Source organism: Aethalodelphis obliquidens, unplaced genomic scaffold (genome assembly GCF_003676395.1).
Source record: "Aethalodelphis obliquidens isolate GAN/ISIS:26980383/991018 unplaced genomic scaffold, ASM367639v1 scaffold39, whole genome shotgun sequence".
Lineage (NCBI taxonomy): Eukaryota > Metazoa > Chordata > Mammalia > Artiodactyla > Delphinidae > Aethalodelphis > Aethalodelphis obliquidens.
Window position 1 is genome coordinate 4,066,180 of NW_020837983.1, and position 144,179 is coordinate 4,210,358.

A 144,179-nucleotide genomic window follows, 5' to 3' on the forward strand; every position below is an offset into this window, starting at 1 on the left:
GAGAAAAACCTACAACCAAGATTACTCTACCCAGCAAGGATCTCATTCAGATTCGACGGAGAAATCAAAAGCTTTGCAAACAAGAAAAAGCTAACAGAATTCAGCACCACCAAACCAGATTTACAGCGAATACTAAAGATACTTCTGTAGGTGGGAAACACAAAAGAAGAAAAAGACCCACAAAAACAAAAACAAAACAATTAAGAAAATGGTAATAGGAACATACATATTGATAATAACCTCAAATGTAAATGGATTAAATGCTCCAACCAAAAGACATAGACTGGCTGAATGGGTACAGAAACAAAACATATATGCTGTCTACAAGAGACTCACTTCAGACCTAGGGACACATACAGACTGAAAGTGAAGGTATGGAAAAATACATTCCATGCAAATGGAAATCAAAAGAAAGCTGGAGCAGCAATACTCATATCAGATAAAATAGACTTTAAAATAAAGACTGTTACAAGAGATAAGGAGGGACACTGTATAATGATCAAGGGATCAATCCAAGAAGAAGATATAACAATTGTAAATGTTTATGCACACAACACAGGAGCACCTCAGTACATAAGGTAGAGGAGCTTCAAGATGGCAGAAGAGTAAGACATGGAGATCACCTTCCTCCCCACAAATACATCAGAAATACATCTACATGTGGAACAGTTCCTACAGAACACCTACTGAACGCTGGCAGAAGACCTCAGACCTCCCAAAAGGCAAGAAACTCCCCACGTACCTGGGTAGGGCAAAAGAAAAAACAGAGACAAAAGAATAGGGATGGGACATGCACCAGTGAGAGGGAGCTGTGAATGAGGAAAGTTTCCACACACTAGAAGTCCCTTCACGGGAGGAGACTGTGCGTGGTGGAGTGGGGGAAGCTTCGGAGCGATGGAGAAGAGTGCAGCAACAGGGGTGCGGAGGGCAAAGCGGAGAGATTCCTGCACAGAGGATTGGTGCTGACCTGCACTCACCAGCCCGAGAGGCTTGTCTGCTCACCTGCCGGGGAGAGCAGGGGCTGGGAGCTGAGGCTCGGGCTTCAGAGGTCAGATCCCAGGGAGAGGACTGGGGTTGACTGCATGAACACAGCCTGAATGGGGCTAGTGCACCACAGCTAGCCAGGAGGGAGTCCGGGAAAATGTCTGGAGTTGCCGAAGAGACAAGAGACTTTTTCTTCCCTCTTTGTTTCCTGGTGTGCAAGGAGAGGGGATTAAGAGCACTGCTTAAAGGAGCTCCAGAGACAGGTGTGAGCCACGGCTATCAGCGTGGACCCCAGAGACGGGCATGAGATGCTAAGAGTGCTGCAGCCGCCACCAAGAAGCCTGTGTGCGAGCACAGGTTCACTATCCACACCGCCCCTCCCAGGAGCCTGTGTAGCCCTCCACTGCCAGGGTCCCGTGATCCAGGGACACATTCCCCGGGAGAACACACGGCGTGCCTCAGGCTGGTGCAACATCACGCTGGCCTCTTCCACCACAGGCTCGCCCCACATTCCGTACCCCTCCCTCCCCCCTGCCTGAGTGAGCCAGAGCCACTGAATCAGCTGCTCCTTTAACCCCGTCCTGTCTACGCGAAGAAGAGATGCCCTCAGGCTAACTACACACAGAGGCAGGTCCAAATCCAAAGCTGCACCCCAGGAGCTGTGTGAAAAAAGGAGAGAAAGGGAAATTTCTCCTAGCAGCCTCAGGAACAGCGGATTATATCTCCACAATCAACTTGATGTACCCTGCATCTGTGGAATACCTGAATAGACAACGAATCATCCCAGATTGAGGAGGTGGCCACTGGGAACAACGATATATATATTCTTTCCCTTTTTCTCTTTTGGTGACTGTGTATGTGTATGCTTCTATTTGTGATTTTGTCTGTATAGCTCTGCTTTTACCATTTGTCCTAGGGTTCTGTCTGTCCGTTGTATTTATTTATTTATTTTTTTAGTATAGTTTTTAGCACTTGTTATCATTGGTGGATTTGCTTTTTGGTTCAGTTGCTCTCTTCTTTCTTTTTTTTTATTACTTAAAAAAATTTTTAACAATTATTTTTTATTTTAATAACTTTATTTTATTTTACTTTATTTTATTTTATTTTATCTTCTTCTTTTGTTCTTTCCCTTTTTTTCCCCTTTTATTCTGAGCTGTGTAGATGACAAGCACTTGGTGCTCCAGCCAGGCATCACGGCTGTGCCTCTGAGGTGGGAGAGCAAAGTTAAGGACACTGGTCTACAAGAGACCTCCCAGCTCCATGTAATATCAAATGGTGAAAATCTCCCAGAGTTCTCCATCTCAACGCCAAGACCCAATTCCACTCAACGAACAGCAAGCTACAGTGCAGGACACCCTATGCCAAACAATGAGCAACACAGGAACACAAGCCCATCCATTAGCAGAGAGACTGCCTAAAATCATAATAAGGCCACAGACACCCCAAAACACTCCACCAGACATGGACATGCCCACCAGAAAGACAATATCCAGCCTCATCCACCAGAACACAGGCACTAGTCCCCTCCACCACGAAGCCTACACAACCCACTGAAACAACCTTAGCCACTGGGGACAGACACCAAAAACAATGGGAACTATGTACCTGAAGCCTGTGAAAAGGAGACCTCAAACACAGTAAGTTAAGCAAAATGAGAAGACAGAGAAACACATAGCAGATGAAGGAGCAAGGCAAAAACACACCAGAGCTAACAAATGAAGAGGAAATAGGCAGTCTACCTGAAGAAGAATTCAGAATAATGATAGTAAAGATGATCCAAAATCTTGGAAATGGAATGCAGAAAATACAAGAAATGTTTAAAAAGGACCCAGAAGAACTAAAGAACAAAGAAACAGTGATAAACAACAAAATAAATGAAATTAAATATTCTCTAGAAGGGATCAATAGCAGGAGAACTGAGGCAGAAGAATGGATAAGTGAGCTGGAAGAAGGATAGTGTAAATAACTACTGCAGAGCAGAATAAAGAAAAAAGAATGAAAAGAATTGAGGATAGTCTCAGAGACCTCTGGGACAATATTAAATGCACCAACATTCAAATTATAGGGGTCCCAGAAGAAGAAGAGGAAAAGAAAGGGACTGAGAACATATTTGAAGAGATTATAGTTGAAAACATCCTTAATATGGGAAAGGAAATAGTCACCCAAGTCCAGGAAGTACAGATGGTCCCGTACAGGATAAACCCTAGGAAGAGCACACCAAGACACATATTAATCAAACTAACAAAAATTAAATACAAAGAAAAAAATATTAAAAGCAGCAAGGGAAAAACAACAAATAACGTACAAGGGAATCACCATAAGGTTAACAGTTGATCTTTCAGCAGAAACTCTGCAAGCCAGAAGGGAGTGGCAGGACATATTTAAAGTGAAGAAGGAGAAAAACCTACAACCAAGATTACTCTACACAGCAAGTATATCATTCAGATTTGACGGAGAAATTAAAAACTTTACAGACAAGTAAAAGCTAAGAGAATTCAGCACCACCAAACCGGCTTTACAACAAATGCTAAAGGAACTTCTCTAGGCAGGAAACACAAGAGAAGGAAAACACCTACAATAACAAACCCAAAACAATTAAGAAAATGGTAATAGGAACACACATATCGATAATTACCTTAAATGGAATAAATGCTCCCACCAAAAGACACAGACTGGCCGAATGGATACAAAAATAAGACCCATATATATGCTGTCTACAAGAGACCCACTTCAGACATAGAGACACATACAGACTGAAAGTAAGGGAATGAAAAAAGTTATTCCATGCAAATGGAAATCAGAAGAAAGCTGGAGTAGCAATTCTCATATCAGACAAAATACACTTCAAAATAAAGACTATTACAAGAGACAAAGAAGGACACTATATAATGATCAAGGGATTAATCAAAGAAGAAGATATAACAATTGTAAATATTTATGCACCCAACATAGGAGCACCTCAATACATAAGGCAAATACTAACAGCCATAAAAGGGGAAATCGACAGTAACACAATCATAGTTGGGGACTTTAACACCCCACTTTCACCCATGGACAGATCATCCAAAATGAAAATAAATTAGGAAACACAAGCTTCAAATGATACATTAAACAAGATGGACTTAATTGATATTTATAGGACATTCCATTCAAAAACAACAGAATACACATTTTGCTCAAGTGCTCATGGGGCATTATCCAAGATAGATCATATCTTGGGTCACAAATCTAGTCTTAGTAAATTTAAGAAAATTGAAATTATATCAAGTATCTTTTCCGACCACAAAATATAAGACTAGATATCAATTACAGGAAAAGATCTGTAAAAAATACAAACACATAGAGGCTAAACAATACACTACTTAATAACGAAGTGATCACTGAAGAAATCAAAGAGGAAATCAAAAAATACCTAGAAACAAATGACAATGGAGACACAACGAACCAAAACCTATAGGATGCAGCAAAAGCAGTTCTAAGAGGGAAGATTATAGCAATACAATCCTACCTTAAGAAACAGGAAACATCTCAAATAAACAACCTAATCTTGCACCTAAAGCAATTAGAGAAAGAGGAACAAAAAAACCCCAAAGTTAACAGAAGGAAAGAAATCATAAAGATCAGATCAGAAATACATGAAAAAGAAGGAAGGAAACGATACCAAAGATCAAAAACTAAAAGCTGGTTCTTTGAGAAAATAAACAAAATTAATAAACCATTAGAGAGACTCATCAAGAATAAAGGGGAGAAGACTCAAATCAATAGAGTTAGAAATGAAAAAGTAGATGTAAAAACTGACACTGCAGAAATACGAAGGATCACGAGAGATTACTACAAGCAACTCTATGCCAATAAAATAGACAACCTCGAAGAAATGGAGGAATTCTTAGAAATACACAACCTGCCAAGACTGAACCAGGAAGAAATAGAAAATATGAACAGACCAATCACAAGCACTGAAATCGAAACTGTGATGAAAAATCTTCCAAGAAACAAAAGCCCAGGACCAGATGCTTTCACAGGTGAATTCTATCAAACATTTAGAGAAGAGCTAACAACTATCCTTCTCAAACTCTTCCAAAATATAGCAGAGGGAGGAACACTCCAAAACTCATTCTACAAGGCCAACGTCACCCTGATACTAAAACCAGACAAAGATGTCACAAAGAAAGAAAACTACAGGCCAATATCTCTGATGAACATAGATGCAAAAAATCCTCAACAAAATACTAGCAAACAGAATCCAACAGCACATTAAAAGGATCATACACCATGATCAAGTGGGGTTTATTCCAGGAATGCAAGAATTCTTCAATATACACAAATCAATCAATGTGATACACCATATTAACAAATTGAAGGAGAAAAACCATATGATCATCTCAATAGATGCAGGGAAAGCTTTCAACAAAGTTCAACACCAATTTATGATAAAAACCCTGCAGAAAGTAGGCACAGAGGGAACTTTCCTCAACATAATAAAGGCCATATATGACAAACCCACAGCCAACATTGTCCTCAATAGTGAAAAACTGAAAGCATTTCCACTAACATCAGGAACAAGACAAGGTTGCCCACTCTCACCACTATTATTCAACATAGTTTTTGAAGTTTTAGCCACAGCAATCAGAGAAGAAAAGGAAATAAAATGAATCCAAATCAGAAAAGAAGAAGTAAAGCTGCCACTGTTTGCAGATGACACGATACTATACATAGAGAATCGTAAAGATGCTACCAGAAAACTACTAGAGCTAATCAATGAATTTGGTAAACTAGCAGGATACAAAATTAATGCACAGAAATCTCTGGCATTCCTATATACTAATGATGAAAAATCTGAAAGTGAAATCAAGAAAACACTCCCATTTACCATTGCAACAAAAAGAATAAAATATCTAGGAATAAACTGACCTAAGGAGACAAAAGACCTGTATGCAGAAAATTAGAAGACACTGATGAAAGAAATTAAAGATGATACAAATAGTTGCAGAGGTATACCATGTTCTTGGATTGGAGGAATCAACATTGTGAAAATGACTCTACTACCCAAAGCAATCTACAGATTCAGTGCAATCCCTATCAAAGTACCACTGGCATTTTTCACAGAATTAGAACAAAAAATTTTCACAATTTGTAGGGAAACACAAAAATCCCTGAATAGCCAAAGCAATCTTGAGAAAGAAAAATGGAGGTGGAGGAATCAGGCTCCCTGACTTCAGACTATACTACAAAGCTACAGTAATCAAAACAGCCTGGTTCTGGCACAGAAACAGAAATATAGATCAATGGAACAGGATAGAAAGCCCAGAGATAAACCCATGCACATATGGTCACCTTATCTTTGATAAAGGAGGCAAGAATATACAGTGGAGAAAAGAAAGCATCTTCAATAATTGGTGATGGGAAAACTGGACAGCTACATGTAAAAGTATGAATTTAGAACACTCCCTAACAGCATACACAAAAATAAACTCAAAATGGATTAAGGACCTAAATGTAAGGCCAGACACTATCAAACTCTTAGAGGAAAACATAGGCAGAGCAGTCTATGACATAAATCACAGCAAGATCCTTTTGATCCACCTCCTACAGAAATGGAAATAAAAGCAAAAATAAACAAATGGGACCTAATGAAACTTCAAAGCTTGTGCACAGCAAAGGAAACCATAAACAAGACCAAAAGACAACCCTCAGAATGGGAGAAAATATTTGCAAATGAAGCAACTGACAAAGGATTAATCTCCAAAATTTACAAGCAGCTCATTCAGCTCAATAACAAAAAGCAAACAACCCAATCCAAAAATGGGCAGAAGACCTAAATAGACATTTATCCAAAGAAGATATACAGATTGCCAACAAACACATGAAAGAATGCTCAACATCATTAATCATTAGAGAAATGCAAATCAAAACTACAATGAGATATCAATTCACACCAGTCAGAATGGCCATCATCAAAAAATCTAGAAACAATAAATGTTGGAGAGGGTGTGGAGAAAAGGGAACACTCTTGCACTCTTGGTGGGAATGTAAATTGTTACAGCCACTATGGAGAACAGTATGGAGGTTCCTTAAAAAAGTACAAATAGAAGTACCATAAGACCCAGCAATCCCCCTACTGGGCATATACCCTGAGAAAACCATTATTCAAAAAAGTCATGTACCAAAATGTTCATTGCAGCTCTATTTACAATAACCAGGACATGGAAGCAACCTAAGTGTTCATCAACAGATGAATGGATAAAGAAGATGTAGCACATATATACAATGGAATATTACTCAGCCATAAAAAAAATGAAATTGAGTTATTTGTAGTGAGGTGGAAGGACCTAGAGTCTGTCATACAGAGTGAAGTAATCAGAAAGAGAAAAAAAAATTCTATGTATGCTAACACATATATATGGAATCTAAGAAATATATGTATGCTAACACATATATATGGAATCTAAGAAAAAAAAATAAAAAGGTCATGAAAAACCTAGGAGTAAGACAGGAATAAAGACACAGGCCTAATAGAGCATGGACTTGAGGATATGGGGAGGGGGAAGGGTAAGCTGTGGCAAAGAGAGAGAGTGGCATGGATATATATACACTACCAAATGTAAAATTAATAGTTAGTGTGAAGCAGCTGCATAGCACAGGGAGATCAGCTAGGTGGATTGTGACCACCTAGAGGGTTGGGTTAGGGAGGGTGGGAGGGAGGGAGACGCAAGAGGGAAGAGATATGGGAACATATGTATATGTATAACTGATTCACTTTGTTATAAAGCAGAAACTAACACACCATTGTAAAGCAATTATACTCTAATAAAGTTGTAAAAATAAATAAATAAATAAATAAAATGGACAGCTAGTGGGAGGCAGCCGAAAAAAAAATACATAAGATAATAGCTAACAACCATGAAAGCAGAAATTGACATTAACACAATACTAGTAGGGGATTTTAACACCCCACTTACAACCAAACAGAAAATAAACAAGGAAACATGAGCTTTAAATGACACAATAGATCAGATAGATTTAATTTATATTTATAGAACATTCCACCTGAAAGTGGCAGAATACACTTTCTTCTCAAGTGCACACAGAACATTTTCCAGGATAGATCATATCTTGGGTCACAAATCAAGCCTTGGAAAATTTTAAAAATTGAAATCATATCAAGAATCTTTTCTGAACACATCGCTATAAGATTGGAAATCAATTACAGGGAAAAAAAACTATAAAAAACACAAATACATGCAGGCTAAACACTGTGCTACTAAATAACCAAGAGATCACTGAAGAAATCAAAGAAGAAATTAAAAAAATACACAGACACAAATGACAATGAAAACATGATGACACAAAAACTATGGGATGCAGCAAAAGCAGTTCTAAAAGGGAAGTTTAAAGCAATTCTATCTCACCTGAAGAAACAAGAAAAATCTCAAATAAGCAATCTAAGGTTACACCTAAAGCAATTAGAGAAAGAAGAACAAAAAACCCCCAAAATTAGCAGAAGGAAAGAAATCATAAAGTTCAGATCAGAAATAAATGAAAAAGAGATGAAGGAAACAATAGCAAACATCAATAAACATCGATAAAACTAAAAGCTGGCTCTTTGAGTAGATTAAAAAAATTGATAAACCACTAGCCAAACTCATCAAAAAAAAGAGAGGATGCAAATCAATAAAATTAGAAATGGCAAAGAAGCAACCACAACTGACACCTCAGAAATACAAAGGATTGTAAGAGACTACTAAAAAAAACTATATGCCAATAAAACGGACAGCCACGTTGGAAAGGTCCAATTTTCCAAGACTGAACTAGGAAGAATTAGAAAATATAAACAAACCTATCACAAGTAATGAAATTGAAACTGTAATTAAAAATCTTCCAACAAACAAAAGTCCAGGACCAGAGAGCTTCACAGGCAAATTCTATCAAACAGTTAGAGATGAGCTAACACCGATCCTTCTCAAACTCTTCCAAAATACTGCAGAGGGAGAAACACTCCCAAATTCATTCTACAAAGCCACCATCACCCTAATACCAAAACCAGAAAAAGATATCACAAAAAAAGAAAATTATAGACCAATATCACTGATGAACACAAATGCAAAAATCCTGAACAAAATACTAGCCAAAAGAATCCAACAACACATTAAAAGGATCATGATCAAGTGGGATTTATCCCAGGGATGCAAGGATTCTTCAGTATATGCAAATCAATCAATGTGATACACCATATTAACAAATTAAGGAATAAAAACTATATGATCATCTCAGTAGATGCAGAAAAAGCTTCTGACAAAATTCAACACCGATTTATGATAAAAACTCTCCAGAAAATGGGCATAGAGGGAACCTACCTCAACATAATAAAGGTCATATATGACAAACCCACAGCAAACATACTCAATGGTGAGAAACTGAAAGCATTTCCACTGAGATCAGGAAAAAGACAAGGATGTACACTCTCACCACTTATTCAACTTGGTTATGGAAGTCCTAGCCACCGCAATCAGAGAAGAAAAAGAAATAAAAGGAATCCAAATTGGAAAAGAAGAAGTAAAACTGTCACAGTTTGCAGATGACATGATACTATACATAGAGAATCCTAAAGATGCCACCAGAAAACTACAGAACTAATCAATGAATTTGGTAAGGTTGCAGGATACAAAATTAATGCACAGAAATCTCTGGCATTCCTATACACCAACACTGAAAAGTCAGAAAGAGAATTTAAGGAAACGATACCATTTACCATCACAACTAAAAGAATAAAATACCTAGGAATAAACCTACCTAAAGAGGTAAAAGTCCTGTACTCAGAAATCTATAAGACATTCATAAAAGAAATCAAAGACAACACAAAGAGACGGAGAGGTATACCATGATCTTAGATGGGAAGAATCAACATTGTGAAAATGACTATACTACCCAAAGCAATCTACAGATTCAATGCAATCCCTATCAAACTACCAATGGTACTCTTCACAGAATTAGAAAAAAAAATATTTTACAATTTGTATGGAAACACAAAAGACCCCAAATAGCCACAGCAATCTTGAGAAAGAAAAATGGAGCTGGAGGAATCAGGCTCCCCAAATTCCAACTATACCACAAGCTACAGTAATCAAGACAGTATGGTACTGGCACAAAAACAGAAATATAGATCAATGGTATACGATAGAATGCCCAGAGATAAACCCATGCACATATGGTCACCTTATCTTTGATAAAGGAGGCAAGAATATACAGTGGAGAAAAGACAGTCTCTTCAATAAGTGGTGATGGGAAAACTGGACAGCTACATGTAAAAGAATGAAATTAGAACACTACCTAACACCATACACAAAATAAACTCAAAATGGATTAAAGACCTAAATGTAAGGCTAGACACTATCAAACTCTTAGAGGAAAACATAGGAAGAACACTCTAGGACATAAACCACAGCAAGATCATTTTTGACCCACCTCCTAGAGTAATTGAAACAAAAATAAACAAATGGGACTTAATTAAACTTAAAAGCTTTTGCACAGCAAAGGAAACCATAAACAAGATGAAAAGACAATCTCAGAATGGGAGAAAATATTTACAATTGAAATGATGGACAATAGATTAATCTCCAAATATACAAAAAGCTCATAATGCTCAATATCAAAAAAAACCAAACAATCCAAATAAAAAATGGGCAGAAGACCGAAAGAGACATTTCAGCAAGGAAGACATACAGCTGGCCAAGAGGCATATGAAAAGATGCTCAACATCACTAATTATTAGAGAAATGCAAATCAAAACTATCACCTCACAACGGTCAGAATGGCCATTATCAAAAAAGCTAGAAACAATAAATGCTGGCAAGGGAGTGGTGAAAAAGAACCTTCCTGCACTGTTGATGGGAATGTAAATAGATACAACCACCACGGAAAACAGTATTGAGGGTCCTTAAAAAACTAAAAGTAGAACTACCATATGACCAAGCAATCCCACTACTGGGCATATACCCTGAGAAAACAATTCAAAAAGAGACATGAACCACAGTGTTCACTGCAGCACTATTTACAAAGCCAGGACATGGAACCAACCTAAATGCCCATCAACAGATGAATGGATAAAGAAGATATGGCAAATATATACAATTGAATATTACTCAGCCATAAAAAGAAATGAAATTGAGTTATTTGTAGTGAGGTGGATTGACCTAGAGTCTGTCATACAGAGTGAAGGAAGTCAGACAGAGAAAAAAAAATACCATATTGCTAATGTATATATATGGAATCTTAAAAAAAAAAAAGGTTCTGATGAACCTAGGAGCAGGACAGGAATAAAGACACAGACATAGAGAATGAATTTGAGGACACGTGGAGCAGGAAGGGTAAGCTGGGACAAAGGGAGAGAGTAGCATTGACATATATACAATACCAAATGTAAGATACCTGGTGGGAAGAAGCTGCATCTCATGGGGAGATCAGCTTGGTGCTTTGTGACCACCTAGAGGGGTGGGATAGGGAGGGTGGGAGGGAAACACAAAAGGGAGGGGATATGGGTATATATGTAAACATATAACTGATTCACATTGTTACACAGCAGAAACTAACACAACATTGTAAATCAATTATATTCCAAGAAAGACGTTAAAAAAAAAAAAAAACTTATGATTACCAGGAGGTAAAGGGGGGAAGGATAAATTGGGAGGTTGGGATTGACATATACACACTACTATATATAAAATAGGTTAACTAATAAGGACCTGCAGTAGAGCACAGGGAACTCTACTCAATACTCTGTAATGGCCTATATGTGAAAAGAATCTAAAAAAAAGTGGATATATTTATATGTTAAACTGATTCACTTTGCTGTACACCTGAAACTAACACAACATTGTAAATCAACTATACTGCAATAAAAAATTTTTAAAATCATTAAAAAAAAAACAAATACCATACACTAACGCATATATATGGAATCTAAAAAAAAAAAAAGTGGTACCGATGAACCTAGTTGCAGGGCAGGAATAAAGACGTAGACATAGAGAATGGACTTGAGGACACAGGGTGGGAGGGTGAAGCTAGGGCGATGTAAGAGTAGCATCAACATATGTATACTACTGAATGTAAAATAGCTAGCTAGTGGGAAGTAGCAGCATAGCACAAGGAGATCAGCTCGGTGCTTTGCGATGACCTAGAGGGGTAGGATAGGGAGGATGGGAGGGAGGCTCAAGAGGGAGGGGATATGGGGATATATGTATGCATATGACTGATTCACTTTGGTGTACAACAGAAACTAACACAGTATTGTAAAGCAATTATACTCAAAAAAAAGATCTATTAAAAATAAAAAGTATAGTTGATTTACAATGTTGTGCCAATCTCTGCTGTACAGAAAAGTGAATTAGTTTTACACATATATGCATTCTTTTTTTAATATTCTTTTCCATTATGGTTTATCCCAGGAGACTGGTTATAGTTCCCTATGTTATACAGTAGGACCTTGGTGTTTATTCATTCTAAATCTAATAGTTTGCATCTACTAACCCCAAATTCCCAGTCCATCCCTCTCTGTCCCCACCTCTCCCTTGGTAACCACAAGTCTGTTCTTTATGTCTGTGAGTCTGTTTCTGTTTTGTAGATAGGTTCATTTGTGCCATATTTTAGATTCCACATATAAGTGATAGCACATGATATTTTTCTTTCTCTTTCTGACTTACTTCACTTAGTACGATAATCTCTAGTTGCATCCATGTTGCTGCAAATGGCATTATTTTGTTCTTTTACATGGCTGAGTAGTATTCCATTGTATATATGTACCACATCTTTACCCATTCATCTGTCGATGGACATTTAGGTTGTTTCCATGTTTTGGCTATGGTGAACAGTGCTGCTATGAACATAGGGGTGCATGTATCTTTTTGAATTATTATGTCCAGATATATGCCCAGGAGTGGGATTGCTGGATCATATGGTAATTCTATTTTTAGTTGTTTTTTTTTTAACATCTTTATTGGAGTATAATTGCTTTACAATGATGTGTTAGTTTCTGCTGTATAACAAAATGAATCAGCTATACATATACATATATCCCCATATCTCCTCCTTCTTGCGTCTCCCTCCCACCCTCCCTATCCCACCACTCTAGGTGCTCATAAAGCACCAAGCTGATCTCCCTGTGCTATGTGGCTGCTTCCCACTAGCTATCTATTTTACATTTGGTAATGTATATATGTCCATGCCACTCTCTCACTTTGTCCCAGCTTACCCTTCCCCCTCCCCATGTCCTCAAGTCCATTATCTACATCTGTGTCTTTATTCCTGTCCTGCCCCTAGGTTCTTCAGAACCTTTTTTTTTTTTTTTAGATTCCATATATATGTGTTAACATACTGTATTTGTTTTTCTTTTTCTGACTTACTTCACTCTGTATGACAGACTCTAGGTCCATCCACTATTTTTAGTTTTTTAAGGAACCTCCATACTGTTTTCCATAGTGGCTGTACCAATTTACATTCCCACCACCTGTGTAGGAGGGTTCCCTTTTTTCCACACCCTCTCCAGACTTTATCGTTTGTAGATATTTTGATGATGGCCATTCTGACTGGTGTGAGGTGGTACCTCGCTGTAGTTTTGATTTGCATTTCTCTAATAATTAGTGATGTTGAGCATCTTTTCATGTGCATACTGGCTATCTGTATGTCTTCTGTGGAGAAATGTCTATTAAGGCCTTCTGCCCATTTTTTGATTGGGTCATTTGTTTTGTTGTTGTCGAGTTGTATAAGCTGTTTATATATTTTGGAGATTAAGCTCTTGTCGGCCACATCAACTGCAAATATTTTCTCCCATTCTGTAGCTTGTCTTTTCATGTTTTTTTTCGTTAATGGTTTCCTTTGCTGTCAAAAAGCTTGTAAATTTGATTAGATTCCATTTGTTTATTTTTGTTTTTATTTCTATTGCCTTGGAAGACTGACCTAAGAAACCATTGGTATGGTTTATGCCAGAGAATATTTTGCCTTTGCTCTTTTCTAGGAGTTTCATGGTGTCATGTATTATGCTTAGTCTTTAACCATTTTGAGTTTATTTTTGTGTATGGTGTGAGGGTGTGTTCTAACTTCATTGATTTACATGCAGCTGTCCACCTTTCCCAGCAGCACTTGTTGAAGAGACTGTCTTTTTCCCATTTTATATTCTTCCCTCCTTTGTTGATTTATTTCTGAGCTCTCTATTCTCTTCCATTGATCCATATGTCTGTTTTTGTACCAATACAACATTGTTTTGATTACTGTAGCTTTGTAGTATTGTCTGAAGTCTGGGAGTGTTATACCTCCTGCTTTGTTTTTGATCCTCGGATTGCTTTGGCAATTCTGGTCCTATGGTTCCATATAAATTTTTGGATTATTTATTCTAGTTCTGTGAATAATGTCATTGGTAATTTGATAGGGATCACATTAAATCTGTAGATTGCTTTAGGTAGTACTGCCATTTTAACAATATTAATTCTTCCAATCCAAGAGCATGTGACATCTTTCCATTTCTTTGAATCCTCTTATTTCCTTTTATAATGTTTCTCAGCATATAAGTCTTTCACCTCCTTGGTCAGGTTTATTCCCAGGGTTTTTTTTTTTTCGGTGCATTTTTAAAAGGTATTTTTGTTGTTGTTGCTTTACATTCTCTTTCTGATATTTCATTGTTATTGTAAAGAAATGCAACCAATTTCTGAATGTTAATCATGTATCCTGCTACTTTGCTGAATTCATTTATTAGATTTGTAGTTTTTGTGTGGAGCCCTTAGTGATCTGCATGTAGTGGCAATTTTACCTCTCCCCTTCTAAGTTGGATATCTTTTATTTCTTTTTCTTGCCTGACTGCTGTGGCTAGGACTTCCAATACTATGTTGAATTGATGTGGTAAGAGCATCAGGTCTTAATGAAGCTAGTAGCTCAACCTCTTCCATTTACCCAAATCATAGGTATTTTCTTCCATTTGAAAGGCTATCTGATTGTCTATCTGTCCCTAGCAGCATCAGTCTGCTAACGGTCACAGCAAGTGAGTCATTAGTATCTCAAGCTAGAATTTCAGAAGTGATTTCATAGAGTGTCATAGGATATGGTTAATTTGAAACACAACAAAGTAAATTGGGAAACATTAACTCTCTTTAAGAATGAAGCACAAATAATAAAATTAAAATTGATCTATAGAAGAGATCAATTGACTGCTAGAAATAGTATTTTACAGTCAGTTCTCAACTATCCATATTCAGAAACAGTGGCACAGATAACTGAACACAGCAGTTAAGTTTTAAATAGTATTTGTCTTTAGAACCCTTTATTTATTTATTTGTACCAAAGTTACCTTTCTAATAATGTTTTGCTTATATTAACTTTTAAATGAGGATGTAGCTCCCTAATAAGCAGCAATTGATTACAGAGATGACTCATAGTCATACTAGCTAAGAGTAGGAAGTCAAATGAGAGATTAAAATTTTACTATGCATTACATTTTCCAAACTCAAATAATTGAGAATGAGCTCTAAGCTTCTTGAATATGACCTCTTCAGCAGCTGCTCTCTGACCTTCCAGTTATACATGCCTGTGTGGGCCTCTCAATCTTCTTTATTTCTTCAGAACACTTACCACTCCACATATAATTATATGCTCAAGCTCTGTTTTCCACACTGAAGCACGAACTCCAAAGAGGCAGAACAGAGTCTGCCTTGTTCTGTATTTTATCCCCAACATCTTGAAAGTTCACTGATACACAGTAGGTGTTCAACAAAAGTTGGTTCATTGAATGAATAAAATCTTCATCATTCTTCTAAATCATCTATGAAAAAATGAGAAATAATTATTTCACATTATACAGAATACATGATCATGTCCCCAAGAGAAAGCCTGATCCAGGATGGAGGCTCCATGGACCCCAGTGGTCTTGTTCACTGCTGTGCACCAGCTCGGGGCACAGTCCTTGATTGATCATAGGTTCTCAGAAAGTAGAATCAAGTTAGTAGGCCTACCACCCCCATCACCCAAATTATATGTGCTTTTCTCCTATTTAAGAGGCTATCTCACTTGTGTCCCCAGGCATTGCAGCATCAATCAGCTAACAGTCACAGAAACTGTTTGGGACAATGAACAAGAAGAACCAAGAAAAACTTGTAAGACAGACTGTGCATATCTTTCCCACCAAGTTGCAGAGAGACAAAAGGGAGGTGTGATAGTTTTAATTTTAGAGAGGGCTGGTAGGGCTGAGAGTTAGTAAAGCTTTGCCCAACTAGGAAGAGAACCTGGGGCTCCTGATGTTTATTTCAATGGTAAAGTCATTAGTTTTCTCTCCCTCTCTCCCATCCCCCCTCTGTCTACAGCTGGCCTAATCTCTACTTATCTGTACTTCCATCATCTTCCTTGGGCACATCAGTACTTTAGAGTATGTGCAACCAATCTCTCTAAGTATTCTTTTGTTACTTTTAATTGTTTGTTACTATCCCACCCTAATGTTTCCCTCACATACAGTGTTCAGAATGGTAACCTTGCCATTAGAATAAGGGTGGTCAGTGATATACTACATATTTCTGCCATGAGATTCAGAGATGGAAGAAAGAGTGAGGGACTTGAAAATAAGTCAATACAGGTCCCATAACACAGCCTTACACAGCAAAATGAATGCACATGAAACTTCCATCTGTCCCAACAACCATGGAGACCACCTAGTGCAGTGTCCTCATTTTACAAATCAGGGACACCGAGGCCCAGGCAAAATGACCATAAAATTTCAGAACTCACGTGAGATCCCAAGAGTCACCTGGATAACAAGGCAAACATTTTCTCTTTGTGGCAACACTCTAATTCAATGGATGGCTCCGTCCCTTCAGTATGTAAATAGACAAAGTCAACCCAATATTGAAAAAGTAAAATACAAAAGGATGAAAGCTTCTCCCTCAAGCAACCATCCTATGTATCCTAACTTTCATAACCAAACTCCTAGAAATAGAATTTGGCACTTACTGGTTTTATTTTCTCCCCTCAATTCCTCTTCAGAATCCCCACCCACTCTCTCAGCTCTTGTCCAGCTGCTAAGGGATCCACTCCAGATTCCAGCACTTAATTTATTCCTTCTCCTCCAGGATATCTGCTTTCACTTTTCCTCTTGGGAGGAGAGGGTGGGTTGCCAAAAGTCTATGAAACAATCCTAAAAACCTCTCAATTAAGTAAGATAATATTTATTACTTTTAATCTAAAGGACTCTTGTTTCAACAGAATACAATTTCACATCTGTGCAGATGGAGCCCAACTGATGGAAGACTCAGTAGATTGGTGGAGTTTTAATAAAATCATCTTCTTCCTGGTGTTTGAATGGTCCTATTCTCCTGCTATATGCAGCCAAGAAGAGTAAGTCAGAGCCTGGTGCTGTAGTGATGAGCTGGCATGTGGATCTTGCATTCTCGTCCCGCAAATAAACAAAAATTTCTTTATTCAATTTAATTTTCTAAATTTTGCAAAATAGGCAGGATATCAGTCAAAATGAATCCTGACCAATTATTCACATCATTCAAATCACATGACATCCTTACTTTATCAATTGCCATGAGGTTGGGAAGAAAAGGACAGGTCAGTTCTTGACTAGAAAAGTCTGGGCTTTGCTGTTGGTATTGCCACAATCACCAGCATCCTTAGTGACATGGGAGATAAATGTCTCAGCCTGGAAACAGAACCTGGACAAGGGTGCTTTATTTGAAAAGTGGAGTCCAGAGGCAGTGAGAGTTAATGAAAGGGGAATGTGACAGGGCAGGTTTGGGAAGCCACAGCGTGTCACTGCACTGACCACTGCTTTACCAAAGCGACAAATACACACAGCTGGTGGCTCAGCAGGTGCAACTACTCAGCCACCTGGGATGTCTCCAGATGGGCTGTGCAGAGAAGCTACTCAAGCTTCTGTGCAGAGAAGCTACTCCTCTTCAAGGAGGAAACAGAGGAAATCTTTCTGTTCAGCTCCTTCCCATCTTCAGTCTCCCAGCTTCACCACACAGGGAGTTCCTTCCCCAAATTCCAAGTCAGGTCATCCAACTCCCTCAATGGCTGCTGAAAAAGCCCATCCCAGTGATGCAGTGACCTGCAGCATCCAAGCCTGGATACGGCTGAGGAGCCAGAGACCCCAGGGGTACAGCTGGCCAGCCTCAGGTGGCAAAACTGGACAGGCCCACACAGAACCAATCAGTCTCATTAGCAGCTGAGGGCCTGGAAAGTAGGTGAGGTTTGGAGAATCTGATGAAGCATAAAAGATTATACTATACAACAGGAGTTAGGATTAAAATCATATCCAAAGCACAGAAATATATCCTCCTTCAACTTTTACCGAATATCTCTTTGTGCTTCGAGCCTGGACTATGTCCCTAATGACAAAAGTATAGTAAATATGCCAACCTAGGCATCCCAAAGGCTCAAACCAAATCACATGTTATGTACCTGGGTGTGTGAGAGTGTTTGTGTGCATTCTAATTCCTTGAAAAAGACCTTGTGGTCTACTGTGAAGGCCACCAATGAGCTCCTAAGCACTAAATGCAATGAGTACCTTTCAGTGTTTACTTAACTTGATCTCTTTACAATATTTCACACAGCTGAACCTTTTTTCAATGTGAAACTTTTTCATCCCTTGGATTCCAAACCTGGTTCTTTTCTGACTCTCCTCTTCCTTTTTAGTCTCTTTTGGTGGGTACTTTTCTTCTGCTGACCCTGTGAAAGCTGGTCTTCCTTGAGTCTCCTTTCTCAGCCTGATGCCCTTTAGTCTACATGTTCTTTCTGGGGAAACTTATCTGTATCATTTCCTAAAACAGCTCCTCTGCACTAAGGATTCCCAAAGCTCCAGACTTATAAGATGCAATCCTGGCCCTCTATAGGGAAAAAAACAAAAAACATCAATTACTAAGACAGAGTGTAGGACAGAGTGCTGTCCTAGAAGGTACTATGATAGCATTTGCACGTGGAGCACACTCAGTCTGAAAAATTTGTTTCAACTAAGTTGAAAGGATAAGAAGGAATTATTTTGAAGATGAGAAGAAGGAGAAAATTCAGGGAAAAAAAATCCCCCGAGAAACAGAGGTCTGAGAGAGCAATGGAATCAGAAAAGAAGCAATGAATCTGAAAGGAGAGTGTGAACAATCTACAGAGACATCACTGGAAAGGCAAGCAAGGGAGGGTCATAGAGGCCTTACATGCCAGGCCACAGCATCTGGACATCATCCCGACAGCAGGATCAAGGCAAGGTCACCTTTTTATTTTCTAAATATTCCTGTGTGAAGACTGTGGTTTGAAGGAGACACCATGCAGGATGGAAACCAGCTAGGAGACTGTTGCCTCAACCCAAGCAAGACACTCTAAACGACTGAGTTTTGCAACAATGATCTTTGGTTTTACCATCTACAGTAAATTGCACAAGGCAAATTCTGAGCTAATTCCAACATTTTTGTCTATATACTTATGGACAATGAATTGCTTTCTTAATTTTCAAACATTTACTTGATTTCTGGGTATTCCAGGCAATTGTTCCTTCAGGGCTCTCTAGCAACTCTGAGAGATTAAAATTATTTATAACTGTCCAAATCACATTTTTCTCTAGAAGCTCCTTATGAATTTTTAAATTCATTAAATAATATTTATTGAACAGATACAAGAGAAAAAGTCCCCTGTCAGTTACTGTGAGTTATACAAAGAAGAGTAAGACCCAAGTCCCCAGGAAGTCACAGTTTAGTAGGAGAGAGTCAGAAAGAGCATCAGTTGTGAATCAGAACAGATGAGAGAAGGTCCAGGATAGAGGTTCCAGCAGTGTGACATGCTTGACTGCTGAGGAGGAAGTATGTAGCTATGTTTGGGAGGTTTGGATTAGGCATGACCTTGAAATGACTAGGATCTCAATTAGGCAGGGATGAAGGGACAGGTGTCTCTGACAAAATCCCAGGAGCATGACATCACTGTTAATTGGCTAGGCTTAGTTAAAGTAGAATGTGTGCAGAGGGACCTAGTGAAGGAAAGAAAAATGGTGGACAGATCAGGAAGACCTGAAGATCCAGGTTCAGGCCATGGCAGTTGAGCAGTTTGAGCAGACGTCTTCTGGAGCAACTGTGGTCCCCATGAGAGCATTCCACAAAGCCATTTGCAATGTGCCGACTCAGCAAATTATTCCTACAACTGTTTGAATTGAAGCAAATTGAATCTATCTTCACTTTGAGAGCACTACCTTCTTCTTCTTAACCCAAAGAAGACAAGAGTTTCCTCACCAGTAGCAGCAGTCTGAGCAAATATCTAGATGCATCCTCAGATGTTCCCAGTCTCCAGCTTGAGTGAGCATGCAGGGTTGTCTAGATATATATTTCTTTTCACTGAGAGGAACCTCCATTACTTTAGACTTTAGAGGACAGGGCTGCTATTTTATGAAGCCTGTATGAAGTCAAAGTTTCCTAATAAAACATCAATATGTAACCTACTTAAATCCAAGAGGCCCAAAGCTAAAATACACTAGTGAAGGGACAAGTTAATTTGTTGAACTAACATCCTGAATTGAATTGACTGAGGAGATCTAGAAATAAGATCAAGAAGACTTATCCCCTTTAAGGGAAACTTGAGGAACCCCACCTCAAAGTATGGCAAAAGAGAGAGAGAGAGAACAGAAACTAGGGACCAAGAACAAAGTCTCTGACTTCAATAAGGGCCAAAACAATATACTCCAGGCTGTTCAAGACTAAAAAAAAAAAAAAAAACTGTTTAAAATTAACTGATGTTATGCACACTGTTGTGTTTGTTTTTTCAGCAGCTTTGGCAAGACATAGAAATATTTTGTCTCCTAATTTGATTGTATAATCTACCTACTTCATCAAATGTTAAGGTTGTGAAAAAAAAATCACATTACTTTCTCATTGTTAATTTATACCTATCCTAGATTTGTGTCTGTTTTCTTCGTTTGTGTGTTTGTATATTTATTTTTCAGTTTCTTCCCAAGGCCAAAATGGTGGACAGGAGGCAAGTAAAAAGGAACAAGGAGAGATATCGTGGTAAGCGTGCCGTAAGAAATGGTTCCTATCTTTCCTCACATGTTTGGAATTTAGAACTATTTGCTCCATCTTTTCTGTCACCTCTCAGTGTGTTTATGACCTCCTGTGAGTGCAGAATGAGACATGGAGGATGAGCAAGCTAGACCATGTTCTACACGGCACACTGTTCTTTTTATTTTGGTATATAGGAACCATAGGAGTTAAAGGTTCCTGTATTAGTTTCCTGTGGCCATTAAATATAACAAGTTATACCACAAACCTGGTGCTTAAAACAATAAAAATTATTTTCTCACAGTCCTGCCGGCTGAAAGTCCAAAATCAAGGTATCCACCAAGCCACACTCCCTCAGGAGGCTCTGGGGAGAATCCTTCCTTACCTCTTCCAGCTTCTGGTGGCCACTGGCATTTCCCGACTTCCTGTAGCTGTGGCCGTATCATTCCAATCTCTTCTGTGTCTTCACATTGCCTTATCCTGTGTCCTTTCTTCTGTCTCAAATCTCCCCCTGCTTTTCTCTCATAAGGACATCATAAGGATTTAGGGCACACCACATAATCCAAGATGATCTCTTTATCTCAAGGTCCTTGACTTACATTTGCAATGATGCTTTTTCCAAATAAGATAACATCCATAGATTTCAGGAATTAGGATGTGAGCATAACTTTTTGGAGGCCACCATTCAAAGCACTACAAGGCCCACAGAGATAGAGGTAACTTTCACGATGGCCTCCAGAGCCCTGCCTCAAAGAATCAACCATTCTCCCAACCAGTGCCCACAAATATCTTCCCAAATCTGAGTCAAAGCAGTAATTGGTTAATGTGTTTCTAAGAAAAGCAAATGGCAGTCTGCTCCTCTTTGACAATTTAGACAAAGGCTATGAAATACCTGATGAGCAATTCTTTCAGCAGAAGGTAGGACTTTTGAACACTAGGATTTAGGTACTTCATTTACATGCCACTTATAAACTCTTTTAATATGTATAGGCTATTGTTAGTATGAAGTCTTTTGGAAAGAAATATGCTCAAAATGGTAACATTTTACCTCAGAAATGACATAGAACACTTTGCCTTCATGTACATTACATTTCAAAAGAAGGTAGATATTATCCTGTCTTGTATCAAATGACCTTAAGATTATTTTTTTGAAACTGTAATATAAAACATCTTTTTGTCTTTTGCTCTGTGTCGGTATCCATTCCTTTTGAAATGACCCCTATATTTGACATTCTATGTAACATTTTCCTGTCTTCTCTGGGAATTGCAAAAGATCCTTCATGGACACACTAATTGCTTGTGACATCCACAGCCCTTTTGAACACTGGCGTTTTCTTGGTGAATCAGTAAATACTCTGTTATTTGGAGGACACATTGTTGCAAAACACCTTGCCTGAATCTTGCTTTCTACTTAAACAACATAATCCCACCAGACAGAGTTATAGTTTCACTGCTGCCCCGGCATATTGCATTCAGTAGAGATTGGGTGTTACAGTAGCTTCAGAAACAACTCAGTCAAAGTACAAGTAATGATTTCTTTTGTGGGTATATTAATCTCACATAAACTAAGCGTTGCATTTTAGACAATAAGGCTTGCAAAAGATCTCTCAAATCTATATTTTTTAAAATGCTTTATATTATGTTCTTCCAAAACATACCTTACTTCATTGACCTTCAAGCACATTAACATCTGCAGGGAGATTTCTTTTTTTTTTTTTTTTTGTGGTATGCGGGCCTCTCACTGTTGTGGCCTCTCCCATTGCGGAGCACAGGCTCCGGACCCGCAGGCTCAGTGGCCGTGGCTCACGGATCCAGCCGCTCCGCGGCATGTGGGATCTTCCTGGACCGGGACACGAACCCGTGTCCCCTGCATCATCAGGCGGACTCTCAATAACTGTGCCACCAGGGAAACCCGACAGGGAGATTTCTTGAAATCCATATTTTGTGCATAAAGTCTCTAATTCAGCCTTTAGTGAGGAAATAGACTCGTACTAAAACGTCAGCAAATCATCCACTTCTGACAGTAGATGTGCTGAATGACAAAGAAGAGCATTAAGCTTGTCTTAAAAGAAAATGCAGTGTGGCTAAAGACACTGGTACAGGGACTTCCCTGGTGGCACAGTGGTTAAGAATCCACCTACCAGTGTAGGGGACACGGATTTGAGCCCTGGTTCAGGAAGATCCCACATGCTGTGGAGCAACAAAGCCCATGTCCCACAACTACTGAGCCTGTGCTCTAGAGCCCACGAGCCACAACTACTGAGCCCGTGTGTCACAACTACTGAAGCCCCTGCTCCTAGAGCCCATGCTCCACAAGAAGAGAAACCACAACAGTGAGAAGGCCGTGCACCACAACGAAGAGTAACCCCCTCTCACCGCAACTAGAGAAAGCCTGCACGCAGCAACGAAGACCTAACACAGCCAAAAATTAATTAATTAATCAATTAAGTTTTTTTTTTTTTTTTTTTTTTTTTGCGGTACGCGGGCCTCTCACCTTCGCGGCCCCTCCCGTTGCGGAGCTCAGGCTCAGCGGCCATGGCCCATGGGCCCAGCCACTCCGCGGCACGCGGGATCCTCCCAGACCGGGGCACGAACCTGCGTCCCGTGCATCAGCAGGCGGACTCCCAACCACTGCGCCACCAGGGAAGCCCTAATCAATTAATTTTTAAAAAATTAAAAAAAAAAAAAACACTGGTACATCCAAGGCAAATGTTCAAAAAATAGGCACTCTTTAACACACCAATATCTGATTTACAAAGATTCCCAAATATAAATCGTAGGTTGCAATCTGTCACTAGCACCATGATGATACTCAGCACTATTTTCCACCACCCTGGCTACAGTCTCTAACTTTTCCTTTGTGGCCATGAGATAAATACTCTCATTTCCCCAACCTCTTCTCCCCACTCTCCTGTTTCTTGCTTTTCATCCCTCACAGCTGAGTGAATTTGAAACAGGTCTTCTTTTTTCTTAGTGGGAATATATTTAACATATAAACATTGTGTGAGTTTAAAGTGTACAACATGTTGATTTGATACATTTCTGTATCGCAATATGATTGCCCTTATAGCATTAGCTAACACCTCCACTCATGAAATAATTATCATTTCTATTTTGCGGTGGGAATAATTCACATCTAGTACCTTCTTAAGTTTGATGTTTATAATGTGGTGTTGTGGTCTGCAGTCGCTGTGCTGTGCGTTACATCTCCAAGACTTAGTTGTCTACTGGTTGTACGTCAGGCCTTCTTTCGGAAGTGTCCACACACCCTCATCTCTCTCTATCCCTTCCTTCAACTCTTTCTCTATTACTTCAGAAATTTTTCATACTCTTTTTTCTTCTTACTTTGTTGCATTTATATGTCAAATAAAAAGTCTCTAGTCATGACTGTGAAGCATAAGTGTAGCATCCATGACATTGCTAAATCAAGGGAAAGGAAAGCCATATATTTAGACACAAAACATGGCATAATAAGGGACCAGTACCTCAACCGCCAAGCTCCTTGAAACACCCACAAAGGCTTCTCTCTCTAACTTAATGTCATATGTTCCTCTGGTTTGACCGATTTGCTTCTAGTGCTGACGTTCAAATAAATTCAAAACTACTTCTTACCTATTTTCAAGTTTTCTGTTTTGTGCTTTAGCACTGTACATGATGGCTTTCGCTCTGTCTGCTTAGGCTTAGGGGTAACATTGTAGCTTGGAGCCATGGGCACTAAGAAACCAGTAGGATGTTTTACAGGTTCAGAAATCCTGAAGTCATCTTTGCAAAAGTTATGACAGCTCGATTTCTGACCCTGCCCAGCTCCCTACTGATGCAATAAGAAAAAAAATATCATAGAAATTGTGTAGGATGGAATTTCCTGGTAGTCCAGTGTTCAGGACACCAGAGTTTCACGGCTGAGGGCCTGGGTTCAATTCCTGGTCAGGAAACTAAGATCCCACAAGCCCCACAGCGCAGTCAAAAAAATGAAAAATTTAATAAATAAAGTCTATGAGGGAAATTAAAAAAAAAAAAAGAAATCATGTAGGAGGTAGTTAACCTGCGAACAAGTAGATATCTTTTGAACTTGGCCATGGAATAAGGTATGAATATAGCCCCAAAATTAAAATACGGTTTTAGACAATCATAGTCTAAACAAAATAATTTCCCTTGCTTTATTATCTTATGCTTCTACTTTATACTAATTTAAAGAGAAACTTTCAACTTTGCATTGTAAAACAATTATGAGGACAATGGGTGCTTTCTTTGACTCTTCCCTGGAGGCAAAGACATAAAGGCATAGCTTTAAAAAGCCTATTTAATTTGTTTGTTAGTTGGGGGAATGGGTGCTAATTAATCTAGTTTTGGGAATGCTAGATAATATCTATGTTCCATTGCTTGTACATGATGCTGTCCAAGTAATTCCTCCCAAGGACTTTTATACAAGACTCTTCAGCCCAAAACTTCTGGCTTGAAACTTTTCAAGGTCTTTGGGGTGACCATTAGAGAAGAACACGCTTAAGAAACTATCATCTTCTTTTATTCTTTCATCCTGGTAGGAAGCTGTGCTCTTCTCAAAGGTTAATGAGGTTGCAGAACCTCAGGGAGTGTGACCAGGATACCCATTTCAATTGCTCTCACATGCTTCTCTTGTTTAATTTTTGGAAGCACAGTCTGGAGCCTGTGTTCTGAGCTGCCTGCCGCTCAGCCCACGAGGGCTTCCTTCAGAAGCTGGTTGGACCCAGAAACAGTCAGACGCCTGTGGAATCTTTAAACACTTTTCTGACAGAAGGTTTGGCCATTTCTTCTCCCGGTGCTCATTTTAAAGTTAAGCACATGAACACACATTTTTTGAATCCCAAAGAAGACTTTTAATTGATTCGCTGAATATTTTAAGGTCTATTAATTCCATTGATGTTGCAAACACTGCAATTCATTCCAGCTGCTGTTCTAATCACATTCATTAACAGGCCTATTTTTACCTGCCACCTAATATTTTACATTGCATCAATAAATCTTCAGGTTTCTAGCCAAATTGTGTACAAAACATAATGAATTGCACAACCTCCTGATTGTACCACAGGGGTTGGGTTAGCCAGCAGCCCTGCTTCTGAGGAGGGCTAATCAGGCATGAAGATAAAGGTGATAGACTAAAGAATGCATATACTACTCATTTGTGACATTACAAATGTAACATGGGATTATTTCAAGTACAGGTTTTTCTTGCATAGTCTACTCATTTAATTTGTATTTTATATTATAAAAAGTGTAAAAGGAACATAACCAGTCACTCAGATATAGGTGAAAGATCTTATAGTAGGTTAAAATAACTCATATACCAATGTCCTCTATGAGACACAATTTTTTTTTTTCAGTAATGATGTTTAGTTTGGATGTATCCATTTACAGTAACTTTCTCCATCCTTGTGGACTGGCATTAGGCATTTCTGAAAAAATGGCTCAGAATTAGGTGTATAGCATGTGTCAATAAAATGTAGAACAAGTAAATAATTCACACGGTAAAGCAACTGAGTATCTTGGGGTCATTTGCTGACACTATGTGCACTGAAATAAGAGGAAGCAGAAAAGCTCATCGATAGAGTTCAGAGTTAGATCTCTCCAGATGATCGGTAAATATTCTGTCATTAAATGACAATTCAGAGAAATGTAGAATTACAATTAAGAGACCTCATGGACGTGACTCCTAGCTTTGTTGCATACAAGCTGTGAGCCTGGGTAAGTTAATTAACCTGTGTGAAATCTACATTTTTCTTATACAGTATGAAATAAAATCCTGCACATAAGGAGCTTAAAACAGTGCCTGGTGTATAATAAGCCCTCTAAAAATGTAAGCTAAGAAAAGTTGTATTTTGCATTCAACTACCATTGTTTCTCTTAAGTTGGGTTTTATATCATAATAAAAGCCAAAAATCCTTCTACCAAAGCCCTAGTTAAATCACTTGACTCCCACCTTGTTACCTCTTCATAAAAACCCTTCTGATATCATCACTTCTACTCTCACACTCATTTAACTCCAGCCATCCCAGCCTCCTAGCTGATATTGGAAGATGTCAGGTACAATTCTACCTCAGAGCCTTTCCATTTGCAAATAGAAAATACCATGTCTACAAATGCTCTTCTATAGATATCTTCCTAGATTTCTTAACTCCTGTAGATCTTTGCTCAAACCTCAAGGTCCTCCCTGATCACCCTCATTTACAATTTCAACCATGCTTCCCAACATTTCATATCATCCTTCCCTGCTTTATTTTTCTCTGAAATATTTATCATCATCTGATATACTCTATGTTTTGTTATTTATTTTTACTTTGACTGTCCCCCCAGTAGCAATATAAGTTCTGTAAAGATAGGATTTTTTCTGTTTTTGAAAGTAAAGTAAGAAGAAAATAGTAAACATGAAACACAGAAAGTCAAAGAAGCAGTGCTTAGAATTAAGATACAAGACAAAAAATAGCACAAAAGTTGAGAGGGTAGTAAATGGAGTTAAAGTATTTCAAGATCATTATAATGTCAAGAAATGGATAAAAGAATCAAGCAGTATTAGTTTTGGATAATTTAAAGATGCACCTTGTATTATTCAAGATAACCACTGAAAGAATAGTAATTGTATAGCTACCAAGCTGATGTTGATTGGGGGGAGGAGGGCAAAGATAGGATATTAAGAAAAATCTAGCAAAATAACAAGGCAAGAAAGAAGGAAAACAGCATAAAGAAAGTTAGGTTAATTGAAGATGAATATAAAATAGGAGATTTAAACCCAAAATGTCAGTAATTATATGCTCCTATTAAAAGACAAAAGTTGTCATATTGAACTTGTAAAATTTACTATTTGTTGATTATAAATAATACATCTCAAAATAAGGAACAAACAGTTGAAAATTAAAGGATGGAAAAGATACCACTTACAATCTTTTTTATTTTAATTGTTTATCTTTATTACTGTTGCACCATTTACACAATTACATATAATTTCAATGCATCTGTTGTACACATTTTTTTTTGTTTTTTTATTTTTTTTTTCCATTTTCTAATGAGTGATGTGTTGGAGTTTGTGACAGGATGGAAGAGAAAACTGGAACTGTGATGAATGCAGACTTTTTTTTTTCATTTCCACCGACCAGTAAACAGAACTACAGGTGCACCCAACCATGGACATACATTAACTGGTCATGAGAAATCTAGGGAGGCTAAGTAGGATGAAAGAATGTTTGTTACTCCCAAAAAGACCTGGGGAGGAAGAATGGAGTATTGGCATCAAGATACATGTGAACAGGCTAAGCAGGCTGTCTGAAAGTTGGCATTCATCCACAACATTAAAAAAATTTCAAAATAAGAAAGCTGTAAATGAAAAAGAAAACAGAAAATGCTGCCTTCATGAACATCCGATTGCCTCGGCACAGGCCCTGTGGGCAGAATCAAACGCATCACTCCCAATCCCCTTGCAGAAGACAAGACATTCAGATCTTAGTGGCGGAGTGCATGTAACAGCAGTTCAGGTACAAAAGATGTACTGTACTTTCAGACATTGATCTTTAAAATCCAGGACTGATTGGTAGAGTTGACTGAAAGTATATTAGGTATTTACCCACAAAAATACTATTTGGATTCTCCCAACACCCTCCCTCCCTTGAAAGGACCACATGCTTGTTCTTGGGCAATACATACCATTATTTCCAATTTGAAACAAGTTAGTATAGGAGAGAGACAGAGAGACAAAAAGACAGAGAAGGAGTCAGAGAGACAGGTTGTTGTTAAGCGGTATTCTTCGTTCCATTGGTTGTCCTTCTTACTCTTTCACTGCTAAGGTTTGATCAGAATTAGCTGCTGGGGTCTCGGCAGATTTGACCTCGTCTGTGGGGGCTGCAGGGGCTTGGCCTTGGGCATGGAACTGAGTGCTTCTGTGGCTGCCAGGATCTCCATGGAGGATGGGGCAGCCTCAGTGTTGCCGGGTTTTGAGTCTTAAGATGGGGCCCCGTCACTTTTTGTCTCCTGCGCGGCAGGAGCTGCAGGAGCCTGAGGCAATGCGGGTTCCTCTCCCTTCTTGCTCTTGTCATCCTTGGTGGGGCCAAGGTCTCCGCAGCCTAGGTCTCCAAAGTTTTAGGGGCGTTGCCACCTGCAGCTGGCCGGAGGCAGCCGCCGGCTCCTGCTCAGCATCCTTTGGGGGTCCCGGCTTCCACTCAGCTCCCTCCGTCTGCTCCGTCTCTGCCTTCAGAGTGTCTTCCTTGGCTGCCTCTTTGTCTTTCTCACCTTCCTTGTCTTCAGGCTTGTTGGCAGCATCCTAGGCATCCTTCTCCAGCTTCTCCTCCTTGTCCTCCTTCACCTCTGGGGTCTCTGCAGCACCCTGGGTCTCATTGTCCTTCGGGGTTTCCCCCTCTTCTGTCCCAGCTCCTTTGGCCTTCTTGTCTTTGTCCTTAGCCCTCTCATCATTCACATTGTACCCCTTCTTCTTACTCAGCTTGTCTCCCAACTTGGAGTTCGGGTCTGGGTGCCTGTGCTGCCCTGGGTCGCTGGCGGAGGCTCTCTCCCCGGCTCTATGGTGGAGACTGCAGCTAGGAGTGAGTTGGAGTGCTGCCGCAGCCGTGGTCTCCACAGACACTACTGCCGCCCACACTTGCAATCCTAATGATTGTTTAATACAAAAAAGCTAATTAAACTATACCAGTATCAAAATAGATAAAACACATAACTAGAGACAAAGAGGGAAACATAAGAAAGGGTCAACCATTTTAATCCTTTCTTAATTTGTGTTTACCTAATATCACAACCTTAAAATATAGAAATAAAATATAGAACTACAAGGAGAAATAGAAAAGCCAATAATCATAGTGGAAAACACAATCACAATTTTCTCAGTAAATGATAGAAGTAGAGAAAAGATCAATAAACATTTGGAAGATCTGAACAGCATGATTAATAGACTTAATCGACTTAAACTAATTAATAGACTTAAACTAATTGACTTGTAGAAAACAGTACCCAACAACTGCGGAATACCCATTCTTTTCACACACACACTATGCATTGTTAAAAATTGACTATATGCTAAGTCATCAAGAAAACTCAACAAATTTCAAAGGATTTTAATGATCAAAATATGTTCTATAACTACAAATCTATTAAACTTAAAATCACTAACAAAAAAACGTAGAAAATCTCCATATATATATGAATTAATAAGTATACTTATTATTTGACTAACTTATGATAATCAAAATATTGTGGAATGCAGCTAGGCCCATTCTCAGAGGGAAATGCAGGGTATTCATTACAAAAGAAGAAAAGATGAAATCAAAAAGCTAAACATCTGTCTCATGAAGTTAGCAATAGAACAGTGAAATAAACCTAAATAAAAGAAAAGAAACTGAAAGGTAAGAATAGAAACTGATATAATAGAAAACACACATAAAATAGACAGTATTGACAAGAACAAAAGTTGTTTCATTATAAGAAGCAATGCATTTGAGAAACCTCTCCAAGACACAGATCAAGAAAAAAAGAGAAAAGCCACAAATAATCAATTTAAGTTAGAAATGGAGAACGTCAGAAGATATTTTAAAAAATGACAAGACAATATTGTGAAAAAGATCTTAAGAAGATATTGTTGAAACTATAACAAAATGCTCACCAGTCCTTTTCAAAGTGGTACTGGCAATCCTTGTTAATGTAACAAGACAAGAAAATTAAATGAAAGGTACATAGATTGGGAAGAAAGACATAAAACTGTCTTTGTTCACAAATGACATGATTGTCTATGTAGAAAATCTCAAAAAATCAAAAAAAAACCTTCTGCAACTTATAAGCAATTACAGCAAGGTTGCAGGATACAACATTAATATACAAAGTCAATTGCTTTCCTATAAACCAACAATGAACAAGTGGAATTTAAAATTAAAAACACAATATCCTTTACATCAGCACCCCCAAAAATGAAATACTTAGGTATAAATCTAACAAAATATGTTCAAGATTTATACAAGGAAAACTACAAAACTCTAATGAACAAAATCAAAGAACCAAAGTAAATGGAGAGATATTTCATGTTCATTGATAGGAGAACTCAATGGTATCAAAATGTCAGTTCTTCACAACTTAATCTACAGATTCAAGGCAAGCTCATTCAAAATCCCAGCAAGTTATTTTATGGTTATTGACAAACTGATTCTAAAGTTTATAGGAAGAGGCAAAATACCCAGAACAACCAACATGATATTGAAGAATAAAGTTGGAAGACTGATGCTACCCAACCTCAAGACATTATAAAGCTGTAGTAATGGAGACAGTGAGGTACTGACAAAAATAATGTACAAATGGATCAATGGAACAGAATAGAGAGCCTAGAAATACACCCCCATAAATATAGTCAACTGATCTTTGACTAAGGAGAAAAGATAATACAATGGAGCAAAGATAATCTGTTTAAGAAATAAATAGTGCTGGAACAACCAGAGATTCACATGCAAAAAAACAAACAAAGAAAAAAAGAATCTAGACACAGACCTCTCTTTCCAAAACTTAACTCTAAGTGTATCATAGGTCAAAATGTAAAATGCAAACTATGAAACTCCTAGAAAATAGCATAAGAGAAAACCTAGATGACCTTGACTATGGTGATGCCTTTTTTGATGTAACACCAAATGCATGATCCATGAAAGAAATAGTTGACATGCTGCGCTTTACCAAAATTAAAAACTTCTTCTCTGCAAAAGGCAATTCAAAAGAATTGGAAGACAAGCCAAAGATTGGGAGAAAATATTTGCAAAAAATAGAACTGACAAAGGATGGTTGACCAAATATTTTGTTAATGAAAATGTACAAAGAACTCTTAAAACTCAACAATAAGAAAACAACCAGGTTAAAAAATGGGCCAAAGACCTTAGCAAACACCTCACCAAAGAAGATATTTAGATAGCAAATAAATATATGAAAAGATGTTCCATATCATATGCCATCAGGGAAATGCAAATTAAGACAAAAATGAAATACTACTACAAATCTTTTGAATGGCCCAAATCTGAAACACTGACAACACCAAACACTGGCAAGGATTTGGAGCAAGAGGAACACACATTTGTTGCTTGTAGGAACACAAAATGGTACAGCCACTTTGGAAGACAGTTTAGCAGTTTCTTACAAAAGTAAACATACTCGTACCACACAATCCAGCAGGCATGCTCCTTGGTATTTATCCAATGGAGTGGAAAACTTATGTCCTCACAAAAAAACCTACACATGGATGTTTATAGCAGCTTTATTCATAATTGTCAAAACTTGGAAGCAACCAAGATGTCCTTTGGTAGGTGAATGGATAAACTGTGGTGCATCCAGACAGTGGAATATTATTCAGTGCTGAAAATAAATGAGCTGTTAAGCCATGAAAAGAAATGAGGAAAACTTAAATTCATATTACTAAATGAAAGAGGCAAATCTGAAAAGACTACATACCGTATGATTCCAACTATATGACATTCTGGAAAAGGTAAAACCATAGAGACTATAAAAAGATCAGTGGTTGCCAAGGGGTGAGGGTTGGGGGAGGAATGAATAGGAAGAGTACAGCATATTTTTAGGGCAGTGGAAATACTCTCTATGATACTATAACAATGAATATATATCATTATACATTTGTCCAAACCCATACAGAGTATACAAAAAGTGAACCCTAAAGTAAACTATAGACTTGGATGATTATGATGCGTCAATGTAGGTTCATCCTTGGTAATAGATATACCATTCTGGTGAGTGATAATGGAAAAGACTATGCATGTGTGGAGGCAGGGGGTATATCAAAAATATCTATACCTTCCTCTACATTTTGTTATGAAACTAAAAATGCTCTAAAAAATAAATTATTTAAATATATATAGTGAAATGCACAAATCCTAAAAAAATTCAAAGAAATAGGAAAGTAAAAATAGTCCTATAATTACTAAATTTGTTAAATCAGTAAATAAAAATCTTCCTACCAAGAAAATTCCAGATCCAAGTTTTATTGGTGAAGAAATAACTACAAATCTATACAAGCCCCTTAGAGAATATAAAAATAGCTCATTTTTATGAGACTAGCATGATCTTGATGCCAAAACCTGATAAAACCATTATAAGAAAGGAGAATTATGGACCAATCTCATTCATGAGCATAGGATTCCAGTAATACAAGACTCAGTATTACAAATATATTGGTTCTCCATTGGATTTTCTATAGAGTCAAAGAAATCATATTTAAAACCCCAACATTTTTTTCTGAGGAAACTGATGATCCATTTCTAAAATTATATGGAAATGCAAGTAGCTAAAAATATGCAAACTCTCTTCAAGATAGACAAGATGAGAGAAGTTGCTCCACTAGATAGCAAGATTTATTATAAAGCTACTATAATTAAGAAATATGATATTGGTGACAGTTTGACAAATAGACCAATGGAATAAAAAAGAAAGTCCAGAAATAGATCCATAAATATACAGTCACTTGATTTATGACAACATAACAATGCAATCAGAGGTAAAAGGATAGCCTTTTAAGTAAATGGTGCTGAGTCAGTTGGATATCCTTGTGGGAAAAAGGAAACTTGACTCGTACCTCCTGCCAAGCAAAATATCAATTCCCAGAAGATAAAGGCAAACAGTAACACTTTAGGATATAAGAGAATATCTTCATTACATTGAACTAAGGAAATATTTTTTAAGCAACACACATGCCACAAAGAAAGAAAAATCACCATAAAGGGAAAGTCTTTGAATTGGACTACACTAAAACTAGGAACATTTTTCACCAAAAGATAACATTAAGAAAGTGAAAAGGCAAACCATAGATTGGAAGAAAATGTTTGTTTTATATCCATAAAACCAACAACAGGCAAGAATATATAAAATACTCTGAGAGCTCTTACTGTCCAAAAGAGAAATGGGCAAGAAACCATAACAGGCACTTCACAAAGAGAATATCTATGTAAGGAAACATACTCAACTTCATTAGTAATCGAGAAAATGAGTTAAAACCCCAGTGATATGCCACTATGCAATTATCAGAATGTTTAAAAGAAAGAATGATGTTATGGAGTATTTGCAAGAATGTAGAGCAATGGGAATTCTTATACATGCTGTTATGAATATAAATTTGGAAAACAGTTTCTCATTATATGCTAAAGTTGAACTTAAATAGAGCCCATCATCCAACCACCCCATTCCCAGATCATATACCCAGTAGTAGTGTATGCAGAGCAGCACTATTCAAATTAGCCAAGTTTGCAAAGAACCCAAAGTTCACCAACAGAATGGATAAATAATTTGTGGTGCATCCATTCAACAGAATAATACACACCAATAAAATTGACCTATCTACAGCTACATGAAACAACATGGACAACCTCACAAATACAATGAGCAGAGAAGCAAGACACAAAAATTACACACTTTGTGTCTTAGCCTGTTTAGGCTACTATAACAGAATACTCTAGACTGAGTGGCTTAAACAAAAAACATTTATTTCTCACAGTTCTGGAGGCCAGGAAGTCCAAGATTAAGTTGCTAGTTGCTAGCGCATTCAGAGTTTGAGTCTCCTCTTCCTGGCCCACAGATGGCTGTCTTCTCACTGTGTCCTCAAATGGAAGAAGAGGTGAAGGAGATGTCTGCCTCTTTTAAAAGGGCACTAATCCCATTCACAGTGGCTCCACTCTCATGACCTAATCACCCCTCATTGGACCTGCCTCCTACACCATCACTTTGGGGATTAAGTTTCAACATATGAATTTGGGGGGGACACAAACATTATCTATAGTGCTATATAAATCAACTATATAGAGTTCAAAAGCAAGAAAAACTAAATTATAGTATTAAGATTAAAGAAGTGGAGGAGGGAAACAGGCAAGAAGTGGAATGGACTAGGAAGGGTCTATCTGAGGTGATGGCAAACTGTCTTTCTTGACCTCAACTGTGGTTACACAGGCTTTCCACTGGTGATGATTCACTGAGGAGCACATATGTTTCTGTGCCCTTTTCTTAAGTGTGATAACTTCACATAAAATGCAGTTGAAGTTTTGTAATAATATCTTTAAGTCTTTATTTATAGGAATTTTATTCTCAGATATCATGCATAAGAATATTAAAAATTAGGTTCAAACATTATGAAAGCAGAAAACTGAAAACAGCTTAAATACCCATCAGTAGGTGACAGGTTCAATAAATTATGACACATCCAGGAACACTGTGGACACTTTAAAAAGAATGGTACTGATATGGGACAATCTTCCACATAGATTTAAGCAAACAACAAGCAAGAGACATAGAACCATGTGCAGAGTATGCTATCATTATATTTGTGTGTAAAACTGAGGTGGAGGATACATGTATGTGTGTTTTATATGCATATAATGTTTCTGGAAGAACAGGTGAAAAATAAAACCCCATAACAGTGGTTGTCTCTGAAGTGGGGAATTGGAACACCAGAGGTCATGGATGAGAAGGAAACTTTCTTTTCACTGTACCTGTGGGCATCATGTGAACGTAATCACAAATATGTTACCTTTCAAAATAATATATAAAAAGGTGAGATATATTTTTTAATAAACTGAAATAATTTTGAGAGCTCAGTTCCCAATTATTGTTGCATTTGGATATTTGCATAGATTAAAATGCACTTTCTTTGGGAAACTGACACAGCGTGGAATAGAGGCTGGGAACAAGTGTCCATGAGGGGAAACAAGGGAGGCTGAAAGACAGGGGTCAAGCAGAGACCTGTCTGAGAAGCCAGGTCACATGGAGAAGGTCCCCTGTCTGAACAGGGCTTGCAGCAGGGATGAGCCAGGCAAGGCCAGAGAAATAGCCAAGATGCTCAGGTCAGGGAAACTAGACAATAGCAAACGCATGAGAGGCAAAGGGCCTACAGAAGGGAGACTTCCCAGGGCGGGAAAATGCCTGTGACCTTCGCTGCTTGTTCTCAGGAGCCTGACATTGCTGGCAGAGTGAAACGAGCCAAGAAAAAGAAGAAATCATGCTCTCACCTACTTATTTGTATTGATCCAAAATATGACCAGCCCCAGAATGAAGTCTTTGTCTCCTCCACAGTACCTGTTTATAGTGCTGTGCACACAATGGTCTTAAAAAGGAGCTGTTGATGCACCCCATTTCCTAAAGTACAAAAATGTAAACTTTCCTCCCAGTGGCTTAGCAGGTTTCTAGACCATCAGCCTGGCAGTGACCCTGAGCCACTGGCTGATGGGCAAAAGGGTACATAAAAGATACCAGCCTTTGATTACCTTTGCCTTATGCCCCTGAACTGATCATTCCACACTTTTTCTGTTAAACAGATTCATCCTGTTAACAACCATCGTTTCAACTTTTCACCCTTAAAATTTGTTGAAGGGATGTAGGTTTTGAAGAATACATTCCGGGGTATCAGATGCCATACTAAGTGCTCTGTTACATCGGTCTCCAGAACCCTACAGACTCTCACGAGGGCAGAAAAGCGTGTAAGGGAAGAAAACTGAACAGAGGTATAGTGCCAAGGCCACAGTATGAAGGAAATCCATTTTCCAAGTCATATTCTAGCCAACAGGGTCCTTTTGCCATTTAACACATCTATACCTTCTGTATTGTGATGCCAAGTTTATTCTCAGTGCAGATTTCTGTAAATCACATCCAAAATATGATTTGGAAAAAAATGCACCTTCTTATGAGCCCACTGTGTACTTGAAAGACCCAGTGCACAAATCATTTGCACCTGTACCATTTCCATCCAGTTCTAAGCTAATTTTAAAAAGGCTCTGAAAGCCTGCCAAGAGCACATGTGCACAGAAGATAAAATGTAATAGCAATTAATCCAATCATCTCTGATTTAACGTTAATTTAACCCAGTGGATTATGCCTTGTTTTGTGTGCAACTGTGTTGATCCTGCTACATTTCAGAGAGCCCCCAAATCAATCAAGTCACAATCCCTAATTGCAGTCAAAATGGGGAATTCCACTCAGCAGGGCCCTTCTCTAGAGTATCTATTCCTCCCAAGGAAGAAAGGGAAGTCAAAGAAAGAGGCGTCTCTAATAGCAGGCTGCTAACATCGCAGCTGATGGTGTCAGAACTAGCAAGGAAGAGTGGCCTCCTGTTTGCTGGCATATTCAGTTGCACTGGGGCTTCTTGCCAGAATGAACAGGAAAGGGCCAGCAGAGAAAAGCCAATGGAAGCACAGTTGCTGTTTAAACTAGAAACAAACAACAACACAACAAATTCTGGAGGTGCAATGCTTTCCTTTCCCTTTATTTGCAATATAGATTGAATAACTACAGCAGTTAAAGCCCTGAATTAGGAAGGCTGTAATTGAAAACTAATACCATGCTACCCACTGGGTCTGATTTAACTGCGTTAGAATGTAGGTCTGCATTCTTGGAACCAAGGCTGATTGTGAGAACATTTATATTATCATGTGCAAGGAATAGAGGAAGTTTCAAGTTGCTAATTCCTCCTGTTTGGATTTTATTGAGAACTGAAATAACAAAAAGTGTTACCTGGGCTCAGGGGCAGCCCAGAAGTTCAATTGTAGTTCAGCCTTAGTTAAGGATTACTTAATAGATACTTCACATAAAGTGCTACCATGTTCTTTTTCATAATTTTTCTCTCCCCTCCTCCTTTCCTTTGCAGCTGAGAATAATTAACTGTTCTTTTGTGAGTGTCATTTGTTCTCAAGGAATTAAATGCCACCTTATTTCCCAGAACAAGAATTCAACTGTCATAATTATAGCTTCATTTCAGAAGCAAAAAAAAAAAAATCATAATTTATTACAGATTGTTCAGCATGTGAGATAGGTTTAAATGTCATTGGAAGTAAATTGTGGCATGTCATGAAGGGATTTTAGCCACCACTGTAATTGATTTATAATTTCACATTTAAAATGAACAACATTCAGCCATTGTTCTCGTATCATATAACTCTGACAGCAATCCCTTGAGAATGAGGCATTCAACTTGGTCAATACACAATAATAATAATAACAATAATAACAATAACAATGATATGCCAGTTTTAAAGATAAGCAATGAAATTAGCATAAGCACTGAGAACATATGTGTTAAAAATGGGAGCTCAATCTCTATAATAAGAGGTAAAAATCTATTTCAGAAGAACTGCATTTGAATATCAGCATTGAACTCCATTATATTAAATGACTCTCAGGGGTTTTAATGAAACTCATAAAATTAAGAACCATCAGAATTAAGGTTTAAACTATTTTCTACCCAGAGTTATAAGGAAAGATACAATAATTGAAGTAGGTGGAGATGAATTTTTCCACATCTAATTTCAAGCAGATTAAGAATCAATTCCACTTTGAACAGTAATTTACCAGGTTTGCAGCGTGATCCTAGTCTCCTGGGATTACACGGTGACCATAGGTGGTATGGGGGAGGGACTAGACTATTAAGTGCCAGCAGATCTGTTTTGTGCCAGATGAAGTGAGTCCTGTGATGGTTCTCATAGCTCAACATCACATCAATGGATTTGTGCCCCTTGAATGTGAATGTGGAAACAAATCCAAACTCACACAATGACAGGAACAAACTGTGCTGTGGAGGCCAAACCAAGAGTCACACTTTAGAGACAAAATCAGAATATTCCCCAATCTATAGCCTTTTGAAACACCTTATTTTTCCCTTCTGGGAAAGCCAGTACTTTATTCTTTGTTTTCAAAAAGTCAACTTTATAGTCTGGATACAGAAAACCTTTTGAAAGGCAACGTGTGGTAGGCTGAATAATGGTACTTCAAAGATGTTGGTGTCCTAGTTCCCAGAACCTGGGAATGCTACCTTATATGGCAAAGGGAGGGACTTGGCAGATGTGATTAAATGTAAGGGTTTTGCAGTAGGGAGATATCCTGGATTATCAGGGTGGACCCTAAATGTAATCACAATGCCTTTATAAGAGGGAGGTTGAGGAAGTTTTGACCACAGTAGAAGAGAAGACGATGTGATCACAGGAGCAGAGATTAGAGAGATGTCACAAGCCAAGGAATGTTAACAGCCTCTCAAAGTGGAAGACTTGGAGCCTTGAGAAGGACCAAGCCTGCTGACACCTTGATTTTAGCCCTGTAAGACTCATTTCAGACTTCTGATCTCTAGAATGATAGGAGAATAAATTAGTGTTGTTTTAACACTAAGTTTATGGTAATTTGTTACACTGATAACAGAAAATTAAAACACAGGGAAAGAGTCTGATTTACTAAAAAGTGTGTCCAAAGATCAAGTTACCTCCATACTGAGAACTAACCCAGCAGCTGAGCTCCACTCTGGCTTTGAGTTGAGGCTTCCAGTTTAATCATGACCTAGACGCCTCCTCTGTTGCCACTTAAGCAGTTCCTGTAGTTGTCTTTCTGGGGGACAATGATCCAAAACTCTGACAACATTGTCAATTTAAGAAAGGAGTGATATTTAGCTTGATTTAAAAGAGTCCCTTTTGGGAGAGTTAAATGAATATAGTGCTCTAAAATGAGCTGTGACATTATTTATGCCTTATAAAAGAGAAATTGCATTTCTTTGAAAACACTAACGTATCACAAGATTTCCAAAATATATAGCTTGTGATTTTTCCAAACAGCATTCTGTTGACCTGGTAAATGATTGCTCTAGACTTGCCACTTACCATTCAATAAATGTTTGCAGTACATCAAGGATTTACAATGTAAATTCTTGACCCAGTTTTTGATATAACTATTTATTCAGTCTGCCATAACGAGAGGAAGAAAAAATAAGACACTTCTAATCAACTATTGGGATGACACATAAAACAGTTTTATCTGGGTTCACTGGACAGTAATTTCCTATTGCAAATACAATGGGAGAATATTCATTCCACTTTCTTTGATCCCCCACCAGGGGACACCTTCTAAGTGTTTTTGTAACAGTTTCCATCTCTCTCCCCACCCTACCACTGGATACGGGCCAGCTACCACTGGACCTAAGTTATTAAAAATCTAGGCAAACTCAGCCACAGGAAAAAGAATGAACACTCAGTCTAGCAACATTGATTTCACTGAAAGGTGAGCCTCATGGTCATTTTTCTAGCATCATTTCACATTCATTCATTTATTCATTCACTCAACAAATATCTACATTGTACCTACTCTGTGTGATGTCACCAAGGGAACTAAAGAGGTGAAGCAGAGAAATCCTATCCAGTGAATACATAACTATATTAGGTAATGACTTTCATTTATTGAGTACTTTCTATATGTCAGGGATGGTGATAGATCACTTCACATAACTTTTCCAATATGTTATGTTATTATTCCTATTCTCTATTTACAATGAAGTAGTTAAGACTCAGGGGATAAGAAATTCAGCCAAGTTTTGAGAAGAGGTTCAGTGGTAGACCCTCAAATTTTGTTCTAATTATACAAAGCCTGTGTCCTAACCTCCTTGACAAGATAAAGCAAATTAATTTCCAAAAGAAAAATATAAAGGGCATGATGTGTGGGTGTTGATTACATTCCCTAGGTGATCTGGGAAGACTTTGTGAGAGAAGTAGTACTTAATCTTCATTGTGAAGACTGAGAAGGAATTGAACATATGCTGATGGGACAAAGTCATTCCAGGCAGAGTGAACCATCAGAGCAAAGACACTAAGGTGGGAAATCACGGAACACACAAAGGGAAAGGGAGTAACTCATTGTAACTGGACGTGGGGGGCAGCACAAGTAGCCAGGAATAAAGCTAGAAATGTTGTTGGCTTGGTGCCAGATCACAGAGGGCCTTAAGTACAAGCCATGGAATTTGCTATGGAGGAAATAATGGAGAACTAGTGTCAAGCAATTGGTCAAGACTAGTTGGGGAAATGGAACATACCTCTGTCAATGATGTAGAATACTGTTGCAAGCAACAGATTAACATATTCAAATTAATGTTAATCATTAAATATTTAATGGAAAAAATAATAAGGGCTTTTAAGTAATTAGTATCACACAAAGTGAAACATAACTGCTGATAAAAGAGAGTGGTATTCCAAATAAATTTTCATTATTTCTGAAGCATACCACTTCTGCTCTTTATTTCAAAAAAACAAGTAATGTGCTTTGGCAACGTTTGAGGCTTGTAAGGCGGAGAACACAAAAACTCCTGCCCTCCAAGAGTCTACACTCCAGTGGGAGAGTGTGATAAACTGCATTACTATTCATAATTTTTGGTGGCCCTCCCTCCCATGGGAGTATAATACATCTCCACTTAGGATTTGCTTTAGCTAAGGAAATACAGGCAGAGGCAGTGTTTCCAGGCAGAAGAATTCAAGCCAGATGTGATCTCACTTACATGTGGAATCTAACAACAAACAAATTGATACAGTGAACAAATTGGTGGTTTTCAGAGGCAGGGGGTGGAGAGGGTGGTAAAAAGTACAAAATTCCAGTTAAAAAATAAATAAGCCCTGGTGACGTAATGTATAACATGATGACTGTAGATAATAAGACTGTATTGTATATTTGAAAGTTGCTAATAGAGAAAATCTTAAAAGTTCTCATCACAAGAAAAAAATTTGTATTTTTTATATGTGGTGATGGTTATTAATTAGACTAATTGTAGTGATCATTTCATAATATTATACATATATCAAATCATTATGTTGTTTGCCTAAAACTAATGTAATGTTATATGTCAATTATATTTCAATTGTTTAAAAAGCCAGATGTGTACTTTGCCATGATTTCCCTTTTTCCTCTGCCATGAGCCCAATAATATCCCAGACAGAAATAGGGCTTGTTCTCCATTAGCCTGGGTCCTGACAAGGAGCAGAGCCATGACAAATCATGATGGAAATGTAACACAAGCACATTGTCAACCTTTGTCGTTGTAAGCCAGAAAGATGTTGAGGTTGTTTGTTACACAGTATAACTTAATGTAAGCTGACTGCTACAACAAACTGAGAGTATACGTAACCACAATATAAGGTCAGGTCTATAAGAGAAATATGGGATTTCAAAGGAAGAAGAGATCATTTATTTCTAGGTCACATTATCATCAGTCCAGCCAAAAAATGTTCACCTTTTCTTCCAGTGGCTTTTTGTTTTATTTTGCTTGGCTTTGCTTTAGATTTAACACGAGTAAAACAAAGACCTGACAACTAACTAATCAGCTAACCTCAACAGACCAACAATCATTCCCTCATTCTCTCCCTTACACTTGACCCTCAGTCCCTACACACTTCAAAGTCTGTCATCAACAGCCAACCAAAGTGCCACCAGGCAGTGAATGAGCCCCTAATTCCCTCAACACACACTCATTAAGCATCTATTATGCATAGGTTCCATGAGCACCAGAGAATCAGAGATGGAAAAAAAGAGTACCTGAAGGTGCTCAACAGCTGGCGAAAGCTCAGACAAGAGTCACTCAATCACAATAGACTTATCTGGGTGCTCTGGGCTACCACAGAGTAATGGAGCATGAGAGAAAGATGTCTAGGGGGACCTGGCCTTGGGAGAGTAGAGGAGTGGTATCAGGACACACTTCCTGGAAGAAGTGAAACCTGAATCAGTGTTGAAGGAAGGAAAGGAGTTAATCAGACAAAGGGAAGTAAGGAACTATCATTTGCAAAAGCACAGAGCAGTGGGGCAGCTAGGCTTGGAAGAGCTGCCATGTTTGGACAGAAGGTATGAGATATGAGAGTGGAGGAACAGAGAAGCGTAAGATCAAGAAAGGCCTTATAAGCCACACTAAAAGTTTGGATTTTATCCTAAAGGCAATCTGATGCAATTGAAAGCTTTCAAGCTGCAGCATGGCATGATCAGATTTGCATTTTAGAAAGATTTCCTTGTCAGCTCCAGGAAGGAGGGGTTTGAGATGGGGCTGGAAGATTTTGGATCAGAGAAGCTAGTTAGAAAACTCTTGCCATAAACCCAGGTGGGAAATTGTGAGAATCTGAACTGACGTAGAGCCTGTTTCCTACTCTGAAATATGAAAGAAATAAAGCTTCTCAAACACATTTAAGAAGAAAATTAGCTCATAGTTAGTGAACTGCAAAGCCAGCAAGGAAGCACCAAAGCTTTTCTGATTCCACTCTGCCTCACTGAAGAGCTCTGAATTTTTTGCATTTATATTGTCTCTTTTGTAATTAAGTTCCATGTCCACAACTTGATTAGTTAAAAAATTACTCTCCCACACTTTTCCTCTTCCTAGACGCCCTCCTCCATTCACACAGGCATGTAAATATGTTCCTAACAAGTGTGCTCATTCATTCATTCATTCATTTATCCCACAACTGTTTATTGAGTACCCATTAGGTAGCAGGCACTTGCTAGATGAAGTGTACCTAAAAAAACACAAAACAAAGTCCTTGCCTCCTGGAAGTGTCAGCCTACTGGAGAAACACATGATAAATATAAAAACAAATAAATAATTATAAAATGCAAATCCCTATGAATAAACAGCAGCAGAACACTGAATGCTAGAATGGCAGGTATGCACGTGTACTCATAGCAATGTCCTAAAAGGCTTACCCAAGAAGTCAATCAGTTGAGATGGGAGCACTAATATGTTTACATTTAATTTACATCAATATCATTTTAGAAAAGAAGGATTGGTACATCTAAGCTGGTGCTATTACCCCAAAATACTAACATTTAAAATACAAGGTCACATTTTCCTAGCTAGCAAGGCCCACAATTGCAGGGGCAGGGAGTGAGGGGTTGGGAAATGTGGCTTCCATCTCTGGGCTCACTGAGTTTGTAATGCTCAGGGCATCTCTGGGAGGCACTCACTGGAGCATTTCAGTATTGATTCAATACCTCTAGTAGGTCTTGCATGAGGTCATGGCGAGGCTGGACCTGGTAAGTTCGGTGCACTTAGGGCTGAGTTCTGAAGTTGGACTGACTTGCACAATTGCAGCTCATTTTCATGAAACAGAACCAAAATCCTTTTTAATGCTTTCTTTTTAAAATAGCTCCAGTTCAAGAAAAATTGAGTTCCTCATTAGTTGTAAGTTCCCCTTATTGCTAGCTCAGAGATTGAAATCCACAAATCACTCACCAAACAGCATTAGCGGTGGGCCATTTTGAAGCAGCCTTTTCACAGATTAACTTTATATCTCCTCAAGATAAAGATCATCTGCTAGACAGGTAAGTCCAGTTCTGTTGGGGGCTGGGTGGGGCGGACTGAATTCAGGGCTTTTCTGTAGACTGTAGAGTCAGCTAACAACTAGGTTCTGGCCACCAGCTCGCAGCCAGCTGGACAACAAATCACTTTCAGCCACCGCCCAACAAGCTTGGATTTAAACCACTGACCAATAGGTCAAAGATCCTTTACTGCATCTTGGCTCTTCTACACCACACTTTCATCTGTCATTGTTTTGCCCCAGGCCCAATAATTGAATGAAAAGAAATTTGATTAAGCGTAAGATTTATGAGGTTCTACATTGAGACAAATTGTAATTCGATATAAGCCCATTCTCGAAAAAGGGCTAGAATATAAACAAAGTTCTTTACTCTTTTATCTATACCTTTACAAACACATGCATACACGCATGCCCATACAAATATCCATACATACTGTTTGTCAACTTGTCACTCAGAAAGACTAATGACAATTATTCACCTTGAGCATTTGGCAGATATAATGGGACAGTACTTTGGCAGTGATCAAAAATCATCTTCCTTTATTGTTCTTAATCAAAAATGTATTTCCCATTGACTAACCCCAAGAAAAGGTTATCAACTACTTCTGCCTGTACTTATTTCAGTACTAACAAGAGATTCTTTTCTCTCCCATCCTCAGCAGTGCAGAATTACCATCATTCCAAAGACCTCTTTGGGTTCCTTGATCAGAAGAGGCATTTAACGATGTCATCCATGATGTATTGCGTATTTAATTGTACTATGCAGCTATTCAAAAAGCATTCAGAAGTAATCATTTAGCATTAATATCCCAGGGCAATCCAAGGTCACAGTACATTAAAAACTAATTCACAGTGGTTCAAGAATGCCTTTTTCATGTATGGAGTAACATAATTCTTTTATGATAAAAGTGATAGTGGTGTTACAGAATGATGAGATATAAGATATTCTGAATATCCATCATTGGACCTACTGGACAAATGGCAAAGTCAGACCTTTGTTGTTCTCATAACTCAACACACCACTAATCTGTATTAAACACCACTGACCTTGTTAACCTTTTATATGACTGACCACATTTCAAGGAGAAACAGTACCTTATTTATTATCAGAGACAATACAAATATTCAATATTTATTGTGATCATTTCACTCTCATATTTTATTATCTCCTATTTTCTATGGTCATTCTAATATCTAAAATTTCAACACATCTATAGGTAAAGGCTGTCTAGCGAAAAATTATACACACACATTTATGAGTGTGTGTATGTATTTTATCAACTTTCTTACAGGAATGCTATGGAAGATAAAATTATTATAACTTCCATAAAATATCTACCATGCTAAAATAATACTTTCCTGAGGCAACCGGCCCTCTACACAATGAAGCTTGGGCAGGCTCCATCCTCCAGGACCTATCATCTCTCACACCCCACACCATTAGCAGTGCTATACTACAATTTGCTGCCATTCAGCAGGCAACATATGAGGAGTTATTTCAGCAATTCACAGGCAATATTGTCATTTGTTAATATACTAAACTCCGCATTCAAAAGTACCAGATTACCTTACCAGTCCACTGGTGTTATTTTTCCTATTTCTTTATATTTCACATCCTCAAATCCATCTTCCAAATCAGTCCATACAGATTGGATAGAAGTCAGAAGTTTTATCCTGTTCAGAGGGTCATTCAAAACTATTAATAAGCATTATCATAACCTGTGTTTAGGGCACTATTCTAGGTGCTAGGTATGAGTTGAGGTTGGGCATATCTATATGGAGACATGATACTGAATTTATAAAACACAAATAAAATACAAGCAGACCTCATTTTATTGTTCTTTACAGATATTGCTCTTTTTTTTCAAATTAAATGTTTGTGGAAACTCTGTGTTGAGCAAGTCTATTGGCACCGTTTTGCCAAAAGCTTTTGCTCACTTCTCCTCTCTGTGTCATATTTTGGTAATTCTCACAATATTTCAACCTTTTTCATTATTACTATATGTGTTATGATGATCTGTGATCAGTGAACTTTGATGTTACTGTTGCAATTGTTCTAGGGCACCACAAACCATGCCCATATAAGACGGTGAACTTAATTAAGAAATATTGTGTAAGTTCTGACTGATCCACCAACAGGCTATTCCCCCCATCTCTCTCCCTTTTCCTGGTCCTCCCTATTCCCTGAGATACAACAATACTGAAATTAGACCAATTAATAGCCTTACAGTGGCCTCTAAGTGTACAAGTGAAAAGAAGAGTCACATGTCTCTCACTTTAAATCAAAAGCTAGAAATGACTAAGCTTAGTGAGGAAGGCATGTCAAAAGCCAAGATACACTGAAAGCTAGGCCTCTTGCACCAAACAGTTAGCTAAGTTGTGAGTACAAAGGAAACATTCTTGAAGGAAGTTAAAAGTGCTACTCCAGTGAACACACAAATGATAAGAAAGCAAAACAGTCCTATTGCTGACAAGGAGAAAGTTTTAGTGATCTGGATAGAAGATCCAATAGCTACAACATTCCTTTAAACAAAAGTTTAATCCAGAGCAAGGCCCTAACTCTCTCCAATTCTATGAAGGCTGAGAGAGGGGAGGAAGCTGCAGAAGAAAAGTCTGAAGCTAGCAGAACTTGGTTCATGAGGTTTAAGGAAAGAAGCCATTCCCAAAATATAAATGTGCAAAGTGAAGCAGCAAATCCTGATGTAGAAGCTGCAGCAAGTTATCCAGAAGATCTAACTAAGGTAATTAATGAAGGTGGCTACACGAAACCAACAGATTTTTCAATGTAGACGAAACCATCTGACATTGGAAGGAGACTCCATCTATGAATCTCATAGATAGAGGGGAGAAGTCAATTCCTGGCTTCAAAATTTCAAGGATGGGCTGAATCTCTTGTTAGGGACAAACACAGCTGGTGACTTGAAGTTGAAGTCAAAGCTCATTTACCATTGGAAAAATCCTGGGGCTCTTAAGAATCATGCTAAATCTACTCCTCCTGTGCTCTATAAATGGAAAAACAAAGCCTGGATGACAGCACATCTGTTTATGATATGGTTTACTGAATATTTTAAGCCCACTGTTGAGACCTACTGCTCAGAAAAATATATATATTTCTTTCAGAATATTACTGCTCATGCACCTGGTCATCCAAGACCTCTGATGGAGAAGTAAAGTGAGATTAATGTTGTTTTCATGCCTGCTAACACAACATCCATTCTGCAGTCCATGGATCAAGGAATCATATTGACTTTCAAGTAATATTATTTAAGAAATAACATGTCATAACGCTATAGCTGCCATAGATTGTGATTCCTCTGGTGAATCTGGGCAAAGTAAATTGAAAACCTTCTAGAAAGGATTCACCATTCTACATGCCATTAGGAACATTTGTGATTCATGAGAAGAGATCAAAATATCAACCTTAACAAGAGTTTGGAAGAAGTTGATTCCAAACTTCATGGATGACCTTGAGGGGTTCAAGACTTGAATGGAGGAAGTAACTACAGATAAGGTAGAAATAGCAAGAGAATTAGAATTAGAAGTGGAGCCTGAAAATGGTACTGAATTGCTGCAATCTCATAATAAAACTTTAATGAATGAAGAGTTGCTTCTTATAGATGAGCAAAGAAAGTGACTTCTTGAGATGGAATGTACCCCTGGTGAAGATGCCGTGAATATTATTGAAATAGCAACAAAGAATTTAGAATATTTCATAAACGCAGTTGATAAAGCAGCAGCAGTGTTTGAAAGAATTGACTCAAAATTTGAAAGAAGATCTGTGGATAAAATGCTACCAAATAGCATTGCAAGCTACAGAGAAATCATTCATGAAAAGTCAATCGGTGCAGCAAACTTCACTGTTGTTCTAAGAAATTCCCACAGCCACCCCAGCCTTCAACAACCACCTCCCTAATTAGTCAGCAGCCACCAAAATCGAGGCAAGACTCTCTACGAGCAAAAAGATTATGACTTCACTTTATTGCGGTATTCAATTTATTGCAGTTGTCTGGAACCAAACTCACAACATCTTTGAGGTATGCCTGTACGAGATTTGGCAAGTGATAACAGAAAACTGGAACAGGCATTGTATGACTAATAGTCAATGAGGAATGCAGATGCTCAAGTGTGAATTTGGAAGCAATAATATCACTGGACTCCACCTGTCCTGTCCCTTGACCTCCAGGACAGCCATATTATAGCTCCAGGAACATATGTTCATGTTTCACCACACTAGTTGCCTTTCTCCAGACTCCTGAGAAGTTCTTTTCCCAGCACTGCAAGGGGAATGGAGAGTTCTAAGGATCTGATGAAATTTTAAAAATGTATAAGATCTGGGAAACTATCCCCAGGTTGAGCAATGGGATAGATCACTTAAACTATTATAAATCTCTATTTTCAAACAATTTTAACACAAAAAGCCATCTTTGGGTGAATTAAGGAAACCAGTCATTCTGATTGCCGGTACTTTACATAGAAAGCTCTCTGCATTCATTTAATTGACTATCACCTTTCCTAGTTCTAGACAGTAAATCCAGAAGCCAGTGGAACCTGGGGAATTCTTCAAACACTTATGCAAGTTGCTTTGGCCTCTCAGCCTCTTGATGATGAAAAGTAAACCATTTCTTCCTCCTTCCCATTCTTTCTTTTTTCCCTTTGTCTTCCTCTTATCCAATTTTTTATGAGTGTAAGACTTGGAGAACTAGAAAGATTATACCAAATTCAAAACGGAAGAGGCTATAAGAAATGGAATAAAATATGGTGGGTTACCTAAAAATCTCTCAAAGGAGTCACTGCTACATTAGATCAATCTCCCACATTGTTTCCACATAGCCAACTTCTCCATCACAGATCCTTGGGAAAGCCAGTGACATTGACTGATAGAGAATCATGTAAATCTAAGATTAGCATTGATTGGAGTCTGCATTTTAGCATTTCTTATTTGGAGAGTATCGTAAATATACACACCCTGGCTTTTCCCATCCTCCTGTCAATCAACAGTCTTGGACAAATCTTATAGTCTTAGACATATACTGGCCTCCCTCATGAACAGAGCAAGGGAAGCAGGATTTACTAATATAATAATTTCCTTCTAAAATGAAATAACTCTTCTATAATTTCCTCAGGCACATTTATTGTTATCTTCACCCCCCCCATCAACAACGTTACTGTCATCAACATCTCCATGTGTCTGCATCCCTAACAAACGATGCAGAGAGATGAGAGAAGAAAGCTAGCTAAGAGTTGCCAGTCCTGAGTTCCAATGTCTGTCACTCTCAAGTTTTCTGATCATATGCAAGTCATATAAACACTCCAGTCTTATTTTTATCACCTCTAAGATGAAAGTGTTAGATAACTCTCCTGTGTCCCTTCTAGATTTAATTTTCTATAATTCTAATTTAAAATGTTATCAATGAACAAAACCTTCCCGGTTGGACAGAAACTATCATGGAAAAATTGATCCAGACACTAATTCTTAAAAATAAGAGGATATTGTTAGTCTTACCTTGAAGATTTAGAAACTGGAGTTCCGAATGGTTAAAATACTTGCCCAAGGTCAGTAAGTTTATGAGTGGTGGGGTCAGTAGTCAAATTCTGATATGGTAGAGCAGAGCCTATGGAGTCAGATCTGGATTTTAATTTTGGTTCTACCACCTGCTATGTGACCTCAGGCAAGTTGCTTGAGTTCTCTGAGCATTGATTTTCTCATTAATAGTATAAAGGGAAATAGTATATCACCTACATCTCAGGATTGTTTTGATTTAACACATGTGAAAAATACCTAGTTAGTGCTTGACACATAGTAGGGTTGCAGAAAGTGTTAGTGTCTTCTCTTGGTGACACCATGTTGCCCATGTGCATCAAAGGGAAGGTAAGCGTTCGGTCTAACACTGAGAAGGTGCTGGCAGCCATTGTTTGTTGTAGTGGCTGGTTGACTAGAATTTAATCTCTGTGTCCTACTGCCCTCTTCTGGATATCAAACATCAGATCTGCTTGGGAATTCAGTTTACTGGTCCCATCTAATTGAGCAAACTCTGGACCTGGTTCAATAATGCCCACTCCAGAGATGCAATAGAATCCAGAATCAATTTCTGGATGCAACAAGTGTACATTGACAAGAGAGCCAAGAGCTAGAAATGATAAGCGATTACTGACTGCCATACCTGGTAAGTCTATGGTATGATGAAGTGGTTTAAGGTGCGGTTCCTTTCATGTGTGTGCCAAGTAGTCTAACTCTGTTTGACAGTTCCAAATCCATTACAAACACTAACCAACATTAAACATGTGTGGATAAACAGACATGAGTAAACAAAAATACACTTTGAGATGGACTTGGAAGGGAACGCTAACCTGTTTGAGGTTACTCACACCTCCAGCCTATCTGTTCAGCCATTGGTTTTGAACACTTATTCTTATCCAAGCTTTTAAACATTTAATTGTATTTATTCACAGAAATATAATTCATCTGTTTCTAAGTCATTTACACCTTTTGTAACAAAGCGCTGTTTTGTATTAAGCTGATGTCCAAAAAGCCAAAGACAACCTTCTAAGTATTCAGATATTTAGAAGTTTTTCTTAGGTGAACATGGTGAAATGTGTCAAATGAATTACAAAATATTTGCATTGAAAGTAGTTAGCATATCACAAGATAATGTACAGGGATTCAAAATATTGGAGAGTAAAAAAAGAAAAAAAAATTTTAAGTAAAAAATATTGGAGAGTAAAAGTCAAATTACATTTGAAATCTACAAAGAGAAATTATAAACATTCTGAAAATAAATCCTTCTATAAAGTGAAGAATGATTTTCTGTGTCTAATCACACTCTTATTTATGTTTTACAAATCTCTATTATCACACATTGAGTGTGTTAAAGTGGTATTTGCAAAGCAATATTACTTATTAGAAAACAATAAGAACTGTCCTTGTTTTGACATTCATAGATGAGAAGGAGGGATGGAGTAGCAGCCCATCTCAGGACTACAAGATACTAGACATCTGCTATGTTCCCTTCAAGAACACATGCACACTTTCAGACACACACACATGCACACACACACATGCACACAATTCACATGTCCATCTATTCATTCAGCAAATACTAGCGGCCTATAATTAAGACCCAATTCAAAAATCATCTGATCAAAAAATCCCCAACATGCCTCAACAAAATGAATCACCCTTTTCTCTATTACCCTGCCCACTTATTCATTCTTCTATTATTGCCTTTATTGCATTATGATTATTATTTATATGTCTACCCCTCATCTAGACCAAGAACTCAACAGAAGTATGATCTCTATGTCGTATTCAGATTTTTGTCCCCAGCACCTAACCTGATGCCTGGAACAAGTAGATGCTTCAATAAATGTGATTGTGAAAATCGATAACTTGTTTGAAATTCTCTGGTTGTTTTGTCTGTGTGTTGGGTATTACATATCTGAGTCAGCCAACTTCTAAAACACTTCTCTGCCCACAGACAGCAGCCACATCTCAGTGAATTCAGTAGAAGTGGTGGGTTTTCAGTCACAGACGGTATTCAGTCATAGACTGGGCAACACCTCAGTGAGAACTGAAATATGAAATGGATGTATGGGCCAGATAACATTTCAGGTCCTTCCAGACATGGCCTCCTCTGATTCTAAGGGAATGTGTCCTTTCTCATCTACCTGTTTACCCTCTTTCTACTTTCTGAGAACCCAAGAACCTTCAACGATACTGAATTCCTGAATACCCAAGATGTTTCACACATACTAGAGAAGCCAAAATGTACTAGGAAGGTGGACTCTGGCCCTGTAAGCCACTAGGGAACTTGGTTAGAGTTCCTCCTCTCTCTCGTCGTCTCCTAAATTCTAAGGTTGTTCATCATTTTTTACTAATTTGCACACTTTCTAGCTGGGGCTCATTCTCTCTCACGTATGTTGGGATTCCCCAGTCACATGGACCCTCCCACCAGCTGTAATCACAGCTGAAACAAGCGCCACTATGCACGAGGCGCTCTGCTCGACACGTTACATTCATGAGGTCATTTTGCCCCTAACAGTCAAGTACACTGTGATACCCATGTTAAAGGATTAAGAAACAAAAACTGAGAACTTTGCCTGATTTCTACCACTAAAGAGTAGTGGAGCTGCAATTCAAGTCCATAGCCTTCCTATTCTGGGATGCATTAACCCTAACCCCTAAGCCAGTGCTTTTCAGACTTTACTGTGCACACAAATGGTCTGGGGCTCATAATTACAAGCAGGTCCTGATTTAGTCAATCTGGGGAGGGGCCTGAGATCCCGCATTTCTCACAAGCTCCCAGAAGATGGATGTGCTCACCCTCTGATGACTCTTTCAGTAGCAAGACACTGTGCCATTCACACTTCCTAATTTCTGCCATGCCTTTAGGCTTTGAACAGCTAGTTCTTCTTGGTGTCTCCCCAGATTTGGAGCCAACCAAGAAGATAAGATGAGAGCACAATGGGTGGGTTAATCATTTCTGGCACATGCACTCAGTCCATGAGCTATTTACCCACCCGACTAACTAGCACCATGACTGACCAGACAGAGGTCAGGTGCCTTGATGTGCCCTGCAAGCATCCTCAGTCCACTGAAGAAGAAAAAAGACAGTCTTGTAACTCATGCCCCTCTGACCTAAACCCATCAGAATTTAAATTTAACTGTCAAAAGCTATATATATATATATATATATATATATATATATATATATATATATACATACATAAACAATGCATGAAGCTATTTCACAATATGTTATTTTAACTATCTACTCTTAAAGCAATTGGTAGTAAAAGGTAAGGGTTTTTTTAAGCTAAGCAAAAATACCAACATTGAAAGAAGATCAGGACAAGCAAATTTAATGACTTAATATGACACAATATAAAATCATTCCACTTGAACAACTTTTAATTCATTATAATGCATATATGCCAATTATGCCTGATTTATTAAGAGAAGTTCAGCAGCACTGGATCCTGATAACACCGGTTGCCATGGCATCCAGCATTTACAAGGACATCTTAAGGATCACAATGATGGTGTTAAGGTGATAAGTGTGACCTTCCATGGATTTAATGATAGATAATAATACTGTCCCATCAAAGAAAACACCTCAGACTCAAGGTAGAGCATATATGCATATATGCAGCTTCTGATTTTATTAGAGATAGTTTAAAAGCACCCAGAAGGAAATTGCATCACTTAGAAGCAAGTTTGTGTGTTTGTGTATATATACACACACATATACTTGCATATTCATATATCACATGCACATACATTTAATTGACTATTACATTAGTCACCATATTCAATTAAAGGACGAACCTTGGGGGAGGGAAGACTAAGTGAAGCACAGGGATTTTTCAGGCAGTGAAAGTATTCTGTATGATACTGTAATGGTGGATACATGACATTATACATTTGCCAAAACCCATGGAACTATACAAAACAAAGCGTGAAACAATGTAAATTATGGACTTTAGTCAATAATGGGTTGATATCAGTTCACTAATTCTAACATATGTACTTCACAAATAGAAGATAATAATGGGAGGATTCTGTGCGGGTGGGTGTGAATCTCTATACTACATACTCAAGTTTTTCTGAAAAATTTAAAACTGCTCTAAGACATAGTCTCCTTCATAGTAATAATTCCTCCTAGAGGAACCACTAAAGAAAAAGCTCATAAATTAAGATGGTACATTCAAGAAATAAGTGGTACTGCCAGGTGAGAAATTAAAAATATCTGTCTCACAAACTGGCCCTTTTCATTTCTCACTTTCCGTCCCCTTTCTGCATTCCCAACAGGCACATGCACACACACAGTGTCCTCATGCTGCCCGGTGCTTGACCAGAGCCTTCCACCATCCTCCTGACAGGAGTCCATCCATATTCCAGACCTTGACTTGCCCATAAAAACATACCCACACTATGCTCCATGGTGAGGACAGAGCTTCTGTCCTCACAGAAATGATGCCAAAGGGGAGAAGGAAGTATTCCAACCACATCATACAAGTGTCGTGTAGACACTTGCATTCACTCTCGCCAGATAACGCCATGGCTTGGCTTAATCAAAGTTGTATGTCTTCAGCAGGCACCCAAGAAACAATTTTAGTGGCAAGAAAAGCATCTTTCAGATTCCCAGGTCTGGAAAGGGGATATTTTGAAACATATGAGCCATTCGATGGCTTCAAACCCACCACAACCATCTCAAGAGCTGCTCTCTTTGCCTGTCAGTAGAAAAGGAAGGAAAGTCTACCTTCTGCACCAAGCCAAGTACATGTCAATGAAGCTCATCACATGAAGGGAAGAAAGTTCCTCTACATATGTGGTTATTTCATTATGACGGTCCTGCTTTCATCACTGTCACTCCTCTTCTTGTTTTGAAAAACATTCTCACATGTTCCTAAAGGCAATTCTGTTTTGATCTCTGCCCAGGGATAGTGACTGTGGCTGCTGGGATTGTGGAGACAGAAGCAGAAGAAAGTTTGGTGTCAAAGACAGAAGAAGAAAAAGTAAAGGAGAAAAGTGTAGCTATTCATGAGTTAATAAATTGCTCCACATACTTCTTGTAAGGTCCTCCTACCCTTTAAAAAAGATCCTTCTCCTGGGTATTTTCCTTCTGTCCGTATTTCCTCTCCCCTTGAGTACCCGACGACTGTCTCTGAACTTTATAGGAAACATCGACCCCAGTGTTGCCCAGCGTTATTCTATTCCACTTCAGCAAGGAGGCCTGGGAACCAAAATCCCTGAAAGAATGATCTTCTGTCTACGATTATTGTTATAAGTGTTCCTCTGGAACTCACTACTGGCCGTATGGTCTTTAGTTTTATTTGAGAACATTCTTGGCTTGTTTTCTATTAAAGGCAAAGCAGGAAGAGAGCATAGTAAATGAAAAGATATTTCCAGCCGGGTCCTAAGTGAGATTTACTTTTCAGTAAATAAAGTACCCCCGGGAATAAACTGCTCATCCTTTGAGATGTATTACTATAGTTCCTGTCATATCTGTCAATTCAGGAAAAAAGACAATTTGCTAAGTATCCTGTTTCCCTGGAAATTAATTCTTCTGTGAACTGCTTCAACCGCTTTATCCTTTTACCTCCTAGATCAAATATAGACTCTTGGCTTCCTCTTCAGAGCCACCCAACACTTCAGCTCCCTCTCAGAGGCTCTCTTGCCCTCTTGACAAGCTGCGCTGTGGCCAGCCCATCAGCCGCTTTCTGGCTTTCCTGCCTGTGCACATGACAGCCTCAGACTCATTGAAAATGCCAACTGCCTCATCCATTAACTGACTCCATCCCAGAAGAAGATCCAAACTGATTAAACCAAAATGTTTATTCTTTCCCAGAACACCCCACTAGCTCCTTCTTTTTGGCCTTAATAGCAAGCAGATTGTTATCCTTCTGTTCTTTAAAATAGTCTTCCATATTCAAAATGGATTAACAATGAGAACTACTTGAACTATCAGGTCCTACCTGTCCCAGTTCTGCCCACCAGCAAGTACTAAAGTCAGCAGATTTAGTCTTTCCTGGTACCCAGTGTTGGGGTTTGGGATTGGTAAGCAATCATCTTTCCCTTTCTGGGTTCTTAACCATTTGAGAGCAGACATGAGTAGCTAGAGAGGAATCAGAATCTCTGCTTTATTGTTTTGAAAGCTGGATTGGAGAATGTGGCAAGACTTCTGTCCTCCCTCCTGAAAATTGGGTCCTAACTGTCCCTGACTCAAGCAGCCTGTGGCCAGGGGAGAAGCTGAAGCTAGTCAGGCCTGGGAGGAATGTGTACTTCTTGGTCTGTTTACCACTGGAGAGTGGAGACACAGTCTTCCATGATGATGGGGCTCCAGCAGGTCGAGAAGATCAAAAGAAGAGAAGCAGGTGCTAAATACTTCATCCATTAGCTGATCCTGTCCTAGAAGTTATACTGTAGAAACAAAAAGTCTCAAAGTCTCAGGGGCTTACAGACATCAAGGATTATTTCTTGCTCGTGTATGTTATGCGGCCATGTGCACCTCAGCTCCACACCATCTTAATTCTAGGAACAAATTAATTCATCTGGGGCATTGCCAGCCAGTTGGCAGAGGGGAAAGACATATAGCAAATCTCATCCTGGTGTTTAAAGCTGCTGCTCAGAAGTGATCCACTACACTTCCATGTATTAACAGTAAAGCATCTGGCTTTGCCCAAAGAGCCATCTCAACTTTGCTCCCAGTTTCTGGGAGATAATCTATGTCCTGCCTCATAGGAATGTCTTCATTTAGGCCAAGGGCTGGTTATATGAACCTTAAGAGAGTCAGCAACACCTGATGGTCTTAAGGTGGGGGGTGGCCATGCCAGAAAAACCAACCATGGGACTTAGGAGAGGTGCTTTCAGTCAACCACCTCAGCGATTAATCAATAAATCATGCCGATGTAATGGAGCCCCAATAAAAACTCTGAAGTCAAAGCTCAGGTGAAACTTCCCTGATTGGCAATACACTATGCATATGGTTTCACCTTGATGCTGGGAGGGTGACACATCCTGAGCACAGTGGAACCCTTCCAGACTCTGCTCTATGTGTGGCTTCCTTTGGCTGACTTTTCATCTATATATGTTTCCTATAATAAATGTAACCATGAAAACAATAGCTTTCCTGGAGTTCTGTGAGTCTTTATAGCAAATATGAAAACTGAGAGTAGTGTGGGGAACCTCTGAACTTGCACTAGGTGTCAGAAGTGAAGGTGGTCTTATGTGACCTCTCCCTCTAACCTTGTAGTTGGTATCAGAATTTTTAAGCAGAATTGGCAGCCTGGAGGACTGTGCCCTCAAACTTTCAGTTTGGCTAACTCTGAGTAACTTCCATTCACATTTCTTCAGATAGAGCAACTCCTAGACCACGTTGTCTGAATTCATTGAGGCAGGGATGTATGGTCCTCCCACAAGAAGGAAGGATCTACCACAGTATTTCAGGTAAAGAATTATAAAGACTTGAACTGGAGTGGCACCAGAGTGATGACAAGAAAAGACTAGATATGATAAAACAAAACCAAAATCAAGAAGATTTGGTGGTTGATTGCATGTAAGAGTAATGAAGTTAAAAGAAGTGAGAATCATTTCCACAGTTGTAGATCGTTGGTGATATCATTCACTGAGAAGAACTGGATTGGAGATAAAAGGATTAATATTTAACATGTTAAATTTGAGGATCATTCAGGAAGAGGTGTTTGGTTAGATTGCATTGATCTAGAACTCAATAGAGGAGTGATAGCTAGAGATAAGGATTTAGAATACATCTCTGAATAGGGAGTAGTTGAGTGAATGAGATCACTAAGGGTATCTAGAATATAAAATGGGGAGGGTTGAGGATGGAATCCCAGGGCAATGCTTTCCAGCCTTTTTTCATGTCAGGACACATAGACATTTGTGCAGCTCACTGGGTTAAAAAGACAAGGCAGATCAAGTCTGCAGGCACCCAGCCTGTAGGCTCTAGCCACTGCAAGGACTGAGGGGGTCACTATCTATGATGATAGGGAAGCTCAGCCCTGCAGAATAAATACATTTAGGTAACTGGAAAAGGACAAAGGAAACTGAGGAAGGAAGGAAATTGGAACAATTGCCATCATGGAGGCCGGGAGAGGGAAGGTTTGTTAAAAGGAACTTCAGAGAGGTTGCATAAAATGAAAACTGAGAAGTATGAGCCAGTTTTGGCAAAGAGTAAGTCAACGATGAACTGAGAGAAAGGGGTTTTGTGGAGAGGTGGTGTAGAATCAAAACTAGAGGGGGGGCTTCCCTGGTGGCGCAGTGGTTGGGAGTCCACCTGCCGATGCAAGGGACACGGGTTTGTGCCCCGGTCCGGGAAGATCCCACATGCCGCAGAGCGGCTGGGCCCGTGAGCCATGGCCGCTGAGCCTGCGCATCCGGAGCCTGTGCTCCGCAACGGGAGACGCCACAACAGTGAGAGGCCCATGTACCACAAAAAAAAAAAAAAAAAAAAAAAAAAAACTAGAGGGAGATGAAAGATAAAAGTGATAGAAAAAGATAAAACATGAGTAAAGGTAACTCTAAGGCTGGGCTATGGATGAGACGAAAGACATTGATGATAGCTAGAGTTTGTCATCAGGTGTAGGGGGAGTTTTTTTAAGATGGGCAAGACTCGAGCATTTCTAGAAGATGAAGATGAAGTACCAGCGGAAGAGGAGAAGTTCACAGTGAGGAAAGAGAGAGGGCAGTGATTTGTAAACAAGGATATTCAGAGAATGGGACCCAGAGCCCATACTAAGAGGAGGAAGGACAAAGAATAAAGGAAGGAGGATTCATTAGAGCAGATATTGTTGAGCCATTGGTGCTGGGTGGCAGGCATGTTCAACTCTTTTCTGTCTGAAGTAGAAATTTCTGCCACCTGTACAGTACGAAAGGCATGAGGCAGAAGTTCAGAAAATACTATAAGCAAAGGTGCACGTGGTGCTTCAGGGTGGTGTTCCATTAAACTTGGAGTGTAGAAAACCTTGTACCTTCTGTGTGTCTATATCCAAGTGAAGTAAAAAGGACTTACTCTCAGAAAATTAATTAGCCTCCAAAAAAAAAAATCTGTCCTTTTTCACTCCATCACAGGACAATCCTCTGATTCATCACCTCCATTTTCTTCCTACCTCAATCCATTCCAAATAAATTGCCCCTCTTTTTGTTACTTTAATATAATAAGCATGCTCCTGACTCAGGGCCTTTACACAAGCTATTCTTTCTGTGTAGAAGCTTCTTTGTCCAGCTATCGGTATGACATCCTCTCTCAATTGTTTATATCTCTACTAGAACCTCATATTATTTTAGTAGATTTCCTGTTCAATTATTTAAATAATACCCTTCCCTCTCTTTATTCCTACCCTGTTTTATATTTATTTGTAAGTTTTATCCTCACTGACATGTTTTTCATTTAACTGTTTGCTTAATGTCTGTTCCTTCCTCCAACTCTGACCTTCGAGACAGGGGCTTGGTCTGTTTTGTAACCTGCTGTACACCAGTGGCTAGAAGGGTGCCTGGAAAATTCATGGCAATAAACATTTGCTGATAGAATTCCATCTCCTTTCTACTTAGTGTCTTCTTTAGTGAAGTTGCTTCCCCCTTTCCGGTGTCCATGTCTTTTCACTTCCCTGTCTTTCCATCAGATAAGGAAAGGATCTGCTGTTAGGTAATTGTACCATAATTGCTTGATTACTCTTCAGTGTGATGATTTTTGGTCAATGTGTTTCCTTAGATATCTATTTACAATCCAAAATTTTGTTTCTATTTGTGTAATAAAATGCTTTTTCCATGTTAAAATAAATTTCAGCATCATAAGCAAATATTCAGAAATATTTTTAAACACAGGCCTTTTAGGTTGGCTAGGGACGGGGGAGACAATGGGGAAAGTCTCTCTCTTAACTAATCCTGCCTTATTATGTGCCATTTCAGATCCCTTTGGTTTACAGTCCCCTGTTCCAGCCAGCACTGCACCAACCAGCCCCACACGGGCTCCAAACAACTTCATGCAGGTCCAACCTGACAGAGCCTTGCCTCATGCCACACTGTTGGCCTCTCATCTCATGTTCAAGGCTTCCCTCTAGATGCTGGCAGGCCCTACTTGGCATCCAGGAATGCACAATCAGGCATTGAAAACAGTTTATAGCCTGGGGGATAGAACTTTGGACAAAGAGAGATTGGAGTCAGTGGATAAATCCTTCCCCACCTTCTGTCTCTGCTGTGGAATTTTGCCTCAGGATGAATCACACCTGGAGTGTCACCTATATCTGATTTGGATGATATGTATATGAGATTTGGGACTTTAGACAGTTGATGCTGGAATGAATTAAGACTTTGGGGCTGTTGAGATAAAATAAATGTGTTTTGCACGCAAGAAGGGCATGATGGGGGTGGCACAGAGAATGCTATGGACTGAATTGTGTCCCCCTAAAACTCATGTTGACACTCTAACCCTCAATGTGACTGTATTTGGAGATAGGGCCTGTAAGGAGGTAACTAAGGTTAAATAAGGTCAGAAGGGTGGAGTCCTAATCCCATCGGACTAGTGTCATCATAAGAAGAGGAAGAGGCACCAGAGTTTTCCCTCTGCCATGTGAGGGCACAGAAAGACAGCAGCCAGAGAACTCTCACTAGAATCCAATCCATGTTGACACCCTGATCTTGGACTTCCAGCATCCAGAACTATGAATAAATAAATTTCTGTTGTCTATGCCACCCAGTCTATGGTATTTTGTTACGGCAGCCAAGCCGACTAATACAGCCCTCAAGCAAATTGTCCTAAAATGTACCTTATACAACTTCTTGTAAGACTGCCAGGAGATCAAGCAGTCAGTCTCATCTAGGCAACTAGTTTGATAATATACCTCATTGTATCTCTCACTCCTTCCCCACCTCCCTTCCCTTGGTCCTCATTTCTATTCTCTGTAATAACACCTCCTATTAGCATCAGGCTAATAGGAAGTGAGGGGAAAGAGTTCTAGGCACAAAGACCTCAAGTGCAAAGGTCCTGAGGCAAGACATTGCTTCACCTTCACAGAAGCACCGAGATACCAGTATGGCTGGAGGGAGTCAGCAGGATAGAAAGTATCAGGAAATGAGATCAGTGAGTTAGCAGAGAACAAGATCATGTAGGCTCTGTTGGAGAACCTTGCAGTCAATGTAAGGATTTTGGATTTTGCTCTGAGATGGCACCTTCGGAAGATTCTGAACAGTTGAGTGACAGGACCTGACTTGGGATTTTCCAAAAATATTTAAAAGGATCACTTTGAGATCTGTGATGAGAAGGGGAGACAAGGGTAAAAGCCGGGACACCAGTTAGGGTGAGGACTGGTGCTGTGATCTAGACAAGAGATGCTGGCTTGAGCCAAAATAACAGAGTGGAAATGTTTTTTTTTTTTTAAATAGTGTTCAGATTCTGAATTTATTTTCAAGAAGGAACCATGAGGATTTCAGGAAGATCACATCTTCCTTGCCCACCATGGAATTCCCAATGCCTAGAATAGGTAAGTGATCCATCCAAACCAGGCACTTCTCTGAGCAATCTAGAATCTTGTATGGGCTCAATATCAGCCTTACCAGGCCATGTCTTTCTGAAAATCCGGGCAACTTTTGTTCATATCTGGCATTCTGCCATCTCCCTCACATTTTCTTTAATTTGTCTTGGACTACTGGCAGCAAATCTGAGAAAATATCTAAACATCTATAAGTTTACATGTTTACAAGAAAACATTTGTCTACATAATTCCTCTGCATTAACAAGAATTGAATTCCTTTTAAACATAGGTAATTTCATTCTATTTTCTTTATTTATCTTGAACTTCTGTTTACTCAACAGTATCTTTTATTTTTCCTACTAGCACCAAGAATGGAAGCCACCTGCAACACTGCCTGTAATTAATATGACTTTACTATTCACCTGTCTGCATTAATATGGCTTTAATATTCCACGAAAATTCTGCCAGGAAGTTTTCCAAGAAAATGAAGTTGCATTGCTTTTTGTTTCAGGAACATTCTGAAAATCCATTTCTCCAAACAATGAACAACTCTACTACCCTCATCAGAGTTAATAGCTCCTCCTGCAGAAATAGGCCTCCCAACCAGACTCACAACATGATAGTTTACCCTTCAAAATCCACCTGGCCATCATTTCTAAACAATTACATCATGAATTTTGCCCCATCCCAATCAGGCCCCCCTATTGAAAGAACTGTTCTTAACTCAGACGCCTAAAAACCTCATAAATACCCATTTTTACCCTCTTTCCAGTAAAACAGTTGTCTTCCTTACTGCTTCATTTTATCAAATGTGTCTTTTAGTGTCTTTTCAGTAAATGTTAGCAGTTGATGGATTTTTATTCCTTTTTAGAGAATATGGAAGCCAAATAGGACCACGTAATTTCTATTTCCCTCTATCATTTTATTATTAAATCCTCCAGTAATGAGACTATTTGTTCTCCCTTTTTTGCTTTTTGGGGGGACTTTTTTTCAATCTTAGTGCATTTAGAACTTTTTAATCTTCCACACATTGTTTCTTCTTTCACTTCTAAACCTTCATCTCCTCACCTTCCAATGAGAGAAAATACTGCCTGCATCACAAGAAAATGAGGAGATTAAGCAAGATACTAATTGAGAATATATTTTGCTATGCAAATATCAGGGACAAAGTCCACCTTCATTTTCCCATAGCTCTTTGCATTTATCTCTATTTTAGTACGTACATGTGTCTCTCTCTCTTTCACTATAAACCTTGAAAAAGTAAGAGTTGTTATCCTTTTATCTGCCTTAAAACTTTGCACAGTCACAGTATTTGATCTAAAGTTGGTTCTTTGCAACACAGGGCAGAGAGGAAGGAGGTCAGACTGGGCAAAGGAGAGGGCTGCAGACAAAGGAACAGGCAGAAGAGTGTTTAACGAGTTTTGACTAAACTTGGAGACCTGAAGGCAAGTGGGCAGGTGCTGAACCAAGGTTAGGATCAAAAGTTCAAGTGCATACATGGAGGCAAGTGGCACCAATTACCTTTTGGTGAGGAACATCCTTGTCATAGAGAGGCCAAGCCCCCACAAAGGGCAGATGTGTTCCTGAATTGCCCTACTACGGTCAGAGTCCATATTTCATTTTTATAGTTTCTTTTTCCTCCCAAGTAAGCTTTCCTTCTATGGTCTCTGGCTATAAAAACCATTAAGTCAACTCAAAAATTCTCTTTCCAACCTTACTACAGCGTCCTGCTCTATCAAAATTTTCTTCCTCTACCATTAGGAACGCCAAGATAACCAAGTCACTTTCTCAGAATATCCCACAATAGGTGATTGGAAAAGAAATCAGACTTACCCAGGACGACTGGAGAGCAAAAGGACAGTGTCTAACAAGTATTTAACGGACAGTTTTCTACATAATATCTGAGCCTCTTCATTCTGCGAGAGGACATCCATTTACTCTGGCTCATGTTCAAACTGCTCTGGACAGGAAAATGTTCTGCGCTTTCCCTAAGGGGCATTACAGTACCTTCAGATCAGAAGAGCAAGCTCCTGTAACCCAAAGATGCACACATTTTCAAAGGAATGCCATCTTTCCATGAGCTGAGGCCCTCTGACTTTTATTTTTGAGCATTGTAAATAGTAAGAAGACTATGCTACCAAAAAAGGAGAGGAGGGAATTTTTTTTCACTCCCAAACACAAGAAATGTACTACAGAATTTGCCTTAAGTTCTTTTTAGTTGGGATGCTTTATTTAAATATATTATTTTCATATCAGGAACTAGCAGCAAAACTAATTATTTACTGATATGTGCATATACGCAAACAAAAACACACACCTGTAAAACACCTTTCTAATGGATTTCTCAACAGTATTTCTAGTCAAGTGTCACAAAATCAGATGCCTCTAGGGATAAGGTAAAATGTTCAGTAATAGGGAATAGTAAAGACCATGGCAAACTTGACAGTACATGCCCTGCCTAAAAATATTCAAATTTATTTTTTACCAGTATTATTTTTGCTAATTAAAGCTGTCCCTGGCCATATTCAACTATGGGGGTCCAAGTTTGCGATCTCTGCAAACAACTAACTTCTGTCAAGACTCCACATTCTATTTCTCTATCTCTGTTGCTCTAAATGGACCATAAAACTCTTCACTTTTGGTCTTACATGCAGCAAAACATTCTTGGAGACACCTCATCACAGTATGAATTCTAATCTCTGGAATGTTCTCCAGTTGTGCTTCTAATATCAATAGCATTCTATTAACTGGCCTCCAAAATATTATCTGGAGACATACTCAAGTTAATCAAGTGGCTAATAACAATAATAAAAATAGGTACCTTTTATTATGTGCATATTACATGTTAAACATGAAATTGTTGCTCCCCCCACATTTAATAAATAATACATAGTCAACAAAGGCAACATCTGATGTTTAAGCCACAATTCAACTGACTCATATTGTGAAAATACATACTGTATTGCATGGGCAACAATCACTATATCTATACAGTAGCCAGTTTAGACTTAGCTGTTGAGTGTTTGTGAGAGAGAGAGACAGAGAGAGAGAGTATGCTACAATCTCCAGGTAATTTTATCTTCCAATGTGTGAATATGTGTTTGAACAAACAGCTGGCTGGCATGTAGCTTTACCCACTACACGTTCAGCTCTCACTATCATGTAGGATCTCTCAAGCGGCTTTGCAAAGACATTCAAATCATATTATTTTTATGTTAACATAGTATTTAAAATTTGTTTCTCAATTTAATGAAATAACTAATGAAAGTTATTTTTCCCTTAAGGAATGATTCTAATTGTGTGATAACATGTAGCTCTGACAAGTCAGAAGTGAGGCAGAAGACTCTAAAGTGTTAGCACTGCCACGGAAAGTTAGTCCAAGCTGCAATGTTCTTATTAGTAAGGATTAATTATTTGAAATAAACATGCTGAGTAACAAGCAGATACAAGGTTGTGATGTCAGGAAGTTTTTACTAAGGGCCTAGAATTCCTTTTAAAATTCTAGGAAGAATGTGTGAATATGAGTATAAAAATTCACCTTTTAGAGCAAGGGTGGAAAAACTTTTGCTGTGGAGGACAGACAGTAAATATTTTAGGCATTTCAGGTCATACAGTCTCCATCTCGATTACTCGTCTCTGCCCTTGTGATAGGAAAGAAGCCACAGGACAACAGCCAGAGACAACGTGTAAATGCATGGGCATGGCTGTGTTCCAAAACAAATTTAAGGATGCTGAAATTTGAATTTCATAAATTTTCATGTGTCACAAAACATTATTTTTCTTTTGATATTTTACAATCATTTAAATATATAATAACATTCTTAGCTCATGGACTATCCACAAACATGCAGGAGGACAGATCTGCCCCACAGGCTGTAGTTTCCCGTGTTAACAATCCTAAAACCTAAACTTCGAAAGGGTGATTGAATGAGATCTTCTATGGATTAAGAAATTCAAGGAAGAGACAATTAAGTTAGTATGGTTTCCCCTCCCAGCATCATTTCATATTAACTTCCCCTCCTTTCTATTCAAGGCACTTCCGATTAACCATTGGACCTGGCAGAAGCCCTCTCCACCCTGATCTTATTCATATCTTCCTTCTCATATAAGAAGGCTAAAATGTGACCTAGGGTTTATCCAGTTTAATTGTAAAGTTAGACAAGTATTTTTGAGGAATAATTAGCACTATGGGAAAAAATGCTCACAGTATGTTAAGTAAAATGATCAGAAAACCACACTATATACACAATATGATCTCAATCCTTAAAGGAGAGTTACTTTTTGTTGATTAATTTTGAAGGTGGTTTGAATTTTGTGTAGATTGTTCTCAGACTTTTCAAAGGCTTAATTAATTATTTAAGAATAAAACATATGACATTCTTTGTTTCCCTTCTAAATATCATCCAAACCCTTGGAGCTGATCTCCCTCCTGTGTGAGGCTTCCACTAGCTCTGATTTGAATCTCCTGACCTTAAATCCCAATCCTTAAGTTTCATCTTCTGTCTGAAAATAGAAACTCTAACAAGAGCCACTGTAAATAACAGTTGTGGTTCTAAAGGCTGCTAGACTGTTCTAGGGAAGGGAGGCCTTATTAAAGAGAGACTTTTAAAATCACTTTGTCCCTGTCTGTGAATGGCTTTATTATTTAGCTGTTACCTGATAATTAACACAGATCGACCAATTAGGCTAACATTAGTGTCACCTGATGCTTGCTCTGAATCCTGGCTTTTCTGTTTACTGCAAATCAAGCCTACTGATTAAATAAATTTGAATGCCAATAGATAAAGCAGAGCAAGAATTGATTCAAAAAAATACTATATTCAGTGGATTTGTTAATGCTTCCTTCCCAAATTGACATCGACTCAAAAGGAAGGGGAGGGCATCAAATTTAGCTACCTCTATGATAAAAAGTTAGAGTAGGTTAGAATTTGCAGAACTGAAGTAGAACTAAGCAACACACTCTACTACTTAAAGGGCCTAGTCCTACAGTCACTTCTTAGGCAATGTAAATATAATATAAACTGGACAGAGTTCAGATGCATTAGCTAGTTGCTTTTGCTATGCATTCATCTCACATGCCCTGTGTTCTTGGGATCAGGTGTCAGATAGCAGGGAGGGTCAGAGCGTAAACTGTGACAGTAGCACGAGCTAGTTTTAAACATGTGACTAAAGTTCACTTGATGTGTCTTAGATTAAGGGTTTAGAGTTCTATGCTGATTTGTGTAGTCTGAGTTGAGTGCACAAAATGAAATTTTAACCCAAAACTCTACCATGCTCTCTCTTGCATTTATTCTTTCTAGTATTAGAAACACCACACTTTTTACTTTGCTATAACCTACTAGCTCATTATTCGGTCTCGCAATTTTGGCCTTTTCTCTCCTCTCACCCAACCTATGAATTACCAACACAGCTCTGATCAAAATCCTTCATGGGTTCCCCTCTGTCAACTGAATATATTTTTATAATAAATTCAAGACTTTTTACAGCTGGCCCCAGCTTTTCCATATTGTTTTCTAGTATTCGTGTATGCATAGCCCAATCTTCAGTCTTTCCTAGAATATGCCTTGAGCTTTCTTTCCATTCTCTTCCCTGTTGTGTTAGCCTATAATAACAATAAGTGATAATAATGGTAATAGACATCATCTATTGAGTCTTTACTAGATCCACATAATTTTCTAACCACTTTACATGCATTATCTCCTTTGATCCTCATAATGAGAAAGTCAAGTACCTTGCCCACAATCACCTACACAATTTTAAGGCATCTGAATCATATGCCCGTTTCCTTAACCACTTCATTATACTACCTCCTTTGCCTCTCTCTCTTCCAAATGCCCTTACCACCCACCTCCACAAAACCACACACACACACACACACACACACACACACACACGCACATGCTCATGGAAATTCTACCCATTTTTCAAGACCCACTCCAAATGCTAGCTACCTCCTGCATAAAGTCTCCCCTGATCCCACCCCTCCTGCCTTAAGTGTTCTGCCTCTTCCAAAGCTCCAGAATATGTCTTCTGCCTAAGAATCCCTCAGGTTTCAACAGCTGGAGATATCAAAGTAAGATCACTTATTCTACAATAGCAAAATTATAATGACTCCAAACCCTGTCCCATGAATCACAGGAATTCTATTTTTCTACCAGTTTCCCTCCATATATAACTTCTGGGAACTTCGTAGAATACTTACATGTTCCAAATCTATCTTGTGACCTCCCCCCATCACCCGTGTCCTGAATTACTATTATATCAGAACTCTCCTGGGGTCTCTTTTAGGTGTTTCCTCTTCCCGTAGTGATTTGTTTCAAGATTGGACACCCATCCGCTCTGTTGACTATCAACTCCCCACAAATAGACCACCAGGAAAACCTGCTGATTGAGCAAAGCTAAGTTTATCAGATTTACCACAGTGATGGAGAGCAACACTATGACGATATCTTAGTAATGTCTCCAAGAGAGAGGCCAGAGAGGACGTTCATAGGATTCAGGGATGTGCTTTAAGGGGGAGCCTTTTAAGGTGGAGTTTTTTTTTTTTTATATAGATAATACATTTTTATTATTATTATTTTTAACATCTTTATTGGGGTATAATTGTTTTACAATGGTGTGTTAGTTTCTGCTTTATAACAAAGTGAATCAGTTATACATGTACATATGTTCCCATATCTCTTCCCTCTTGCGTCTCCCTCCCTCCCACCCTCCCTATCCCACCCCTCCAGGCGGTCACAAAGCACCTAGCCGATATCCCTGTGCCATGCGTCTGCTTCCCACTAGCTATCTACCTTACGTTTGTTAGTGTATATATGTCCATGACTCTCTCTCGCCCTGTCACAGCTCACCCTTCCCCCCTCCCCATATCCTCAAGCCCGTTCTCCAGTAGGTCTGTGTCTTTATTCCTGTCTTATCCCTAGGTTCTTCATGACATTATTTTTTTCTTAAATTCCATATATATGTGTTAGCATACGGTATTTGTCTTTCTCTTTCTGACTTACTTCACTCTGTATGACAGACTCTAGGTCTATCCACCTCATTACAAATAGCTCAATTTCGTTTCCTTTTATGGTTGAGTAATATTCCATTGTATATATGTGCCACATCTTCTTTATCCATTCATCCAATGATGGGCACTTAGGTTGTTTCCATCTCTGGGCTATTGTAAATAGATGTGCAATGAACATTTTGGTACATGACTATTTTTGAATTTTGGTTTTCTCAGGGTGTATGCCCAGTAGCGGGATTCTTGGGTCATATGGTAGTTCTATTTGTAGTTTTTTAAGGAACCTCCATACTGTTCTCCATAGTGACTGAACCAATTCACATTCCCACCAGCAGTGCAAGAGTGTTCCCTTTTCTCCACACCCTCTCCAGCATTTATTGTTTCTAGATTTTTTGATGATGGCCATTCTGACTGGTGTGAATTGATATCTCATTGTAGTTTTGATTTGCATTTCTCTAATGATTAATGATGTTGAGCATTCTTTCATGTGTTTGTTGGCAATCTGTATATCTTCTTTGGAGAAATGTCTATTTAGGTCTTCTGCCCATTTTTGGATTGGGTTGTTTGTTTTTTTGTTATTGAGCTGCATGAGCTGCTTGTAAATTTTGGAGATTAATCCTTTGTCAGTTGCTTCATTTGCAAATATTTTCTCCCATTCTGAGGGTTGTCTTTTGGTCTTGTTTATGGTTTCCTTTGCTGTGCAAAAGCTTTGAAGTTTCATTAGGTCCCATTTGTTTATTTTTGTTTTTATTTCCATTTCTCTAGGAGGTGGGTCAGAAAGGATCTTGCTGTGATTTATGTCATAGAGTGTTCTGCCTATGTTTTCCTCTAAGAGTTTGATAGTTTCTGGCCTTACATTTAGGTCTTTAATCCATTTTGAGCTTATTTTTGTGTATGGTGTTAGGGAGTGATCTACTCTCATACTTTTACATGTATCTGTCCAGTTTTCCCAGCACCACTTATTGAAGAGGCTGTCCTTTCTCCTAAGGTGGAGAATTATTGAGGTTAGACAAATTTTATGATATACTAATTTTGGATTGATGTACAAGGCAACACGTCTTGAAGCAAGTAGTGATAAACTATTATCTGATAAGTGAACTGTTGCCTAAATGAGCAATCTATCATCCTGATAGAACTCTTTGCCCATGTGACCAAACTCTTTGCCCAGGTAAAAGTAATCTTTAAGAATTTTCCTGAAGCAAGAAGTTATTTACTGGTTTACAGTTTTATCTTACTGAGGAAGAATTTCGCAGAACAATTAGGTCACGCTGACATAGGTGGTCTCACTTCCAAACGTCTCTCCAATTCCTGATTCATTGCTAGACTCAGCTATGGTATATAACAAAACTTTTGGAGCTCTCTTACGACTATGGAGGTACAGTGCAGAGAGCCCCACTTTTGCTCCTAATAGCAGATACTCTTGGAGCTCACAGATCCTAAAGTCAACTAACTGCAGAGTCACTGTTTAACCCCCCAGAATAAAAGAATGAAAAGAATTCAAAGGTAGAAATTGAAGATTAATGGGCAAGGTAGCAGATCAGGGGGAAATTAAAGAGGAATCATTGATTTTTAGGGCATCAATCATGGGTTGCCATGATATTGTGTTGCTGAAAGCTTTGTTATTGTTTTTCCATTTGAAGCTCTCTGGTAGCATTTCCCAAGCGAAGTCTTCAGGTTCACGTTATGTGGGAAGCCCTAACAGGCTGAAACAGGAGACTGAGGTCAAGAGATCTACTCAGCATGTATTGATTTTAGAACTCTTAACTCCCATACTCCCTTCTACCCCCAGCCCCATGCATGTACCTCAATGTGGTGCTTTTTGAATTTATCCACTGAAATATCCCTAATAACAGAGAGCAAACTTTTACCTAACTGCTGGTAATATTACTACTTCAGGGAAAAGAGCCATGTTTAAACTGGGGTTTCTAAAACCACCCCCATGGCCACTAAGTTTGAGAGACACAGCCTTACATTTATCAACATATTTGTTATTACTCTGAAAGGTTAAGATGCTGTTATTATAGCTGCTGGCATAATAATTGTCCCCCGAAGTGAAGTCTGTAAGAACCTTCTTTATGAAAGAATGAATTTCCTCCCTGTATGGTTGAGGTTCAACATGAGCTTGTTTTCATTTTTCATTTTTATTTTACATTATCTCTCACTGTCATAAACACAGGCGTGCGTGCGCACGCACACACACACACACACACACACACACACACACACACACACACACACCCCTTTCAGATTCTGTAGCCTCAGGTGAGCCAGGCTGACTGAAAAATCCTCTAAATGAAAGCTTCCCGTGGAGCAGAACAAACAGGCATCACCTTTTACCCCAACACTTCCTCAGGGGCTCACAGAGGTAAGCGGGGGTGAGTACGAGGAAGGATTAGGTGGAGGGAAAAGGGAATCCCAGACCTACTCTCTGGAGGCCATCTACTCAGAGACCCTTGAAAGCCCTCCAAACTGTTCAATCAGACCAGGCCTCATGTTTCTGGGTGTAATGAAGGCTGCAGAAGTAATAGAAACATACTTGCCACTGTCAAAACTAATCTGCTAATAGGAAAGTTTGTGGCAAGCCTTGGGTAGCTCCTATCTGGGAGGAAACCGGTTTCCTATTTAGAGAAAATGGAGCTGTTATTCTTAAGCAGAGAGATGCCTATTGTGTGGGTAATTACAAGGAGGCCCGGCTGACCTGGCAATGAGGTAGTGTAGCTAAATACCTGAAGGCAAGGGGAGCCTGAAATGAAAGCAGAGGCCCCATCTGCCAGGCTGTAATGATTGTGCTATTTGGAGGCAGAAAGGTTTGTCTGAAGCAGCTGGTTTCTCTCCAAGTGACCTTTCAGCATTTCTGCTTTTGCCGTCTGACAGATGTGTCAACTCAATAATTTCAAAAGCCCCTGAGTAAATAACCAATTGTGAGCAAGGATGACCCAAAGCAATGACAAAATGGCTCCACACGGCGCATTATAGAGCATAATACCGAGGGACGGAGTCAGGAACATTATCAGAAGGAAAAAACATTTTAGTCTTTATTTTTGACTAAATGGCTTTCCTACCCACACATCAGTTGTTTTTTAGTGCGGGGGGTGGGGGTTGGGGGGCAGAGAATAGGGAAATGTGGATTGGTCGGAAGGGCTTTGTAGTGGCTTTGCCTCTTTCAGGCTCACATCAGCTGGGCACGGGCCTCAGGTGGCATCTGGGCACTGGGAATGGACCCCGCGCTCGCACCCTCATGCAGCTGGCAGGAAGGACCGCAGCTAATTTGCACTGTGGCTGATGGGGGCTGTGGAGACACAACTGCAATCAGACCAGGCATGATGGTGCTTAAAGTCTTGCAAAGAGTTTTCACAGGCGAGGCAGGTGCTGTTATCTGGAAACGAAGGGGGCAGGGGGTACAGAAAGTCAAAGCTGAAAGGATCCAGTGCAGCAGGAGCTGAGTGACATGGGAGCATGACTGCCCATGATTACTCCTTCAGGGGCGTACAAAGCACCCTTGCCTGGAAATCTGATTTATCCAACATATTCATATTTTTCTCCAGGCTTTCTAAACCCTCAACTGCTCTGCCAGAAACACCATCAAACTAAGGTGAGAAGAGCCCCGCCCAGACACTGAGCCTGCCGGGGCCCCTCAGTTGGTGGAAGATGCTTCTAGAATCGCATGTTGTAAGACATGGATGTTCAAATGTTCTTTCGATTTAACTACATTGAAAGTGTTAGGAATTTTCTGCACCCCTCCCCCAATTTTTAATGTGTTACATAAGTTTAGATTAAACTGAATATTATCCTTCAAAGGCAAATCTTCCAGAGACAAATCATTATTAGGAGAGAATTCATGTAGTAAGCACAAGCTGTGGTGTGCTGAAGCCAGCTCATATCAGCTCATGAAAGTCAATGTCAAATTTTTAGGAATTTTGCAAACTGACTTTTAAACCATTGGTAGCTTGGTATTGGTCACAGTGGTAGTATTTACATCACGGAAATTGGCAAATACTATATACATTAGGGCTTTTTTTTCCCTCAGAGAGCTGGTTGTTACACATTTACCAGAACAACACTGGCACAGGTGAATCTGAGCATTAGAGAATACTTCCATTTGGCCGTGAGGTCCAGCTTCCTCTCTCCTTTACCAAGTTTGTATTGCAGATTCTAAACTCAATTAATAACAAAGCTGAGGTTGATCAATGACATACAGTATTTGCTCATTCAAAACTTATGATTATGTTCTTTTTATTAAAAAAGTATTGCCTGTACTTTAAGGTAAAACTTCCTCAAAATAGCATACAAAGTTCTCCATATTTGTATAACCTTAGTCTGACTGCTCATCAAAATAAAGTTTCTGCTCAATTTTGGCTGATCTGGTCCATAAAATGCCCAGAATACTCCATGCTCATTACTGACATCAAGCCTTTGCTCATTTATGGACTCCTTGTCAGAACTGCGTGGCCCTGTCCTACTACTCAGCTAATCCTATGCTTTCTTCAAAGTCCAACTTCAACCCACCTGCCCCAGCTCTTCTCTCACAACTCTAGTCCTAAAAGATTTGTCTCCTTTTACCTATAACTTCCATGTTATTTTTTTGCTTTGACCTCTCACTTTGACTCTTAATCATATAATACACTAGCTTGCATTTGCACTTTGTTCTTTTCCATAAGAATGCCTTGTCAACTCATAAAGTATTACCTCCTGCAAGCCAATGATTTATATTACATAAGATAGTATATATCTTCCTCAGGTCCTGGTACAGCCCTATCTAACACATAGTAAGTTCTTAAGATGGTGATAATCAACTCACTGAACACGGACTCTCTAAGGGAGCCTTTAATAGATACTGCCCTTCAGGACTTTTCTGGTGGCGCAGTGGTTAAGACTCCATGCTCCCAATGCAGGGGGCCCAGGTTTGATCCCTGGTTAGGGAACTAGATCCCACATGCATGCCACAACTAAGAGTTTGCATGCCACAACTAAGGAGCTGGTGAGCCACAACTAAGGAGCCCATATGCAGCAACTAAGGAGCATGCCTGCCACAACTAAGACACAGGGCAACCAAATAAATAAATAAATAAAAATAAAATATATATTAAAAAAAAAATAGATAGCGCCCCCAGCCCTCAACTCACAGAGATCCTGATTGAGTCGGTTTGTTGTGTTATAACAGTTTCCTAATACTTACAAATCCACCTACTTTATTGCTACCCAGTCCAGAATCCCTGGGTGATTTTAACATACAACTATGGTTGAGAATCATGACTTAAAAGTTATATGGATGAATGGGTGGATTGTTGGACATAAAACGAAATCATACAAAATAATTATCAACATCTCTTTTTCTTTTTTTAACCAAGGTTGACGCACAGCTAACTGAAATGTAATGCTATGGTCTTCGACACTCTCTACTTGACCATGAGCTCCTTAAGAACAATGAATAAGTCCTATTTGTAGAAAGATCTCCATATATCACAGTGTCTGGCACCAAGTAGGTCTTGGATACATACAGAGATTGATGTTTCCATTTTATCCACTTATATTACTCCTGCCTCACCAACCTGGCTGGTGAAAACTTCCAGATCTCAACTTAGATGAGAGCAAAATAAAAATGTTGTTGTGTTTTAAAGCTATGATTTTTAATAAGACAAAGGAATGGATAAGTTAAATGCTTGATGAAGATGATGGAAGGAAAAAGGCAGAACAGTTGTCTTCCTTGTTTGCTTCCATTTTTCCTCCATGAAGGAGAATGATATTCAGGCTGCAATGGATGGAGCACAAATCTTAGTAGGAGAGATAGTAAGAGAGTGTCTAGCAGCTTTAAAATGTGTTCAAGCCCAGATGCATTACATCTAAGTCAATTAGAACAATTTGCAGCTGTTATCACAGCTGCTAGTGTCCTGGAAAAAAAAAAAAAAAAAAAAAGCAGAGGGAATGGGAAAATTGCCAGAAGATCAGAGCTAAGCATATGCCTCAGATTTCAAAAAGGGGAATTTCATAATCCAAAGCCAGATGAGTTTGACTTTTATACCCAGAACATTCTAAAGTGTATTCTTCACTAGATAATTTGTATACACTTACTAGGGAAAAGGGTGATCACCACAGGCCAGAATGAGATTGCCAAAAATAATTCAGTGCAAACTATTTTATATGGTTACTATATTAGAAGGAAAGTAGATGGAAAGAATATCACAGGCAAAATTCATTCAAACACCAGTCATGATTGAGTCAAAGAAAATATATTGAGCCCTTGGAGTTCATCCCCAAATGCCCAGCAAAACACAGTTATTGCCTTCAAGGGGATTTCAGTCTAGAGGGAGAAATAGAAAAGAAAACAAGGTCAGTCTTCATGGAGTAAAACATGGGTGTAAGGAAGAAAGATGAAAGGAAGGTCTTAGACGAGGGAAAGTAGTTGAAGAGACTGGCATCTCAACTAGGATCAGGACAATGAGAAATGAGACAGGCCAAAAGAGCTGAGGACTGGACACTGGGGACCAGGAATATGCCAGATGAAGGAAACGGGGTGAAATGCTTCAGGGTGATAGAGTGCATGATGGCTTAAGGAGCTGCAAGAAGTTCAGGAAGACTGGAACATAGAATTCAAAGTGTAGAGTAAGGCACGAAGAGAGAACGGTAGGAGAAGCAGGCAAAAGTCAGACCTGAAAACCGTGGTAAAGAGTTTGGACTTTACTGGAGAAACTTTAAAAGATATTAAGCCAGAAAATGCAAATTGATTTCACCAAGACATTTGACAATCTCTCATCACATTTTTGTGGATACAGTGGAGAACGATGGACTAGGCAGTTATGAAGTACGTACACTTGTAACCATTTGGAAACTGTCCTATAAAATGTTAATGCATAAAATTGTTAGCAAATAGAAAGAACTTTGTTATCATTTTTCTACACCCTTTCCTTGATTCTACTTTATTGAGCAAATGTGTCAAGAACTGGGACAAAATCTTTTTACAGGTGATGCAAAGCTAAGAAGAAGGCAAATGTATTGTTCAACATTATCACGATTTGGGAAGCTTTCAACAGGATAGGATTAAGGGTCTAACCCAGCAAGATAAAATTTTAAACTGCATTTATGTTTAAAAAATAATCTATTGTAGAAGAATAAAATGGGCAATCCCCACTTTATAGCACTTCATGTGAAAATATAAATTCTAAGGTCAAAAACACTGTTATATTAGAAAGCCCTGTGACCCTCTTGCTAGAATTAAAAAAAAAAAAAAAGACTCTCAGTGATACCATTGTGTTTGAACCAAGATGGGCAATGGCTCCACTAAATACACTAGCTCACATTTGGAGAACTATATCCAGTTCTAGATCCTGATACTCAGTGTCAAGGTATTTGACAACATGGAAGGTATATGATGTAAAAAATGTATAAAGATATATGTTAAAAATATAGAGGACTTTAAATTTTTAAAAGAATAATTTCAGAGGATTAAAATAGAGCTACTAAGTGAAATCTCTATATAAGGTAGATAGTTTTAAAAAAACAATTTTGGGGATTGAGGGAACTGTACAGCATTGGATGACTAGAAATTTAGAATTTGTAAATGGAATGGGCAGCCTTATGGCTTGTGATCTTCCTATCACTAGAGAGGTTTACACCATCTCTCAGAGTTTTTCGCTGAAGATTAAAATGTCTATTAATGAACTCAAGATATTGGAGATGTCCACCTAGTTTGTTGGGGATATTTGATGTTCTGTCAAATTGTATTGTCTTGATAAAATTCCAAAACTGGTCCCAGAAGAGATCACAATAGACCTTCCTTTCCATCATTACAACTTACTTAAACCCTTTTTTCTCCTTTAAATCTTAATATAAAACCCCTCCCCCCACACACGCAATACTATAACTTTATTAAAGAAAAACTAGTTTCTTTTAAAGGAAAGTACCATTTGCTCTATTTGTTCTTTCCCTATTTACACAACAATCTCTTGCAATCTGGGTTTCTGCCACAACTGTTCCACTCAACTGGCTCTCACAATGGTCAGTAACATCCTACTGTTTGCCTAATAGGATGGACAGATTCCCTTGCAATTATTTCTTTATCTCCCTCCAGCATTTGTCCTTGTTGACCATTTTCTTTTTAAAATTCTCTTCCACATTAACCTTCAAGATTTTCCTCATGACTGACTGGCTCTTCTTTTTAAGTTTCCTTGTCTCTCTCTAACAGCCACTTAAGAATTGATCTTTACCAAGATTTTACTCTCAGCACTTTACTTATCTCATTGCTCATGTTCTCCCTTGGGTAATCTCATCCATGCACAAACTTCAACTAATGCTTGCAGATGGTGACATCTGACCTCTAGGTTCACATCTCTGCTTGCATATGCAATAGGCTTATGACTTCAAACTGACCAGAACCAACCTCATCATTTTCCTTGCCCCAACACATCAAAAAAAAAAAAAAAAAATGAAGGGGAAAGTCCTTATATAAACCTAAATTGTCTGCCTTTCTTATTTGGCTTTACTTTTCTGCCATGACTTTGATTCTGACAATGAATGACCAAGATACAAAAAATAGAATATTAAGACATTTAGCAGATAGAGACTAGAAACTCTTTTTTCAAAAAGTATGCAAAAACCAGGTTAGTGTTTCTTCAGATTCCTACCACTATTAAAAGAAATGAAATTAGAAGAGTAGCTATAATCAGGTGCAATTGCCAGTCCATAATTGATTTTTTTCAACTTACAAAAGCTCAGACCCCAAACTGGAACAGACACACAAAACTCTGGGAATTCAGATGTTCGGTTTAGAAAGAGATTTCGTGAATAAGTCTTGCAGGTTGAAGCTCACTAAATTCCTCCTATCTTGGCAGTTTACATGACAAAACAATATAAGCTGCTATGTTTCAAGATAAAAAAATCTTTAAAATTCTCCTAATGCTTTTTTTGTAAACACAGGTGAATTTGTTGTCTGAGATACTCTTCTTCCTTTCACGAGTGAGGCTAAAATCTTCTCTGATAAGGTCAGCATCATTTTTGTGTGGTGAATCCTCAGGTGGAGGCTACCACCATGAAAATGAAGTCATAAAAAGGAAATCCCAGACCAAGACTGCATACGCCAAAGTATCATGCACCCCAGCATATGTACAGAGGGCAAACCTATTATTCCACACCTGGTGCTATGCCAGTGCAGATTCTAGAAGCAAAGAAATAAACAGTTATTTTTACAAAGCAGTATTAGTTGTTGGCATGCAGTAAATCTGCTTGAAATTCTAACAACTTCTCTGCATAGAATATCCACCCACCTAACATTCTTTCTTTAGATGAAATCTTATAATAGCAAATCTGCAATTACATTTCCTATTTTCATTTATTTCCAAGAACACTGTTGGCCTCTACTGTATAAGAACTATAGTGCACCTATCTCCATTAGTGTTGTAACATGGGTTTTATAAAATCATATTACAAAATGTGGGTCAGTGATCACTGAGTCATGTAATTTATCAAGACAATACCCAGATGCATAGTTTGACATTCGTTTTGCAGGGATGCAATCTACTGGTATAAACAACTCCGCAATGCCTACCGTTCTTCAGAAGCAAAAGTCATTTGCAACTAGGGGAAAAAAAAAATCAATATCCAGAGTTCCACTATCAAATATTTAATGTCCCAGTAAGATAATATATCAGTGAGAACTGACAGCACACCTCCATTGGATAATACATCATCTCTTCAGCTTGACCTGCTAATTATGTCTCCAGATTCAGAGTTTTAGAACCAAAAAGGACTTTGTCTCCTCACCCAATCTCCTGATTTTACCAAGGAGGACACTGAAGTACATAGCACAAGTACAATATATAAGGACAAGTAACTTGCCTAGTAGTTGGTGATAAAGTCTAGAACAAATGCATCCCTTATAAAAATTCAGTAAATACCAAGTCCAATTCTTTTCAGATTTCATATATTATACTGTTTCTCTATTTCCTTCATCACACTATTAGGATACAATTAATTTCTTAATCTCTATATTACATTTAACTAAATCAACATTTTGTTTTAGTACCTGTTTCATAGCTGGTACCAATTCTATATTAGAAATAATAGTAGTGCCTCTCCCCTATGTACCACCAAAGCAGGACTTTTAAGAGTGATTGGAGAGAAGATGCAATTGTTCCCCTCTTAGCTCTGTGACAGTTTCTTCTCAGTCTTACTTGCTGGCGTCTCTTCCCAGTTTCCCCTTAAAATTTACTTCTCTCCTTGCCCATTTTCTCTTATGACACTACCTAATCTCCTTCATGATCTCATCACTCACAAGATCTTGGCTGTAACCTCACCCCTGATTTTTCCTAAGTGTGTGTCTTCTGAGTCTTGGCTCCATATAAGCAGGTTACTGCATCTCCATTGGATGTCTTGCAGGTTCCTTAAGCTCAGAACGTCCATAAGTGAAGATATCACTACAGCCCTTCGCTGAGGTACTTATTAGAGGTAACAGTCACAGCTCCACTATGCAAGTGCTCTACTTCACCTGTCAATTGTGGTGTCTATCTCTCCTACTAAAGTTAAAGTCTCTCGAAGGCAGATCCTATGTCTTTTCATCTAGGTATCCTCAGCACTCACCACTTCTCTTGGGGCCTGATAGATATATAATGAATATTTATGGAATGAATAAATAAAACCATTGTCTGTGCATCACTCAAACCAAAATCCTGAGTATATCCAATTACTTTATAAGTCCTGTACATTTTATTCTCTTAAATATCTCCTCAAACCATATCTTCCTCTTTAAAAATATTGCCTTGGTTTAGGTTCACTTACTTTTTACTGAGGCCATTGTCACACCACCTAAATGTTCTCTCTGTTTCCAGAATAATCATTTCCCACTCAATCTCATACATAGAACATTCTAAAACTCAACTCAGATTATGTTTCTTCTTTGCTTAAAATCCTTTTGTGACTCCGCATCACCCAAGCGAAGAACTATGATATACAATACCTACTGTGATCTTTCTCCTTCCTACCTGAATAGGAAGGAAGAGCATCTCTTGCTCTTTTCCAGCCTTACAACTCACACTGCATCCACAGTAAACTTCTGCCATTTCTCTCTGCACATGGTGCTACCTTTGCCTAGAATGCCCCTGGCCCACCTACTACAATTTTTAACTAAAAGCTTGTCTCTTGAGTTCCTCCCAAGCAAACTTCAAAGCTCCTTCTTGACACTCCCCATTGTGCCTTATACACAATTATATTTCTTTTATAATACTTGTGGCATTTAAATCTCTGTGTGTATATTTTCCCCCAACTGGATGATGAGTTGCTTGAGTAAGAGGCTTAGCCTTTTCTACTGTGTAGGCTCAGAGTTTAAGAAAGCTTCTGGCACATAGAAGGCATTCATTAAATAATAATGATTATTGTATAATAATACACACAGCCTATACAGAACCTCAAAGTCTTTAAATTTTCCCACATGTGTTTTAAATCAAGACTTCGCTTAATACTGTTTTGTCTGCTTTAGTGTTACTAGAGACAATTTATCTCCCCAAGATATATAGGAGACTGGAACAAATAGTGGGCAGAGAAAATGGTCAAAAGACAGGGCCATGGTAAACAATCAGTTATAGCTTTCCATCTGGAGAAGGGTAAGAAGTAGAGAGAAGTAGAATGAAAGGAAAACAGGGAAGAAAGAGGAAGAGACAGAAAAATGAGACAGAGGGAGGTTATTTGAGTTAATGCCAACATAATCCACTACCCTTCATCTCTACCATGGTGACCCACATCATCACTTTCCTGGTCTTCTTTAATGGCTTTTATTTTTTTATCTATTAATTTATTTATAAAACAACATTGGGATCATAGAGTACATGCTATTTTTTTAGTTGAGTATAATTGATTTACAATGTTGCATCAGTTCTGCTGTACAACAAAGTGAATCAGCTATATGTATACATATATTCCCTCCTTCTTGGACCTCCCTCACACCCACCCCCATCCCACCCATCTAGGTCATCACAGAACACCGAGCTGAGCTTCCTGTGCTATACAGCAAGTTCCCACAAGCTCTCTATTTTATACATGGTAGTATATATGTGTCAGTCCTAATCTCCCAATTCATCCCACCCTCCCCTTCCCCACTGTGTCCACATGTCCATTCTCTATGTCTGTGTCTCTATTCCTTCCCTGCAAATAGGTTCATCTGTACCATTTTTCTAGATTCAACATATGTGTGTTAATAAACAATATTTGTTCTTCTCTTTCAGACTTATTTCACTCTGTATGACAGACTCTAGGTCCCTCCACATCTCTACAAATGACCCAATTTCATTCATTTTTATGGATGAGTAATATTCCATTGTATATATGCACCACATCTTCTTTATCCATTCAGCTGTCAATGGACATTTAGGTTGCTTCCATGTCCTGGCTATTGTAAATAGTGCTACAATGAACATTGGAGTACATGTGTCTCTTTGAATTATGGTTTTCTCAGGGTATATGCCTAGTAGTGGGATTGCTGAATCATATGGTCATTCTATTTTAAGATTTTTAAGGAACCTCCATACTGTTCTCCATAGTGGCTGTATCAGTTTATATTCTGACCAACAGTGCAAGAGTGTTCCCTTTTCTCCACGCCCTCTCCAGCATTTATTGTTTGTAGATGCTTTATGATGGCCATTCTACTGGTGTGAGGTGATACCTCATTGCAGTTTTGATCTGCAATTATCTAATAATTAGTGATGTTGAGCATTTTTTCATGTGCCTCTTGGTCATATGTATGTGTTCTTTGGAGAAATGTCTATTTGGGTGTTTGGCCCATTTTTTGACTGGGTTGATTTTTTTTTGATATTGAACTGCATGAGCTGTTTGTATATTTTGGAGATTAATCCTTTGTCAGTTTCCTTGTTTACAAATATTATCTCCCATTCTGAGGGTTGTCTTTTTTTCTTGTTTACGGTTTCCTTTGTTGTATAAAAGCTTTTAAGTTTCATAAGGTCCCATTTGTTTATTTTTGTTTTTATTTTCATTACTCTGAGGTGGGTCAAAAAACTCTTGCTGTGATTTATGTCAAAGAGTGTTCTTCCTATGTTTTCCTCTAAGAGTTTTATAGTGTCCGGTCTTACATTATTTATGTCTTTAACCCATTTTGAGTTTATTTTTGTGTATGGTGTTAGGGCGTGTTCTAATTTCATTCTTTTATATGTAGCTGTCCAGTTTTCCCAGCTCCACTTATTGAAGACACTGTCTTTTCTCCATTGTATATTCTTGCCTCCTTTTTCATAGATTAGGTGACCACAGGTGCATGGGTTTATCTCTGGGCTTTCTATCCTGTTCCATTGATCTATATTTCTGTTTTTGTGCCAGTACCATACTGTCTTGATTACTATAGCTTTGTAGTATAGTCTGAAGTCAGGGAGGCTGATTCTGTCAGCTCCAATTTTCTTTCACAAGATTGTGTTGGCTTTTCGGGGTCTTTTGTGTTTCCATACAAATTGTAAAATTTTTGTTCTAATTCTGTGAAAAATGTCATTGGTAATTTGATACGGATTGCATCAAATCTATAGATTGCTTTAGGTAGTATAGTCATTTTCACAATATTTATACTGTCAATCCAAGAACATGGTATTTCTCCATCTGTTTTTGTCATCTTTGATTTCCTTCATCAGTGTCTTACAGTTTTCTGAATACAGTCTTTTGCCTCCTTAGGTAGGTTTTATTCCTAGGTATTTTATTCTTTTTGTTGTGATGGTAAATGGGATTGTTTCTTTAATTTCTCTTTCTGATCTTTCGTTGTTGGTGTATAGGAATGCAAGAGATTTCTGTGCATTAATTTTGTATCCTGCAACTTTACCAAATTCATTTATCAGCTCTTGTAGTTTTCTGTTGGCATCTTTAGGATTTTCTATGTATAGTATCATGTCATCTGCAAACAGTGACAGTTTTATTTCTTCTTTTCCGATTTGGATTCCTTTTATTTCTTTTTCTTCTTGGATTGCCATGGCTAGGACTTCCAAAACTGTGTTGAATAATAGTGTTGAAAGTGGACATCCTTGTCTTTTTCCTAATCTTAGAGGAAATGATTTCAGTTTTTCATCATTGAGAATGATGTGGGTTTGTCGTATATGGTTTTATTATGTTGAGGTACATTCCCTCGATGCCCACTTTCTGGAGAGGATTTAGCATAATGGGTATTGAATTTTGTCAAAATATTTTTCTGCATCTATTGATATGATCATATGGTTTTTATTTCTCAATTTGTTAATATGGTGTATCACATTGATTAATTTGCATATATTGAAGAATCCTTACATCCCTGGGATAAATTCCACTACATCATGGTGTATGATCCTTTTACTGTGCTGTTGGATTCTGTTTGCTAGTATTATGTTGAGGATTTTGTGTCTCTGTTCATCAGTGATATTGGCCAATAATTTTCTTTTTTGTGTGATATCTTTGTCTGCTTTTTTTATCAGAGTGATGGTGGCCTTGTAGAACAAGATTAGGAGTGTTCCTCCCTCTGCAATTTTTGGAAGTGTTTGAGACGGTTAGGTGTTAGCTCTTCTCTAAATGTTTGATAGAATTTGCTGCAAAGCTATGTGGTCCTGGGCTTTTGTTTGTTGGAAGATTTTTATTTACAGTTTCAATTTTATTACTTGTAATTGGTTTGTTTATATTTTCTATTTCTTCCTGGTTCGGTCTTGGAAGTTTGTACCTTGCTAAGAATTTGTCTGTTTCTTCCAGGTTGTCCATTTTATTGGCCTAGCATTGCTTGTAGTAGTCTCTTATGATCCTTTGTATTTCTGCAGTGTCAGTTGTAATTTCTCCTTTTTCATTTCTTGTTTTATTGATTTGAATGCTCTCCCTTTTTTTCTTGATGACTCTGGCTAATGGTTTCTCAATTTTGTTTATCTTCTCAAAGAACCAGCTTTTAGTTTTATTGATCTTTGCTATTGTTTTCTTTGTTTCTATTTCATTAATTTCTGCTCTGATTTTTATGATTTCTTTCCTTCTACTAACTTTGTTTTTTTGGGGTTTTTTTCGGTTTTTTTTTTTTTTTTTTTTTTTGGTTCTTCTTTCTCTAGTTGCTTTAGGTGTTAGGATAGATCATTTATTTGAGATTTTTCTTGTTTCTTAAGTTGAGATTTAATTGCTATAAACTTCCCCCTTAGAATTGCTTTTGCTACCTCCCATAGGTTTTGGGTCATCATGTTTTTGTCGTCACTTGTGTCTATGTATTTTTTTATTTTTTCCCTGATTTCTTCAGTGATCTCTTGGTTATTTAGTAGAGAATTGTTTAGCCTCCATGTGTTTGTGTTTTTTACAGTTTTTTCCTGTAATTGATTTCTAATCTGATAGTGTTGTGATCAGAAAAGCTGCTTGATATGATTTCAATTTTCTTAAATTTACCAAGGCTTGATTTGTGACCCAAGATGTGATCTATCCTGGAGAATGTTCCATGTGCACTTGAGAAGACAGTGTATTCTGTTGCTTTCAGGTGAAATGTCCTATAAATATCAATTAAGGCTATCTGGTCTATTGTGTCATTTAAAGCTTGTGTTTCCTTATTTATTTTCTCTCTGGGTGATCTGTCCATGGTGTAAGTGAGGTGTTAAAGTCCCCCACTATTATTGTGTTACTGTCGATTTCCCCTTTAATGGCTCTTAGTATTGAGGTGCTCCTATGTTGGGTGCATAAATATTTATAATTGTTATATCTTCTTCTTGGATTCATCCCTTAATCATTATGAAATGTCCTTCCTTGCCTCTTGTAACAGTCTGTATTTTAAAGTCTGCTTTATCTGATATGAGTATTGCGACTCCAGCTTTCTTTTGATTTCCATTTGCATGGATTATCTTTTTCCATCCCCTCACTTTCAGTCTGTATGCGTCCCTGGTTCTGAAGTGGGTCTCTTGTAGACAGCATATATAAGGTTGTAGTTTTGTATCCATTCTGTCAGTCTGTGCCTTTTGGTTGGAGTATTTAATCCATTTACATTCAATGTAATTATCAATATGTATGTTCCTGTTAGCATTTTCTTAATTGTTTTGGGTTAGTTTTTGTGGGTCTTTTACTCCTCTTGTGTTTCCCACCTAGAGAAATTCCTTTAGGATTTGTTGTAAAGTTTGGTGTTGTCAAATTCTCTTAGCTTTTGCTTGTCTATAAAGCTTTTGATTTCTCCATGAAATCTGAATAAGATCCTTGCTGGGTAGAGTAATCTTAGTTGTAGGTTTTTCCCTTTCATCACTTTAAATATGTCCTGCCACTCCCTTCTGGCTGACAGAGTTTCTGCTGAAAAATCAGCTGATAACCTTATGGAGATTCCCTTGTATGTTATTTGTTGCTTTTCCCTTGCTGCTTTTAATATTTTTTATTTAATTTTTTTAGTTTGATTAATATGTGTCTTTCCATGTTTCTCCTTGGGTTTATCCTGTATGGGACTTTCTGCACTTGGGTGACTATTTCCTTTCCCACATTAGGGAAGTTTTTGACTATAATCTCTTCAAATATTTTCTCAGACTCTTTCTCTGTCTCTTCTTCTTGGACCCCTGTAATTTGAATGTTGGTGCATTTAATGTTGTCCCAGAGGTCTCTGAGATTGTTCTCATTTCTTTTCATTCTTTTTCTTTATTCTACTCCTCGGCAGTTATTTCCACCATTCTATATCTCCAACTCACTTATTAGTTCTTCTCTCTCAGTTATTCTGCTATTGATTCCTTCTAGGGTATTTTTCATTTAAGTTATTGCATTGTTCATCACCGTTTGTTTGTTCTTTAGATCTTCTAGGTCCTTGTTAAACATTTCTTGTATTTTCTTGATCTGTGCCTCCATTCTATTTCTGAGATTTTGGATCATCTTGACTATCATTACTCTGAATTCTTTTTCAGGTAGGTTGCCTATTTCCTCTTCATTTATTTGGTCTTGTAGGTTTTTACCTTGCTCCTTTTTAACATAACTTTTTGTCATCTCATTTATTTTTGATGGGTGGGGCTGTGTTCCTGTCTTCCTTGTTGTTTGGCCTGAGAAATCCAGCACTGGCGTTTACAGGCAGTTGGATGGAGCCAGGTGTTTGTGCCAAGATGAGGCCTTCCAGGAGAGCTCACACTGATTAATATTCCCTGGGATCTGAGTTTCTGTTAACCCAGTGGTTTGGACACAGTGTTCCCACCACAGGAGCTCAGGCCCAACCCCCAGCCTGGGAACCAAGACCCCACAAGCCATACACCATGACAAAAACCAAAAAAAAGCAACAAAGGAAAAGGAGCCGAACAATAATAAAGAATAAAAAATAAAATAAAATTATAAAAATAAAAAACACATTAGAAAAAGTAAAAATGAAAAAAGAAAAAACGGCAAAGCAAAACAGAACCACAACAGAAATAAATAAAGTTTTCAACAAAGGTAATACATGGGCAATTATAAAAGCTAATACTATTGCAACACGGTTTGTAACTTCAGTTTTAGTTTCCTACATGATTCAAGAGACTTATTTTTTAATTATTAGTCAAAATACTAGTATTATTGGAACTTTTCATTTGTAACTCCACATTTTGTTTTCTGTATAATTTAAGAGACTAATGTATTTAAAAGAGTTTTTAGTTTATGTTTTGGGGCACATGATACATAAAGATGTAATTTTGTGACATCAACAGCTAAAAGGGTGGGGATGATGCTATAAAGAATCAGAGTTTTTGTATGCTGTTGAAGTTAAAAACTCAGATTACAGTGTTATAACTTTAGGATATTATATATAATTTCCATGATAATCACAAAGAAAATAGTTAGAGAATATACACAAAATGAAATGAGAAAGGAACACAAACATTTCACTACAAAAAATCAACAAAACACATAAGAGAATAATTAGGAAATGGGGGTGGGGAAGGGGGTAGTTCTAAGACATTTAGAAAAGAAATGACAAAATGAAGGAAGTAAGTCTTCCTTATCATTACTTACTTTAAATGTAAATGGATTAACTTTTTCAACTAAAAGACAGAGATTGGCAGAATGGATAACACACATGATCCAACTATATGATTTCTACAAGAGACTTGCTTTAGATCCAAAGACATAAATAAATTGAAAGTAAAAGAACTGAAAAAGATATTCCATGCAAATAATAACCAAAAGAGAGCAGGGTTATCTATAGTAATAGCAAAAAAATAGACCTTAAGTCAAAAAATTACAAGAGGCAAAGAAGGTTGTTATATGTTAATAAAAGGTTTAGTACAATAAGAAAATATAACAATTATAAACATTTATATACCTAACAACAGACCAGCAAAATGTATGAAGCAAAAACTGACAGAATTAAAGGGAGAAATAGACAGTTCTACAATAATGGTTGAAGACTTCACCACCCCACTCTCAATAATGAATAAAACAACCAGACAGAAGGTAAGTAAGGAAATAGAGGACTTTTAACAACATAATAAGCCAACAAGATATAAGGGGCAAATATAGAACAATTTACCCAACAACAACAGCAGACATATTTTTCTCAAGTGACAATGGGTCAGTTTTCAAGATAGAACATATGTTAGGCCACAAATTAAGTCTCAATACAAAGAAAACTACAGACCAATATCTTCTATGGACATTGATACAAAAATTCTCAACAAAATACTAGAAAACCAATTCAGCAGCATATTAAAAGGATTACACATTACAACCAAGTAGAACTGACTTATTCCTAGAATTCAAGGATGGTTCAACATCCCAAAATCAAGAAATATAATACACCATATTAACATAATGAAGGTGGGGAGTGGGAGAGAACTACATGATCACCTCAACTGATGCAGAAAACTCATTTGCCAAAGTTCAACACACTTTCATGATCAAAAATACTCACCAAACTAGGAACAGAAGGAAACTACTTCAACATAATAAAAGCCATATATGAAAAGCCCACAACAAACATCATAATCAATGATAAATGACTGAAAGCTTTTCCTCTAAGATCATAAACAAGGCAAGAATATCTACTTTTGCCACTTCTATTCAAAATTGTACTGGAAATTCTAGCCAGAGCAATTAGGCAAGAAAAATGAAATGAAAGGTATCCAAATTGGAAAGGAAGAGGTAAAATTATTTCTGTACACAGATGATATAACCGTACATGTAGAAAACTCTGAAGTTTCAAATAAATAAATAAAACTGCTGGGGGCTTCCCTGGAGGCGCAGTGGTTGAGAGTTCGCCTGCCGATGCAGGGGACACGGGTTCGTGCCCCGGTCCGGGAGGATCCCACATGCCGCAGAGCGGCTGGGCCTGTGAGCCATGGCTGCTGGGCCTGCAAGTCCGGAGCCTGTGCTCCACAGCGGGAGAGGCCACAACAATGAGAGGCCCGTGAACAGCAAAAACAAAACAAACAAACAAAAAAAACTGCTGGAACTAATAAATGAATTCAGCAAAGTAGCAGTATAGAAAGTCAAAACACAAAAATCAGTTGTCTTTCTTTACATTAACAATCATTAATCTTCAAAGGAAATTACAAAACAATTCTATTTACAATAGCATCAAAAAGAATAAAATACTTAGGAATTAACTTAACCAAGGAGGCAAAAGATTTGTATAATGAAAACAAAACATGCTGAAAGAAGTTAAAGAAGACATAAATGGAAACACATCCCATGTTCATGGATTGGAAGACTTAATATTGTGAAGATGTCAATACTACCTAAAGCAATCTACAAATTCAGTACAATCACTATTGAAATCCCAATGACTTTTTTTGCATAAATAGAAAAACACATCCCAAAATTCATATGGAATCTCAAGGTACCCTGAATATCCAAAAACAAAAAAAAAAAAATCATGAAAAAGAACAAAGCCTAAGCACTCACACTTCCTGATTTCAAAGCTTACTGCAAAGCTATAATAATCAAAATAGTGTGGTTTTGGCATAAAAAGACAATGTAATAGGTGAGCCCAGAAATAAATCCTTCCATGTATTTCCAAATTGTTTTTGAAAAGGATGCCAACATTCACTGGGGAATGGAGAGTCTTTTCAACAAATGGTGCTGGAAAAACTGAATATTTACATGCAAAAAGTGAAGTTGGACTCTTATCTGACATCACATACAAAAATTTAATTCAAAATAGATCAAAGACTTAAGTGTATAAACTAAAATTATAAAACTCTCAGAAGAAAACAGCAAAAGCACTATGACACACTGGATGTGTCAATGATTTCATGGGTATGACACCAAAGACACAAACAACAAAAGAAAAAATAGACAAATTGGACTTCCTGAAAATTAGAAAATTTTGTGCATCAACAGACAATATCAACAAAGTAAAAATGCAACCTACATAATGGGAAAAAATACTTGCAAGCCATATGTTTGATATGGGATTAACATCCAGAATATATAAGGAACTCCTAAATACAAACAACAAAAACCTAATTTTAAAATGGGCAAAGAACTTGAATAGATATTTTTTTCAAATAAAATATACAAATGACCAATAAGCACATGAAAAGATGCTCAACATCCCTAATCATTAGGAAAACGCAAATCAAAGCTATAACAAGATACTACCTCCTACCCATTAGGATGGCAACTATGAAGAAAGAAAAGAACAAATGTTGGTGAGAATGTAGAGAAATCTTTGTACTGTGTTAGTGAGAATGTAAAATGGTACAGCTGCTATGGAAATTAGTATGGCAGTTCCTCAAAAAATTAAAAATAGAATTACCATATGATCCAGCAATTCCACATCTGGATACATACCCAAAAGAATTGAAAGCAGAGCCTCAAAGAGATATTTAAACATGCTTGTTCATAGCAGCATTATTCACAATAACTAAAAGGTTAAAGCACAAATGGGACCTAATTAAACTTAAAAGCTTTTGCACAGCAAAAGAAACCATAAACAAAATGAAAAGACAACCCTCAGAATGGGAGAAAATATGTGCAGAGACTGACAAGGGATTAATCTCCAAAATATACAAACAGCTCATGCAGCTCAATATCAAGAAAACAAAAAACCCAATCAAAAAATGGGCAGAAGATCTAAATAGACATTTCTCCAAAGAAGACATACAGATGGCCATGAGGCATATGAAAAGATGCTCAACATCACTAATTATCAGAGAACTGCAGATCAAAACTACAATAAAGTACCACCTCATACCAGTCAGAATGGCCATCACCAAAAAATCTAGAAACAATAAATGCTAGAGAGGGTGCGGAGAAAAGCGAACCCTCCTACACTGTTAGTGAGAATGTAAATTGGTACAGCCACTATGGAGAACAGCATGGAGGTTCCTTAAAAAACTAAAAATAGAGCTACCATATGATCCAACAATCCCACTCCTGGGCATATACCTGGACAAAACTATAATTCAAAAAGATACATGCACCCTTATGTTCATGGCAACACTATTCACAATAGCCAAAACATGGAAACAACCTAAATGTCCATCAACAGATAAATGGATAAAGAAGATGTGGTACTTATACACAACGGAATATTACTCAGCCATAAAAAAGAATGAAATAATGCCATTTGAAGCAACATGGCTAGACTTAGAGATCGTCATACTAAATGAAATAATTCAGATAGAGAAAGACAAATATATGATATTACTTATATGTGGAATCTAAAAAAAATAGTACAAATGAATCTATTTACAAAACAGAAATAGAGATGTAGAAAACAAACTTATGGTTACCAAGGGAGAAAGCAGGTAAGGGAGAAATCTCCCAATGAAATGGGAGATTGGGATTGACATATACACACTAGTATATATAAAATAGATAACTAATAAGAACCTACTGTAAAGCACAGGGAACTCTACTCAGTACTCTGTAATGATCTATATGGGAATAGAATCTAAAAAAGAGTGGATATATGTATATGTATAACTAATTCACTTTGCTGTACAGCAGAAATGAACACAACATTGTAAATCAACTAACCTCCAATAAAAATTAATTTTAAAAAAGTGAAAGCAACCCGTGTCCATCACTGAAAAAAGTCAATAAGCAAAATGTAAGGTATACAATGGAATATTATTCAGCCTTAAAAAGAAATTCTGATATGTGCTACAACATGGATAAACCTTGAGGACATTGTGTTAAGTGAAATAAGCCAGTCACAAAAAGACAAATACTGTATGATTCCACTTATATGAGGTACTTAGAGTAATCAAAGTCATAGAGACAGAAAGTAGAATGGTGGTTGCCAGGGGCTAGGGAGAGAGGAGAATGGGGAGTTATTGTTTAAGTATAGAGTTTTAATTACAAGATGAAAAGAGTAATGGAGATAGAGGGTGGTGACGGTTGCACTATGCTAATGTGTTTAATACCACTGAACTGTACACTTAAAAACGATTGAGGCCCTTTTTTTTTATCTTTCCAAATAGCTTTTAAAAATTTATTGGGGTATAGTTGCTTCACAATGTTGTGCTAGTTTCTGCAGTACAGCGAAGTGAATCAGCCATATGTATACACATATCCCCTCCCTTCTGGACTTCCCTGCCATCTAGGTCACCACAGAGCACTGAGTAGAGTTCCCCACGCTATACAGCAGGCTCTCACTAGTTATCTATTCCACACATAGCAGGGTATACATGTCAGTCCCAATCTCCCAATTCATCCCACCCCCCCTTACCCCCTTGGTGTCCATATATTTGTCCATCGACATGAACAGATAAAGAAGATGTGATATATATATACAATGGAATACTACTCAGCCATTAAAAGGAACAAAATTGGGTTATTTGTAGAGAGGTGGACGGACCCAGAGACTGTCATACAGAGTGAAGTCAGAAAGAGAAAAACAAATATAGTATATTAACACATACATGTAGAATCTAGAAAAATGGTACAGATGAACCTATTTGCAAAGTAGAAATAGAGACACAGACGTAGAGAGCAAATTTTAGGTTATGTGTATTTTACCACAATAAAAAAAAATTTAAGAATGAAAGAGGAGAAAAAAACATGTTATATTAGATTGTAGTCCAATTTCAAGCTGAAGAATGTAAATCATTTTCCAAGATACTTTTTGTGCCCTGCATGGAGACTTAAGTTTAGAGGATTTGTGGACACAAATTGGAGGCTCAAAGCAGTAGTCCGAGCAGGATGTGTGTGTTCTGCATCCATCATTGCTAAGATGAGTTTCCCAGGCTGATTTCCCTGCTCTGATTCTCTTAAAATATTGGCATTTAAATTGTCTAAGGTGGACCTCCAACCAAGACTGCAGGCAGCCACAATACTGAATGTTTAAGCAAGGTCTAAAGTAGCTCATTCACTTGCCTATTTCCTAGGGGGACTTTAATAAAGAAGCTTTCCCTCTGAGTTTAAAATCATGCCATTTTGGGGCTTCCCTAGTGGCGCAGTGGTTGAGAGTCCACCTGCCAATGCAGGGGACACGGGTTCGTGCCCCGGTCCGGGAAGATCCCACATGCCACGGAGCGGCTAGGCCCGTGAGCCTGCGCGTCCGGAGCCTGTGCTCCGCAACGGGAGAGGCCACGACAGTGAGAGGCCCGCGTACTGCAAAAAATAAAAAATAATAATAATAATAAAAATAAATAAAATCATGCCATTTTGAAAGCTGGGTAAACTTTCTAGCTCTAACCTCTAGATGGCATCAAATATGACCCCAGCCACTAAACGAGTGGTTTCCTTAATGCCTGATTGGTTATATTTGTCAGATTGTTCTTCTACTACACAGAAATTAAGACCAAAGGGGAAAGGGTAGTTTTATTTCCTGTGGCCTTCTCTTCACCAGATGGAGGAAAAGGGAACTAGTTAATAAAGAGGGAAAATGAAGAAAAGAGGAAGCAATTACATCTTGTAATCCTCCAGTGCATGTGTAGCCAAATGTAGCTCCTCAGAGAAATTCACTCAGTGGCTTCCACATCAGGCCAAACAACTGGCTCCATGCCAGAAAAGAGAAAGCAAGTGCTCAAATGCTGTGGAACATTCAGGAAGATTACTCACTGGAGTATACCCTGTCCATTCCCACAGACATAGGCAAACATGGCTCTCAACCTTGAACCTTTTCTTTGGCTCTTACTAAGTTATGGGTTTCTCAAGGGAGAAGCTGCTAGTCATGTGTGAAGTTTGTTTTCCTTCATCAAAAGTGTCACTGCTCCGCACCTGAGAGTGTATTACTTCTGCTGCATCTGCCTTAGAGCTCTGCTCAGCCCTCTTTGTTACTGAGGCATCAGCTTGGAGCATGACTCCGACACACAAACTCCCCACACCCAAACATACTCTCGGTGCATAGAATGCTTCTTGGAAAAAGCACCTCAGCCTGGCAGATGGACACATGTGTCCTGAGATGAATGAACTACGTAGACCAAAGCTGTCATCAAAATTCCCCAAACTATAATACCAGTCGTTAATGTCTAAAACTACACGGAAATATGTGTGGCTGAAGCCCAGAAGAAATAAAAATCAATACACCTTCTTGTTATGTTTCTTGGAACAGCAATCCAGGAAGTAAAGAATTACAGTGTGGACCTAGATATATTTTTGCACATTCTTACAGATGCATGATATTAAAGACAGTTATTAAACAAAAGAAATATGCTTGAGGGCATTTTTTGAGGAATAAGGCTAAAGAACTTCCTGAACATTCAACAGATGCATGAAAGTACTGTTTACATACAGCCAGATCGCTGTATCCATACTGCAGTGCAGTGCAGTGCCGGCCTTGGTGACATACAGCTGAAGAGGAATTTACAGGCTGGTAGCAAAAGCATGTAATAAAACATGCAAATAAAGAGTGACAAAAGTTATAATAGAAAAAATAGAGGGCTGTGGCATTAGGGGGCCTACACTAACATAAAGGGTCTTTCTGAAAATAAGTGATGAGCTCCAAATAATTTTAACTTAAGCTTCCTGTGAGAGCTGCTTTTTGAAGTTTTGGTATGAATGGAAGGGTGTTAAAGTATCATCTCTCCATCTTTCTGTATCAGATAAAAGTCAGAGCCAAATGAGGCAAGCAGACAGAAAGGTGGAGATGCTGCCATTGCTTTGAGAGCTGCTACTGCCTGGAGGGAGCTGACAATAGAGAAATTATTAGTCCCAACCCTTAACCAGGGGACACTCAACGGTATCTTCTTTGCTCACATTTTCATGCAAACCCCACTCTACAGTATTAGCTTGCTCATCTGCCCAAAGGACTGGGATTTCAAGCCATTTTGGATAAGTACGTATGGAACTAGAAAGCGTTAACTCGTATATATTTCAATATCACTTTATCTTATATTAGTGGAATCAACATATTAAATTGTGCTATACTACATACAACAATTATAATAGGGAAGTTCTCCATTCCTTCTGGAAATTATTGCTGTTGCATGGACCCTATCAATTAAAAAGGAAAGCCAGGGGTTAAATTCATTGGCTATGAGAGGGTAAAGTTAACTCTGATTAGTAGAAATAAAATGACTTAATTTGAAAGTACACAGGTCAGTGAGACCTTATCAAAGAGACACAAACTAGGGAGAAACCACAGACGGAACTGTAGAAAATGCCTCATTCTTGTGACCATGAAATTAAGGGAAGTCAATGTCAGTTCAAGTGGAGGAGAAGCTCCAAAGAGCTCCAAAGAGGTGAACCCCTGCTCCGTTAAAGGTAGCCTCAGAAAGCAGCATGCTTCCTTCACCATACTGGTGAAATTATTATAATGAAAAAATTATAAACATCTAAAACAAATAGTAATTACAACCAGAGTAACATAATTTCTGGTTTTCTGCATCTTGAGGGAAGATCCAAGAAGGAACTTGAGAAGGAATTCTGTGATAAAAAAAATGAGATCAGCAAGGAAAAGAATTTGAGTTCCATATTCCAGAGCTCCTGGGCTAAGTCAGTATGGATAATAAATCATGTAGTTTCATGAGGTCTGGCCCACTCCCCTCCCGAACAGTATAGCTGCTAGGAAGGAACCTTGGAAGAATAGGAGGTGACAGAAAACTCATTTCCTGGTAACTTGTAAACTTTGCTTTAGGACGGGAGCAATCCTAGCACGGACTGCTGCTCAGCTGGTTCTCCCTCCCCCTGTTACTGTCAGCTGCTACTCCTACAAGGGCAGCTTGCTCTCACCAAGCACTTGCTATGCGTCAGACAGACATAGGTTTTATCATTTCCATTTTCAGATGAGGAAAGTGAGATTAAGTAACTCAACCAAAGCTACGAAAAGCACTAGGTGGAAGGGCAGTATTGAGACCCAAGCCTGCTGGCCATGAAGCCCATGTTCTCAAACTCTGGACTACAAACTATGAGACCTTCATGTCTTAAAAGACCTATACTGCTGACCTCCAAAGTATGGGGCAAGGCGATCCACTATTTTGAGAAAATGAAATATTAGAACTTCTTTAGAAAATATCAGAACATCTTTTTCTATTCATTTTCAGTCAAAAAATAAGAAATTGTTATGCCAATATTTAGTATACTGGTTGAGCCCAGTGCATGAGTCAGCTTGTTTGCTGGGCACTCAAATACAGCATGGAGTATTCTGGAGGAAGAAAGGGGTTCACCCACTTAGCGGTTCACAATGGAACCTTCCCTTGTTCTTTTATATCAATATATTGCAGCACATTGCAGTTTACTGTACCTAGGTAGATACAGGTGATGTTTTAACAATGAATAAAAAGTAAATGCTTTTTAAAAAATTTGCTTGGGAGAGCATTTGGAAACTAGTTATTTGCAAATGTGTGTGTAGTTATATGTTTCTGTTGCAAAAGACATAATTTGTGTGTCTATCAATCACCTTTCTGATCACTTCAACACTCTCTGCCCCACCTCTCTCCTGTCCAGTCCCTGTGTGGTGCATAGACTCTGGCGTCCTTCAAGCAGTTGACAGCACCCAACTGTTTGGGATGCTTCTTTCTTGCCTCCCACCTCAGGTTTTTTCCTGTTGACTTGGAGGGGTGAAAGGCCACAGGACCCGGCTGAGCACCCACACAAGCACAATCCAAAGTGAATTTTTGAACCCACACAAGCGCAATCCAAAGTGAATTTATGGAGGATGGGAGCGAGACAATACATTTTCGTCATTCCTTCCCCTGGAGGGACTGTCCTGAGAAGCAGTCATTTATATAGCCTTTGTGAAGACCATCTCTCAAAATCGAAAATCAGTCATGCTCTGTGGACAACTCAATAATATGTCCTTGACAGGCTCTCCCTTTCCATGTCCCTCCCTCCTGCTCCCTAGGATTGTACAGTTCTAAATAAAACTCAAGTTCTGCTTTCTGGAAAACCCAGGCTAAGGCAGGATGTCCCCTCTAAAATCTCCCTTATCTGTACCAAGAAAAAAATGGAAACAAAATATTGTAACCAGTTTCAACACCCGCAAAGTAATATATTAGTTGGCTTTAATCTCATTTGTTAAAATACAAAAATGCAACACCTTCCAAGGAGTATGCAAGAGCAGCTGATTAAATCAGGAATGATAGGAATTATTTGCAGAATTTAAACAATAACAATAAAAAAGCTTTTGTATAAAGGGTGGATGATTGACAAATGCATATCATAATTAAGGGCAGCTAATGATGTACCTCTTCCATTAAGGACCCAAGTATATTTGTGGGGCATCTTTTTCAGCTAAGAACTTAGAAACAGATCTTTGTATAGCTGAATCACAAAGTGTAGGCCATGATTCAAACCAAAAATAATGAAGTATATTCAACCACATTTATGAAAACAAAAAAATTTTGTATTGTTAATAAAACTTTAAAATTAATTTTTAAATATTTTAGCTTTTTATTTTCTATTTTATGGACATTTTATGATTCCTACACATACAATTTTAAATCAGTAAATAAACATATATTGGGATGAATCCTCAAAATTATTCTATTAATGGGATGTGTGTTCAGAAAATGTTTGCAGACCACTGACACAGATTGCCTGAACTTGATTCCTAATTCAGCCTCTTACAACTTGTGTGACCTGGGACAAATTACTTAATCTTTCTGAATTTGCCATTTGTAAACTGAGAACGATAATAATATTCACCTTGTAAAATTGCCGTGAGGATTGTAGGTAAAAGGCTAAGAAATGCACCTGACACATAGCTAGGAACGCACAAAAGTTTATTATTATTATTAACACGATGCTAATGCAAGCGCAATATCTTCTTTACTTGCCCGACAGAAAGACCACTAGCCAACACAGGCAAAGTATTGTATAACCAGGTGCTTTCAAAGGCTGGGGTAGGCGTTCCTCAAAGTAAAAATCCCCCTAGAAAAGGTAAAGAGCCTTTCAGAGAAGAAAGTCTTCAGGTTTAAAAGAGTTTTGAGATCTGGTCCAAGCCATTTACAGTCTGCCCTCCGTACCCACAGGTTCAGCATCTGAGGATTCAACCAAAGAAGGATCAAAAATTCTGGGAACACTTAAGAAAATCTGAGAAAATCGGACCGCGGTTGGGTGAATCCGCAGATGCTGAACCTGCGGATAGGGAGGATGGACTTACTACACTGTTTTACATAAGAGACTTGAGCATCTGCGGATGTGGGTGTCTGCGGGGAGTCCTGGAACCAGTCTCCCGTGCATACCGAGGCAAGACTGTATTTTACAAATAAGAAAACTGTGGATCAAAGGGGTGGATTCATTTTCCAGGCGAATGAATTGGTAGAGCCACTTCTGTCTTAATTCTGCACACACAAAGATCTTCACACAATACATAAGGCTCTGGCTTTACTGCAGTCAAAAATGTCTACATCTGCACCTTTCTGTCCCTGAAGTCTGCCAGTCACAGTGGTGAAAAAAATTATATTTGTAAAATGGGAATGATAATAATATTTACCTTGTAAAACATAACACAACTTAAGGATGATAGCTCTGAAGAATGACAGTGAACTTTCAAATATGGTACAAAATTGCAGCCAACTGCAATCCAAGAAGCAGTTCTGTGAGTCGAACCAGAAACCATTTTCTCCCAAGACATTAAGTAGGCTATGGTAAGTTTACAACCCCTAACACTCCCTAACCCCCTTTCTGCCTTATTTTTCCACCATTGCAGTTATCAATATCTTAACGTGTTCTGTGTGTTGCTGATTTACCTTGTTTAGTGACTGTCTATTCATCGACAGTGAAAGCTCCAGAAAGGCAGGGGTTTTTGTCTGTTTCCCCTGTGCAAATATTTACTGAGTGAATAGATATGACCTTTTGAGTCATTCCTGCCACTTTGCCTGTTAACCCTTGGCTTCTATGAATATACAGTAGCACCGATTTCCTAAATTAAATTTCACAGAAGCCTCCTAGACACCTGACCACATAGAATTGGTTCTTCAAATAAATATCTGATTTCAATGATTTGATTAAAATGTACTATTACAGTACATGCGAGCTAAAGCCTACTAATTCTACTAATGGCAGATAAAATATCATTTCCTAAGGAAAATAATCTGTAACCCCTGAGACAAGGCACTTCTCATATTAATGACTTCCATTGTATACTTTACTTTGTGTCTTGTTGCATTTACCACAACTGTAATTAAATCACTATATATGTCACTTATTTGTTCAATGACTATCTTCTCTGCTAAACTGTAACTTCCATGAAAACAGGGACCATCATGTCCATCACTGTATTTCCAAGACCTAGCAGAACCTAGCAAATAGTAAACACTCAATAAGCACACACCAAATGAATGAACAAGCAGAAATTTAATAAGTATTCCATCTTGAACTGATTCTGGAAAAAAAAAAAAAAGGATTTAACAGCACATGATATAAGCTATAAATTCGGTCCTTGAAGTCATTTAAGCAAACTCTAGAGAGCTGAGTAACTGTTCCTTCAAATGAAGCCAGTTCCTAGTGTTTTTCATCTAAAGCTGATGATATACAGTTACTTCTAGGAAGATATTTTCAGTTATTTCTTTTATATTCCCCAAATCAATATTGCAGGCTCAATAAGGAAAACTTCAATCTCCCAGCAATTTTGCCTTTGACCCCAAGTGAATTGTACTGTCCAGGTTCCTGGTTTCCTTCCAAAATCTGTATCTGGTTTTAAGATAAATTTTCCCAAATAAGCCATAAACATGATTTTGATGACTGAAGAATATTTTCATTTTAGATGAATAAACCAGAGGTAATTCAGACTTTTAAAATTTGTGACCTATGTAATTTGTGACCTATGTACCTACACATACTTGCTTTCATTTCCAAGTTTCCATCACTGTGAGCTCTTAGAGTGAAATAATATCCTTTTTTCTCTTGAGCGTTTTTCCTGGTTCCTAAGAGAATAAAATAGAAGCAAATTAAACCAAGTTTCTTTCATGTTAAAGAGATATATAAGAGCAAGTAAAACCCCCTACCCACACACATATAAACAATTCCCTGCCAAAATAATATTGTGTTCATCTTACAATATCCTTAGAGTTTAAGAATTCACAGAAGATTTAACATAATGGCAGTCAGTACTTGGAACTAGACAGACTGGAAAGAAGGAACGATCCTGTCTAGTCCTGGCAATTCACAAATAAAATGCTAAAGGAAATAAGACATGAGTAATTAGAAAAGAAGTCCTAAAACAAAGAACTGGAAAATTAGAAAAAAGAAGAAGAAAGGGTAGTCTGTCATGCTATTATGCCTTAAAATAACTGTCAAATTCCTAACACTAGCAAGCCAAATTATTTCTGTACACTATATAAAGTATGTCATTGTACATTAACATTATGCCTCTATGATCTTCTCAATATCAATGGCCCTCTCTCCAGAAGCCAAAATGTGAACACTTTGTGAATGTTTGTGAACAACCTCCTGAAGAAACCAGACATCCTAAGGACTATCCTATAATGAGGTGATAAAAGTGAGTAGTATTTTGACCATAACGGAAGTAAGGCAGGATGGGGGAGTTTTTAATTGACTCTACTAGGCTTCAAGTTACATAGATATACTTCATGTACTCAAACCCAAACAGTATATGATTGGGCACAGCCAGGTGTATGTTATCTGTTGCCACAATAGTAATGTGTAACAAACCAAAAAACCTCAGTGGCATTTAACAATAAATGTTTATTGCTCACACATCTGGAGTGGTTGACTAGATGGCTAGAAGCCTCTGCTTTTCTTGCCTGGGCTCACTCATATCAGTGTTGGCTGGCTGTAAGCTAATCTAGAATAGCCTCAGCTGGGACATCTGGATCTTCAGCTCTGATCACATCTCTGATCCTTTCCTTGTGTCTCCAGAAGATAGTTGGGTATATTCTCATAAACAAGACAGAGGGTCAAGAGTGTACATGCATTTTTCAAGCTTCTGATTGTATCATGTTTACTAAACTCCTATCAGCTAAAACAATAGGCCAATAAACATGGCCCAGGCCAGTATCAAAATAGGTATACACTAGAAAGTTACACAGCAAAGCACATGGGTATGCGGGCACAGGGGGTAAAGAATTGGAGCAAATTGGCAATCTACCACATCAGATTACCCAGTATTATTTTAGTACTATTCTAGGCACTGTAGGAGGTCCAAAATTGATATAGTGCCCCATATTTTAAAAGTCTTAAAGAAATGTTTTTTTCAAAATGTGGGCCATGACCCCTTAGTGGGTCATTAAATCAACTTAGTGGATTATGATCAGCATTTTTAATGGGATGGAGTGTAATGCAATGGCGAATAGAATAGAATAGAATAGAATAGAATAGAATAGAATAGGATAGAAAGTATCAGAGTCTGCAACCCATAAGGTAAGTATTGTTTCATAAAACCTTTGACTGGAGTGTGTGCATGTACACACAAATGTTAGTTCCAATGAAAAATATATATCTTACTGTAGATTTCAGACAGAAATTTGAAAGTCACTGTTTTAAAGCATACTGAACCAAAGTAAAATTCTGATTTTGCATGTTCTTCATCTTTTATCTTTACTGCCATTAGTGGGAACCAATGAATGATGAACTCTCAGCAAAAGAGTAAAACCTAGATCTTCACTAAGCAGTGTCCCGTGAGCAAGAAGCCATTTGGTGGAGCGGGGAAAGTTTACCTTGCTGGTATAAGTCATGGTCTCAGACCTCAAAGAAGCTTACATATTGCTATTAATAGCCCAATCTAATACATAGGAAAATATTCTACAACATCACTAAGTTGAATGTGTTACAATCAGGTGATAATTGAATGATGAGTTTGAAAAAAATATTAAGATAAAATAACTCCCAAATACATAATGGTAACCCTCCCAGGAGTTTTTGTTTTTGTTTTTTGTTTTTTTGGTGTTTTGTTTTGTTTTTTGTTGTGAGCTTCTACTTTGTACTTAGAACTTAAGAACAACACTGCAAAGTGGATATTATGGTTATCATCTCTTAGCTATGTGACTTGGAGTAAAACCAAGCAGGTCCCTTAGGGACCCTCTCTAGTATACAAGCCCTCACCCTTTGTCCCCCATCTCTTGAAATAAAAAGGCTCTGCTTCAAGCCTCCCCTGAGTCTCAGAAGGCTGGCTCAAGAGTTAACGATTAGGAAAATGTGAACATGTAGTAACAAAACTAGCTATTGGGCCAGAAACTGGTAACAATTTAAACAATATATCAGCCATATAGCAGAGTCACAGGACCTTTAGCTCCTCCTTGAAGCACATAGATAATAATGTCTAATGCACATTCCTAAGTTGTTTTTATAGAAACTAGACTCCTACCAGCTAGCAACTGCTGATCACAGCATGTAGTCTCCAAGCCACTTGGGACCAGAAGGCTGATGATATTGATTTCTGAAACATCACCCTGTTACCTTACCACCAACCAATCAGAAGAAAGTCCATAGGTTGATCAGACACCCTGTAACCCCCACCCCTAATGTTGCCTTTAAAAACCCTTTCCTGAAAGCCATAGGGAGTTCTGGTCCTTTGAGCACTAGCTGCCCATTTTCCTTGCTTGACACCTGCAGTAAACACTGTACTTTCCTTCATCACAAGCCAGTGTCAGTAGATTGGCTTTGCTGTGCGTCAGGCAAGCAGACCCAAATTCCAGTTTGGTTACAGGAGCATATTATTTAATCTCTCAAATCCCCATTTCCTTATCTGTAAAAATGGTACCATAATATCCACTTCATAGAATTCCTAAGTGCTTGGCACCAAGTAGGATCTCAAAGCAAAAACTAGTTTGCCCTTTATTTATCTTTGTAACTCCCATGGCACCTAGCAGGATACCTAGCACATAGTAGGTGCTCAGCTAGTCAGTTTATAAAAAATGGATTATACTCTCTAGAGCCAGGAATATTTCCTTTGGACCACCTGGCCCTTCCGTCAAAAAAAGTTCTCATGTAAAGGCAGCAATTCTCAATAGAAAATTTATCTCCCTGTCTCAAGACTGAGAACAATTGATTACTCAGCCACCTTGGAAAGCTCTTATCTCTTTTACCACAACGGATATTATATGAGATTATCTCCTTCCTTCTTCTTGCTTCCTCAGAAAATGAGGTGTTATGACTTTTCTTAAGCTGGGGCTCTGTGGTTGTTCGTTGTCATTTGACGTTAAACCTTAAGTAGGTCACTTCCTATATTCCATAGGTGGTTCTGAAACAGTTCTTAATGAACAAGAGTCGTATTCCACTTATTTCGGATATTGTGTTCCCCCTCTTCTTGTGCATGCTTGTCTTTGTGTGGAAATATGTTTATGGAATTTTTTGTTTCACTGACTGTCTTTTTTGCAGGGTAATAGCACAATTTTGAAAGGTTAAATGTCTTTAAGAACTCAAATTAAAATACTTAGCATTGAATAATAAATAAAAATATTTTATGGCTGTTCAATAGAACCTATAAAGAACTAAATATATTTTTAAAAAGATAAGAGGTAAGGTAAGCCTCTTTACTCTTTTTAAAATACGAACTTAACTAGTTAATATATCATTTTCCTTACATAGTCTTTAAATCTCTTTGCAATATCACACTCTTCCAGATTCCTTTAAGAATATAATCATTCTCTTCAAAAAACATCTGATCCTGATTCTATCTATTCCAAATCAAATAACCACATATGTGAAGAGAAGTGTTTCCTTTGGATACAGGATTCATAATAACTCACATCAGCTGGGTCCAAAATAAGGCAATCATTTAAGAAGTAAGTATGTGTTTCTAAGAATTTTAAAAGCCAAATGAATACTAGAGATGGGACTTCTTCTCACACAATATGGTTCTGCTCACTAACAAGACAGACCAAGCTTGCCTTAGATACATATATTACACCATCAAATTCATCTATATGTATGAAATACATTGTCCCACTTGATATTATTTGCATTGCACATATTTGTTTTATCCTTTAAAGGACATACTATTGCAAGAGACCTGAATGCAAGAATGGGAAATGATTCTTCCACATGGAATGGGTGGAAGACCTGGGCTAGAAGATCTCAGATTCTAGAGAAAGTTATGTAATTGAAAAGGCCAGCATTTAATCAAAATAATTTGCAATCACAACGAATTTCAGTAGAACCTTAACATTAGCAAATATAACATTTATGGTTTTGAGCACTTCAAAGTGATGCTAAAATTCCAAAGCATGTCATCATTTGTAATGTTGTTCTTATGTTAATTTGAACTGCATGCATTGTAATACAGCCTTACCTAAAGCAAAAATAGGAGAGAAGGGTGTGAGGAATCAGGTGGCAGAGAGAAGAGCATGAGGAACATGAGGGCACTGAGCTTGGCTTTGTTGTCCTCTTATCACTGAATGTGAACAGATCATTTAATTTTGAGTTATACTTTATTACATTTTACAAGGGAACTCATTTTCTAGGGGAGTAATAATGAGGTTATATCCCTTGAGAACGTCAACAATCTAGTCCACTGTAAAATATCAACCTGAGGATCTTCCCTTACATTTCTCATCAAGAGACCCAATACTTGCAGTTAGCTGTACTTTCAACAGGTCAATTCAATACTCTGTTAGATTGACAGCCTCTGAGTGGTGCAGCATGAGATGACACCAGTGAATTCCATGATAATAAGCCCACTCTCCCGTTTCCTTCATTGTACAAATGCTATGGGTCAGGTAAGCCTGGATCCAGATAGTGGTGCTGGCTGAAGTTTTGTGGGCAGGAAAAGTAAACTCATTTAGAATAGGTATTTATTCCTATTAGAGCAAATCATTGGCACTTCCAGGATGAAAAGAGCCCAATGTAGTCAACTTGTCACCAAGTAGCTAGTGGCCTCAGCTGCTTGTGAGGAATAGTGTTCTGTCAGGGCTCAGCCTTGAGACCTGCTGCTGGCAGGTTGGACACTCGGAGTTGGCAATAGCAATATTTGCCTTCATAAGTAGGAATCTATGCTGTTAAACCCATAAGTACCTTTCACCTCTGCCTCTATGGCCTCTTCATTCATATGCTTAGTGTGTAGTTCTGAAATGGGAAAGACATAGGCTGGCTAATGTCAACTGCCTGACTTGCATTGTCTACTAGATCATTTTAGTGCCATTGAATAGTATGTACTTTCTAGTAAGCACAAATTAATAAGTGATAACAAATATCACACTTCATGCCAACTTCCATATGTCCATCCACCTGTCTCTACCCCAGACTTTATCTCTGATCTTTCAGTCTTTTTTTCCTTCCAGGCCCTTGACAAAACCCTCCAGGACATTCAACATGGCCCAGATAAATGGACCATTTCTTCTTGCTAGTAAAGTGGGTGACCAGGTACACTGCGCAAAGCTCTACCATGGGAAGACCTTTTTCTTCAACGTTAGCTTTCAAGGCCACCCTGCTTGCAGCTGTATTGCATCTGCCATCCATTTCTGGCTTACAACCATGTACCAAGTCAACCCATCCATAAACCAACCTCAGGTTTATCCTCTTCCTTCAACTGGTTGTATGCACCTCCCTCCCCATCTCAACCTCCTGCCAGGTATGAGCTGAGCCATAGGTGCTGGCGTACCATTGTGGGTGATATGGGCATGGCGGGTATCTCGACTATTCATGCCGTCTGGTCCTCAGTCTGGGTGTACTCAACTTTGTGACTTGTGTCCAACAGAACCCAACTCATAGTAAGCAGTTCCTGATGCATGGTCACTTAGGTCTGTTGGAGTATATGACCCAAATGACAGAGCTGCTTCCACCACAGACTGAACCTGCTGCAGAGCCTTTTCCTGTTCCAAGCCTCTCTCAAAACTGACAGCCTTTGGGGTCACATGATATATGAGCTGGAGCAGTATTCCTACATGTAGAATGTGTTCTTCCAGGACCTGAATAAGCCTAGTAGGGATTGTGCTGACCTCTTTGTGATAATGGATGAAGGTTGAGGCAAGTTGTCTTATATTTTGGAGATGTCCCAGCATGCTCCTAGGACCACTAGACCCCTGAAAACTTTGCCCAAGTGGTAGGTCCTAAAGTCTTTGTAGAATTTATCTTCCACCTTGTAGACTGAGGACCAAAGTCTCCAGCGCGCTAACTCTTGCACATCCTGCCTGAGCAGCATGCTATCCACAATGTGATAAATCAGCTGATGTTCTACATTATGTCCCAGCAATCTAGATATTTTCAGACTGTATTATGGCAGAGGTCCAAGACTTAACATAGTCCTAGAGCAAAACTATAAATGTATATTTTTTTCCCTCCTTGTGAATGCAAACCTTTTCTAACCTCTTCCCTGATAGGGAAAGAAAAGAGTCCCATTATGAAATCAACAGCTGCAGATTGTGTAACAAGGCCATGTTAATCTACTCTAGCAAACCAGATCCCCTCTACCACAATCTCTGCAATCAAGGCTGCTACTTGATTGAGTCTACAGCGGTATACGGTCATTCTCCAAGATGCATCCAGTTTCTGCAGGGGCCAGACTGGTAAATTAAATAGTGACATGATGGGGATCATCCTTAAGATCCTTAAGATCCCGGCACTAATCTTCACTCTCTCTTATAATATGATATTACCTTTTGTTTAGTATCTTGGCTAGGCAGTTTCAAAGACTTCCTCTTTGCCCCCCATGCTACCATAACTCTTACCCCACAGGCTAAGGATAAAATTGCAAATTCTTCAATTCCCATTTTATATTCAGGAACTGAGGAAAAGACCACCTAGTGAGTTCACAGACCCAGTGTATCCATGGCAAGCTGGACTTTGGCCAGGATTCCATTTATTACATGCTCTTCCTATATCACAAATCTAACAGTGGGACCATAATGATGCTTCAGGTCTCCAAGTATCAATGTAAGATCTTATGTCTAACAATCGCTGAAATGTCCTAATATTCCCCTTTCCCCATTGTACAATCACTCAGATAAATAGCCATAGGTCCCACTGTGGAGGGACTGGAGGAATCATTACCATGTATACTTGCCATGGTGATACCACATCCTTCCCACTGGAACCCAGCCACGTCTTCAGGCACTAGGTTCTGGGTCTGAAAACTGGCTCAGGTCTGAAAACTGCAAAAGGGATTGTGACTTTCTATTGGTGTGACCACTCTCAGTTTCCTGCTCTTTTATGATTGTTTTCTTTGATTAAATATATGTATTGAGCAATACCATCTTTGACTCTTCTTCTATTTTACCCCTAACAATGTTATTTATATTCTGTTAACTATCCTTCTGCAATTCTCTGTAGGTTAAGCCTCCTTGGCTGCCACTCAATCCTGGCAGTTGTCCCAAAAATTGCAACCCCGGGCTTCTGGCAGTTAAATGTAGCCACCTGGCCTCTACAACTTCGGAGGTCTGTAATCCTCATTAGTATCAATGAGCCAAGCTCTGTGACAGCCTCTCCTACCATCAGCTTTTGTCTGCAGAAGAAAGCCATGTGGAAATAGACAAAGACCACCTGAATGATAAGAAACAGAGGCTGTTTATTCAGAGCTCTCTACAGCAAAGGAGTCAGCCACCATCACTCATGTTTGATGGAGACTCAAAGGCAGGCAAGGGGAGTGGAAAAGCTTCACAGTGAAAATTAAGGGAAGATTTTAGGTATGTTCTGATTGCAGGGTAGTTTGCACGAGGAAGCTGGAGGCAGGCTAACTAGGAGGGCATCTTATGAGATTGTTTTCGGGAGCATATTTGGCTTTCAGTGGTTGGTCCTGAGTTGGAATCAATAAAAAATAACGAAGCTGCTGATTATTGGCTAAGTCCTGACTCTGGGCTAATTGCAGCAGAGGTTGTGGTTGTGAATATTTGTATATTTAGTCCCTCAGCCACCACTGAACCTCCTGGTGATGTTGGTGTCTCTCTATTCTGGGCTTGGTGTAATTCCTGGCCTTTTCTGTGAAATATACTTCTCAGCTGTGTTTTCGGGCCTTGCATAATTTATCTAGTCCAGAAGACCTACCTCCCTTCTTCCGTCATTTGTCACAGTAATGCAGACTTTTCAACCATGGGCCATTGTTTTCAGCAGGCTTTTGTGGTCTTTGCCAGGGTATTGAATCCTGCATTTTGCTAAAATGTCCCCAAGTTCACAAACTCACTCTTATCCAGTCTTATGTCCCAGACCTCTTGATCAAGCAACCACAAATCCAGTCCCTTGGGAGCTGCCCAGCTCCTACCAGTTAATGCTGGCTAATTCTTACAGTTCCCTTTCCTCTCTTATCAGGCCCAGCATGTCCCTAGTTGGGTTTTGCTACAACTTAACCCTAGTTATCAACCCAGTGGTCATGAGAAGAGGTAAGGGGAGATCCTGAGAGGGGGGCCTACTGCCTTGCTAAAAAGACATCACAGTGTGTTCCCACCAGGGGAGAATGCTATCTCTTAATAGGAAGGAGTGGGCCACCTCCACAACTCTGAGGGCTCAATGGAATATGGAGAGCCCAAATCTTTGAGGGTGTCATTACAGATGTCCTCATCTGATGTGTCAGGGTCCCAGGTTTGCCCAACCAGAATCCTGGTCTTGGCATAATAGAACTTTCATTTATATTCAATCGTCTTAGTAGCTTGGCAACACTATTAAATCCTGAGTTTAGTCTTCAGCTTGTTCTGCTCCCTCACTGCAGGCAATAAGGGACTCTGCAAACCACAGGCTTTCTGGCAATATTCAATTGTTTCTTAACTGCCCTCAACTTTTCATTATGCCTCTATAGGTCATCAATGCAACTTAGTAACAACCAGGCAACTCCGCTAGTTTTAGCAATTGGACTGCCATTTTGTGCCAGAGCATCTGTGCCCCAAGTCTCATTGGATCCCATCCCCAAAACACATCTTACCTCCTGCTTTCCTGCACCACTCCTGCAACCAACAGTGTCAGCTGGATCTTTTGGGAAGCAGACACCCAGATGGAGGTAAGAGTGCAAGAAGCATATGGGATAAGTGTACGTGATAAAGGGGGATGGAAGAAAATTGGGCATGAAGGGCTAACTATGATGCAAACCTGACAAAGTCTCAGTCAACCCAGTTAGTAGCTCCAAGGGTAAGGAATATCCCCCATTGGGCAGATATGGTCAGTCATTGGCCGAGGGCTGTCCGGGAAGCTGAGGTGACTCTGAAGTTGCTAAGAGCTGGAGAATTGTCAGTTTACTGCCTTTCTTGCAGCTGCACAGCAAGTTCTCTCTCGAGGGTCATCCAAGCAGACCTCCATGCTGCTACATCATCCAAGTGCCAATGTTTATATTTCCTTTCTTTTTCTTGACCTTGTTGACTACAACTTCCAGACAAATGTTAGTTAGTGGCAAATAGCTTTCTCTGACTTTTTTAATTTGATGGTAAAACCTCAGAAGTGTCCCCTATAAGCATAATTTGGCTATTGGTTTTGGAGATTCTTTATCATGTTAAGGAAGGGTCATCTATTTATAGCATAATTAAGGCTAGTTATTAGGAAGGAGTGAAAATGCATGCTTAGCATCTGCTAAGATTTTCTCTTTTTGAGCTGTTGATGTAATAATACTAGAGTTCTTAGCTGTCTGGTTCTTGGTTCTTGTCTTTTAGTTTCCTTGATTTTACCCTTTTACCCTGAGCATTCTCTAAGAAACTTCTCTCTCTCTGGTCCTTTCCCTAGTCGGGTTACCCTTCTCTAGCCCACAGCACACAGATCTCTGTAGCTACCTGCTTGGTCATGCTCCTGTGACTAAAGGAACTCAGTAATTGAGGCTCTTTCTTTATTTTTTAAAACTCTTACACTTATCCCATAATTTAAGAGCCCTAGAACAATCTCTAGCTCAAATCCAGTGTCCCTATTTATTCAAATAATGCCTTAATGTCAAAATATGCATCAGAGAGTTTTCCTACCACAAATTCTATTCTACATTGTAGGTGCCAATCCATGCAAAATTATTGACTTAATCACTTACAGTATAATTTATATAAAATAGACCAAAAGAATAGTCTGCTCTTAGAGGAAATAAGGACTGCCTTCTCTTTTTTCTTACCACCCAGGAATTTTCAGAATATCCTTTCAAACATCAGCACCACCTTGCTCTTCCACACTGCATGTCTGGATGTCTCAATATAATATCCTATAGGAAGAGCACAAATGCTTAGAGATAGCTTTTCTATCATGTACTATTACTACATTCTAATCTATTATGCATTATTACTACATTCTATTTCTTCTATTAGAGAAAATGGTTAAAATTTGAGACTTGTGGCATTTATTACTCTATTGTCAGCCATTTTTTGGGTCAGGTTGCATGATCTTGATATTGTTCCTGGGTGTTTAATGGTCCTTCAGAGCCTTTACTGTAATATCAAAAAGGGTGGATCAAAATGGATGGGAAATGGGCTCCTGACAGAGCAGATTCAGCTCCAAACAGCACAAATGTCCTAGCCTGCCTGCTCTTTAATTTTTACCCAAACCATTTGATACATTTTTTGATAACTTGGATACATGACCTCCTGTCATAGCCTCTTCCTTTATGCTGCTAACATAATCCTATTATCATTCTGAGAATGGCTTCAAGGAGCCACTAAGCTTTTGGGGCAATTACTACCATGAGGAACAGCTCAATATCAATTAGACCAACACTAGGATTGCTGCTTTTCACAAACACTCTTCAGCATTTTGATAGCAAATACAAAGCAACTCTATAAAAAGGTTAACTCATTTCATTATTTAATGGAGAATTTTGCAATTAACTCAACCAAACAGAGTCACTGGAATACAGTCCCACACAAAATTAAATATTCTACAAGTTCTACTATGCCAGAGACAGAATACTATCAAAATTGGAGCCTAGCACCAAGGCCAGACTGACGAGGATGTTGGTGATAGAACTATGCAGAAAACAATGTCATTGATCCACCCAGACCACTTCAGACCCTTCCCACCATTTTTGAATGTCCCTTCACTAGATTCTGTGTGCTTTGGCTCCCAATGACCAGCACTCATGTGTGTTCTTCAGATGACAACCCTCATGGTACTGGAGTGGCTTTCCCTGCATGGGCAGAGAGCCAGGGGGGCCTGGCATTTATACCTCAGCTCACAGCTCCACCACAGGGAGTCATTGTCAATCAATCTGAATAGTGGGTGCAAGGGTACAAAAGCCCAACTCTTCTGCCTCAGGTAGGAAAATTCTGAGGTATAAGGTATATCCCAGAGTTCTTTTGTGGATCAGGCAAAGCTACCCATATTAGTCAGAATTCTCCAGAGAAACAGAACCAATAGGATAGCTAGCTAGCTAGCTAGATGATAGATAGAAAATGATAATTTGGATCATTTGATTATGAAGGCTAAGAAGCCCCACAATCTGCCATCTACAAGTTGGAAACCCAGGAAATCCAGTGGTGTAATTCAGTCTGAGTCTGAAGGCCTGCCTGAGAACCAGGGGAAATGGTGGTATAAATCCCAGTCTCAGGGCAGAACAGATGAGATGAGATGTCCCAGCTCAAGCAGTGAGGCAGGGAAAAAGGAATGAATTCCTCCTTCTGCCTTTTGTTCCATTCAGGCCCTCAGTGGATTGGGTGATGCCCAAGTTGCATGATCTTGGGGAGGGGAAATTCTTTACTGAGTCCACCGATTCAAATGCTAACCTCATCCAGAAACAACCTCACAAGTACACCCAGAAATAATGCTTAATCTGGGCCCACTGTGGCCAGTGAAGTTGCCACATAAAGTTAACCATCACGCCACCTCCATCACCTCCAAAGGACTCTACCTGAGATCCCAGCCTTGCTTGGCTTCCTTCCCTGCCCTGCCCTGCTTCTCCTTCTCCCTTCTTCCAGGGACACCTTCTTAACAAAGCACTTACACACAGACCCTCATGTACAATCTGCTTCAAGAAAACCTGACTTAAGATAAACTGTTAATAGTTTTCCACTGAGAGCCATTTGGCCCCGGGAAGTGGGAGGCTGAGCTCACAAGAAAAGGTCATATAGCACCAGCTGTGGGGTGAAGGAGAAGCTGGGAACCCAACTGAGTCTGATGTCTCTGATCAAAAGCCAAGAGGAGAGAGTTCATATTGGAGAGGAAAGTGAACCTCACCTTCTGGGTTGAAAGAATTTATACATTTAATTATCTTATTTTAAAAGGCCCATGATCTCAAAATAAGCACTGTAAAAAGCCTTCCAGCTGGCTGACTAAACACATGTATTCACATCTCCTCTGTCACAGTTTGGGCTCTCTGGGAAGCAGACTTGGATTTCGAGGTTAGCATGAACAAGGTTTATTAAGGAATACTCTTGGGGTCAACATCTGTGGAAGGGAAGGGAAGAATAAAATAGACAGAGGGAGAAGCTGGGCTGGGTGAATTCTCAATGTAGGCCTCTGCTGACCCCACAGGAAGCTCTGAGGCTGGGTGGTCTTCTGAATTGTAGCAAGTTGGCTGAAAATGTTGAGCCTTGAGTTGATGAGTCATCGGTTGAAGGCTCTCCCAGGAAAGGCGCCAGCCTTGGTCAGCTGGAGGAATAAGCCCTTCAGTCCTGAATGGGATCTTGATAGCACACACAGCATCCTCTACATCCTTCCTCACAAAATCCTATTGAAATAACAGGCAAAATATAAAAATGGACTTATAATGAAATCAAATGAATCTGGAATATCAGGAGAGGTATCTCTAGCAAAACTGAACAAGGAAAACTTTCTGGAATAAATTGGTGAGAAAGGATTGCTAAAATTGCCCAATAAAATGAAGAGACTGAAGTGATTTTCAGGTGTCAGAGAAATATCCCAAACAAGTCCCAAAATATCTCGGGCAGAGCCCTAAATAACCTGAACATTAGAAGCAGCAATGGGTGAGTGAGAATGCATGCCACAGGCATCGAGCTGGGTAATTAACTGCAGAGTGAAACAATTGAGCCAGCCCTGCACTTTCCAAGAAGCCAGGGAAATCAAGTGCAGAAAGTAGTTCCAAAAAATGAATGGGGGCCAGGAAGTAGGGGAGAGCAGTGAGTAATAAACTGAGTTAAATGCTGCTGGAGATTAAATAAGGTCTAAAAATTCAGCACCCCACTTTACAGGTAAGGGAAATGAAAAAAAAAAAAGGTTCAATGACTTGGCTGAAATTCACACAGCCTCTTTTGTTTCTTTTTTTATTTCATTGAAGTATAGTTGATTTACAATGTTGTGTCAATTTCTTCTGTACAGCAAAGTAACTCAGTTATACCTATATATTCTTTCTCATATTCTTTTCCATTATGGTTTGTCACAGGATATTGAATATAGTTCCCTGTACTATACACTAGGACCTTGTTGTTTATCCCCTCTATATATACTAGTTTGCCTCTGTTACTCCTGAACTACAATTCCTTCCCTCCCCTACCCACCCCACCTTGACAACCACAAGTCTGTTCTCTACATCTGTGAGTCTGTTTTTGTTTTGTAGGTGTGCTGATACAAATCAGCTTCTTTTTTTAAAATACAACTTTATTGAAATATATTTTACATTTTATAAAATTCATTCGTTTCATGTGTACAATTAAAAGACTTTTAGCAACTTTACCAAATGGTTGCTACCATTACCATAAATTAATCTAAGAAAACGTTTATCCCCATTAGATCCCTCATGTTCATTTACAGTTAATCCATCCCACCCCTAGCCTCAAGCAACCACTAAACTACTTTCTTTTTGTATTAACTTACATTTTCTGGGCATTTTGTAGAAATGGAATCAAGCAATATGTAGTTGTTTGTGTTTGGCTTCCATCACTTAGCACAATGTGTTTGTGGTTCAGCCATGAAGTAGCAAGCAGGTGTCAGTAGTTTCTTCCTTTTTATTGCTGAGTAGTATTCAATAGAGCATCTACCAATTCTGTCTATCTCTTCATTAGTTGATGGACATTTAGGCTGTTCCCAGTTTGGGCTATTATGAATAATGCTGCTATGAACATTCATGAGTCACACAGCTTCTAATTGCATTACTGGAATACAAACCTAGACCGTAAGAAGAAAGTTCACATTCCATCTTATGCTGCTTGGAGTGAAACAGCTTCCTCTGATTTATTTTCACAAAGATATCTTCCTGTTTCAGTCACTGGGCCATGGAGATTGTGCCACGTTCAAACTCACCGCTGGCAGATCCACACCACTAGCCCTCCATCCACAACAGAACATGAATGAATGCCAGGGTGGTGCCACTTAGGTTTCAAACTAAAATCCCCAGAGGCAAGATAAATGGAATTGATGTAGGTAAAGTTCATAGACTAATACCTGAACCATGTGTAGTATTTGTTATTATGATTAGTATCCATAAAGTTATGGCTGACTTAACTTTTATTTTTTGAGATAGTAGCAAATTATTTAATTTTGCTTAGGTAAGAAAGATGTTTCTTATTTATGAAATTATAACAGTTAATAACTATAAATCATACTAAGTATGAAATCTATGCATTAAAAAAGTTAATGCATATAAAAAAGTTAATAAAAAAAGTTAATAATAAAATTTTGCTATAAAAAAGTTAATAATAAAATGTGGTTATAACTATAGACTGGTGAAGAATAAAACTGCTCAGCACCCTTCTTCTGAACCGTGTTCTCCTCCTGAATCCTCTGTATCAATCGTTGGCATTCTCATCCACCCAGCCACCAAGATAGAAGCCAGAGAGACATCCTATAGCTTCTCCATCCCTCTCATTTCTTCTATCCACCAAATTAGTCATCAGGTCTCCCCTCTCTTCCCTCCTTCCCACCCTACTGCACCTGCCATGTCCTGCAAAGATCCAAACTCATCATTTGGCATCGTCTACATTGTAGACTAAAAGATTTTCCATGATCTGGCCCCACCTCACCTCTCCAGGCTCATCTCCCACCCCTCCTTGCCTTGATGTTTCAGAAACACCAAAGCACTTGTAATTCCTCACACACACTTGTTCTCACAAATTATTCTTTCTGCCTAGAATCTCCAACAGTACCTCAACCTGCTTTTTCAGTTCCATAGTTTAATGTTAAACTCAAGAACCACTAGGCCCAAAATACCTTTCTTGACCCCCAAAACCTGGATCAAATCCCTCTTCTCTGACTCCTCAGTCCCCAGGCATGCCTCATCCTTGCATTTATCACTTTCTAGTGTAATGACCTCTTCATGGGAAGTTCCAGAGTAAGACAATTCCCAGTTCAAATCTGGCTGTGACACTGACTAGCTCTGTCACTTACAAGCTTGCAATCTTGAGCAAGCCCGTTACAGTCTCAGTTTTCTAACCTGAAAAATGGGGTTATTTCATCAGTGCATATTGATTCAGTAGATCCTTGGGCAGATGAGTGAGTGGAGAAAAGAATGGGGGTGTCCACCAGCTACTCTTTCATTGATTACAATGGACATCCGGGGAGGTATCTGAGGGTTTCAGGATTATTTACTTGTTTCTCGGGCACATCACACTCATCTTTCTGTACCTACCTGAGCCGTCTTCGTACCTCCCTCACGCCCAGGCTGCAGGCATCCTAGGCAGCCTCTCCAAACTCTGGGCAGGAGTGGAGTGGTCTGCACCCCTTCATACAGCACTCAGCTCCATCCGTGCATGGTTTTCTGAATGTAAGAAACTCCTTAGAGAAATAATCTTAGTGTTTTGCTTTACTTTTCTTTATGGAACAAAAAAACAAGAAATATATATAATAGAGTTGGGGGAGGGAGAAACCTCTCTTTCCTCAGAGCTGAAAAGGACAAGTGACCATAAAATGAGAACATTCAACCCCCAGCTGAGAAATAAAAACAGAGAGAGGGCCATTAGGCCCAGAGTTGTCACCTGTGTCCCTCCCCTCTCTGGCTGCTCATGGGCAGGAGGGAGCTCAGAGGGAGCTAAATGGCTCTGCTCCCTGTGAGGAAGGGCCCTTCTGCTGCTGGCCGGCCTGGCCTGTTTTTCTTAGTCGCTGCTGTCTTCTCCTGACAGCAGCTCTGCAATGGGAAGGAAGGACACCCAAGCTGTATTAATACCACATATCTATTCATTCCTTCCAAAGGTAAAAAAAAAAAAAAAGTAACAATTCCAAGAATTTCCCTTCCGATCTACATTCTTGGCAAACACATTTTTAATAAGATAACGTAAATCCTGCTATGTACCAAACTTGTGTTTTCCTTTGACAGTCAGCCACCCAGCCCATTTCATACAAGGCATCAGACTCCATCTCCCAGTGTCTTGGGTTCGTTTGGTGAAGTCTAAGTGTAATATAAAATATTGCCTCTAAAAATATGTATACTGTAGTACAAAAATGGACAGATGTTTCCTAGTGAGTAATGAGCACCATTTTTCTCCAGTTTTCCTAACAGGCTAAAACTAAAAACAAACACACATCTATACATACACTAGACCCATCTCAATAATAAGAATGTAACTGACAGTCCAAAAATTTTAGAGGTCAAAAAACAGACTTTTTTCTCCTTTTATTGTCTCTTTTTATTTAGACAACATCAAAATTCTTCCTCTAAGCCACTTAACACCATTACTAAAATTTCAAACTATTGTAGAATATATATCTACACATTTGCATGTACATATATATGTGTATGTATTTATATGTTTACATGTATATGTATGCATACACACACACAATGTTCTTAGGAAAAATCAGTTCATTGCATTAATTAACGTGTTCAAGACAGGTAAACTGAAGGGAAAGGGACCAGCTGGGACATTTTGATCCTGCCTTACATTCTTACACCATGCTTGAAATGGGACCTCAGAGAAACACAGAGTGTTGGAACCAGAAGTTCCTTCAAGATCAAAGGGCAAACTCCTTTCACCACTGAGGAAACCGGGCCCAGAAAAGAAAAGTGACTTCCAGACCACACAGCCAGATGGCAGAAGAGCTGTAAAAAACATACATAGATTCTAATAAGACAACTCCTAGGTGACATGGTTATGAAATATGGGGTAGAGAGAGGTACCAGTCAGCCTCTCATCTGGAAGAAAGTTCCTTAAAACCTTCAAGACAGAAAGTTCCAAACTCAATAATCTTTGGACCTGATCATGGCGTAGCAAGTAAGTACCAGCACTAATGCTGGCAGGGGTCCATGAGCAGGGTGTGTGTGTGTGTGTGCGTGTGTGTGTGTGTGTGGTGTGTGCAGGCACAGCTGGGAAGGGGGACCTCTGCCCCATGAATGTGGTCATGAAGGGCATGCCTTGCCCCAGGTTCCTCCTATTCTCTTCTTACCCTCTTCCTCTGCTACCATTTTTCTTCTTTCTTCTCCTCTTATCCTACCAGGTACCTAAACTGCTCCTCTAGGCTCCCTGTCTGCACATGGTCAGTCTCAGTCCAGGGACTTCAGTGACTCCAACAACTAACTCATATCAACAGTTCAGTGATATAATTCGTGACACCATGGCCTAATGTTTAAAAGACCTCTTCAGTCTCAAAAAAAGGTAGGGGAGGGCAGGATCATGACATCATATGATATGATATTGTTCAGTTAATCAGCAATAATTTTTGAGAATCCACCATAGTAGAATGTCCTAATCAATTGTAGAAAACAACAGTGGCAAGAGGCCACAGTGGGCACTGGGCTTGCACTTGCTCCGAGGTGGAGGTGGCACTCGAGCTCACAGAGAGCTCTGAAGGGGCAGAGAGGAGAGGTAAAGGGAGAGAGGGGAGGGGAAGAGAGAGAATTCACTGAAGAGCTCCTTTGCACAGGTGACAAAGTGGGTGCTTTATGCATGCAACCCCAATGTCAATCTGAAGAAAGACCAGGAGTAAAACAGCACAAATTCCTCCATCTCATAAAAGCATTACTTATTATACACATGAAATTAACAAAATCATTTAAATGTATTTGATGTTTAAAGAATTTCAGTCACAAAATTTCATTTTTTTTCTATGCTATTACATAATTTTTTTAAAGTGGATTAAATAGGTTGCAGTTCAAAGAAAGGTTAGATTCTGTCACTAGCCTACAAAAGTTTTCAGAGAAAAACGATGTCTCTCAAAACCAATCACATCTAGACTATATATTTATTTGTCAAATCTGTGCATTGTGAATATATACTTCTACATTAATATTTCTGCACACAATATATTTTTCACAGAAACTGTCATGAGGTCATTAAATCCTACTTATGGCTTCCAGAAATGATACAGAGAGAGAGAGAGAAGATAGGGATAGATAGATAATCTTAGGTGTGAAGGAGAGGCAAAGGGGCAGATTTTTATTAAATGAAAGGTGAACTAAATGTTTTCATTTGAAAAAATATATAGATATTAGCCATGTAGTAAAACCCTTAGACTTCAGATCTAAATTACACTCACACATCTTTGTGATGGAAGAAATTTTCACATAGTGCGGTGTGGGGAAATCATTCTGGCTCATATAAGATTTGGCTTGAACATTATGCTAACTAGAACAGCCTGTCTTACGACTTGTCTAACATACATTATACATCTGCTTTAATCATTAAAGAGAGAATGCATTTACCAGATTGTTTAGAATGTCCACTTTGAAGATAATGATAAATGTCCCCCTCCTCCTATGGCACCAATGCTAGTCCTCCTTCAAAGACGAGGTTTCCTTCTCAGACACCAGGGTCATGCGGACTCACTGTGTACATGCTAATCTGCCTCTTTTGAAACCTTGGAGGAATGTACCCCTGTCAGGTTTGATGTTTGTTCTTTGTTCTGACAAGTCACTCAGGCATCCAAAATGGAGCCAAGTGGCCACTGTGGATATGGTTTCAGACACATTCCTTCATCACCGAGAACTTGAATTTTCTGAACTGTATCAAACTCAAGGTCACTACCAGCCATTTTCAAAAAAATATCTGCTGGCAGATGCCACTGCAACCTTATAACTATGCAAACATTTTGGACCCCAATCAATCCTTGCTTAACAAGCACCCTCACTTCTTGCCAGCTCCAATTCTAATTCCTGACAAAGAACTTATGTAATTTTGTACTTTTTGCCTATACAAGCCTCCTCCATTTTGTAGTCTAGTGGAACACAATTCAAGTGCTTCTTGAATCTGTCTCCCAGGCTATAGTTCTCAGTTTGATTTGAATAAAATTATTTTCTATTCCAATTATAAATTGTTTATTGATTATTTCCATGGATATTTGTTATAAGAACTTGATAAGCAAAGGTACTGAGACCATTGTTCTCTTAAAGTTCTGTAATCCTAAGAAATAATTCCAAATAAATTTTAAATAATGGAGATTTCATTTTTTTTTTTTTTAACATCTTTATTGGGGTATAATTGCTTCACAATGGTGTGTTAGTTTCTGCTCCACAACAAAGTGAATCAGTCATACACAAACACATGTTCCCATATGTCTTCCCTGTTGCGTCTCCCTCCCTCCCACCCTCCCCATCCCACCCCTCCAGGCTGTCACAAAGCACCGAGCCAATATCCCTGTGCCATGCGGCTACTTCCCACTAGCTATCTACCTTACTGCGTTTGTTAGTGTGTATATGCCCATGACTCTCTCTCGCCCTGTCACAGCTCACCCTTCCCCCTCCCCATAACCTCAAGTCCGTTCTCTAAGAGGTCTGCGTCTTTATTCCTGCTTTACCCCTAGGTTCTTCATGACATTTTTTTCTTAAATTCCATATATATGTGTTAGCATACGGTATTTGTCTTTTTCTTTCTGACTTACTTCACTCTGTATGACAGACTCTAGGTCTATCCACCTCATTACAAATAGCTCAATTTCGTTTCTTTTTATGGCTGAGTAATATTCCATTGTATATATGTGCCACATCTTCTTTATCCATTCATCCGATGATGGGCACTTAGGTTGTTTCCATCTCCGGGCTATTGTAAATAGAGCTGCAATGAACATTTTGGTACATGACTCTTTTTGAATTTTGGTTTCCTCAGGGTATATGCCCAGTAGTGGGATTGCTGGGTCATATGGTAGTTCTATTTGTAGTTTTTTAAGGAACCTCCATACTGTTCTCCATAGTGGCTGAACCAATTCACATTCCCACCAGCAGTGCAAGAGGGTTCCCTTTTCTCCACACCCTCTCCAGCATTTATTGTTTCTAGATTTTTTGATGATGGCCATTCTGACTGGTGTGAGATGATATCTCATTGTAGTTTTGATTTGCATTTCTCTAATGATTAATGATGTTGAGCATTCTTTCATGTGTTTGTTGGCAGTCTGTATATCTTCTTTGGAGAAATGTCCACCCAGGTCTTCCGCCCATTTTTGGAGAGGAGAGAGGGGACGAAGGTTAACATTTATTGACAGCTACCTGATACCTAGTGTTAGATACTTTAGAACCATTATTTACTTTCTTTTAAAGAGGTTCCTATTGAAATCAAAGTTATGATCATTTGCAATATCTCCATATCAGTTTTCAAATTATAGCAAACATTGGAATTAGAAACTAATTTTAATGATTATAAATATTGCAAAATAAAAATATATTTTGTTCACAAACCTAGTGCCCTTTATATCACTAAAAAGCACCAGAATATTTGAAGATTTTGATAAACATATCAAATTACAGGCAATCCATTGCAACAATAAATTAACTGCACCAAAAACAAGGACTGAATTTTCTTCCTGGTGAGGGGGAGGAAACTGACTTCTTTTTTCCCTTTCTATTAGTTTTTTGAAGTTATAAAAGCCAATTAATATATAGTGACACATTTCGATGTGAAAAATGCAGGCTGCGCAAAGCTTGTGGCTCTCACTGAACTAACAATAGACCCACATTGCACAGATGGGAGTTCCCTTCCTTATTCGCCTCATAAATGTTAGGAGTAGCACACACAGCTTTTTCACTGTAGATGAACACTTGGTAAACACTATCATCGAGACCTTTAACTTGTGTGTTTCCCTAGGCTTGATGTAACTAAGTTTGTAGCTTTGATCTGACAAGAGTAAGAGATTTTTCATTGAACACATATATCCCCATAATTGTAGCACATTCTCAGTGGTTGTTCTCAGCACATGGTTAGCTGTTAGTTTTTGTTTCTTCTTTTTTTTCTTTTTTGTTTTAATTTCAAGAAAAACTAATGAGTTTCCAGGAGCAGTGTGAGTGCTTTGGGGCTGAATGTGATTTAAAACCGGCAGTAAAAGAAAAAGAAGACAGGGAAGGTAGCTGGTTAATTGACCTTTATTGTGCCTTCTGGTTCATTTAGAAATGGAAATTAAATTAACATGATAATTCAGTCCTACTGTGTTAAGGCTGCTATAAACCCATTGAGTTTTATGGCCATTGATTTAGCATTTTTTTCTATTAACTGGCTTTAATTTTCAAAATTGTCATGCAGGTTCTGAAAAGTGTTTCATCCGCTCTGGTTCCTCCAAGTTACTAATGTGTAGCCTTTCCTTTAATAGTAGTCACTTAATTATTCAAGCACAGAAGGCCCAACTGCCCTCAAATGCCTGAATTAATTTAGAAATTAACCCCATTGAAACTCTTTTTAAGAAGTAAGGAATGTTCAGGGATAGTAAACGTCAGTGAAATTTCCTAATGCATATATCTAATTTTTTAAATATTGTACCTTAAAACTAATCCAGGCAAATGGAGAGAGAGGAGAAGATTTTATGTTGGTGTTTCTTTTTACGGCTTCTTGATAACATGAAAATCTTTTAAAATGCAGCCATTCCTTGTAGTTCATTTAGATGCCCAAACGTCTTTTTAGCTACTAGTTTAGAATTACGAGCAGTCAAAATTTCTATTTTTGAACTTTTAAAAGGTATCAATTTTTACTTAAAGTTAAAATGATTTTCTTGATTCTCCCTTTAGCAGATGTAGGTCTTAAGTATATAGCTCACAGAGCACATTTTTAATTACTAACTCAAATATTAGTTTTATTTTGAAAGTTATTGACACTTGAGGTCTCAGAGAGTTTCAAAAGGATTCTTTAACTTAACCTCATAGTATTTCTGCAAAGTAGAAACATGGTAATTTTACCTTTCTGATTCTTTACCACTAAAGAAAAAGAAGGTAATTGATGGGCCCACAGACCCACAACTAGAACACTAGGCCTGCAAACAGTGCTGGACTTTCAACCCCAGTTTATAAATTCAAAGAACTGATGAATGACTCTTTTTTGACTACATTGTGAACATTTTTTTGTTATTTTCAAATGGTATGTTCAATTAAAATACCTCAATTTTTTTAAAATGCTGCATCATGGCTGATCTGTTTATATTAGAGTCTAAATGGCTGTTTTTATGTGTACTTTTGATAGTTTTAACAATTGGAAATAGTAATTAAAGACCCTCAGAGCATCTGAAGATATTGCTGTTGGAAAATGGCAGATAAATATTTTACTCCCTTCTGGGCAAAGTTAATCAGGTTCTTCATTATCCAAGCACTTTTGCCTTAGATGATGTTTCCACTCCAAGTCAATGTTTTCCCAAAGTTACATATACTTCCTGGTTTAATGAACAGCTAGATATAATACCTAACAGAAAATGCATACCTATAAGAAGAGGTGTATTATTTCCTTAAAAGGAGAGCAAAAAATGGGCGTGTGAAGAAGTGCTGGGGTGGAAAGGATTTAGAAGCACATGCTAATAAAGATGGTGGAAGGAATGCTACCAGAAGATCTTTTGTACTTCCTAGTATTAGTAGAGCATCTTGCACCCAGAAGACTCAACACATAAATTTTAACAATTGCAAACACTTAACTATACAGCACTGACTGTGTGCCCTGCACTATTTGTTCTAAGGATCTTATATGTATTTACTCATATAATCCTCACACAAAGTGAGTACAGCAATTACCCTTCCCACCATACAGATAAGGAAATAGAAGTGTTACTGAAAGTGGGGGTCTGGTTGCTCACCACTCTGAAGCCAATAAAGAGGCAAGGTTGGTGGAAAGGAAAGTTTGCTTTATATCGGAGGCCAGCAATGGTTGGGGTGTGGGCAGGGGCAGACTTCTGTACAAAGGCCGACTCTCCCCACTGGCAATCAGTGGGCAAGAGCTTTTATAGACGGAGGGAGGGGGCTACATGTAGAAACAGCACAGTCAGCTCTGACAGTCTTCTTGAAATTATTCGTGCCGTGGTCTGATCAGCATCATCTTGATTGTTTTTAGTTCTGGGGTTGATTTTTCCCATTTCTTTGAGGGCAGCTCTCAGAATTGTGGCAGCTTATGTCATGGCTGCAGTCTGGTCATCATGTAGTTAACTTCTTCCACCTGGTGGGGGTTTCAGTGTCTATCAGATAGCTCAAAGGATATGGCTCAGAATATTATCTATAGCCCTTGAAGAGGAACAAAATGTCCTTCACTTTGCTTAATGACTAATCTATTCTTATTTGGTCTTGTTTGACTGTTTTCCTCTGTTTCTGCATTTTCTCACTTCTCTGATTAAACGTATTGTTTGGCTAAAGTTTTTTCACAGACAAAAGGCAGGCTGAGGGCTTCCCTGGTGGCACAGTGGTTAAGAATCCGCCTGCCAATGCAGGGGACACAGGTTCGATCTCTGGTCCGGGAAGATCCCACATGCCGCAGAGCAACTAAACCCATGCGCCATAACTACTGAGCCTGTGCTCTAGCCCGTGAGCCGCAACTACTGAGCCTGCATGCCACAACTACTGAAGCCCATGTGCCTAGAGCCTGTGCTCCACAACAAGAGAACCCACCGCAATGAGAAGCCTGTGCACCGCAACAAAGAGTAGCCCCCGCTCGTCACAACCAGAGAAAAGCCCGGGCGCAGCAACAAACACCCAATGTAGTCAAAAGTAAAATAAATTAAATTAAATAAATAAATTTATTTAGAAAAAAAAAAGGCAGGCTGAGTACATGGTGGGGGACAAAGGAGTTAAGCAGCTTATGCAGGGATTTGAACTCATGCTGTCTGGCTATTACAACCTGCATTGAATGACTGCTATACCCTTGTATCTGTTGATTTTGTTTGACATTCATTCATTCCCACTCATGAGGCCTGATAATTTGGATCATTTTGGACTCATCCCTTGTCATTTTTCTCTTTCCTGCATACCTCCTCTCCATCCCCATCCCTCACACCCTGTTCATCTTAAATCCTAGAATCCTATCAGTTTTTATTCCCCAATCATGAAATCTAAACACATTCCCTTGAGGAGAATTTATAAAGTGTTCAATGGTGCTAATATTTCTAAATTTGAAACCCCTGACCTCTGCTCTGAGGGTAAGAAGCAGAATGAGTGTGAAGGAGGATGAGAGTGAATGCAAGGGGAGAAAGAGCACTCCAGCCTCCTTTTCCTGTGTTTTTTATGGCTTTGGGTTTACACAATTTGCTGGAGTAGCTTTTGGTTTCTTTCTCAAGCACTGTGCCTGTGATGCAGGAGCTGCCAAAATAGAAGTGATTCATCTTTCTCCTTTTCACAAACTGTGTACCTCATACTTACCTCTATGATAGCACCTATAACACTTTACTCCTTACACGGTGGTCTCCTTTAGATTCCCAAAATTTGGACTCAAAGGGTGGTTGATAAGGACTGTAACTGACATAAAACTATATCCTGAAAACCTTGAATGATGTCTGGCTCATTCCTCTTCAATAAATGACTGATGACTGAGTTAGTGAATGTCTGAAATAAACCAGCCTTCACCAAGAATAATAAATGAGAGTAGAAACCATGTTCTAGTTATATCTTTTCTAGAAAAAGAAAGTTTGAGGAAATGTAGCAATATCAGTATAAATAAATACTAATGTTTACTAATTTTACACTTATTTTAAGAAATAAATGTTTATTTCTGATAAGGAACCAAGATGGCGGAGTAGAAGGACGTGCTCTCACTCCCTCTTCTGAGAACACCAGAGTCACAGCTAGCTGCTGGACAATCATCAACAGGATGACACTGGAGCTCACCAGAAAGTGTACCCCACATCCAAAGACAAAGGAGGAGCCACAATGAGATGGTATTAGGGATGCAATCAGAGTAAAATCAAATCCCATAACTGCTGGGTGGGTGACTCACAGACTGGAGAACACTGTACCACAGAAGTCCACCCACTGGAGTGAAGGCTCTGAGCCCCACGTCAGGCTTCCCAACCTGGGGGTTTGGCAATGGGAGGAGGACTTCCCAGAGAATCAGACTTTGAAGCCTAGTGAGATAAGATTGCAGGATTTCAACAGGACTGGTGGGAAACAGAGACTCCATTCCTGGAGGGCACACACAAAGTAGTGTGCGCATTGGGACCCAGTGGAAGGAGCAGTGACCCCAGGGGAGACTGAGCCAGACCTACCTGCTAGTGTTGGAGGGTCTCTTGCAGAGGCAGGGGGTGGCTGTGGCTCACCATGGGGATGAGAACACTGGTGGCAGAGGTTCTGAGGGGTGCTCCTTGGTGTGAGGCCTCCCGGTGTCTGTCATTGGTCCCACCAAAGAGCCCAGGTAGGCTCCAGTGTTGGGTCGCCTCAGGCCAAACAACCAACAGGGAGGGAACCCAGCCCCACCCATCAGCAGTCAAGCGGATTAAAATTTTACTGAGCTCTGCCCACCAGAGCAACAGTCAGCTCTACCCACCATCAGTCCCTCCCATCAGGAAACTTACACAAGCCCTTAGATAGCCTCATCCACCAGAGGGCAGACAGCAGAAGCAAGAACTACAATCCTGCAGCCTGTGGAACAAAAACCACATTCACAGAAAGACAGACAAGATGAAAAGGCAGAGGGCTATGTACCAGATGAAGGATCAAGATAAAACCCCAGAAAAACAACTAAATGAAGTGGAGATAGGCAACCTTCCAGAAAAAGAATTCAGAATAATGATAGTGAAGATGATCCAGGACCTAGGAAAAAGAATGGAGGCAAAGATTGAGAAGATGCAAGAAATGTTTAACAAAGATCTAGAAGAATTAAAGAAGAAAGAAACAGAGATGAACAATACAATAACTGAAATGAAAAATACACTAGAAGGAATCAATAGCAGAATTACTGAGGCAGAAGAACGGATAAGTGACCTGGAAGACAGAATGGTAGAATTCACTGCTGTAGAACAAAATAAAGAAAAAAGAATGAAAAGAAATGAAGACAGTCTAAGAGACCTCTGGGACAACATTAAATGCAACAACATTCGCATTATAGGGGTCCCAGAAGGAGAAGAGAGAGAGAAAGAATCAGAGAAAATATTTGAAGAGATTATAGTCGAAAAGTTCCCTAACATGGGAAAGGAAATAGTCACCCAAGTCCAGGAAGCGCAGTGAGTCCCATACAGGATAAACCCAATGAGAAACACGCTGAGACACATATTAATCAAATTGGCAAAAATTAAAGGCAAAGAAAAATTATTGAAAGCAGCAAGGGAAAAATGACAACATACAATGGAACTCCCATAAGGTTAACAGCTGATTTCTCAGCAGAAACTCTACAAGCCAGAAGGGACTGGCATGATATACTTAAAGTGACGAAAGGGAAGAAACTACAACCAAGATTACTCTACCCAGCAAGGATCTCATTCAGATTTGATGGAGAAATCAAAAGCTTTACAGACAAGCAAAAGCTAAGAGAATTCAGCACCATCAAACCAGCTCTACAACAAATGCTAAAGGAACTTCTCTAAGTGAGAAACACAAGAGAAGAAAAGGACCTACAAAAACAAACCCAAAACAATTCAGAAAATGGTCATAGGAACATACATATCGATAATTACCTTAAACGTGAATGGATTAAATATTCCAACCAAAAGACACAGGCTCACTGAATGGATACAAAAACATGACCCATATATATGCTGTCTACAAAAGACCCACTTCAGACCTAGGGACACATACAGACTGAAAGCGAGGGGATGGAAAAAGGTATTCCATGCAAATGGAAATCAAAAGAAAGCTGGAATAGCAATACTCATATCAGGTAAAATAGACTTTAAAATAAAGAATGTGACAAGAGACAAAGAAGGACACTACATAACAATCAAGGGATCAATCCAAGAAGAAGATAAAACAATTATAAATATATATGCACCCAACATAGGAGCACCTCAATACATAAGGCAACTGCTAACTCCTTCAGTCTTCAAGGTTTACCTTCTATCCAGTTTCTCAGGGAATAAATCTCACTTTCTTCCTCACACATTGTTTACCATGGTTTGGTGTTTTATATTCCCCTCAAGTCTTTCATAAATCCTTTTTCCCTACTCGTAGCAGAAAACAAAAAGTAAAGGGGGGGAAGAAGGAAGGAAAAAAAAGAAAGGTTTAAACCTTAAATTTGTACAATGTTGTATGTCAAATATATTCAACTAAAACATAAAAAAATAGTAAAGGAATAAAAAGCATCATCAGAAAATTACTTATACCCACTTCTAACCCTGAGATGGTCTACTTTATACATGTCTTCAAAAAACTCATCCTCCTTCCCAATAACACTATAATTTTCAGAGAATGTTTTATACCCTTGCAGTAGCAGAATTCTAGAAAATTTTATAACCTGATCCAACTTTCTGGCACAAGACATTTACTTTATTACTTTGTTGAATATTGAAAATGGATATTCAGACAGAATATATATTTTTTCACACAGAGTTATATAATTACAGTAAAAGCTTCTCAAAACAGAGTCCTGAAAGAAAACCTTGTCTATTTATCCTATAGCATCTTGGTGTCACCAGTAAGTCCTGGGAAGAACATGTAGTCTGCAAGGACAGAGCAGAGGAGTAGCCATTTCAAGAGCTGGGTCAAGCTGAACACATTACTTCTTACATTATAATCACTGAATCAAGGAGAAAATTTAATAAAAGGATAACTAAGAAATAGAGCCAAATTTGGAAGTCAGGAGAAAACAAATTATGAATCAAACTGTGGGACAAGGTGAAGGCATGCATAGATGAAAGAGAAAAAATCAATAACAAAGGAAACTAAAAGGAAGCAGTGAAATGAGCATACATGCATATATTTCCTAGCTCTACCCATCAAGAGGGCATAGAAGTAATGATACCCAGTATCAATGAGCACAACCAACTCCCAGTTCTCGGTTTCTAATACCATTCTCCAGTGAAAGAAAGCAGAGCTCCTTAGAGAAATGAATGATTCTAGGACTGGGACAGAATTTACAAAATGAGAATGGAGTATCCTGTAAAGCCAGAAGTAAAGAAGTGCTTAAGAAACAAAAGGACGGGAGCATAGTGAAGGGACAGAGAAGCCAACTGAAAGAGCTCCCAACTGTTAAAGTTGGAACAGTTTAAAGAACAAAGTAATGTAGTACTGGCTTATAACCCAAAACAAAATAAATATCCATGGGTTCATGTTAACATTAAAAAAATGATTGAGTAAATAAATAAATGGAGAAGAGACAAACCTCCCACACAGAAGAATTCCAAGTAATTTATGTAGGTACTCCTCCACTCAAAAAAGTAAAGTTTAACACCCAACTTGTGTGACCTGTGCTTAGTGGCATACTTCCAAATAGAGTGTAAGAAGGGGGAGAAAAAATAACTTTACTGGCAAACACTACCTCAGCCAGGTGATCAAGTTAATATCCACAGTGATAAATCATGTTGATAGTATTTACCTTTGATATTATGTGACAAGAATGGCACTTTAACTCTGAGGTCTTCCACCCCAAAATCTATTACCCCAGTCTAACCATGAGAAAAATATCAGAAAACCCCAAATTGAGGCACATTTTGCAGAATACCTGACCAGCACTCCTCAAAACTGCCAAGGTCATCAAAACTAAGGAAAGCCTGAGAAACTATCAAAGGAGGGGGCCAAAAAGACATGATGACTAAATAGAATGTGGTACCTTGAATGGTATCCTAGAACAGAAAACGTATGTTAAGGAAAAATTAGTGGAGGCCAGGGGGCTTCCCTGGTGGCGCAGTGGTTGAGGGTCCGCCTGCCGATGCAGGGGACACGGGTTCGTGCCCCGGTCTGGGAAGATCCCACATGCCGCGGAGCGGCTGGGCCCGTGAGCCATGGCCGCTGAGCCTGCGTGTCTGGAGCCTGTGCTCTGCAATGGGAGAGGCCACAAAAAAATTAGTGGAGGCCAAATAAACTGTGAACATTAGTTAATACTAACATACCAATCTGGTTCCTTAGTTGTGATAAATGTACCATAGTAATGTAAGATGTTAATAGTAGGGAAAACTGGGTGATAGGGTAGATGAGAACTCCCTATGCTCTCTGTGCAACTTGTTTGTAAATCAAAAGTTATTCTAAAATAAAAAGTTTTTTTTTTTTTCAAAAGCAATAAATAAAAGGAAGTAGTAAGAAGCAAGGTACAGGCACAGGATTATACACTTAAGCCCAGCATCTAAGTGTTGAAAACCGAGCATCCTTCAGACATTCCTTTTCTGTCAGTCTTGGTGCATCTCAGTGGGCCTAGAAAAGATGCATGAAGTAGTTAAAGTAGCCTGGACCCATGGCGACTTTTAAAAATACATATTGGTTGATCATACTGCAAAATCAACCACAGTGCAGAGATACCTGTTATATTTTTGACTTCCCATATCATTTCCTTTGTCAAGGAGTCCTACCTTCCACAGGAGCTTGCAGATGACCTAAGCATACGACCAGTCACAATGCCCTATCACCCTGGGCACAGTGGTTGTGTAACAGAGAAGAACAAACCTGACATACTGGATGTGTTCCTTTAGCTCTAACCTTTGTGTTCTGTTGCCTGTGCTTAGTCATGCTGGCTCTGCACCTCCGTAAAAGAATGTGGCCTAGAGCCTGAAATATACACAATAGCCCATTCTCAAGGCTCTAACTCCCAGGCTTGACCTTTAAAAGTATAATACTTTTTGGGCTTCCCTGGTGGTGCAGTGGTTGAGAGTCCACCTGCCAACGCAGGGGTACACAGGTCCGTGCCCCAGTCCGGGAAGATCCCACATGCCGCGGAGCAGCTGGACCCGTGAGCCATGGCCACTGAGTCTGTGCATCCGGAGCCTATGCTCCACAATGGGAGAGGCCACAACAGTGAGAGGCCCGCATACCGCAAAAAAAAAAAAAAAAAAGTAAAATACTTTTCATTCAGATAGAGATAAAAAGAATAACATTTGTCTTGTTGGAGGTTTGCAGGAACATTGTGACCAGATCTAGTGGGACAACTACAAGAACAAAGGATTATCACATCCCCTCCAGGGTCTGGCTGGCACCAAGAAGTTTGTAACAACCAGCCACAGTCCCTCTCCTTTTAGTATAAAAGAAGCCTGAATTCTAACTTGGGTAAGATGGTTCTTTGGGACACTAGTCCATGATCTTCTCCATCTGCTGTCTTTCCTAATAAAGTCGTTATTCCTTGCCCTAACACCTCATCTCTTGATTTATCGGCCTGTCATGTGGTGAGCAGTAAGAGCTCAGACTCGGTAAAATTTGGTCCAGGAGTGAATGTGGAACCCAAAGAGCCAAGCATAGTCATTTTTGGTGGATTGGTGTAAGTACTCAGTATCCTTCTGAAACGGTGAGCTGTATTAAGCTATGTAAACCTAGAGGTATGAGGACCATCTTTTCCAACGGAGAGAGCTTGCTAGATAAAACACCCCAGAGGAAAAAAGAAATAGACATGGGAAGAGAGAAATTTCTAATGACATCATCTGAGACCTGAATCCAATATGCACATCGTTAACACCACTTTTTGGAATCTCAGTTATTTGAAATGGTAAATTCCTGGTTTTCTTTAAGTGACTTTGAGTTGTGTTTCTGTTACAATAAAAAATCCTGATTAACAAAAGCAGTCCAAGACTGAATAGATGAATACTCAACTGGTCTAGCATTTGTTTATTAATTTTAGTTATTTGTATATTGGAATACTCAACATTAAAGAGTACATGCTATTTGCAAAGGCTGTGCTAGGTCCTGGAAATAAGTATCAATCTCTTCCTCAAGAGCATACAATCTGCAGGAGAGACAGACAGGCAGTGTGATAGACACTGATATATGCATTACTGAATGCAATCAACCTTGAAAGATGGGCACTCGATGCAGAGTAGGGTGACATCCTGAGGAAAAGATGTCTGAAATGGGTTTAGAAGGATTTAAAGGAGTAAACAAGCTGAGTTAAGGGTGGAGGGAAAGTGTCAGGATGGTAAGAGGCAGCTACTGCTTGATAGGGCATTCTATGTGGCACAGAGGTGTCAGAAGCCTGACTGCCTTGAGGATCTGCAAGTAGTTCAGCATGACTGATTTGTGGGTAGAAGGAAGGAAGTGGCAAGAGGTGAGGCAGCTCCTGGACTTGAACTGTAGCCTAAAGACAATCAAGGGCTACAGATAATTGTTATGTTCTGACAATTATGTCTATCAATGTGGATAAATGATACACATTTTTAATGTTTGACCTCTTTCTCTCTCTCTCTCTCCCTCTCTCTCTCTCTCTCACACACACACACACACACACACACACACACACACACACACACACACACACATCTATACCTGCAGCTCAGTCAGGCATATACCCTTTTCCAAGTCCAGTCACAACTAGCTCTCAGCTCAAAATTCAAGTTGATTGCCCAGGACTCAGCAAAGCATCAAGGCAAACATGGTTCCAGTTTTAGCAGATAAATTATTAATGGGTAACTTGGAGGTGCTATTCCTTTTTGCACATTTGATCAACACAGATCAGTTCTTGGATCAGCACACACTTCAAATTCCCAATAATAATTTTTGTAAAAGTTTTCCTTGGACTGAATAAGATCTGTATCCATCACTGTCTTTTCTCCTTTGGAAAATGTTCTCTAGCTTAGCAAAGGCTCACTTACTACATAAGAGCACTAAGAATAGGTTACTACTGGTTCATGAAATTCAATGAGAATTTACTAACAAGAATTGTGGTGTCAGAGGATCAATTTTAAAAATATAGATCTGGTTCAATCCAACAAATACCCGTTAAGTTCCCACCCTGCGAAAGCCACTATTCTGGAGGCTCTGGGGAGTACAATCTGAATGCCCCACGCAAAAACAAATTTTCTCAATCATGCTATGAAGGGTTCTTTACATATCAAAGTTGGCAGGAAAGAGAGAACTAAAATTGTTTCAAACTGTTGTTGGCAGTAAGCTTCTGTCTGTGTTAATTACACTCTATGTTTGATGCTCATCATTCAGTCAACAGTCAACGCATTGTAGACTTTCTGTGATTGACTAAATACCAAATTACTGTGTGAAGCTTTTTGGATTTCTGAGTATATCAAATTTATAGCATTCCCAGACTTGATGATCTAATAGCTGGGGGTGTTTCCAGCCCTAACTCCTTTGAGAAATAACTAATCATTGAAAATCTTGGGTACAAATACAGACACATACATTAGGAAGGACTTAAAAGCTTAGAACCATTTAGAAATACAGATTTTTTTAAGGAAGCTCTTTTAACTTTAAATTTGAAAGGATAGATGACTTCGGAAGAAAAAAAATTGCACAATATGTTAGTGTTGTCTACTTACACGTTATTACATAATGCATAAACATCATCAAAAAAATTTAACAGAATTTGGGTGTGTATGCATATATGCGCTTGTATGTTGTACATTTGGTATGAGGGTGAGGGAGAGAGCTATTAAGAGTAATTTAAGGTAAAGATCACAATGAACAGAAATCAAAGAAAAAACACAAGCTTTGTATAGGTTAGTTTTAAGTTTAGTATTGAGTTCTCAAAGTATATGTTATAATAGGTAGAGAGCAGTTAGCACCCCACAGACTGCTTACATTCAGAGGAGTGCGGGAGCCAGCTTGGACCAGCCTGCAAGAGCCAATTTTGTAGAGCTTTTCTCACCTCCACATTCAGCAACTTACTACGGATAACTTGAAATTGGCTATCGTGTGAACAGTTACACCACAGAAACCGGTAAATCCTATAAATCAGAGCTTATTTTTTTCCCAGGAGAGCTGATTGATAAACATTTACCAGGACATAACTCTGTGTGTGTGTATCTGTGTGTGTGTGTATACAAATGTGCACACACACACACAGATACAAAATATATGTTAGGGAATAGAAGGCTACACAGAGCTATAATGTAAGGATTGTTTTATTTTTTTACCCGAACATTGAACAGTGAACAGCTTCTCTTCTTACTGGTTATAGATATATAGGTAGATGGTAAATAGATGATAGATAATTAGGGGAAAATGACTCAATAATGAAATCATTACTATAACAAAAAATAATAAAATTGGAATAAACCTGGTAGCTAATAGATGTAGAAAAATTGTAATGGCTTTACTAAACCAAAAATTTCTTAAGCATTTTATAAATTTGTTTGAGTTAGGAAGATAATTTAGTCTACATCTAATGTAACTACCCAGTTCACTTATAAGGAGACTGAGGCACAGAACATTTAAGTGACTAAACTATAATTATAAAACTAGGCAAGTGGCCAAGCCAGAGCAAGACTCAGATTTTCTCACTCAGGTTTCTAACGGGTCCATTAGATCTACTGGGTTCCTTTTCATGGTATCTTAGGGTGAAATTGCCAAAACAAGCTTCAATTTTTCCAGCAAATGTTTTTCATTATTAAAAGAAAATACTAGTTGCTATCAGCCCTTTTAAGAGAGTAGAAATATATTACAGCTGTTTCTTTAAAGCAGACCTCCCACAGATCTTTCCAAGGCTTGACTAAAGTCACCAGTATCTTCTAGATGGAAAGATTACAGCACAAGATTTGAGAGGTTAGGATGATCTAAGTATTTTCTTTCATAAAATTTCTCTTGAATTGATCATGTTTGCAGTTTCCCCCCACTATTTAAGTCAAAATTAAACAGACATGGTTTTCCTCTTCTCAGAGTATGAAGCTCATTTTAGACCTTAAGGAGCAAGTTGCCCAGCACTATTGTAAGATATCGAATTGTTAAGCTACTAATGAAAATATCTGCCAGATTTACAACTAATATATGACTTGCTCTTTGTTCTCTAAAATACCCTGTTCAAAGGGAATGCTTACACATGGACAGTTTACATTTCATAAACTATTAGACTGCTAGAAACTTCGTTCCTAGGAACGGAAGGAAGCCAATTCCCATCTCCCTCCCACTTGAAGATTCCTCTTATCAGGCATTGCTAATGGCATTCACTCTATCCTTTCCATTGACAAAAACATCCATTCATCTGCTAAAAATAAATTGAGGCAATAGTGTGAAAAGAATAGGTTTTAGAGCCAGACACTCACGTTCAAATCCCAATTCAGCTACTTCCTAACTGTGTAACTTTGAAACAGTTACTTAACCTCTCTGAGCCTCAATTTCCTTGTCTGTAAATGCCTAGGATGGTAGTGCATAGAATTAATTTCATTTGTTAAGATTAAAGAGAGAACATTTCTAAAGAATTTGATAGAATATATAGTGCATAGTAGATACTCAACAAAACTTAGCTCCTTTTTGTCCTTCCCACCCTCTCCACTGGCTAGTTGTTGGAGATACAGAAATTAATCATGATCCCTGCACTATAGGTATTTATAATACAGGAGGAGAAAAGATTTCTAATGATTTATTTAAATGACTCTAATGATTTATTTAAGTGATTTATTTAAATGACTCATTTCCACACAGTATAACTTGGTGAATCAATTGGGATCTCATCAGGAAACAGATGGTATCTCAAATTGGATAATTTGAAGAGGGTCTAATAAGGGGACTATTTCCAAAGTATGGGTATAGTGAGGAAAACCACAGGAGATAGTGCAGTGTCCCAGGGCTGAAAACTGTGGGACACAGCCCCTGTTCTGGGCCTGACGGACTAGAGGAGGAGCAGATACAACTTCCTGGAAGGAAAGAATGCAACAGCGGGGTGTGGGTGCTTGCTCAAGCCAGTTCCAGAGAACTGACAGTGTACATTTCTTTCCAGCTCCACATTGCATAAGGTACATTGTTTGCTTGAAATCAGCCGTGGTGGGACTATTTACACCACAGAAGTGGGCAAACACTACAAGTCAGGGCTTCCTCAACCCCCAGGCTGGTTGTTAACCATTTACCAGAATATCAACCTTTGCTGTGGGAAGTAACCAGCCCAGAGTAAATCCACAGAAAGGAAACTAGGGGAATAAAGCGCCCACATTTATTCTCCTTTTTCCCTCTCTTCTCCTGATAATGTCCAAACCTGATCAGAAGCCGGAGATCAAGAAATGGTATCCATTCAGCCTGACTGCTCAGGCAACTAGCAGGGTAGAGAGGATGGAAAGAGTAGATGTGAAGCTGAAAACAGAAACATACAGGACATATAATGGAAGAAAGGATACAGATCTATGGAAGTACCAAGGAAGAAATAATATTTCCTGGGGAAGTCAGGGAAGATAGAGAGGAGATGGGTCTTGAAGGCTGAGTACGAGTTTACCTAATGTAGAAGAAGACAAAAGAAGACAAAGGACATTACAGATGGGAAAACTGTGACGGGAAAAAAATTCTAGGTGCCTAATCCTGCTGAAGAGCTGATAAATATTTTAAAAAAAAAAACCTCTTTATTATGGTATAATTTTAGATTTACAAAAAAGTTGCAAAGAGAGTACAGAGAATTCCCACACACGCTTGATCCAGCTTCCCCTGATGTTAACATCTTACATAACCATTGACCTTCAGTGATGGGTTTGTGTGTACACATGCAGGCAGATAGAGACATGTGTGCACATACACACAGAGCATGAGAGAGGCAAGAGCTGATGTATTCAAAGACTAGTAGGGTGCAACAGAGTGTTTGGGGTGGAGGCCTGGGAATTATGGAGGATAAGGATGGAAAAATATTCTGAGGTCACATTGAAAAGTATCCACTTTTTTGCATCTCAGGGCCACTATCCCCACTGAGGCCACCAGCATCTCTCACCTGAATGCATCTCTCACCACAGTCCCTTCCAATCTACTCTACATTACAGCCAAGCTGATACTCCTAAAAGACAAATCTCATCCTGTCCCTCCTCTACCTAAGAACAATGAGTAGCTTCTTATTGCCCTCAAAATAGAGTCCAACTCCCACGCACAGCTTTAATGCTTTCCTTGTCCTCTGCAACCTCTCCTGCCCCTCCTGCAGCTTTCCTCCCCATTCTTTTGTCCCCTCAATCTCCAGAAGCAGAAAATGGTTTTTCAGTTTCTCTCACTTTTCCTCCCCTTCACCTGGCCAACTTCATCTTCATTCTCAGATCTCAGCCCTGACAATACTCCCACTTCAGCCATCCCTGACCTCCCCCAGATCTGTTTCCTCCCATGATGCTCCAGGCATAGTCCTGCCCTAGTTCATATCATCCTGAACTGCAGTTGCCAGCCCCCCTTGTCTGTCTCCCTCTCTAAACTCTAGAATCCTTGAAAACTTTATATCTCCAATAACTAGCACAGAGTCCAGCATATAAAGGGCACTCAAAAAATCTTGATTGGATAAATCTCTAATGGTGAAATATTAGGCACAGAGACAGGCATCCAGTGAGATGTTTTTGCTGACATATTCTCGTAGTTAACTATGAAGGAGACTTCCTGTTCTGTCTCTAATGATTCAGCTTGGACTGGCTAAATCCATAGAATAGGTTGGCTGTTGACCTTACTTGCTGTATAACAGGCACAAACAGTGTAAGTTACCAGTAGTGACACATAGAATAATGTTAAAATGAGATTTATTGAGAAAAACATACAAGCAGAACAGCAACAGAGCGCCTATAGTTCCTCGAGCTCCCAGAGAGTTCAGTCAGCCCAATACAGTGGATGCACCGCAGAAAACGCTCCAGAAAGGAATCTGCACCCCAGTGTTGCCAGAAAGCAGATGCCAGAAGCTGGGAGGAGAGCAGAGAACACCCATGGACTAGCTAACAAGGGAACTTCTAGGCTAGGGGTCAGGGCAAGTACATCTGGTGACCTTGTCCCTTTCTGATGAGTGAGCTCCCCGCCAAGCCACCTAATGGAAGCAGGAGACAGCCACCAGGTCATCAACTGACAAAATGTGTATTTCGTCTCCTGTGACACTCCAATATGCTGAAATTTCAGAAAGAAGCATAATTCAAGTGCACAAAATTGTCTCAGCCACTCACCTTTTGGAGTTGCTTCAACCCATCCTCAAACATGGAACCCCCTTTCCCAGCACAAACCAGGGATCAAAACACTTAGAGTGTCCTCCTCACACATATAGCCACACCCTCAAGTGGTGTGAATTGAAGGACACAGTTCCAGTTATATATTGCTGCATGACAAATTGTCCCAAAGCTTAGTGGCTAAAACAGCAATAATCATTTGATTATCTCTGGTCATCATCCGGGAGGGCCTTCGCTGGCTGATTCTGGCTCCAAGTCACTCATGCAGTTACAGTCATATGACGGCTGGGGCTGGAACAGCTGGTGGCTAACCAGGCACCTCTATCCTCAGTAGTATCCAGGCTTCTCTGTGTGGTCTCTCCCCTTGAGCTACTTTGCACTTCCTCATAGCACAATGGCCTCAAGTCATTTTGATTACTTACACAGAAGCTTAGAGCTACAAAGCAATTATTCCAATGATCAATGGAAGCTGCATCACCTTTTATGACCTAGCATTGGAAGTCCCATAATGTCATAGTGACCAAAGTCATGAGACCCTACCTCTCAGTGTCACATTGCAAGATCATGTGAGGGGAGAGATTTTGTTGCAGTCATCTTTGGAACATACAGTCTGCTGAAGACACCAAGAAGGTGCTGGTCCAAAGATAGCCCTCCCCCAAACCTGCTATGATACTCAACTTCCACCATTAATTTTCTATCAGTTACTATTCTTACATAGGTAAGGTCCCATGGGAAAGGGGTACAGAATATGGGATCAAAATGGCAGCAAGAGGCCAGAAAGAGAGGAAAAGATTTTGATTCCTTGAGCAACACAGTAAGATTTTTATTTTAGAACTATCTAGTTGTGTTGTGGAAAGTGAATTGGAGAAAATAAAACTAAGGTAGGAAAATCAAGTGGGATGTTGTTTGTCATCTTTGCCTCTAATCTCTGTGTGTGCTTTTGTTCTCTTGTTTTTAAAATGAGAAAAACAGTAGCACTTACTGCAAGGAGAAATTGTGAGATTAAATATAAGTTAATATTATATAACTAGGGTGGGCTTCCCTGGTGGCGCAGTGGTTGGGAGTCTGCCTGCTGATGCAGGGGACACGGGTTCGTGCCCCGGTCCGGGAAGATCCCACATGCCTCGGAGCGGCTGGGCCCGTGAGCCATGGCCGGTGAGCCTGCGCGTTCGAAGCCTGTGCTCCGCAACGGGAGAGGCCACAACAGTGAGAGGCCCGCGTACCGCAAAAAAAAGAAAAAAAAAAAAAGAATGACAAGTATGTTTTGACTTTGAGCAAACAGTTGGGTGATAATGGATAAGAAACAGGGAGGGAGACAGCTCTCCTATCCCCAGTCACAGGCCTAAACATTCCTCGGGCTTCCTTTCAAAATGCTCTCCTTAGTTGTTAAAGCTTCAAGTACCTTACAAGTTTCTCAACTGCTCTAAGCTTCATTCCTTCATCTGTGAAAAGGAGATAACAATAAAGTGTAAATGTGCACTTCATGTGAATTTAACTCTATGATCTCAGCAAAAGAGACAGAATAAGAGTAAGCATGAGCCCAAGAGGAAAAATAAATTATGGAACCGTAATTTAAACTATTCCACTCGATGAGCATAGCTCTAAAATGAACGTGCCGAGGAAGGGAAGAATCTGCTATTACCCCATTCTGTTCGTTCCCACTTCTCTTCTACATTGTTTGATTATAAAAGTTAAATGTACACCTTCATATGATATGGCCCCAAATAAAATCCAGTACAACCGGGACCCATCTTTAGTTACTTGATCAAAACTCTTTCAAAGCAAGGAATCATAACAAAATAAAACATACAAAACTTTAATCATTTATTTTAACTTAAAACAGACAAATATAAATTTTTCATCCTATCTTTTGATATAGAGCCAAGGTTTAAGAAAAGTTTTTAATTTATTTTTTCTTAATATGGGTCCACTGATTGGAGTTCCATACCATATTCCTTGAGTAAAGTTTAACACTTTCCTGTTTACGGTAACAAGTTTAGAGTCAAAAATAACAAGATCGTGACCTAGGAAATGAATGAGGTGGTATCATAGCTCAGATTTATGTGAGTTTAAAAGACATTGTCTGATCCAGTTACAGTCTATGATCTGTCTCTCTGGTATGACATTGCACATTTATTAAAGTGTGCTGCATGCCTGCAAAACCCTCATGCTGGTTCCAGTCCTGACTGATCTCTCCCTTGGTTCAAACACTCTGCATTAAATTAATATGGCTCGATACCATATTGCCATATCCTTCTCCCCTACTTTCTCCCCTCTGGGTTTTAATCATAATGCAGATATACACATAAGCAACTAAACTACCTGAAGTGCTTCCCCAAAAATGTGTCAGAATAATATGATTCCTTTTCAAATGATCAAACTAACAGAAAACTCAGGAGGCATCACTGAGGACACCAAACAGAGTGTCTTCTTGCCCCCAGCAAAGAGTCAGAGGAACTCCCCACACTAACCTTTCCCTTTCCACAAACTTCTCCAGTTTGCCCCCTCTCAATCCCTCATCCTGAACCTCTCTTTTTCAGAGCTAACTCTCTGTTTTACATTCTGGTGCTAAGTACAAGATGGAAGGTTGTAGAGTATCCAAAATCTCATGCACAAGTTGTCCTGGGAGTGTCGTTGCTGTCCTGGTTTACTTGCTGCCTGCCTGCCTGTCTTTGTGCGCCCTCACCTTGGTGTCATTGCCAGGTCATTGCCAAGCCTGGAGCCTTCCCTAGTTGCCTTCTCTGCATTCCCACGGCCACTTCCTGAGCCCAAGTCCCATCATTCTAAGAAACAGCTTCCTCAATGGGCTCCCAGCTGCCCACTCTTTTCCCACACTGTCACACAAGTTGAGTTTCTCTCTCATCTTGTCAGTCCCTTTCCCCAAAATCTTCAGTGATTCTGTGGCTTGGGTTAAAGTCCCGGTTTTCCAACAAGACACACCAAGCCTTTCTCAATCTGTCCAGCCACACCTGCAGCCCCTTCACCTCCCCAGTGCTCTTTATCTGAGCCTAAATGATGCACCAGTTCCTCCCGGTCCTTGTTCCAGATCGTTCTTTCTGGAACACCCTTCTCTCCAATCCCATGATGAAATCCTGCTCATCCATCCAGACCCAGGTTAAATGGCACCTTTTCTGGATTCATTCATTCACTCGTGCATTCATTCACTAAGCCCCAGTCACATTCCAGGCCCTGGTGTCACAGTCGTCAGCGGAACTGGCACTCAGATCTCACAACGCAGTGAGAGACGCAGACATCAGGCAGTAATCACACAAAGAGTGTAAGATTGAAACTATGGCAAGTCTGAAAAAAAAAAAAGAAGTGCTTCTGGCAGAGCAAACACAACTCGCTAAGGCCCTCTGGTAGAGGAGTGCCCCGCAAATAGGAGAGAGCAAGGAAAAGCCAGACTGGGAGAAGAGAGCAAGACGGTGAGGGGCCATGAGTGAGCTTGTGGAGGCCCGACCACGTGAGGCCTTGAAATCCATAAAAACAAAAAAACTTTTTAAAAATTTTGAGACCGGGGGCTTCCCTGGTGGTGCAGTGGTTGAGAGTCCGCCTACCGATGCAGGGGACACGGCTTCGTGCCCCGGTCCGGGAAGATTCCACATGCCGCGGAGCGGCTGGGCCCGTGAGCCATGGCTGCTGATCCTGCACGTCCGGAGCCTGTGCTCTGCAACGGGAGAGGCCACAACAGTAACAAGCCCGTGTACCGCAAAAAAAGAAAGAAAAAAAAATTTTTTTTGAGACCGATGGGAAGACACTGCAGAGTTTTCAGTGGAAGTATGACTGGATCAGTTTTGCTTTCTGAAGAGATCTTTGTCTGCCAACTGGAGAATGGATGCAGAGGGGCTGGGTGAAGAGCCACTGAAGAGGGAATTAAGTGTAATTCCTTTACCATACACCAGTAAGTGCACGGACAAGAGGCCCAGTCTTATGCGGTGCAGTATAGAAAACAATCTTGCATTCCTTACTTGCCACGGGTAATCTGCAAGGTAGATAGGCCACATACCGTAAAGGTGAAATCTTCTTGCTCTCCATCTGCTCCTGAGGACCAGACCTCCACATCAGCATTCCTGTGCACATCCACCCCACCTCCAGCATCCTTTGGCCTAATATTAGAAAAAGACTGTCCTCTTGCTTCCAGATACTCTAAAACAAAGAAATATTATCCCATATTTCTCTATACTTGATCATTATATTTGTTTTGATATAGCCATGAATATTTTCTTCTAAGAACAAAATGTTCATTCCTTCTTGTATATGGTTCTTGAGATGACATCATAGTTAATACTCCTAAATATTTGTATGTTTGGCATTTTATATTATCATTTTTCTTTTTACTTGAGAATTAGAAGTAGAACCAACTGACATACTTTGGTTATGTTAGCTGCCAAAATACACACACAAGTATACACACCCACACACATATATAGCAGGAAGAAATGTAAAGTATTTGTGGCACACTAATAATCTGAGGTATCAAGCAGCATGTAGTATTCATACCCCCTGCAACACCGGCATTCAGACCAGGAGACACTGAGTCACCATTTGCCATGGGGAAGTAGTTGTTCCCATCATCAACCCACATGAACCAAAAGGAAGGAACGAAAAGTTGCTTTTTTATTCTAAATCTGAAAACACATATAGTTGACATATATGGGAAGTAGTAAAAAGAAATGCCCAAGTTTTGTCTTTGAGATAAAAGACCTCAGGTGTAAGAAAGGGGATACTGGTACACATTTGCAAAGCAGGGGAGCTGGTCTTCACCTGACCTCTCCACCCACAGCACCAATGCCTACTCCCCTCTGCCATTCCAAAAGGGCTTGAGCCTGTGGAAAGAGGAGAGATGGAGGAGTCCAAATAAGATTAAAAGTGAAAAGAATGAGCAGTGGGGAATTTTTTATTCTTTTCCACCTCTGACCAAACTAGGGGCTTGAGGGGTACCAGGGCATTCTCCTATGATGTTTGGAATGCCTGGGGAAAAAAAGACTGCTGATACATTTTCCAGGTACAGTTGGAGAATACTGTCTTTGCAAACCTATCCAGCCCTATGAGACTTGAAGGAAACAAGAGTGTGCTGGCCTGTGCACAGAGACACGAGAGGGGGGCCCCCCACCAGCCTCAGCAATGAGCAATTCTAGGAGCCCATCTGGGGAAGAACATTCAACAGGAGGGGGAAGAGAATGAAGCTGCCTGTGGAGTGGGAAGGAGGACGGTTGCTGCCGTGTGATTCCTCCAGGTGTCGGTCAGAGTAGGATAATAGATTAAGGAATATTAGCAAAACAGAAAATTCATGGTGTCTTCCCAGTCTTCAACATCACAAGAGTGACTTATCCTTCCCTCAGTGTCATTTAGAAGTTATATCGGGAGAAATGGAGAGGAAGAAATTTTGCACAGAGAAAACAATCTTGATCCAGTTGAACACTGGACTAATGAAACCATGAACTGGCCTATGTCCCTATTGTAGAACTTGACCAAGAAATTCGTGTATCGGAGAGGTTTTATTGGAAAACAAGCTGAAGACTCAGAGGCAGAAATTAAAGTCAGTTTAGAAATAAAGTTACTCTTTGGAACAAAACTATATGACCGTAGAGTCAATACCAATTACATATATATATCACACAGCACAGAATAATATAGTAATTTCCTAGACACCAATTTTGGCCTGACTGCTTTGGAAGTGAGTGAATGAGATACGAGCATGATGAAAAGGAATGTTTAAAAGGATTCTTTGATCGAGAATATAAACACTGTCTATTGGTGGCGTTTGGTTTGCCAAGAAAAGCCAGAAGGCACGAGACTGAACCAGGTAATTCAAGAGCTTGAAGTGTCAGCCCGCTAAGGAGCAACCCCTCCTATGCAACAGCAACTCAAGTCAGGGGAATTAAAAGTGGATTTTCCATTCTAAATCTGCAAACAAATACAGATGATTTATGGGTATAAGACCTCTCCCTCTCAGCTGAGTCCTGGCCCCTCCGTAAGATCCACTTTGCTTGTTGGCAAAAGTACTACTTGAGAGAATTAGAGTAACCTAATCTGGCTGCAGCCAAAGCGGGCAACTTGGCTTCCAAATCCATTGGGGCCAAACCAGGATTTCTTTCCTTCTAGATTTTGAAGATGATAATATGTATGTTAACTATATTTAAACTATTCTTTTCAAAGCTCACAAGAGAAGGCTGCAAACCTGTGCCCACTCCACCCCCCGCATGAGCAAAACAGAGAAAGAAACCAAAATCAAAGACCCTTTTGCTAAAATCTGTGAAAGTCAGGCTTTGGTTAGTTATTTTTCCTGCCAAAAGCAAATAACTGTCCCCTCCCACCTCTTTACCTCCTCCTGTTCTGGCTTCTTTCCCCTGGCAATCATCCAGGATTCACACTTTGGCATGAATGGGGTGGAAAAGGGAGGGTTTTGCAGTGGGGCAGGAAGAGGGGAAGAAGGCTGCCTGGCTGGGGTCAGAATCAAAACATCCATATACTAGGGAGCGTCATCTGCGAGCCCAAGTGCTACGTCTCAGGAATGGCTCCTAAGGGCAGAGCAGAAACAGCAAACAATAAAGAAGCAGATATCAGGCTGGCAGCAGGTGGAACAGGTGCAGAGAGATGGGCACCTCCAATGTCAAGGTGAAATCGGTCACTGGGATATTCTTTAAGAAAGCTAACAGGCTGCCTGAAAGGGCCCGTGCCACTCTCAAAGTGAGAAATACTCCTGAATTGTTATTATTTATCTGGAGCCCCAGGTGTGCACTGAGCTCTGTAATAAGTAGCACGTGCCAAAGCAAAGAGCAGAGCCCTTGCCCCAAAGAGTTTGCCATCTAAAGGCACATTTGGGTACAGTTAAACTCCACGCATCGGCAAAGCAGAAAATAAACACAGCACGCTCAGACACCGAGGAATAGATCTTTGCTGAACGTGTCAAAGCTTTCAGAAACAGGAGGGATTTTAGGAGAGCTGTGGCTTTCATTTCAGGTTGCATTGGATTGTAAAAAAGAGAGAAAAAAGAAAAATTTGCTGTTAGAAGGATTTAAAGAGATCTAGACAGGCTAGAACAATGAGGTGGCTAAATGCAAAGAGATGGATTTAAATAAGATCTGCAATATAATGATCTCCATTTGGGTACAAAATAAAATGAAGCTTGGGAACTGACTACACGTTCACACAACCAACACCACGTTGAAGTTGAACTCCCCAAACGAGCTGATCTTAAGAGGAGCTGGTAAAGGACTCTCTAGGATGAGCAAGGTGATGGTTTGTCTCAGGGCAGTCTCCAAGCAGGGCTGACTCTTATGTGACACACAGATCAGGTCAGTGGGACGTCATGTGGAGCAGTGGTCGAGAGACCAGGTTCCGGATACAAAACAACAGATTATAGGTCAGCTCTCTACCTGTCACTGACTTGGGAAAGTTAGTTTATTTCTCTGTTACAGTTCCCTCATTCGTTAAAAAAAAAAAAACAGGAACGAAAGAAGGAAGGAAGGAAAGGGAGGCAGAAGGGAGGGAAGAAAGAAACAGAACAGAAAAGAACATGCTAATAACACCTAATTTTATGGGAAACTATAGGCTTAGCACAGCGTGAGGCGTAGAGTGAGGTATTATTACAGCCAAGCCTCCAGTACCCTCCCAGCCTCTCCTTCCGCCCTCCACTGAAAGTCTGCTTCTCTCCCAGCCCAGCTCCTGAGCCCCGGTTCTGGTAACCTGCCTCTGTGGCCTTCAGGGTGGGAAGCAAGGCTGATGTAGCAGAGGCATACACTCCATGAAAGGCCCCTCCCCAGGTCTTCTTTGTAATTCATTTTCATCTTGGTGAAAACTCTCCCATATTTACATTTCTGCAGAAAAACAGAACCAGGACTTGTAGTTCACAATTTACATTACTGATTCCATGTGATATCATGGTTCATGATTAATTAGCTTCCTACAGTTTTAAAAATGCAGTGTGATGGGAACTTCCTCGTGCGGGAGGCCTTGTATCCAGCCCCCTGGCCCTTCCCCACATGGTCTCCTGCTTGGTCCTCGTCACTCTTCCTTCCAGGGCCTGAGCAACAGCCATCTGTTGGCAGTACCTCCCGGATGTGGCCCTGACCCGGTGCTCCATCCACCTGTCTGAACACTCCCCCTCTCTCGGGATCCCCGCTTGAGAGAGACCTGCAATCTCTGCTCTCCCTTAGGCATGGGGTTTCTCTGCAGACTGAGCCTGCAGGGGGACCCATTCTGCCAGGATTTCATGCCAGCCCAGACCTGCTGTTTGTCACCTGCTCCACCACTTCCCCAGCTGCCCATCGTTGGCTCGTCAAAGCCCCCCACCCACCCAGCCTCCCTCAGCAGATACTTGTCTGATTGAAGCAGAGAGTGTGCCCCAGCAAGACATCTTATCTCCTCCCAAATCCTGGATCATACACTACTTCCAACACAATTTTACCGACGATTCACTACCACAACGGGGAGAATACTGTATCAACAGAAGACAAACTTCAACTCCATTTTCTTATGGAATGCCACATGTTGATTCCAATGTTATTAAAGTCACTGGCGTTGACTGGGGAGCATCGTAATAACATTCTCTGATGCTACTTGCTGTGTGCCCCCGTGACTGTGCCCTTTCGTCCTGAGTAGCATCCCAGCAGCAAAGCCTATTCGTGCATTCTACACGCCATCTTCTTCCTTGTTATTGGATGACTTTTCACTTGGCCTTTTCCGGAGATCAGCCCCTCAGAATGTCATCTGGAAAAATGGAGAGTGGAAACACTGCTTTAGATTAAAAAGCAAAAAATGTAAAGAGAGAGAAAGAGACTTTTCATCAGCCTAAATTAGACCCAATTTTCCCACTCTGTCGCCATCCTCTCAGGGGCTGGCACCTTCTTCAGAAGCTGTCCCTATTTCTTCTAACTATGACAGAGGGGGGCAGGGAGAGAGAGAGAGAGAGAGAGAGAGCGCCATCCAATGCATTGGATAGATTTGGCTGGATTGATGTCATTGCTCATTAAGGAAACAGGCAATCTGCTTTTCATTCTCATTGTAGAAAATAAATCTGCACAGAACCCAGCCAAATAATGTGTAGCAAATGATCAATGTTATCTGAGGGAGAAGATGATTGATCCTTTATTTCTTACACCCTCTCATGCATAATGCAACAAA

The 144,179-nt window shown here is 39.1% G+C and overlaps 1 long non-coding RNA gene and 1 pseudogene across 2 annotated transcripts; both read right to left on the bottom strand.

The window, feature by feature from the left end:
• Window positions 1-27,997: 27,997 nt before the first annotated feature.
• Window positions 27,998-99,979, bottom strand: LOC113633258 (brain acid soluble protein 1-like; annotated as a pseudogene). Its single transcript, XR_003438125.1, has 3 exons — window positions 99,962-99,979; window positions 96,308-96,419; window positions 27,998-29,612 (listed from the first exon to the last, which is right to left on the bottom strand). The product of XR_003438125.1 is annotated as a brain acid soluble protein 1-like (transcript).
• Window positions 99,980-108,908: 8,929 nt separating this feature from the next.
• On the bottom strand, window positions 108,909-116,859 carry LOC113633309 (uncharacterized). Its single transcript, XR_003438139.1, has 3 exons — window positions 113,644-116,859; window positions 111,894-112,184; window positions 108,909-110,790 (listed from the first exon to the last, which is right to left on the bottom strand). It is a non-coding gene; the product is annotated as an uncharacterized LOC113633309 (long non-coding RNA).
• Window positions 116,860-144,179: the final 27,320 nt, after the last annotated feature.